General features: G+C 62.3%; 14 protein-coding genes across 15 annotated transcripts; 7 read left to right on the top strand and 7 right to left on the bottom strand.

The window, feature by feature from the left end:
• Positions 1-525: 525 nt before the first annotated feature.
• Positions 526-11,037, bottom strand: INSRR (insulin receptor related receptor; the record flags this gene model as incomplete). Its single annotated transcript, XM_082298767.1, has 22 exons — positions 526-790; positions 932-1,066; positions 1,135-1,264; positions 1,349-1,508; positions 1,608-1,718; positions 1,797-2,026; positions 2,571-2,641; positions 2,753-2,861; positions 4,111-4,276; positions 4,479-4,615; positions 4,752-5,017; positions 5,143-5,184; positions 5,308-5,497; positions 5,604-5,771; positions 5,849-6,087; positions 6,211-6,337; positions 6,404-6,618; positions 6,702-6,846; positions 7,105-7,247; positions 7,343-7,655; positions 8,716-9,267; positions 10,944-11,037. 22 exons carry the CDS (start codon positions 11,035-11,037, stop codon positions 526-528), a joined length of 4,008 nt encoding a protein of 1,335 aa, XP_082154893.1.
• A 1,039-nt stretch (positions 11,038-12,076) lies between these two features.
• LOC309583062 (death-associated protein kinase 2-like) lies at positions 12,077-18,684 on the bottom strand (the record flags this gene model as incomplete). Its single annotated transcript, XM_082298581.1, is given in 13 exon segments — positions 12,077-12,288; positions 12,291-12,378; positions 12,551-12,640; positions 12,727-12,772; positions 13,435-13,587; positions 13,708-13,734; positions 13,858-13,906; positions 14,095-14,224; positions 14,380-14,518; positions 14,858-15,079; positions 15,705-15,808; positions 16,345-16,415; positions 18,552-18,684. Coding segments are annotated over 12 exon segments (1,329 nt in total). The 5' UTR covers positions 16,414-16,415; positions 18,552-18,684.
• A 114-nt stretch (positions 18,685-18,798) lies between these two features.
• Positions 18,799-23,611, top strand: SH2D2A (SH2 domain containing 2A; the record flags this gene model as incomplete). The annotated part of the gene is made up of 10 exons (XM_082298580.1): positions 18,799-18,855; positions 19,674-19,800; positions 20,733-20,882; positions 21,008-21,159; positions 21,330-21,505; positions 21,622-21,711; positions 21,800-21,971; positions 22,209-22,352; positions 22,488-23,003; positions 23,489-23,611. 10 exons carry the CDS (start codon positions 18,799-18,801, stop codon positions 23,609-23,611), a joined length of 1,707 nt encoding a protein of 568 aa, XP_082154706.1.
• A 1,985-nt stretch (positions 23,612-25,596) lies between these two features.
• On the bottom strand, positions 25,597-32,733 carry PRCC (proline rich mitotic checkpoint control factor). The gene is made up of 7 exons (XM_082298793.1): positions 32,047-32,733; positions 29,902-29,949; positions 28,899-29,477; positions 28,118-28,213; positions 26,932-27,075; positions 26,542-26,607; positions 25,597-26,052 (listed from the first exon to the last, which is right to left on the bottom strand). The coding sequence occupies exons 1-7, from the start codon at positions 32,494-32,496 to the stop codon at positions 25,966-25,968; spliced, it is 1,470 nt and encodes a 489-aa protein (XP_082154919.1). The 5' UTR covers positions 32,497-32,733; the 3' UTR covers positions 25,597-25,965.
• Positions 32,734-35,854: 3,121 nt separating this feature from the next.
• Positions 35,855-42,695, top strand: HDGF (heparin binding growth factor). The gene is made up of 6 exons (XM_082298798.1): positions 35,855-36,283; positions 41,440-41,516; positions 41,616-41,754; positions 41,849-42,025; positions 42,098-42,288; positions 42,396-42,695. Exons 1-6 carry the CDS (start codon positions 36,197-36,199, stop codon positions 42,400-42,402), a joined length of 678 nt encoding a protein of 225 aa, XP_082154924.1. The 5' UTR covers positions 35,855-36,196; the 3' UTR covers positions 42,403-42,695.
• Positions 42,696-43,756: 1,061 nt separating this feature from the next.
• On the top strand, positions 43,757-45,706 carry MRPL24 (mitochondrial ribosomal protein L24). 2 transcript variants are annotated; one of them, XM_082298802.1, is made up of 6 exons: positions 43,757-43,804; positions 44,660-44,850; positions 44,931-45,026; positions 45,113-45,216; positions 45,301-45,431; positions 45,511-45,706. In XM_082298802.1, exons 2-6 carry the CDS (start codon positions 44,671-44,673, stop codon positions 45,645-45,647), a joined length of 648 nt encoding a protein of 215 aa, XP_082154928.1. In that variant the 5' UTR covers positions 43,757-43,804; positions 44,660-44,670; the 3' UTR covers positions 45,648-45,706. The 2 variants fall into 2 exon arrangements, with proteins under 2 accessions (XP_082154928.1, XP_082154927.1); XM_082298801.1 differs by having other exon boundaries at positions 43,762-43,804; positions 44,667-44,850.
• Positions 45,707-45,763: 57 nt separating this feature from the next.
• On the bottom strand, positions 45,764-48,530 carry METTL25B (methyltransferase like 25B; the record flags this gene model as incomplete). The annotated part of the gene is made up of 7 exons (XM_082298579.1): positions 48,386-48,530; positions 48,000-48,127; positions 47,624-47,911; positions 47,487-47,549; positions 46,686-47,407; positions 46,062-46,249; positions 45,764-45,975 (listed from the first exon to the last, which is right to left on the bottom strand). Exons 1-7 carry the CDS (start codon positions 48,429-48,431, stop codon positions 45,764-45,766), a joined length of 1,647 nt encoding a protein of 548 aa, XP_082154705.1. The 5' UTR covers positions 48,432-48,530.
• Positions 48,531-48,648: 118 nt separating this feature from the next.
• On the top strand, positions 48,649-51,722 carry ISG20L2 (interferon stimulated exonuclease gene 20 like 2). The gene is made up of 3 exons (XM_082298796.1): positions 48,649-49,448; positions 49,976-50,176; positions 50,909-51,722. The coding sequence occupies exons 1-3, from the start codon at positions 48,768-48,770 to the stop codon at positions 51,020-51,022; spliced, it is 996 nt and encodes a 331-aa protein (XP_082154922.1). The 5' UTR covers positions 48,649-48,767; the 3' UTR covers positions 51,023-51,722.
• Positions 51,723-55,284: 3,562 nt separating this feature from the next.
• CRABP2 (cellular retinoic acid binding protein 2) lies at positions 55,285-58,615 on the top strand (the record flags this gene model as incomplete). The annotated part of the gene is made up of 4 exons (XM_082298806.1): positions 55,285-55,354; positions 57,237-57,415; positions 58,334-58,450; positions 58,565-58,615. 4 exons carry the CDS (start codon positions 55,285-55,287, stop codon positions 58,613-58,615), a joined length of 417 nt encoding a protein of 138 aa, XP_082154932.1.
• A 4,173-nt stretch (positions 58,616-62,788) lies between these two features.
• Positions 62,789-67,297, bottom strand: LOC309583220 (dnaJ homolog subfamily A member 1-like). Its single transcript, XM_082298794.1, has 8 exons — positions 67,243-67,297; positions 65,958-66,107; positions 65,691-65,889; positions 64,618-64,722; positions 64,308-64,535; positions 63,999-64,229; positions 63,808-63,908; positions 62,789-63,717 (listed from the first exon to the last, which is right to left on the bottom strand). The coding sequence occupies exons 2-8, from the start codon at positions 66,087-66,089 to the stop codon at positions 63,490-63,492; spliced, it is 1,224 nt and encodes a 407-aa protein (XP_082154920.1). The 5' UTR covers positions 66,090-66,107; positions 67,243-67,297; the 3' UTR covers positions 62,789-63,489.
• Positions 67,298-74,035: 6,738 nt separating this feature from the next.
• On the bottom strand, positions 74,036-82,146 carry NES (nestin). The gene is made up of 4 exons (XM_082298756.1): positions 80,735-82,146; positions 79,722-79,846; positions 79,104-79,177; positions 74,036-78,515 (listed from the first exon to the last, which is right to left on the bottom strand). The coding sequence occupies exons 1-4, from the start codon at positions 81,692-81,694 to the stop codon at positions 74,521-74,523; spliced, it is 5,154 nt and encodes a 1,717-aa protein (XP_082154882.1). The 5' UTR covers positions 81,695-82,146; the 3' UTR covers positions 74,036-74,520.
• An 8,796-nt stretch (positions 82,147-90,942) lies between these two features.
• BCAN (brevican) lies at positions 90,943-101,488 on the top strand (the record flags this gene model as incomplete). The annotated part of the gene is made up of 13 exons (XM_082298578.1): positions 90,943-91,030; positions 91,150-91,542; positions 91,685-91,859; positions 91,954-92,081; positions 93,114-93,407; positions 94,596-94,859; positions 95,577-96,308; positions 98,367-98,474; positions 98,659-98,817; positions 100,441-100,523; positions 100,870-101,014; positions 101,197-101,379; positions 101,463-101,488. The coding sequence occupies 13 exons, from the start codon at positions 90,943-90,945 to the stop codon at positions 101,486-101,488; spliced, it is 2,778 nt and encodes a 925-aa protein (XP_082154704.1).
• A 1,477-nt stretch (positions 101,489-102,965) lies between these two features.
• Positions 102,966-104,920, bottom strand: HAPLN2 (hyaluronan and proteoglycan link protein 2; the record flags this gene model as incomplete). The annotated part of the gene is made up of 6 exons (XM_082298759.1): positions 102,966-103,249; positions 103,375-103,560; positions 103,661-103,777; positions 103,982-104,332; positions 104,581-104,694; positions 104,866-104,920. 6 exons carry the CDS (start codon positions 104,918-104,920, stop codon positions 102,966-102,968), a joined length of 1,107 nt encoding a protein of 368 aa, XP_082154885.1.
• A 2,363-nt stretch (positions 104,921-107,283) lies between these two features.
• On the top strand, positions 107,284-112,368 carry RHBG (Rh family B glycoprotein; the record flags this gene model as incomplete). The annotated part of the gene is made up of 10 exons (XM_082298577.1): positions 107,284-107,464; positions 108,767-108,953; positions 109,357-109,507; positions 109,642-109,795; positions 110,111-110,277; positions 110,488-110,625; positions 110,801-110,934; positions 111,117-111,238; positions 111,764-111,837; positions 112,303-112,368. The coding sequence occupies 10 exons, from the start codon at positions 107,284-107,286 to the stop codon at positions 112,366-112,368; spliced, it is 1,374 nt and encodes a 457-aa protein (XP_082154703.1).
• Between the last annotated feature and the right edge of the window lie 20,112 nt (positions 112,369-132,480).

Below are 132,480 nucleotides of genomic sequence, written 5' to 3'. Positions count from 1 at the left end.
CCAGCACGGCCTTGGCACTGGTCCCAGTGCAGGGCACTGGGGAGAGACATCAGGGCAACCCCAGGCTTGTCCCGCTGCAGGGCTGCCCCGCGACTCAGTTTCCCCATCTGTAGAAGGTGTGGGGGTCACAGGGGTTGCTGGTCTGTTTGCCAGGCGGCTGGGGAGCGATGACAGAGGCAGGTTGGTGTGGGACCCCGAATGCAAACCCTGCTACCCATTCCCACACCCACATTATCCCTCCCCCCCAAAAAAAAAGTAAGGAAAGCCTGGGGTGTTCTCCTCCCAGCCAGCAGCCCCCCACTCCCTCCCCCTGACTTGGAGCACCCCCAATTTATTTTCAGGGAAAATGCACCCCATGGAACATCCTTGCCTTGTGCTGCCACCCTCTTCCTAAGGCACCCACTCCTCGGCTGGGCCCTTGGAAGCAATAAATAATGCGGGGGGGTCCCAGCAGTGGGGGGATGGCCGGAGAAGGGCGTGGGGTGCAGAGTCCAGCGGGGGTCCGAGGACACCCCGGGCTCAGAGTCAGGCTGTCCCGTTGGGGAGCTGGCCTGGGCTGCGGTCCTTGCGTGTGGGCAGGGGGGATGCGGAGGGCTCATCCTCCTCAGGGGGTGGGTCCATCTCAGTGTCAGAGGGTTCTGCTGAGCCGTGATGGCCATTTTCGGGGCTGTAGAAGAAGGAGAGGGTGCGGAAAGCAGGCGCCATGTGGTCCTTGATGCGCTCCAGGAGCTGGATGAAGGAGGGGCGCTGGCGTGGGTTCTGCTGCCAGCACAGGCACATCAGCTCGTGGCTGCGGACAGAGGGCACAGAGAGAGGGTTTGGGGGACTCCAGCCCCCCACGGCCCTCCCAGCACTGCAGAGACCAGCATTTCCCCTGCCAGCCTTTCCCACAGGAGGCTGGGGCTGTGAGGGGGTGTCCCCCTGCACTCACAGCTTGTCGGGGCAGTTCTCGGGCCGCTCCAGGGTGCCGTTGTCCATGACAAAGCGCAGGACCTGCTCGTTGGACATGCCCTGGTAGGGCTGCTCGGCCAGCGTGGCGATCTCCCACAGCACCACCCCAAAGGACCTGCCGGAGCACCACTGCTCAGCTGGGGATCCCCAAATCCCCCTGGCTCTGCCCACCTCAGCACCCACCAGACGTCAGACTGCGTGTTGAAGATGCCATCCTTGAGCGCCTCGGGTGACATCCAGCGCACGGGGAGCAGCCCCTTGCCCCCTTTCCGGTAATAATCCGTCTCATAGATATCCCGGGTCATGCCAAAATCTGGCGGAGGAGGAAGAGGAGGAGGAAGGTGTGGGCAGCAGGAGACACAGGGCTGGCACAGCCTGCCCGCCACTGCCCACCCACCTCCGATCTTGACGGTGAAATCCTCGGACACCATGCAGTTGCGGGCAGCCAGGTCCCGGTGCACGAACTTGTTGGCGTTGAGGTAGGCCATGCCATCGGCGATCTCCCCCGCCATCTGGATCATGTCCTTGAGCGATGGTGGTGGCAGCCCGGGGTTGTTCTGCACCGTGCACAGAGTCAGGGCTGGGGCAGGGGCACACCAGCACCCTCCTGGAACAGGGTGGGTGTCCCTTTTCCTGGCACGTGCCCAGCCCCTCACCTCGGCCTCAGGCCTGAGTGACCGCAGGTAGCTCTTCAGGTCCCCACGTGTCATCAGCTCCATGATGACCAAAGCTGGCTGGCCCTGGGATACAACGCCGAGCAGACGGACCTGCAGGGACAAAGAGGGCTGGCATGTGAGTGGCCAGACCCCCCACGTCCCCTCCCTCCCCCTCAGCTGCCCACCTACCACGTGGTGGCACTTGAAGGCTTTCATGACAGAGGCCTCGTTGAGGAACTCGATGCGCTCCCGCATGGTGGCCAATTCGTTGACTGTCTTCAGGGCCACCTTGGTCTCCTCTCCCTCCGCGACCAGCCCCAGCGCCACCCCCTCATACACCATCCCAAAGGAGCCCTGTCCCAGCTCCCGGATCACTGTGATCTTCTCCCGGGACACCTCCCACTCGTCAGGCATGTACACTGTGGGGTGAGCGGGGATCACCCCATCCCCATCACTGTAACTAACCCCATCTGCATCCCCATCCTCATCTTCATCCCATCCCCATCCCCATCTCCATCCCATTCCCATCCTCATCACCACCCCTTTCTCATTCCCTTCTCCAGTTCATCACCATCCTCCTCCATATCCCCATCCCTCTGCCATTCCCATTCCCATTCCCTGTCCCATTCCCATCTCCATCCCATCATCATTCTCATCCTCATCTCCATTTCACCACCATCCTCCTCCCTGTCCCCATCCCCATCTCCATCCCCATCTTCATCTCCATCCCGTTCTCATTCCTGTCTTCATCCCATGACCATCCTCCTCCCTGTCCCCATCCCCATCCCCATCCCATTCCCATTCCCACCTCCATCTCCATCCCCACCCCCATATTCATCTCCATCCCATTCCCATCCCATTCTCACCCCATCCCGTCCCCGTCCCCTCCAGTGTAATCCCAGCAAAGAAAAGGCTCAGTGGCCCCTTGGGGTGGCCCCTGCCTGTCCCCATGTCCCCACGTACTGTCCGAAGCACTGAAGTACTCAGGGTTGACGGAGGCGTAGAGAGTCCCGCTGGGGTACCCGTCGTTGTTCCTGCCAGGGGTGGGCAGCGCTCAGAGCTGCTGCCTCCCCCCAGCTCTTCCCAGCCCCGGTTCGGCCGGACCCTGCCCCAGCCCAGCCGTAGGGGTGCAGGGGGGTCGTTACCTCTTCTTGTTGTAGAAGAAGACGAAGATGGCCAGGCAGGAGATGAGCACCATGAGCACCACAGGTGTGACGGTGAGCAGGACGTAGAAGCTGCTGGACTCTTCCTCGGCTGCCAGGAGCAGGCGGCCGTGGATCAGGGTCCGGACACTCATCCCACCTCACATGGGACACCTGTCCCACCACCACCACTGGGCCGGAGAGGGGGAGCCCCCAGCTCCTCCAGACCTGTGTGTCCCTGTCCCAGAGCATCCCCCAATCCTCCAGATCCCCCAATCCATCAGCAGACCCTGTTGTCCCCGTGTCCAACTCCAGCAGCATCCCCCAATCCCCCAGCTCCTCAATCCGGCAGCATCCTTGGATGAAGGATGGGAAGAAGACCAGCTGGTTGAGCAGAACTCTTTGGCTGGAACTCAGGGAAAAAGGAGAGGTTCTGACCTTTGGAAGAGGGGGTGGGAAGTTCAGGAGGATCTGAGGGAGCTCAGGACAAGAATGAAAATTAGAAGTGCCAAAGCCCAGCTGGAACTGAATCTGCCATAAGAGACAGTAAAAAGTGTTTCTATAAATCCATCAGCGCCCAAGGGAGAGCTGAGAAGGAAGTGGGTGCTGGGCACTGCTGAGGGACCTCAAATCCTGGGGTCAGTTTTGGACCCCTCATGACAAGAGAGACCTGGAGGGGGTGGAATGTGACCAGAGAAGGGAACAGAGCTGGGGATGGGTTTGGAGCAGCAGGAGCAGCCGAGGGAGCTGGGGGGGGCTCAGACTGGAGAAAAGGAGGCTCAGGGGGGACCTTCTCACTCTCCACAATTCTCTGACAGGAGGGTGCAGTCAGATGGGGGTCAGGCTCTGCTCCCAGGGAACAAGGGACAGGACAAGAGGAAATGGCCTCAGGTTGTGCCAGGGGAGGTTTAGATTGGATATTTGGGAAAAATGGAAAGCATTGGAGCAGGCTGCCCAGGGCACTGGTGAAGTCCCCGTCCCTGGGGGGATTTAACAGACATGTGGATGTGGCACCTGGGGACAGGGGTTAGTGGTGGCCTTGGCAGTGCTGAAGGAACAATTGGACTTGCTGGTCTCGGAGGCCTTTTCCAACCCAAATGATTCTGTGATTCGTTGATGCTCCGGTGTCTCAGGCCAGGATCATCCCTAGATCCCTCAGCTCCCCAGTCCACCAACAACTCCCATCTTCAGCAGCCCAGCCCAGCAGCATCCCCTGACCCTGCATGTCCCATCCCAGCAGCACAACCCAAATCCCCAGTGTCCTGATCCAGCCCTCTGAGCCCCAGCTCCCCAGCCCCAGAGCCGCCCCCCTCCCTGTCCACTGGGGTCCCTGTTGATGTCCCCCTGTTCCCTGCAGGTACCTGGACCCAGGATGTAAAACTTGACGAGCCCCGTCCATGAGCCATTGCCAGCCAGCGAGGTGGCCCGGACCTTGGCCGAGTAGTTCCCTGGCTGGAGCAGAGCCAGGTGGACGCCCCCATACTTGGAGTATCGGTGGCGTGAAACGCAGACAACAGTGGTGACCTCCTGGAGGGGACAATGTGGGGGTGGCAAAGGGGCTTCATCCCCCCCAGCCATGTGTAAGCCTTGGGAGAGAGATGGATGGGATGGGATGGGATGGGATGGGATGGGATGGGATGGGATGGGATGGGATGGGATGGGATGGGTGCTGTGCCCCTGTAACCAGACCTGGTGGGGCCAGGCAGGGGATGCCACAGGGGGTCCTCACCTCACTCTCCCGGCTGTACTTAATCTCATACTTGAGGATGAGCCCGTTGGGATTCCTGGGCTCTTCCCAGCGCAGCAGGACGCTGTTCTTGCCAGCCGGCTCCCACGTGACGTTGCCAGGAATGTTGTCAGCTTGCACTGGAGAGGGGCACAGAGGGGGTCAGCTCCTGGGGGGCATCACCTGGCCCCCAACCCTCTGCCAATCCCCCATCTCAACAACATCCCAGCACATCCCAAACCATGGGGTTTGGAAGGGAGGAGGCTGGGGACGCACACTCGGGCATGGTCCTGGCGAAGACGAAGGTGGCGGCGCTGCAGCCCACGGTGTGCGCGGCGTGGTTGCAGGCGTGGATGTCGATGCGGTACTCGGTGAAGTGGCGCAGCCGCGACAGCACCGCCCGGTCACGCACCACCTTGTCCTCGAAGATCTGGAAGTCAGGTTTGGGCTCGCTTCCAGGGCGGCTCAGGGCCAGCGGCTCCGCTGAGGAGGCGTTGGCTGGGGATGTGACGGCCACCACGTCCCTGCGCTGCTTTGGGGTCCTGCAGGACATGGGGAGAGGAGGTGGTGGGGAGTCGAGGTGGTGGGGAGTCAAGGTGCTGGGATTTTTCCCCACAATCAGTCAGGGGAGGGGAGATCCCCCCTGGCTGGTGTGGTCCCAGCTCACCTCTGTGGATTCTTATTAATGGACGTCACCTTCCAGGGTGGCCTGAGACAGCGGGAAATCAGTTAAAGGGTCTGCCAGGAGCAGCCACTGGATCCCCCACCCAGGCAGACCCAAGCACCCAGCTTGGGGGAGCCCCCCAAAGCAGGGACCCCCCCCAGATGGCACCTGGGGATGGTGATGGAATTGTGGAGGAAGTTCTCAAACTTCTTCTGGAAGGACTCGGCTTCGCCCTCCATGCGGAGCTGCCCGTCAGTGGGGCGGCAGGGGCAGCACCGCTCCTCCGCATCCTGCTCCCCCTCGGGACCATCCCCAAACCCAAAGCGCGTGTCTGCGCTGCTGGTGGGCAGCTTCAGGCCTGTGGGCAGCAACGGGCAGGGCTGGCAGGGCCTGGCTCAATGGGAAAATCCCTGTTCCACTGGCGTCCTTGGCTGCTGCGCTGGTCCTGCCCTGCCAGGGCTCACCTTTGTGGCAGTAGTCATTGATGTAGAGCTCCATGTCCTCGGCCAGCTGCTGCCACAGCACCAGGTAGTAGGTGATGTTGCCGTTGCGTTGCGTGGGCGGCTTCCAACGCACCACGATGTGGGAGGAAGAGTTGGACATGGAGATGACGTCCCGGGGCACCGTTGGGGCTGGGATGACACAGGGGCGGTCAGTCTTTCCTGGGGGGTCCACCATGGGCATCCCCAGCGCTCTGCCAGCCCCTTACCCGCTGGCATGGTGCGGATGTAAACCACCTCGCTCTGTGCCCCATAGTTGCGTCCTTCCTCAGCCGTGGTGAGGGTGATGGCGCGCACGAAGATGGCGTATTGGGTCCAGGGACGGAGGTTGAGCAGCGTCACCCCTGGCTCCTGCTCGCTGCTCAGTGGCAGATCCACGTCCAGCACGTTCCAGCTCTGGGCCCCACAGGCATCCTGCCCCACATACTCTGACACATTCTGGAAGGGTCTGTCCCACAGCAGGCATCAGGGAGGGTCCCGGGACCCCTGGGTGTCCAGCAGGAACGAAGGACACCATGGGCTGTCCCAAGCCCTCCACAATGGGGACAAGAGGGCAGCAGGGAGCACTTACGACTCCTTGTAGTAGACAATGAAGCTGAGGAGGTCCCGGTACTCAGGCGGCCGGTACCGCTCCCACTTGAGGAAAATGCGGTCGGACTCGGTGACGTTGGAGATGAAGCGCAGGGTCTGGGTCTTACCTGTGGGGGCAGGCGGGGCTCAGGCAGGGTCACGGCACTGCCGGTTGTCCCCATCCCCGTACTCACAGGATGCCCGGTCCCCATTGGTGCGAGGGTTGATCTCCGCCTTGTTCTGCCGCCCCTTGGTGCCCGTCACCTCCTCCATGCGATAGATCTCAGCCAGGCACAGCTTGGGATTGAATGCGAAGTACATCTTGCCCACGGGGATGGAGAGGATGTGGTGGCTCCAGTCCCAGAGCTGCTGCAGGTTCTGGTTGTCTAGGACGTACAGGGTGTAATTCCTGGGGGAGGAGATGTGGATGGAGGCGGTGGCCAAGGGCACCTTCAGAGCCACATGTCCCCCCCAAACCCACACCGTCCTCACCCGTCCACCATGGAGTCACCACGGATCAGCTTGAGGTTCTTGAAGAAGGACAAGGAGACAAGGGCGAAGGAGTGTTTGATCTTCAGGAAGCCCGTGATGGTCTCGATGAGCCCCAGGCTGCTCTGCAGCTCCGAGGCCAGGTTATCTGGGAATGACACACTGCATGAGCTCAGGGAGGGGGGCACCTCCCCATTAATTCACTCTGCAAGGGAAAAGATCCCCTTCGTCCACCCCCTGCCCTCTGCAGCAGGTCTCCCACCCAGGGTGGGAGAGGCAGGGCCAGGTCTGGCACAATGTCTTGGCGTGCCTTTATGATGTGTATCCCCTATCGCTAACCTAACCCTATCGCTGCTTTATGCCCAGGAAATTAATTTTGCGCCTTTCTGTGCCTTTAAACACTCACAGCCCCGGCGGATGTTGAGGATGAGGTTCCCCTCGATGAGGGTGCAGCCCCCCAGCTCCTGTGCTGCCCGCGTCGAATCGATGGTCTTGGTGCCCACCTTGCACTCCTTGGGACACAGCCCCTCGCACTTGTGGCAGAACATGCTGTGGGCAGGGTGACAGGGACGGGATGTGAGCCGGCCGACGTGCCACCACCATGCCTATGCTGGGGACACTGGGGGCACTGGGGACCCCCCCACCTGCTCTCATTCCTGGTGTATCCTGAGGGACACTCGGACAGGCACTGTCGCTGGTGGATGACGAACTTGGAGGCATCGCGGGGGTTGTCGGAGACCTTGCGTAGGCTGGCGCAGTACTCGGCGGTGACGCAGCGCCAGCCCTCGTACTCGTAGGTGCGGGGCGGGCACGAGGGCAGGCAGTGCCCGTTGAAGTGGAAGTGGCGGCAGGCGACGCAGGCCCGGCTGTCGCGGGGGCGGCCGCAGCCCCCCAGGCACTCGGCGTGGCAGCACTCGCCCGCTGCCGTGCACGCCGAGCCCGCACCGCATGGGCACACTGAGAGGGGAGACACGGCACATGGGCACGAGGGACCAACGGGCACAGAGCCCAGCCTGGGGCAGCACAGCTGGGAGTGGAGTTGGGTGTAGATGGGGGAGAGGAGAGAGGTGGGAAGGGCTGGGGGGGCTGCTGGCATCCTCCAGGGCTGGGGGGAAACAGGAGTGAGGGTGGGATGGAGAGATAGATGGAGGGATGCAGGGATGGAGGGTGGGATGGATGGCAGGATGAAGGGAGGAGCGTGATGCAGGGATGGAGGGAGGGATGTGATGCAGGGATGGAGGGATGCAGGAATGGAGGGAGGGATGTGATGCAGGGATGGAGGGATGCAGGAATGGAGGGAGGGATGTGATGCAGGGACAGGAGGGATGCAGGGACAGGAGGGATACTGGGATGTGGGCATGCAACAATAGAGGGAGGAAGGGAAGGATACGGGTATGCAGGGAGGGATACAGGGAGGTAGGGATGGATTGAGGGAGGCATGGCAGCACTGATGGAGGGATGCACAAAGGGATGGAGGAACGGATGGATGGCCAGGTGATGAGGGGCTGGCCGGGCAGGTGGGCTGATGGGTGGCTGAGTGAGCAGCTGGATGGGTGGACGAGGGGCTGCATGGAGGGACAGCAGGACAGAGAGATGGATGAGGTGGGGCTCGGCCATGATGAACCCCATCTGCCCAGTGCAGCCGGGCCGGGGCCACAGCCGAGGTTGCAGCCCCGATAAGGATCTGTGTTTATAGTACATATTCCATTACCAGGTCTCCTGTTTACAGCAAACGAGCTCAGGAGGGGCCTGTATTTACCTCGCCGCTGGGAAAACACAGCAGCCGGGAGCTGGCCTCTCCTCGGAGGATGATACAGCGTGGATCTGGTTACCCCACCATGCTGCCGGCATGGCATGTCCCCAGCAGCAGGGGAGTGACAGCTGCATGCTGGGCCTGCCATTCCCTGCTGGCTCCACTAGCCTCCTCCAGTGCCCTCCCAGTTTGCCCCACAGTGCAAACCAGCACCGTCCCAGAAAAGCAGCCAGCACAACTGGGCCCCGCGCCACCAGCACCCACCTTTCTGGCAGTAGCTGGATGTCCAGCAGCGATAATCCAGCTGTCCATTGACACTGGTCTGCACACATGGCTTCTCCACATCCAGAATGCCCGGGCACACGTCGGCACACTCTTCAGCCAACTTATTGCCCACAATGTAGGTGCTGTCCCCGGTGTCGGGCAGCAGCAGCCCCCAGTCGATGGTGGAGAGGTGGCAGAGCTCCTGGTTGCGCTCAATGCGGACTGACCCGCGGAGGATGTGGCCCAGGCTGTGCAGCCCCACGTCCCGCAGGTGTGGCATCTCGAAGATGACCAAGGCGTAGCTGAAGAAGAGGTTGGTGCCGCGGATGACGGAGAGGTTGGGGAAGAGATCCCGCAGGCTCTCCAGCCCGTAGACACGGAAAAGGAGCAGGTACTCCGTGATCATGAGCAGGCGAGGGAAGCTGAGCCCCCGAAAGTCCTCGGCACCCGTGGTGAACATCAGCAGGATCTGCAGGTTGCCTTCGATGATGGAGCAGTTCTCCAGCTTCCGGAGCTGGGAGACGTCATTGCGGATGTCCATGCTGCCGCAGACTGGGGTGGCGAGAGGGGGACCCCATGGGCAGCAGGGACGGGGCAGCTGCCCCCCACACCCACCCAGGGATCCCCCAGGTGATGCTCGCGGGGGTTTAATATCCCGGCGCTGCCTGTCAAGCACGGCTGGAATTGGTTTGGGCAGCCGGGGAGATGCGAGCAGCTCTGACAGCAGCCGGCGCGCTGTGGCTCTCCGGGGCACGGCGCGTCCATCAGCAGTGATGCTAACGAGGCCTGGCAGGCTGGGCGCCTGCCTTGCCCCGTGTCAGCCCCAGGACCACGTCCCAGCCCTGCTGCCCACCCTGGGGGAACCTGGCTGGGGGTGTGGATGGCTTTTCCCCTTCCCCGAGTTGTGAGGCAGCTGTGGGGGCTCGCGGATGTCTCCACTCATGGACACGCGGTTACCCAGAGAGTGGCAGCTCCAGCGAGGTCGTCCTCGTTAACTGCCCCTCGTGCCCAGACAGGTAATGGGACATGCAAGGCTACCACAGGTGTCCGTGTGGTGCTGCCCCGGCCACACGTTGGCTGTCCTGGGGCTTTTCCACCCAGAAACGGGCAGCATGAGCCCCAGCACCTCCTGCCTCCTGAATCCGGCAGGGATGCAAGAGCCAGGATGAGCAAAGAGCTTCCCACTGACGGCATCCCCAGCCAGAAACCAGGTGCTGGTCCTGGAGGGGATCAGGTGCATGGTTCACCCCTCCTCTGCCTGCTGCCAGCCTGGGCCAGCGGCTCATGGCCGTGTTCTTGTGGCCTCATGCCCGGCGGCATTTTTCCCCTCTTGGTGTCACCCGTGACCCGTGGGCACTGCAGCCCCACTGGCACTGTGGCTCTGGCAGCTGCCCGTAGCCCCTCACCCCAGCACAGCAGCAGCTTCAGCCCCTCACTGGGAGCCCTGTCCCCTCCCTGTGAGGACAGGAGGGTCCCTCCACCCTCCTGTGGGACCAGCCGTGAGTGCAGCACCAACCCCGAGGATTACAGCCCCCACTGCCACCGTCACCTCCCTGACCTTGCAAAGTCACCCTGTAAGGGGAGAGGGGCCCCCGCGCCCCTGGGAGGACAGGCAGAGGGGTCCCAGGTGGGAGCAGGCACAGTGAGGTGTGTCCCTTGGGCAGCTCTCGGGTGCTTCATTCCTCCATTGCTCCCATCCCCCAGCACAGCCCCTCGGTGATGGGGAAACTGAGGCATGGGTGGCAGGGAGAGGGGAAGGCAGGACAAACGACAAACCCTCCTGGTACCCTCAGCTGTCCCCTGTTGTGGCCATGAAACCCAGGACCCACAGCTGCCCCCTCCCCACCACGGCACCCCCTCCCCATCCTTTCCCACCCCAGAAGCCGCGCAGGGAGCAGCGCTCCCGACTCCTGTGACAACTTTCCACCATCCCGGTGGGGCTGAGGCACCGATGCCCCCATCTCCGGCCAAGCCCCCCACTACGCTCCCTTCATCCCACCCCCGCAATGGGGAGGGTCCCACGCTCTGCCCCTCCTGCCCAAAACGGGGGATCTGCAGCACTGGGGGTACTGCCAGGGTGGCAAACCCCGACAGGGAACAAAGAGCTTTTTTCGTCTTCTACAAACCCCCGAGCCCACGCACCACCAGGCAGCCCCCCGCCCCAGAACTGACCCCCCCAAGCAAGCGCCCCCCACCCCGCTCCCGGCCACCCCCTCGCAAGCACTTACTTTCGGAGGGAGCCCGCACGGGGGGCAGCGGGAGGTGGCCAAGGACCAGCAACATCACCCCCAGCCGCGGGGCACCCAGAGCCCTCGGCCCCATCCCCGAGCGGGACCCCCAGGGCCCCGTCCCCGTCCCACCTCGGGCGCTGCTGCCCCGTGTCGGGTCCCGCTCGCCGTGTCCGGCCGGTAGCCGGGGAACGCCGGGATAGGGGGGCCCCCCACGGACCCTGCCCGGACCCTGCGGCCCCTTCACTTTTGTTTTCGGCTGCCGCACACAAAATATTTAGCCTGACAACTGTCAGGGCCAGGGCCAGGGCATGTTTGGGAAATAGAGAGTGGGAAAACAGGGCGGCCCCCCCCGCGCCGGAGCGGGTGGGAAGGAAGAGCTGCCTCCTGCCTCAGTTTCCCCAGCCAGAGCAGAAGGATCCAAGCTGCTCTGGCAGGGGGACGCCAGGAAAGCAGCCAGCAGCCCATGGAGACCCACCGGAGCAGCACTGAAGGGACGGCTTCAGGGTCACTCTGCCTCACGGGGTGAATCTGGGGTGCCAGGACCCCGCGGCTTCGGGGTCCCCACAGAGCAGCAGCCCTGCAGTGAGGGAGGAAGCTGCGGGCACTCAGCACCTGCCTGGCTGTGACGAGCCGCCCTTAAGGGGAAGGAGAAGCAGCAGAAGCAGGAGAAGAGGATAGAGGAAGAAGTGACATTTATTTTTCTCATTAGGACAAAGCAGGGAGGAGCGTCCCAGCCCCGGGGCAGCGCGAGCTCCCCTGCAGCAAAGCCTGGGGGCAGGAGCGGGGTCCTGATGCCCCAGTGACCCTCCAACACCATGGAACTGGGAGCACTGGGGCTGGACAGTGCTCCCGCCCCCTCGGATGCGGCGATGAGGGGACCCCCAAGGCTCCTCTCGAGGGGCTCCTGTGTTTTTTTGGAGGAGCTCAGGAGCAGCTGCTTCTCCGCCGACGCAGCAGCGCAGTGTGGGGGCTCCTCTCCTCCTCTTGGTCGCTCTCACAGCAGCGCTGGGGGCACAGGGGGGCTGCAGGGCAGGCACAGCACTTCCCCCGGAGAGAGAGTCCCCCCCAGAGGAGAGGGCACCCCAGGTGGCGACAACCCTCATCGCACAGCCACTGCACAGCACCCCACCCTATCCGATGCCCCCATCTCTGGCCAAGCCCCCCACCACACTTCCCTCATCCCATCCCAGCAACAGGGGGGTCCCACTCTCTGCCCCTCCTGCCCAAAACAGGGGGCCTGCAGCATAGAGGGTGCTGCCATAGCGGGAAACTGAGACAGACTCCGCAAATCCTTCTCCCCCTTCCCCAGCCCGTGCTGGGCGGGGTCTGGGAGCTGCTGGGGGCTCACCAGTTCCTCGTCCTCCTTCCCGAGGTCGCAGAGCAGCCGCGTGCGGCACAGCCGGTTGCAGGCGGACACTGTGTTGTAGGAGAGCTGGGGGACAGGAGGGGAGGGGGTCCGAGGTGGGGGTCCCTCCCCAGCTCTACCCCCCCCACCACAGCACTACAACCATCCCTGAGATGGAGCCAGCCTTGGGATGGAGCCCAGCCTGAGCTCCCCAGGGCACTCAGGGGTGAGGGGACCCCACAACCGGGCACCCGTTCACCTTCCACTTCCTCCGAGCGTTGAACTTGCGGAAGTTTCTCATGTTGATGGAGGAACGGCTCCGGTTCAGCGCCTGCTTCCTGCTCAGGGGCTGCGGGGGCAAGGACACGGCACTGGCACCGTGTCCCCACCCCGCTGCCAGGGGTCCGGCACCCATCCCCTGCCTGTGCCTCTCACCTTGATCCAGGGGTGGACCAGGCACTCGGCTGCTGTCATGCGCTGCCTGCGGCACAAAGGAGGAGGTGGGGTAGGGGGGTCCCTGCCCCACACATCCACCATGGGGATGGGGAGATGGGGATGATGCTGGTGGGGACAGAGAAGGGAACCAGATGGACGTGGAGATGATGGGGATGGAGATGTGGAAGAGATAAAGATGGAAATAGAGATGGGATGGAGATAAGGATGGGATGGAGATGGAGATGGAGGTGGAGATTGAGGTGGAGGTGGAGATGGGGTGGGGTGGGGTGGGATGGGATGGGGGTGAAAACAGAGATGAGATGGAGATGGAGATGATGGAGATGGAGACGAGGATGAGATGGAGATGAGGATGGGGATGGGGATGGGGATGGGGATGGGGATGGGGATGGGGATGGGGTGGGGATGGGATTGGGGATGGGATGGGGATGGGGATGGGGATGGGGTGGGGATGGGATTGGGGATGGGATTGGGGATGGGATTGGGATGGGGATGGGGATAGGGATGGAAAGAGAGATGGGGATAATGGAGGTGGGGGTGGGGATGAAGATAAGGTTGGGGACAGGATAGGACAGAGATGGGGATGGGGGTGATGAAGATGGGGATGGGGATGTTGAAGGTGGAGATAACAGAGGTGGAGATGGGGGCAGAGACGGGAGGGAGATGGAAGGGACAGGGATGGGGCCTCACTCTGGCTCCTTCACCAGCAGCTGGCGGATGAAGTCTTTGGCCATCTCAGAGGTCTGGCTGAAGCAGCGCTCCTCAAACTCGTAGGCGCCAGCCACAACGTTGGAGAGGGTCTCAGCATCCGTCTCACCCTGGAAGGGGGACAGGCCACTGAGCCTGTGGGGACACAACAGAGCCACTGAGTGCCAGCACAGCACCAGCTCGGCCACCCCAGCACCCATAGTGTCCCTGTGCCTCAGTTTCCCCCAGCCACAGGGAGCACTGCCCAAAACTCACAGAATGTACGTGATGACTCCGACGCTCCTGAAAGTCAGAGGTGGGGTTCAGGCGCTTCCCTCCCTGGGCCCCCCCCGTGCCTTGTGGCACCCGGGGGGCCCCTCCCCACCCACCAGCTCAGCCTGTTGCCCCCAGGTCCCGACTCCTCACCACATGTCAGTCGCGAGGCTCAGCGGCTCATAATTAATCACTTCGGGAGCTGGGGGCAAACACAGAGCCAGGGTGGCACATCAGAGGGACAGCGCCATCCTGCCACCTCCCTCCCTGCATGCCTGGGGGTCCCACCACCACCCCAGGAGTCCCCTTGCTGTGGCCCCCCAGGGCAGCCCAGCTGCACCCCCAGAGCAGAGCTGTGCAGGGACCCCCCGGGATGTGCCAGCCCTGTACCGATGTACTGGGGGGTTCCACAGAGGCTCCTGAAGGTGATGCCATCCTCCAGCTGCTGCGCCAGCCCGAAGTCGATGATCTTGATCCAGGGCTTGGGGACGTCCTTCTCCTGCAGCATGATGTTCTCGGGCTGTGGGAACAGGGCCGGGCACAGCGGGGTGATGGAGGGGTGGCGAGGGGTGCAGCAGCACCCTGGGAAGCTGGCAAGGATAGGAGCAGGGCTCTGGAGATGCCTGGCAGCCCCTGGATCCTCAGGGAGCGAGGATGGGGGGTCCCCGTGGGCACCTTGAGGTCGAAGTGGGCGATGAGGCGAGCATGCAGGTATTCCACCCCACACAGGATCTGCCCCAGGAACTCGATGGCCTCCTCCTCTGACAGCATCTCCTTCTCCGCAATGAAGTCAAAGAGTTCCCCACCGCTGATCCTGCGCAGGGTGGGGACAGGGGAGCTCGGCCACCTCCAGCACGTGGCGTGAAAAGGGGGTCCCCCTCGCCGCAGCCAGGAAAAAGGGGGAAAAGGGGGGAAAAAGGGGGAGAAAGGGGGGGAAATGGGGGGAAAAGGGGGGAAAAAAGGGGTAAAAGGGAGGAAAGGGGGGGAAAAGGAAGAAAAATGGGGCGGAAGGGGGAAAAGGAGGGGGGAAAAGGGGTGAAATGGGGAATAAGGGAGGAATAAAGGGGGGGAAAGGGGAGGGAAAGAGGGGAAAAAGGAGAAAAAAGAGGGGGGAAGGGGGAAAAAGGGGAATAAAGAGGGAAATAAAACTCACAGCTCCAGGATGAGCACCACCTCAGCTCTGCTGGCGAAGAGGTCGTGAAGCCGCATGATGTTGGGATGGTTGAGCTGGCGGAGGATGGTGACCTCCCGCTCCACCTGTGCCCGCTCCAGCCCCAGGCGGCTGCCCCAGCACCGTCGCGTCTTCACAAACTTGGCGGCGTAGAAGGTGCCGGTGCTGCGCTCGCGGCAGAGCCTCACCACGCCGAAGTGACCGCTGCAGCGAGAGCTGGGCTGGGCCATTGCTGGCCTGACCCCAGGCCAGGGGAAGAACCCAGAAATCCGGGCACCTCTGGGGCTCCGGTGGAGCTGGGATCCCTGCCTGCACCCCGCTTACCCTGCCTGGAGCCCTGCCCTGCCTGCACTGTGTTCACCTGCCTGCAGCCTGCTCATCCGTGGTGGATCCCACCCACCTGCCCAGATCCCACTCACCTGCCCAGATCCCTGCTCACCTGCCCAGATCCCACTCACCTGCCCAGATCCCACTCACCTGCTTGGATCCCACTCACCTGCCCAGATTCCTGCTCACCTGCCCAGATCCCTGCTCACCTGCCCAGATCCCACTCACCTGCCCAGATCCCTGCTTACCTGCCCAGATCCCACCCACCTGCCCAGATCCCTGCTTACCTGCCCAGATTCCACTCACCTGCTCGGATCCCACTCACCTGCCCAGATTCCTGCTTACCTTCCCAGATCCCTGCCCACCTGCCCGGATCCCGCTCACCTGCCCAGATCCCACTCACCTGCCTGGATCCCACTCACCTGCCCGGATCCCTGCTCACCTGCCCGGATTCCTGCTCACCTGCCCAGATCCCTGCTCACCTGCCCGGATTCCTGCTCACCTGCCCAGCTTCTCCAGCAGCTCATACATGTCCTCCACGTTGCCTGGGCTTGGGCTGGCTGCCAGGCCCTCACTCACCGCATCCTCCCTGGGCTCAGCCACATCCTGTGGGGCAGCACCAGGACCTGGCTCAGCCCCCTGCCAGGGCACGGTGACGTGCCAGACCTGGGGGTGCAGGGACCGCCATCCCCTGCAGAACCAGAAGCCCCCAGCACGCCTGGGGGTGCAGGGACCCCCACCCCAGGGAGCACCACGACCCCCCAGCACACTCGAAGGGCAACTCCCCGGTGCCTGGTACTGCAACCGAGCTCAGGCCCTGCCCAGTTCTTCCAGTTCACACTGAATTCCTTCAGCACGTGGAAGCTTGGAGACTTTCACCCCTTGACCAGGACCTGCAGGAGCTGCTCAGGGGGCTTGGAAATGGGGCAGGGGCAGGAAGAGAGGGGGTGACAGCAGCCTCCCTGTCCCTCACTGTGCTAGGGGTGCAAAATGCAGAGAAAACACAACATTTGGGGTTTCTTTTAAAGAAGTGAATTAAGAGCAGATGAAAGCACCACGGTGAGCTCAGCCATGAGAGCCCTGCCCAGTCACTCCCAGCCCCCTGGCAGTGCCCCCCACACACACCCACGGCCGTGGCTCACCTGGGTGCCGTCAGGGGCACCCCTCGGCCCCTCCCCAGCCGGGACCCCCACCTGGCCGCCCTCGGCCATCCCTGCAAAGACAAGAAGGCCCAGGGTGAGGGGGTGCAGTGGGTCCTGGCAGCGGGGGGGCAACGGGGGTGGCTTCCACGAGATGCTGCCAGAAGCCTCCCCCATGTCCAAGAGAGCCAATGCCACCGGCTCTGGGGTGGACCTGCCGCTGGCCAAGGCCGAGCCCAGCGGTGACGGCAGCAGCGCCTTGGGAGAAGAGAGTTAAGAAGGGAAAAAAGCGATTGCGCAGAATTAGCTGCGGGCAGAGAAGAGAAGAGAAATGTGTGAGAGCAACAGCTCTGCAGAGACCAAGGTCAGGGAGAAAGGAGGGGCATGAGAGGCTCCGGAGACTCCCCCACAGCCCGTGGGGGTCCCTGGGGAGCAGAGACCCCCCTGTAGCCCTGCAGGAGCCCCCAGCCCAGCAGGGGATGCCCAAATGGGGCTGTGACCACCGGGAAGCCCCCACTGGAGCAGTTCCCGAGGCACTGAGCCTGGAGAGGCCCCAGCCTGGAGCAGCTGGGGCAGAGCTGCAGCCCGTGGGAAGGACTCCCGTGGGAGAAGTCCCTGGAGAAGTGTCTCCCGTGGAAGGCAGGGGCCCCAGGGCAGAGCAGGGCAAGGACTCCAACTGCTCTCACTGAGCAGCAACAGAAGCAACCTGTGCTGAGCTGCCTGGGACCCCCATTTCCATCTCCCTGCGCCGCTGGAGGGAGGAGGGAGAGCCCGGGAAGGAGGGAGGGCTGGTGGGGAAGATGTTTCTAAGGTTTGTTTTACTTTTCATTATTCTGCTCTGATTTGATTGGTAATAAACGCAATTAATTTCCTCGAGCTGAGTCTGTTCTGCCCGTGAGGTCAATGGGTGAGTGACCCCTCCCTGCCCTCATCCCCACCCAGGAGCCTTTTGTTCTATTCCCCGTGCCCCGTCCAGGGGAGGAGGGCAGTGACAGAGTGGCATCCAGCCCCCCGCCGTGGCGAGAGGGGCTCTGGAGGGGACAGGCGCCTGCCTGCACCCGGCAGAGTCCCCCGCTCGCTGCGCTGAGGTGGGGACGTGTCTCACAGCCGGCAGCTCCAAACCACAAACCCGCCTTTCTCGGCTCACTCAGAGCAGCCCAACGCCGGCACCCAGCCACGGCCGTGCCTCAGTTTCCCCAGCTGTACAATGGGGTGACGCTCCAGAACAGGAGCAGAGAACGGGGGATACTGCTCTGAGCCCCGGGTTTGGGGCCACCTCCGTGACCCCGGTTGTGTGTCCCCAGGTTTCCTAGGCTGCGGGTCCGAGGCCAGCAGGAGAGAGATGCGGGTGGCAAAATTGGGCCCTTCCCCAGGAAAACCCAGGGGCATTCTGGAGGGATCTGACAGCCCCTGAGGATGAAGGCACATCACAGGACGCAGCCTGGCAGTGAGTTCCCGGCCCCACCGGGCTGTGCTGCACCGCTGCCTGCCCCAAACAGGGGTTGGGACCCTTTCCATCCCCCCACCGGGGCCCTAAAGGACACTCAGTGGTCCCCAAGCCCAGTTCCCCCTCAGTCTCTCCCACTCCCAGCCCAGCTGTGGCCCCTTACCCTCCCCGAGCCTTCCTCCACATCCAGCAGCGCTTCTTCCTCGCTCCCCAGCCAGCCAGCACAGGGGACAGTCACTGCCCACTCTGGCTGTCCTCTGGGCCCCCGGCTTGGTGGGGGCACCCGGCCAGGCACCGCTGGCCCCTGGCACGGCGCGGCGCGGCGCTGGCCGGTCCCCGGGCGGGGACGTGCACGGGGGCGGCTGCAGCTGGAGCCGGGCCAGCATCCCCGGGCATGTGACGCGTCCGTGGGGGGACAGTGCGTCTGTTTGTCCCCTGGGCATGGACACAAGCAGCTGACTCCCCACGCCTTGCCAGACACCCCCTCGCACTGTGCTGCTTTTGCAGGGAGGGAAACTGAGGCACGGGTGGCCCCCGGTGGCAACCGCTGAGCTCCTGGGCAGGGCTGGACCCGTGGGGGCTGCGGGGGGCAGAGTTTCCTGTCCCACCATGTCCTGCAGTCACTCATCGGGAAAACCAAGGCTGCCAGAAAATGAGCTGCCAGGTCGGCATCCAACTTCCAAAAAGCCCCGTTGGACCCCAAAACCCCCCAACCAAGAGAGCCCCCGAGCCCGGCATGTCCTGGGGACCTGGGACCCCTCACCTCCAGCTCCAGCCTTCCTCCAGCACCCCGGCAGTGCCAGGCTGTGCCTCACAGTGGCGGCATCCCCGGGGAGCTGGGGCAGGGTTTGGCCACAGCGGCTCAGGACAAGAAAAGCTCTTTGCGTTCCTCCTGCCGTGGGCTCTTGATAACACCCCCAGCTGTGAAGAGGAGCCAAAAAAGGCCTTTTAGGAACAGTTCCTGCTGGTTCCAGCCTCAGTTCCTTGAGGAGTGGCCGGGGCACTCCGGGATGAGCCGCTGGCAGACGATGTCCCTCTCACCGGCGTTCCCCCCTTGCGATGTGCCGGTGAGGGCTGCAAACAGGAAACCTGGCTGACACCGCGAGGGGAAACGTGTGAGGCTATGAAGGTTTTGGGGAGGGACGGGTTTCTTAAGGTGGAGAGAGCCGGGGCAGGCGCCGCTCCGCGTGCCGGGGGCTGCTGGGGGGCACCGGGCGCCGTCCCCGCCCCGGGGTTTGCGGAGCCGCTGCACGGCGCATCCATCCCCGTCCCGGAGCGATGGATGAGCCGGACCCAGCCCGAAATCCTTGCGCTAATCCCCAGTCCCTGCAAGCTCTGGGGCGCAGCCGGGCTGGCACCGCTCTGGCCGTGGGTCCAGCCGGAGCCTGGCACCACCCGGGCGGGAGCGGCAGCGGGCACACGGCAGAGCCGCAGCCTTGGCAGCTCGGCTGCTGCTCCCCGCAGCGGCGTCCGAAGCGCTGATGCCCCAGGACAGCCCAGAAGTGTGCCTGGCTCTGGCACCCAGAGTCGGAGGAAGGGGAATGGTGCTGGATTCCACCATGCCAGGACTGAATCCTGGCTCACGATGTGACCCTGGCACCACCAAGCCCGCTGTCCCCACCGAGCTCTGCTGTCCCCACCAAGCTCTGCTGTCCCCGTGCCCAGCGGTGCCAGGTCCCGGCATGAGGACAGGAGGGACAAAGACACCTTTGCAGGCTCGAATGTGCCAGTGGGCAGGTGGTCAGAGTCCCCTCCTCACCACAGCCCACCCAGCTGCCGGTGGCACCTGGATGTCACCCCAGGGCCACCATGCCACCTTCCTGTGACGTCTCCTCATCACATGAAGGTTCTTGCAGCTTCGGTTGCTGCTTCCTGCCTGTCGCAGGCAGCAGAGGCAGGAGCACAGGCAGGGCAGCGGTGCTGCCCCACCCTGCCTGCCCCCCTGCCCGTCCCCCTGCCCACTGCATCGCCTCCGGCCACCGGCAGCCAGGGCCCCACGTGGCCGAGCAGAGGTAGGAGCGTGGGCTGCGGGTTTGGGCTGTGGTTGGATTTGCAGCAAGGCCCAGGAGTGATCCCTGAGCAGGGGCTGCAGGACGGGGCAGCACCAGGTGGTGCAGGGATGTTCCCCCTGCCCAAAGGCAGGACAAAGGGCACGGTGATGGGGTGAAGAGAGAGAGAGTGCGGTCCCCTACCCACACCAACCCTTCCAGCCAGATCTTACCCCCTTTCCAAAGGGGGAAGTCCAGCCCGGAAATGTCTTGCAGAGCAAAGCTTTCAGCCCATTTCAAGTCTGCTCTGACTCGTTCCCGCCTCAGGAGTGCAGGGTTTCAGAGGCACACCCTGCCCCAGGGAGCAAATCCCCCCCGAGCTGCCCCTCCGAGGCCGAGGTGCTGGGATGGGGGAGTAGGGATGAGCCCACCACCCCTGCCCAGGACCCCCACCCAGCTGGGGGATGCACAGCAAGCTGGGGACAGTGGCATTGTCCCCAGCTGCCTGGCCATGCCTGGGCAGGACCTGACGCAAATTCTCCTCCCCAGCACTCCCCGAGTTGGGTTACTGCAGTTTGGAATGTTTTGTTTCTCTTCCTCACCTTCCCCTGCCTGCCAGGGCGCAGGGCCAGGCTGGGCACTGCCGTGGGTTAAAGGTGGAGTTGGGGTGCCTTTCCTGGTGGCTCCCCTTGCTCTCAGACAAGCCTCGACCCACTCCTCTGACTCAGCTTTGCCTCCCAGATCCAACCAGCCCCAGCATCTTCCACCCCCTCAAGCATCTGCTGGGGATTAGCATTGTTTTGCTGGGTGTTGGCAGCTTGGGGTCGAGCTCAAGGTCCCAAGGTCCCTTGGGAGCTGCTCAGCCTCTCCCTCCCCTTCCCAGGGCTGACCTGAAGGGGACTTCAGAGGGGCTGGAGGATTCCCATGCTTTCCCCTCAGCTCCTCCCCACCCACAGCACTGTCCCCAGAGCTTTTCTCCTCTGGGGTCCCAAGGTCACTGTCCCTTTCCATCATGCAGGCCCAGGGTGGTCTCCCTGGGGAGGATCAGGGTGATGAGCCTGAGCTTGGGGAGCACAAGGGGAAGGTGATGCTCACCCAGGTTGTTGGTGAGAGCAGGGCCTGGGGGGGGTGTCTTGGAGTCCCCAGACTCCCCAGTGCCCTACAGGCAGTGAGGGGCCCCAAAGGAGGCCTCCCTGCCCCTGAGCCTTTTTCTCCCCATTTCCTGGGACAGGGGACCCCATGGATGATGACCGTCCCCTCTTCACCACCTTCAAGCCCTTCGGTGAGGACAACACAGCCAGAGCCAAGCCAGCACCCAACACAACCCCCATCCAGCCCCCGGGGGCAGAGCAGTCCCCAGGACACCACAACAGACGTGGCAGGGTAGGACATGGGGACATGAGGGCGGACATGAGCCCAGCTCACCATCCCAGTGCCCCCACGCTCTCAGGGGCCGTGTCCTCACAGGCTGCACGGGGAGCCCCGTGCAGGGAGCAGAACATCCCTGGGGCACGTCCTCACCTTAGCCCCCAGTGCTGTCCCCTTCCCTCCAGGTCCCTCCAGGCTCCTGGTCACCTCCGCCAGCCCAGTCCCTGCCCGAGGGGGGCCCGCGGCCAGAGCAGGTGGCCCTGCGTGCCCGGACGAGGCTGTGGTTTGAGCAGACACAAGCCCAGAGGCTGGGGCCCAAGGGGGAGCTCCCAACGTGGTTCCACGGCTTCATCAGCCGGAGGTGAGCGATGGGGAGGCCAAGGCGGGGAACAGGGTCAGTGTCCCCACCCCTTGGAGCTGGATCCCCGGATCACACGAAGAGGATGAGGTCGAATGGCTCAGTGTCCCTTCCCACAGGGAGGCAGAGGAGCTGCTGCAGGATCAGCCCCTGGGCTGCTTCCTGGTCCGCTTCAGCGAGAGCACCGTCGGCTTCGTCCTCTCCTACAGGTGAGGCACTCAGCCCTGCCCGAGGGAGGGGCCGACGAGCTCGGTCCCCTCCCGCCCGCGGTGCCCATGCCATCCCCTCTCCCGCCAGGGGCAGGGATCGCTGCCGGCATTTTGTCCTGGACCAGCTGCCGGACGGGCGATACGTGGTCCTGGGGGAGCGCAGCGCCCACGCCGAGCTGGCCGAGCTGTTGCAGCACTACGCCACGGCCCCCGTCACGCCGTACCACGAGTTCCTCACCGTGCCCCTGCCGAGTGGATGGGTGAGGTCCCGGCCCCCGAGAGCCCCTGCAGCCCTGGAGTCATTCCGGCTGCACGGACAGGGTGATTTTCCCAAGCTGGGGAATAAAGCCAAGGGAAGTCCAAGCATCACGAAAGCCGGGGTTGGAACCGCAGCCACGCTGGGGCTACCAGGAGCCAGGAGCCAGCCCGCGGCCAACGCCCGGCTGGGTCTGCCCTGACCACGCACCCATCCTGACACCTCTCTGCTCTCCCTGCAGAAAGACGAGCCCCGAGGACGGGCGCAGCCCCCAGCTGGCAGCGATGCTGCACATTCCTCACTGAGCGAAGCACCAGCAAAGCTCCCGGACTACAACCCAGCGTCCCTGGAGCTCCCCAGAGCCGAGGGCGGCTCCGGCAGAGAGGTAATGGGGGAGAGGGAATGGAGGCACCTTCCCAAGGACGGGAGCCACAGGTGGCACGGGGCGCGGGGACGCAGTCACAACCACCACGGACCCGCTTCCAGACCTCACCTCCAGCCTGTCCCACCTCTCCCCCAGGCTCCCGGTGCTCCGCCGTCGCTCCCTGCTAAGACCAGCGCCCGGGGCGCGGCTCAGGGGCCGCACAGCCCCTCCGGCAGCGCGGCAGCGCCCGAGGTTCCCTATGCCCAGGTGCACAGAGAAGCCGCCCGCCCCGAGCCCCCCGAGACCAAGTACCAGCAGCTCTTGTGTTTCCACGTCTACGCCGAGCCCCGCGAGGACATCGCCCCCAGCCCCCCCGAGCCCGAGGAGCCCGGCCCCGAGGAACCCATCCCCTTCTATGCCATGACCCGGGGCTGGAGCCGCCGCGCCGGCTCCGAGGAGAACATCTACTCCGAGGTGGCACTGGCCCGGCAGGATCCGCCCGCTCGGCTCCCCACGGCACCCCAAAACGCCTTCTCCACGCTGCCCCTCAAACCCCGGCCCCACCGCCGGCTCTTCCGCAGCGTTTCCAGCCAGGACTGCAAGAGGAGGCAGCTGTCGGCGGCGCCCAGCACGGACAGGGAGGACCGAGGAGCTTCCAGCACAGCCACAGAGGTGGGTCCCCAAGGCAGGTCATCGCCCTAGAGCTCAGCCCCAACACGAGTGAGGCCTCCCGGAGCCTGGGGGATCAGGGTTTGCTCCACACCAGGAGCACAGGGAGAAGCATGAAAACCTGGAATGGTTCAGGTTGGAAAGAAGCCCATCCCATCCCACCCCCTGCCATGGGCAGGAACACCTTCCACTAGCCCAGGGTGCTCCAAGCCCTGTCCAGCCTTACCTCGGGCATTTCCAGGGATCCAGGGGCAGCCACAGCTGCTCTGGGCACCCTGTGCCAGGGCCTCCTCACCCTCCCAGGGAAGAATTCCCTCCCAGTATCCCACCCGACCCTGCCCTCTGGCAGTGGGAAGCCATTCCCCCTCATCTGTCCTTGCAAAAACTGGGGCCCCGGCCCGAGCCAAGCCGAGGGCTGGGAGAGTGAAAGAACAACTTTGTGCTATTTCCTGGCTCTCAAATCCACCTTCTCCCTGAAAATTCCCCAGGTCATTCTGAACCCTGCCCTGGAGCTGGATGACCCCGTGTACAGCTGGAGCACACACAGGGAGCAGCAAACCACAGCCATGGCTGAGAACGTGTACGAGCAGCTGCCTGGGGACTGTCCCTAAGCACCCGCACAGGTGGGCCCAGGACAAGACCTGGCTCCCAGGCAGGAGGAACCTCAGCCTCCCTCTCACTGAAGGAAGCCCTCAGCCCTGCAAGGAGAGGTCCAAGGCTGCTGTTGGCCCCAGCCAGCGATGCCAATCTGCTCCGTGGGGAGCCCCTGCTCTTCCGGCTTCCCAGCCCTGCTGGAGCAGGGGGGAGCAAGGTTACCTTACCCATGAACACATTCCAGGAGAGTTCTGTTAATAAAATGAGGGCAAAAAAGGCTGTTACAGGAAAAACAGGGATGAGTTTGGCACAGCTGGTGCATGCAGTTGTTGGATATTAAATTGGCCACAAACTGGAGTGATGCTGCAGGCAGGGCTATGCTGAACCTCCCCATCCTGCAGCCAACACTCCAAGCCCTGCCTGCTTCCTCAGCCACAGAACTTGGGATGACACCAGTGTCCCAGGGCTGCCCCGTGGAGCACAAACCCCGGCTGGAACAACCCCAAGCCACGGTGGTGCCGGGCAGTGTCGGTGGTGCTGCCACCTCTACAGGAGCAGGGAGCCAGGATGGCCAAAGCCCGGGCTCGGAGGGAAAAGAGAGGGCTGGGGCATTGTAGCTGTTTTGTCTCCAGTAAAAATCACTTCTGACTTTTCACAAACCTGAATTTTGTTATTCTTAGAAGGCTGAAAGCAGAGCACGAGCCCTTGGAACCCCCCCTTGGTGCTAAACCTGAGCCATCAGCCCAACGGGAAGTGGGAAAGGGAACCTGGGAGCTCCAGCCCCCACACAGGCTGTGCTCCACACCACAAACTCCCCGGGTCAAGAGGGTACCTGGATGAGGATCTGAGCCCCTTGTGATGGAAACGGGGCTGGGTGGGTTCATTAAAACATATATCCCTTTACCAAATCTTTTCTGGGAGGATTTCACTGTACATACAAGATATGAATAAATTACTCAACAGTAACTTTATTCTGATCATTCAAATACTCAAAACGGGCTCTGCAAAGTACTAAACATCCAGGGAACTAAACTAAAAATGAGATTAGTTTAAAATGTTCTAAGAAAAGACTTCAGTCATGGGGGTTTGCTTGTTTTTAAGAGGTAATATGGGAGAAAAAACACCTCTTGGGAGTTTTTCTTACCAGAAAAAGAAATATTGGTCATTTGAGCTGTGGTTACAACAAATAAAACCTGGAGTGGTGGGAATATAAGCTAAATAACCAGGCCAGCTCTCTGCTCATTTCAGCATCACTCGCTTTGGTGAACAACTAAGTGATGCCACAGAGATTTGGATCCATGGATTGAGCCAGCAGAGCTGCACAGGATTTGCAGTCACATCACCTTGAAGGAATCCTTAAATAAAAAAAAAGGTTTAATTTGAAGAAGTTAGGGCTGGGCAGTCTCCTCCTCCCAGCCAGGAGAGTAAAGTCAACACTTAATTGAAACAGAACTGATACAAACAAGCTGGAAAATAAAAAGTACAGTTGGCAGCTCTCCTCTGCGTCTGCCCAGAGGAAACTGCCGCGCTCACTCCCAGCCAGCCGCACGTGGGACACTGGGACACTCAGTTTGATGAGTCTGGGAACAGCCTGGGGCAGGACAGTAGGCCTTGGGTCGGGGGAGGAGGAAAGAGGGGGAAAAAGGAAGGACAATATACATGCACACACGGCTCAGGGTATCCCAAAGCCCTGAGTGTGCCGGGCAGGAGAACCTCCCCTCCACGTGCAGCGCTTCCCCTGGCACAGGCTCTGACCTGCACAGGGGTGTCCCCTCAGCTCGGCTCAGGCTGTGGAGCCCAGAGCAAAAACACCAACTTAAAAACCAGGATATCAAAACCATCGGCATGAGAGGAGTGCTGGAGCGGCCCGGACACGAGGAAGCAGCTGTGAGGACATCTTAAAGGGAAGGACAAAATAAAAATTCCAAAGCCAGGCTTGATCTTGGAACTCACCGTGTTCTAGAAAGGAAAATGACACTCTCAATTCACAGCAAGTCCAAGAGAGGAGCAAAGTGGGAATTGGGAGTTTATTGAGCCTCTGCTGAAGGGTCTGGCATCAGGAGGAACAGCCTGTTCCCTCAGGACAGGAGCTGGAGCCTCACACCCAGCACGTTCCCTGCGGTGCCTTGGGACCGTCCTTGGCTGATTGGAACCTTCCACGTTACCGTTTACAAGGAGGGAGGGGAGGGATTACAGGTGGAGTTTCAGGACCAGCTTGCAATGACCCTTCTTCCTGCCAGGCCAGGGAGCGCAGTGTCCTCCCTCCAGCCGAGCAGCCCCGTCCTGGGGGCCTGGCTGACCTCCCGGAGGCCAGGAGACACCGGACACAGCAGGTCACCCGGGACGCCAGCCAAAAAGCAGGACAGATGTGTCAGAATCCGTATTTGGCTTGAGTCTGCCGTCTGCTGAGCTTGTTTTCAGACCATGTGTTTTTCAGTTCCAGTTCCCTCTCCTTGGCCTGCAGAGATGGAGAGGATGCTGTTACCCTCCGTGTTTCAGTGACTCAGCAGCATTCCGGCCTCCTCCGGCCCCGCTCATGTGGATTACGGAGCCCTTCAACCAGAAACCTCGTTACAGGAGTTAGCATAATCATCCTGACAGAGGCCTGGATTAATTGGGATGCACAGGCATTTCATTCATGCTGAAAAGCAGCTTCTCGTGGGGATGGGCTCGCCAACCCCGGGGCAGAATCCAGCACAGGATCCCAGAGCCTCGGAACATGCAGGAAGGGCAAAGCAAAGCCAAAAGCTCAGGACTGGGATCCCCTCAGGGCCAGGATTCACCTCTGGCCCCACTGGGTCTCACTGGGACTCGGGGGGTTCTCGGGGACAGTTCCTGGTCCCCAGCTGCTGGAGGAGCAGCTCCACCAGCCCAGTCTCGTGTTGCCAAGCATCAAACCCTGCAGTTCTGCCTGGGTCAGCTCCTACACCACAGGGAGGCCACTCACCTGATGGATCAGGTACGTGATCTGGTGTTTTCTCCTTTGCTGTCCTGTGGGCTGATCTCCTTTTTTCTAGAAAGCAGAAAGAGGTGAAGTGTTCAGCCTGGAAAGATGCTTCCCTGGACAGCAAACCAAGACAAGGGCCTGCATGCAGCCATCCCAAGCAGCATTTGTTCCCTATTAAACTGCAAATTCCTTTGGCTGAAGCACTTCCTGGCTGGCCCTCCCCACCCACATGTCGTGTTCTGGGGAACTCTGCTGGTCTCCCACAGGTCATTATTTACCAGGCCCCTGTTCCCCTCCCTAGTGACTGCCCAGCACCCACCACAGCTCCAGATGAGGCTGATGTGGGCACTGAGCAGAGGCTCCAACCCCAGCCCTCACCCTCCACCCCACCTTGCTGAATGACTTCATGGTCTTCTCCTCCGTCAAGGATTTGGTCAGCCACTGCTGGGCCCCGCTCAGCTGGTCGTCACCTTTGATGTCCACAAAGTTGATCTCTTCCCTCCCACGATTCCGCTTGCCTTGCAGACGCTTGAACTGAAGGAAGAACAGAACAGCTGGAACTACACCAAACACTGACCTGACTCAAGGCACAGCAACAGTTTTCCAGCCAGGGTTTTGATCTTTCAGAGAATTTTGTTTCGCTGTACATCAGAGTATCTAAAACTACTTAGCATGAAGGTTATAATCTCATTTTCCTACAGCATTTACTCCTGCTTCCAGACTTGCTCAGGAGACCTTTGGAGTCCCGAGTCTCACACTTTAAGAGCCACAGAAGAACCTCAAGTTTTGCTGCCAACACATTCACCTGGTCTGTACCAGCCACCGTGTGGCCACAGGACCAGGGCAGTGCCCTTCCCCTGTGCTGGCACTGCTGAGGCACCTCCAGTCCTAGGGTCAGTTTGGGGCCCCTCATGACGAGAAAGAGATTGAGGAGCTGGAGTGTGCCCAGAGAAGCAACAGAGCTGGGGAAGGAGCTGGAGCACGAGGGGAGGCTCAGGGGGGCCCTTCTGGCTCTCCACAACTCCCTGACAGGAGGGTGCAGCCAGTGAGGGGTCAGGCTCTGCTCCCAGGGAACAAGGGACAGGAGAAGAGAAAATGGCCTCAAGCGGTGCCAGGGGAGGATTAGGCTGGATAGAGGGAAAGTTCCTACACCCAGAGGGTTGTCCAGTCCTGGCACAGGCTGCCCAGGGCAGTGGTGAAGTCCCTATCCCCAGAGGGATTTAAAAGCTGTGTGGATGTGGCACTTGGAGACATGGTTTAGTGGTGGCCTTGGCAGTGCTGGGGAATGATTGCACTTGATGGTCTTGGAGGCCTTTTCCAACCTCAACAACTGATTCTGTTCTATCCTATCCTTATCAGGCCTGCAGACCCAGCTGGAGCAGGAGCCCAGCAGACTGTGGGAAGGACTCCACACGTCCACAACACAGGACGAGACCCCCCCAGAAAAACCATCCAGCCCACGCCACCGGAAACACAGGACGTGCTGGGGGGCAGGGCTGTGGCTGCCAAGTGACTCCTGTGTTCTGGCAGAGCTCAGAGCCAAATTCCACAGGGGGACAGACAATGAAGTGCCAACCGCTTCGTCGTCGATGAAGGAGGAGTCGGTGCTCATCTCCTGTGGCGGGGCCTGCGCTGGTTCCACCTCTGGGTAGTACCCGCTGCTGTAGTAATCCTGGCAGGGAAAGGGAAACCAGCTAGTCACGAGAGCAATCCTGGAGCATCACTGAGCCATGGACCTGCCCCGTGGGCCGATTCCATCAGAGGGACAAACCAACAAATGCTTTGAGGGACTTTTCACAAGGCTCTGGAGTGACAGGACAGGGGGAATGGCTTCCCACTGCCAGAGGGCAGGATTAGATGGGATATTGGGAAGGAATTCCTCCCTGTGAGGGTGGGGAGGCCCTGGCACAGGTTGCCCAGAGAAGCTGTGGCTGCCCCTGGATCCCTGGAAGTGTTCCAGGCCAGGTTGGACGGGGCTTGGAGCAGCCTGGGATAGTGAAGGGGCTGGAACTGGATGGGCTTTAAGGTCCCTTCCAACCCAAACCAGTCTGTGATTCTATGAATTATTAGAAACAACCTGGGCTCAGACACGAGCTCCAGTGAGCCCTGACTCTGCACCCTCACATCCAGGGCATTTTCACAGGAGCGCACCTGTCAAACATCTGTCCAGCAAAGAACATCTGGAGCTCTCACACCATAAGAATATCCACTCGTGCCCAGTGCTGTGGCTCCCTGTCCCGGGTATCTTGGGCTGGATTCCCTGCCCCATGTCCCAAGTAGCTCCAAAGGGCTGGATTCCCAGGAGCACCCAGTAACTCACTTGAGCCCCTCACTCCACCTCCGGCCAGTGAACCCACCTGGTAGTAGCTCCCGGGCTCGCCGTAGGCTGGGGGGAACTGGCCATAGGGATGGCTGCCGTAGTCCTCACCGGGTTTGGGTGCCCAGCTGTGCTGAACTCCGCTGGAGCCCGCGCCCGTCTTGAACTCCAGAGGGGCGTTAGCGGCCGCGTCCTGGAACTGGGGCTCCGGCTCTGTCCCGGGCGGAGGGTCCTCCGACCCCCCCGTGCCGGGGTACAGGTAGGGCTCGGCGCCCGCGGCACTGGGCTCGCTCCTGTCGGACAAGGAGAAGTAGTTCTCTGGCTGCACCTCCTCGTCGCTGTCCTCCTCCTCCTGGGTGATCTGTTTGGTTACCTGCAGCGCCGCGCTCTTGGCTGCGGCTTTGATGGCCGACGGGGACGGAGTTGTGGGCACGGCCGGCTTGGGCACGGGTTTGGCTTTGGAGGACGAGCTTGGGGCCTTGGCAGGCTTGGAGTCGGAAGCGTTTTCTCCTGCTTTCCTCGAGAAGGCGTAGGGCAGGAGTAACCGATTGGTCTCTTTCACTGTCATGTTTTTGGGCTGAGGAAGCAAAGCGGACAAGCCGGAGCCCTCGCTGCGTCCCTGGTGAGACCCACGCAGGACAAACGCACCACAGAAAGAAAAGAGTGAGATTATTCACTTTTCCTGGCTTCCTGACAATCATCCCCCCAGTTCTAACACCACCTGTGGGTTTCCCACTGCTTGGCCACTCTGAACACACGGCACAAAAGGCCAAGGGGATTTTGAAGGGAAATGAGGTACCTTCAAATATCTGCCCAATTCCCAAATTAATGCCTCTTTTGCCAAGATTTAAATTGGTGAAATTGCCCAAAAAAAAAGGACTTGAAAACCCACAGGATTTCAGGAATATCCCTATAGGGGATCAGAGTGGATGGACCTATAGGCGATCAGAGTGGATGATTTACGCAAGTGGAAGCCCAAGACTGGTCGCAGTCCAACACTTTTTCCCATGACAATTGTTTAACTGAGTGCCCTTGTTACCTACCTGAAGAGTATTCTTCTTCTTTGCTGGTTCATCTTCCTCTGAATCTGACTGAGAGAGAAAACCAGAGCTCAGCACAACCTGAGATGGTAAACTAAAGAAGTTGTGTTAATAAATCCCAGGAAAATAAACCCAAAGAGATGGAAGACCTCCAGGTGCACAGCAGCAGGTCAGGGCTCTCCTTCAGAGGGACAGACAACAACAGAGTTACTGGAGGGGAAGCGCAAACCACACAAAGGGTGTAAACTTCCCTGCAGGGATATAGAGAATTGTTCCCAATAATGCTGGAATTGCCAAATATCCAGTTAAAATTCGAGTGGGAAGCCTGGTTGACATCTGCAAAGGCCCTAAGTATCCTTATATTTTCATGGCTCCTCAGAGAACTTGGAAGAGGCAACAAGGACTGAGGGCTTGTGCCAGTTTACCTCCAACCCATAAACCAGGGAAAGACAAGGAATGTGTGTAAACAAAGAGAGCTGGGAGTGACTGTAAACCCACGTGCTGGTTTGGGAGAGAGGACACACTGCAGCTGCCCTGGGGAGGGGCATCCCCTGGTTCATCTCCAGGGGATGAACTACAGCGATGGGAGGGATTTTAAGGAGAACGAGGGAACAACTGAGGACACCAGTCACAGGTCAGGGGACCTCCAGGAATCCCAAGTGGGAACTGCTCAGAGCAGCTCCAGTTTAAGGTACTTTCTGTCCCTTCAACATTCACTTGCTCAACACTGACAACATGCAGGATGTGTGGTCAGAGCCCACCAGGCAGAGCACGGAGAGGGGTAAAGCAGGAACAAATCCCTGTTTGTTCCAGCTGCCTGGAATCACACCACACTGCTGCAAGGAGGTAGGTGAAAAGTGGCTGTGACGGGCTGGGATATCCTTCACCCCTCTGTCCCAAAGGCTGAACCTCCAGAGCTCCGGGTCTGGAATCTGCCAGACTGGGATGGTCATCGGGAGCAGGGTGGCTCAGGAAGGGATGGGGAACCTGTGTCCTCTCCCCCTCTTCCCCTGACTCCCCCAGACTCTTCCAGCAAAGCAACAGCACTGACTTCCTCTGGGCTCCCCCAAAGTGCTGCCAGGCCACTATTAATGGACACTGTTTATAAATCTTTCCTCGAGCCACCCGTCCCCATGGAAATGACCCCAAGCTTCCAGTTCAGCTCTTCCTACAGCCCCAGGCACTCCTGTCACACCAAAACCAGCGACATGATCGTCACCTCCACATGACAACAGGCCAGGCTGGGGTGACCTGGTCTCATGGAAGGTGTCCCTGCCTGTGGGCAGTGTGGAACAGGATGAGTTTTAAGGGTCTCTTCCAACCCAAACCACTCCAGGATTCCAAGTGCTGGTTTAGATGAGATATTGGGAAGAAATTCTGTGAGGATGCTGAAGCCTAGCACAGGGCGCCCAGAGCAGCTGTGGCTGCCCCATCCCTGGAAGTGTCCCAGCCCAGGCTGGACAGGGCTTGGAGCAAGCTGGGACAGTGAAAGGTGTCCCTGCCCATGGCAGGGGAGTGGAACAAGATGAGTTCTAAGGTCCCTGCCAACCCACATAGAATCCACGATTCTATGACAGTGCTGTCCCAGAGGAAATGAGCAGTGGGGAGAGGATGAAACCTGATCAGTGGGGATCCCGAGTTAAAAACCAGGGGGACAGGGACCTGCCTTTCCCTGCTCTCACTGTCTGGGTTCACAAGCCCTGCAAGGCACAGTAAACACACACACACACAAAAAAAACCCCAACACAAAATGAGAGGGAAATGGTCACCTATAAGTTTGGATGATGCCTGAAGCCTTTAGATAAACAAGCAATAAATTGCTCAAAAAATCTATCATCTGCACAGCAAACAAAAGACTTTTTTGGGCTACAACGCCCTGCAGCTCCACATCATCAACTCGTTAACTCCACGAATAAAGAAGGGTGCAGATAATCTGGGTTTGGCTGCATTATGATTATAAATAAGGTTTCTATATCAGTTTAATTCTGCAAAGCGCTTTAGGATTAGGGCAGGCAGCCAGGACAAATCTCCCCGTGGATGACACAACAATAGATCCCGGTACCTCGGTGTGAGGGAGAGAGGGAAGGGACCCGCGGGGGGAGGTTTCACCCCCGAAGGGCTCGAGCAGGGGGTTTGTTCCATACTCACATCCCCCTTGTGCAGCTCGGGCGCCGCGATCCGCACCGGCTCCGTCCTCTTCTTTGGCTTGGGGAGGCCCAAACCCGCCCCGGGGGAGGCAGCGGGGGGCGGGCTGAGGGGGGAGGCGGCGGTGGCCGCATTCCTGGGGGGCGGCAGAAGGAGCCCCCTCGGCCGGGGGGGCTCCGCGGCCCCGTCCCCGCTGGCGGCCTGCTCCGGGGGACTCTCGGCTCCGGCCTGCCCCGGCGGGGCGCTGCCGAAGCCGCTCACGGCGGGCGGGGGGCCCATGAGGAACGCCGGGGGCACGGCGGGGGCTCTGGGCGGGGGCAGCGCGGCGAAAAGCCCCCGGGACGAGGGCTGCTCGGCTGCGGCCGGGGGAGAATCGGCGGCTTCCTCCTCCTCGCCCGCAGGCTCCTCCGCATCGCTGTCCTCCTCGCTGCTAGCGTAGGCCACGAGGGACATGGCCCCAGGGAGGGCGGCCCTTCGCGGGCAGCAGCCGCTACGCGAGGCCGGGGATCCACCCTCCGCGCTAGGCCGCACCGCCGCCGCGCCTTCAGCGCCCGCAGCGGGGAGGAAGGGGCGGGCGGGGGCGAGGCTACGTCGCCATGGCGGCCCCTCCCCGTGCGGCGGCGGGGCCGCGGAGCGAGGCGAGGCGACGGCGGCGGCTCCGCGCTCCCGGTAATGGCTGCCGGCAGCGCCCCGCTGCCCGCGCTGCGGCGACGCCGGACTACAACTCCCGGCGTGCCGCGCGAGCAGCGACGCGCCCGCCTCCCGATGTGCCCCGCCGCGAGGCGCCACGGGAAATGTAGTCTGTGGTGCCACGCGGGGGGACCCCCGGGCGGGACCGGGACAAGGCCCGGGCACAGGGGGGATGCGGGAAGGGCCCGGGGGACGGGACGGAACGGGGACGGGTATGGGGATAAGGATGAGGAAGAAGACGAGGATGAGGAGGCGGGAGAGCCCAACCCACCCGCGCCAGGCCACTCGATTCATTGCCAAACCGAGCCCTGAGCTGGGACTGAGGCTCCCGGTGTGTCCCCGGCGCCCGGTGCCGCGTCACTGTGGGATACAGACCGGGGGTCTGCGGGGGCACTCCCTGCCTTCCATCCTTTCATCCTGGGGTAGTTTGGGGTAGGATCAGTGCTGTGAGCCCCAGCGGAAGCTGCTGGACTGGGATGCAGGAGGCCTGGCCAGGACCTGGTTTATCCCTCCGGCGCTTTGCTGATTTTCGGTTTGACGCCTTTGACCTCCTTCTGGGTCGTTCTGGCCTTAATAAGCAGTGAGCTGGGCTCGAATTTGGGTCCCCAACACCCAGGGAAGCGATTTGCAGAGCTGCTGTGAAGTACCGGCACAAGTAATTAAAGCAAAATGGAGATAAATGAGGAGCGTATCCCGAACCCTCTATCGTTTGGAACGGTGTGAAATCCAGCCAACGTGCCCCGTCCCACCCCTCCTGGCCTGTTCTGGAGGGCTGAGGAGTGTTAAAAATACAGTATTAAAAATAGGCATTGAGGCCTTAGGGAGCAGGAGGGACAGGCACGGGAGGATTCCAGGAGCTGGGACACACGAGTTAGGTTTTCCCCCACTCCTTACACGGCTGCGACCTGGGAGGGCAAAGCCAAGCGATCCCAGCACAAGGACAGTGAGGAGGAGGACAAGGAGAAGGAAGGTGTCCCTGTGGCCACGGAACTGGTCTGGCTCGCAGAAAGTCCCGCCTGTGTCAGCCTCTCTTCAGCAACCCCTTTCCCTGAGAATGTGGGTTCCATATCCACCAGAAACAGCAAGACTTTGTCTTTGCTGTGACACACACGAGTGCGGCCACTTGAAGAGCGAACCCCCATCACAGGGGCTGAACCCCAGAGCATGTCAAAGCCCTCTCACAGCTCCACCAAACCGCTCTACAAATCCAAAGGAAACCAGAATGGAGATGGGGATTTTTGTGGATCAGGCCCACTGTTGCTGTCACTTCCCCAGCAAAACAGAGTCATAGTTTGAGCTGGAAGTGACCATAAAGATCATCCTGGGGATTGGCTGGGATCTTCCTGGCAGATTTTTTTCACTGCTTCCTAAGTGTCTGGGTTTGTAAATTTTTAGGATTTAGGAAAGGGAAAGGGGTGATGCCCTGAGAAGCACAGAGTGGTTCAGCCACCCCAAGCTCTAATACAAGGCAGCCCTCATCCTTTGCCAAGGAAAATCAACAAGGACTCTGGCAGGGAGAGGAGGGACCCAGTTTAAACAAGGTCTGGCTCCTGCTGTGCAGAAGGAGGGAGGAATCCTTGTTTCCCTCGGCCTTTGTCCATTTTTCCATTGCAGGTGGAGATTCCTTGAGACTGGTCTCACCCCGAGGCAGCAGGATCCTGCTGTCAGCTGTGACCCTGAGGATTATTTATTTGTGTTACTTTGCAGCTTGCTAGCAGAAATTAAGCCAAGGAAAGCACATGGGGATGGAAAGAAAAGAGCCCAGCCCAGGAGCCCCGACTGCCAGGTCAGGGTGGAGGTTCTGGTCTTGCAAACGACTTAATATGTGTTTAATTTAATCCCAGGTATTTGCTTGGGCCCAGCTTGCAGCCCCTCACCCCAACAGGGACAGCAGCACCCAGGTTTGGTCTGAAGCTGGGACCAAGGTGATGATTTATTTACTCCCCTGGTGACTTTGTCACCCTGTAACCCCACGCCGAGGCTGGCTAGGGCCCAAACTTCCTACCCAGGCATCCAGAGATTTCCCCTGCACCCTGAGCAATCCTGGGAGCTCCAGCCCAGGCTCTGCAGGACAGGGGGCTTCTAAGGAAAAATTCTTTGTTCTGCTGGGGGTGAACGGGGCAGCTCGGCCGAGGGGACCCTGGGTGGGCACCAAACGCTCTCAAGCCTTGATTTTCTCTCTTTTCAAAGGCTGACCTCCCTCTCCCATCACGTATTCAGCTGCAGCCAGGATGTGGGTTTTAGGGATGCTGCTACACCCGGGTTTACATCGTCTTACACTGGGTTTACACTGGTTTTGCACTGGTTTACACCAGTTTTGCCCTGTTATGCATGGGTTTAGACTGGCTTTGCACTGGTTTGCACCAGTTTTGCACAGTTACACATGGTTTTACAACATTTTCGCACTAGTTTGCACGTTTCGAACTGTTGTACATGGTTTCTCCACGTGTGTTGTTTGACAGCAATTGTGCACCCTTTTTACATAGGCTTACACTGCTTTTGTACTGTCTCACGCAGCCTTTACCCTGTTTTGCATTGGTTTAACATCAGTTTTGCACAGTTTTACGCGATTTTATGCCGTTTTTGCGCTGTTTTACAGCGTTTTACACCATTTTGGTGCTGTTTTACACTGCTTTTGCACTGTTTTACACGTGTTCTTCACGGTTTCACATTATAGTTATACACCGTTTTACATGTTTTTACACCATTTCGGTGCTGGTTTACACTGCTTTCGCACTGCCTTACACCGGGTTCACGCCCGTTTTCCTTTGGTTCACATCGATTTCGCACGCCGTAACACCAAATTCGCCCCGGTTCCACGCCGAACCCACAGCCGGGCGTCCCTCTGGTGTCACCCCGGGCGCGTCCCCGCTCCCTCGTGACACATCGCGGCTGGAAGCATCCACACCCCCTCCGGGGCCACCTGCAGCCGGGCACATTTCGGGCGCCGCTCGCGTTTTTGGGGGCTGGCTCCGCGCACGGCGCACGCGGCCCCGTGGGCGGGCGGTGGGTGTGCGCGCCCAGGCAGCGCTGCCGAGCCGGCGAGCTCCGAGCGCATCCACCGGGAGGAGGAGGAGGAGGAGGAGGAGGAGAGGAGGAGAGGAGGAGGAAGGGGAAGGGTGGGGGGGGGGGTGGCGGAGGGAGGGAGCAATTGAATTTCAAACACAAACAACCGCATGGGGCTCGGGCCCTCCGCCGCTGCGCCGCGCCGCCGCTGACCCCGGCGCCGCCGCCGCCCCCCGCCCGGGCTCCGCGCCGGGGGGCAGAGCAGCCGCTGCCTCCGCGCCTCCCCCCTCGGATTAGGGAGGTGGTTTTTTTTTGTTTTGTTTTGTTGGGTTTTTTTTTTTTTTTTTGGCTAATCCCTGCCTCGCCGGGTTTTGCCTCCCAAACTTCATCCCTACCCCCCTCCTCCCCCCCCACCCCCCGCCCGCTCCCCCGGTCCCGGGAGGAGCCGCCAGCCAAGATGTCCCGGTCCAACCGGCAGAAGGAATACAAATGCGGGGACCTGGTCTTCGCCAAGATGAAGGGTTACCCGCACTGGCCTGCCCGGGTAAGGAGCTGGGGAAGGGGTGGGGGGGCGATGGGACCCACCGGTGCCCCCCCGGTGCTCTCTCCGGTGCTCCCCGTTGCATAACGCGGGCGGCCGAGGTGCTCCGGGGGATGGGGGGAGGGGGCGCACCGGGGTCAGGCTCCCCCCGTGTAACGGCGGGGGGGTGTGTCCACATTGGGGTCAGGCTTCAATCCCCCCCCCCTTCCCCTTCCACCGGGGCCGGGGTCCAACTTTACCGGCACCTTATGTAAGGCCGGGCCCGGCGGACTTGGGGGTTACTCGGTACCGAGGCTTGGGGAGGCGCTTTCGGGACATTTCGTTGGGCTTGGGGGGATTTCACGTGTTGGAAACAACGTCCCGGGCTCCCCCGGGCCCCTTTTGTGCTGTTTATTCATTTCTCTCCCGGGGGGGGTCACGGGTGGGGACCGCGTGGCTTTTGCCACCGCGTGGGAGTGGGAACCCCCCTTGGGCTGGCCGGTGACCGGGGCCGCATCCAGCACCGGAGCACGAGGCTGGGCCAGCCCGGGCTGAGCCCCTCCCCGGGGTGACCCCCCCGCTACCGGGGGTCCCTTCTCCACGTGGGGCCGCACCACGACCCCCTTCCCGCTCCGCTGCGAGACCCGGGGGAGGGGCCAGGTCGCTCCCCCTCCGCTTCACTGATGATCTGGGGGAGACCGGGGGGGGGGGTTCAGCCAAACCCCCCCGCCCTCACCTCGCCGGCAGGTCCCCCGAGCGTGTCCCCCGAGCGTGTCCCCCGGCTCTTCGTGGCCTTACCTCTTGCCACGGGTGCCAGAGAGGTGCCAGCGCTCGCCGGGAGTTTGGCTTTAGAAAATCGATAGAATTACTGAGGACTTAGGACGGGGAGAAGGGGGGCCGTGCATACGGGGAGGGTGGGGGTGAGGGGGGGGTCGATGCCCCACCATGTGCCGGCCCCGGCACTGCCCCCGGCTCACTCCCACCGGAGAGGGTCCCGGGCGTCCCTGAGCGTGCCGGGGGGGTCCGTGCCGTGAGCCCGGGACCCCTGGGATGAAGCCCAGAGCCATGAGGGCCGGATCCCCGGCCGGGGGCCGTGGGCAGCTCTGGCTATACAACACGGCGCTGGTTATTTTTAAGCGGTTGATGATGCAGTTTAAAATTTCCTTGGAGTGTTCCCCCCCCCCCCCCCCCCCACTCTTCTCCCGGCCTTGCTGCAAAGGGCACTGGGGCTGCCTGGAAACCCCAAATTGAGCGGAAAAGGGGAGGAATGGCGCGGTGGGCTTTAAAGGCCGAGGATCCCCCCCATCCCCTCCTCCTTCCCCTCCCGGATTTGAATAACTTTTGTTTGGTTTGTCGGGTTCTGGCGGGGAGGCCGGGAGGGGGTTGGGAGCCGTTCGGATTTGGCACTGGCCTCCCAACGCGCATTTGAAAGCGGCTTTGCGAGGAGGAGCCAGAGGGATCCCTGGGAGCCCGGCGCCTGCTTCCACCGCCGCCTGCTTCTCCACCGCAGCTTCTCTCCGGGGGAAAGCGATGCTCCCCTGGCCCCCAGACCGGGCCCGCTGCCTCGCCCTCCTCCACCCATCTCATCGCAGCGGGGCTCGGCCCCGCTTCCCGAAAAGCCCCTGGGCCGGGTGCCCCCGCCGGGGGTGACGCCGGGTCGGGGCTCGCAAAGCCTCGTGCCGGGCTCAGCTCCCGGGGACCGAATTAGCGCCTGAGTGCGCCCAGGCCCGCTCGGGTTTCACGCCCCACTCGTCTCCCGGCGCCTGCTTTCGCCACCACCATCATGGCAGGAGCGTTTCGGGGCTGCTGGGGCAGGCAGGGAACAGGTTTTCCCCCTCTGGAAGCAGCAGGAGGTTGGGCTGCCCAAGCCCAGGGGTGCTGGCAGATCGGGGGAAGGGGGGGTTTGGAGTGCAGCCCTCCCCACCGTGACTAATCGGTCAGGGCGAAGCAGGCAGGGCTTGCCCGTGACTAATCAGGTGCTGTGATGAAACGTTACCCGGCCACGCGTGGCGTTTGCTGGGATATTTGTTTCCAGCCAGGTGTGGCTGGAGCAGAGAGATACGGGAAGAAATGGAGGGGGGAGCTGGCAGCGCTGCGGGGGGGGGGGGGGGGTTATTCCTCTGACCTATTCCCTGGGGATGGCACCTGGCACCGTCCCCCACCATCAGCAGCTCAGCCCCCGCCTCCAGTGGAAACTTCTCCCTGAGAAGGGTGGCATTAAACAGAGGGGAAACTGAGGCACGAGAGTGGGGAGATGAGTAGCTGACACGTGCAGGATGATGCTTGCCTCCCTCTTCCCCTCGCCCCTTCTCTGCAGGGTCCCTGATGCCGGACCCTCGTTATCACCTCCTCGTTGGTGCTTCCCTGCTGCTGTGGGCAGATCCGCAGCCCCTCTTCCATTACAGAGCTCTGGGACAGCACGGGAGCGCGGCAGGGATGAAGCACCAGCACCACGCTGGGGATCCTGGCACCACCGACATCCCCCTTCCCGAGCATCTCCTGTTCCCATGGCCAGGTGTGCGCTGGGGTCAGGATCCTGCTGGCCGTACCCTCTGGAGCAGCCTCCGGGTAATTTGCTGCTCATTGCTGGCCTGGTGCTGGGATGGGGCCCAGCAATGGCCCCAGGGCTGAGGAGAGCCCTGGGAAGTGTGTGGGTGCAGCCGTGGCACTTGGGGATGCCACAGGCCCCCCACCCAGTGCATGTTCCCCCCCACCACGTGCTTCATCAATGGTGTGTGACCCACATGAATTAATTCCATTAATTCTCCTTCCTGCCAGCCTTGTCCTGCAGTGGGGAAACTGAGGCAGGGAGGGGGCTGCTCCCAGCCCCCGTGGCCAGTGCAGGGCAGGCTGCATCCAGCCGTGCTCCATGGGCCAGTTGCAAAGGTGAAGAGCAGAGGTTGGGGGCAGAGTCCAGAGCGGGGTATGTGTCTGTCCCTCCCCTGCCACGCTCCAGAGCTTCCCCTCCCGGGGGACCTGTCCCAGCCCATTTTCAGACCACCCCCAGCCCCCGGGTGCAGGTCCCCAGGCAAGGCCAGGCTGTGACACCAGTGCCATTCGCAGGAGCTGGCAGGGGGACAGAAATGGGCACCATGGACTTTACCCTGGCACTGTAGCCCTGTTTCCCCCCACTGCCACCGTCCAGCGAGTGACAGGGAGGGACAAACAGACATGGGCCGTGACGGTGCCACGAGCCCCGGGCCCCCATCATGGGGCAGTCTGGGCAGCCCAGGGTTTTTGGGTGGGTTTGCACCCGCCCGCACTATCGGTGTCCCCAACGGGGTGTCACCCGCCTGCCCCATGTCCCCGCACCCCGGTCCCCGCCTGCCCACGCAGATAGAGCCAGCACATCCCCTTGGGGCGCAGGAGGGGCCGATAAAGGGCTGGTGCTGGCGGGAATGGGCTGTGCAGGGAATCCCACTGTCGGGGGGAATCCCAGCTTTCCCCTGTCCCATGCCCTCGGTCCACGGGCTGGGGACAGGCAGCAGTGGGCTGGGGACACAGTGCCACAGGGCAGCCATCCCCGTAGCTGCTGCCCTTGCCTCTGCAATTGCTGCCTTTCCTTGGGGAAGGAGCTTTGGAAGCTTGCTGGGGGATCTCCATCAGGGTCCTGGCACTGCAGGGGGCTGTGGGGTCCCTGTCCAAGCCTGAGGGGGGTCTGGGTTCCTAGAGCCTGGGGGCCTCTAGGGCTGATGGAGCCTTTGCCACATTGTCCCAGAAGTGACCTGCAGGAACGAGGCCTGCGGGAAGCAGCAGCCCAGGCAGGGCTGGGCTGGGCCGGGCTGGTGGCCACCCCTCTGAGTCACATCGTCCCCTCCTGTCCCCTCCTCCGCCGTCGGTGCCACGCGGGGATGGAGCTGCTGCTCCCAGCTGCCGCCATGGGCCAGGGTCCTGCTGGGGACGGGTGCAAGGGCCTGACTGACCTTTGCTCTGCTGGGGACCATCCCTGCTCCTGGAATGTCCCTGTGCCTGTGAGGAATGGGGGCATTGGGGCATGGCAGTGCCAGTAGCCCCAGGGCGCTGGGTGGGAGCACGTCACCAATCCTGAAACACCCCTGGGTCCTGCTGCAGGATGGCCTGGATGCCCCAAACCACATTTGGCAGTGGGGATGGCACAAAGGCGCATCCCAGCCAGGAGTGGGACATCACACCGATCATCCACCACGTTCTGGTGCCTGTGCAGAGCCCCTCCCCATGTCCCATCCCCTCCATCTGCCCCTCAGCACAGGGCAGCTCCATTCCCAGCTCTGGGAAGGGAATTGGGAGAAACCCTTGGCCAGGTCCACCCTCAAGCACTGCATTTGGGATGGATCGTGATGTGCTGGGAAGAAGAGGGGTAAAATGCAGGTGGCAGGAGCCCTGTCATGACACCCCAGCCCTGCTGGCTGGGGAAACTGAGGCTCAGCAAGCTGTGGGGATCATGGTGACTTAGGAAAGGTTGTGCCATGAGTCAGCAGAGCGCTGGGAACGGGACCCAGCACCTCGACCGTCTGTGCTGGGACCTTCCAGCCCGGTGACGTGCTGGCGCCTGCCCTGAGACCCCCACCCGCATCCTCGTTCAGCTCCTTCCACCTCCCTTTGAGGTTTTCTCAGGGAATTTATGGCTGCTGGCTGCAGGGGGGGATATTTTTAGATGCTATAAAAAGCAGCCGGAGTTGCTTTCGCTCCGTTCCCGCTTGGCGCCTCGGGATTATTCACGCTCGGTGGAGCAGCACCTGCCTGTGGGCTTGGCACCGGCTGCTGCCTGACCCCACAGCCCTCGCCAGGCCGTCCCCTTGTCTGGTGACCCCATTTCAGCCGGGGTGTCCCAGCAGCTGGACAGTGTCCCCCCAGGCACCCCAATCGCCATCGCTGGCCCAGGCTGGAGGCGGCGCCTGTGGCTCCGCTGGCATCGCTGGCAGCACCTGAATTTGCTGAGTGTGTCTGAGCTGGTCTAGACAAGAGCTTATGGGGAGAGGGGGTGGGAAAAGAGGAACCCCTCTGGCCCCCACACCAGTGGGCACAAGCACTTGTTCTGTTGACCGCTTCTTGCCAGCGCTGTCTCTGGCCAGTGGGTGAATTCCCAAGGAATCACATTTTCCTTTCCTGAGCTGTGCCCATCGATAGGACACTGGAGGGAGGTGGAGCCCCAGGGGTCTGTCTCTGCCCTCTCTTCTCACCCTGTCCTTTGTGTCACACAGATTGATGAGATGCCAGAAGCTGCAGTCAAATCCTCCTCCAATAAGTACCAAGTCTTCTTCTTCGGGACCCACGAAACGTGAGTGGGAGCTGGGGCTTACAGGGTGGGTGGTGCCAGTGGATTTGGGAAAGGTGAGATCCCCCTGCTCGCACCCCTCACTGTTTTCTCCTGGCACAGGGCATTCCTGGGGCCCAAAGACCTCTTCCCCTATGAGGAGTGCAAGGAGAAGTTTGGAAAACCCAACAAGCGGAAAGGGTTCAGCGAAGGTTTGTGGGAGATCGAGAACAACCCCACAGTCAAAGCCTCCGGTTACCAGGTGGGTCAGGAGCTGGGGGGCCTCCATCCCACCTCCCCCCCCAGCCCATTCCTCCTTCCTGGGTGCCCTCTGTGAACCCCCCACGTCCCCACAGCCCACCCAGAAGAAGAACTGCCCCGAGGCGGCTGAGCGGGAGCCGGAGGGAGATGGGGAGAAGAAGGGCAACGCGGAGGGCAGCAGCGACGAGGAGGGGAAGCTGGTGATTGACGAGCAGTCCAAGGAGAAGAACGAGAAAGCCGGGATCAAGAGGAAAGCGGAAGATGCTTTGGAGGTACGGGGTGGGCCGCTGGGGATGGGGATGTGGGCGACCGGAGCTGGGCTGAGCCGAGCTCCCCCCGCCCAGGACTCCCCCAAACGCCCCAAGGATGCGGAGGGGCAGGAAGGGGACAAGAAGGTGGACAACGAAGAGGCCCCCAAGGAGGAGCCCAAAGGCAACCCGGGCGAAGGGGAGAAGAACAGTGACACCGCCAACGCGCCAGACACCAACGAGGCCAAGCAGGAGGGCAAGGAGGAGGTCAGAGACCACAAGGAGAGGTGAGGGTGGTGCGGTGACCCCTGTCCCCACAGCTCCCAGGCCTTGGGGGCATCCCTGGCACCACAGGGTCTGACCAAGGACCTGGATCTCTTCTTGGCCCCCGCAGCCTGTAGTGGCTTCCCCGGCAAGCTGATCCTTCCCTGCCGGGTCCTGGGTGCCGCCCCGTGTCGCCCACGCCGGCTCGTCGCGTCCGGAGCTCTGGACAAGAGAAACCACCCCAAAATGAAAATTCAAAAGGAAAAAGAAAGTAAAAAAAAAAAACCTACAAAAAAAGAGGAATGCAGAGCAGCCCGGTACTGACCCCGAGTGCTCCGTGCCTGCCCTGCCGTGGGCGCACGCTTTGTATTAGTGATTCCTCGGGGCTGAGCAGTTGATTTGAAATAAAAGCGAATCTTGCCTTTTTAAACGCTTGCAGGCCCTGAGTTAGCCCCTGGACCCCCCTGCATGGGTAGTTTTGGGACCCTTTGGGCTGCCCAGATAGGTGGGGCTGCTAGAGCCCCTCTGGCAGCTCTGGGGTGTGGGGAGAGAACGCATGGACCAGGGGGAGAGATGGGGCTGGGGCAGGGAAAGGGCCAGGGAAAAGTTTTGGAGGGGAGCTAAACTAGGGACTACAGAATCATAGAATGCTCTGAGCTGGAAGGGACACAGAAGGATCGAGTCTTAGTCCTGGCCCTGCACAGGACACCTCAAAATCCCAGTGTCCAAGAACATCGTCTAAACACTCCTTGACCTTTAGAATCATGAAATCATGGAATATGCTGAGTTGGAAGGGACCCACAGGGATCATCGAGCCCTGGCCTTGCACAGGACACCCTGAAATGCCCCCAGTCCCAAGGTCCTAGAGCGGTGTCCAAGCACTCAGCTTCTGTCCCGCAATAGTGGAATATCCTGAGCAGGAAGGGGCCCGTCAGGATCATCGAGTCCAGCTCCGGGCCCTGCACAGGACACCCCAAAACCGCATCCTGTGCCCCAGGGTTTGTCCTTGAGTTCCTTGAGCTGTGGCCGGGTGGGGGCTGGGACCATTCTCTGGGCACCCTGTTCCACAAAAGCCCAGCGAGGAGAGGCCAAACCGGGGGCATTTGGCCGTGCCCGGCTCCCTACGGAGGGGACAGCAGAGACCCTCCCCTGCCTTGGGACCAGCCCGGGGGACGGGGAGGGCAGCAGCAGAAAATGGAGCCGTGGCCGGGCGGGACTACAGCTCCCGGCAGCCGCTGCACCGCGGGCCGGGGGACACGGCGGGGCGGCGGCGGGACTACAGCTCCCGGCGTGCCCTGCGCGGCGGGACTACAGCTCCCGGCATGCGCCGCTGCAGGACTACGGCTCCCGGCGTGCCCTGCACCGGGCGGGACACCCCCGCGGGCTCCGCAGCGCCCCCAGGCGGGGCCGCGCGTCACGGCAGCGCCAGTCCGCGCCTGCGCTGGGCCGGGCCACGCCCACCCCCGCGCTTGGCCACGCCCCGGACACGCCCCCTCGTGGCCACGCCCCCCCCGCGCGGGAGCGGCGCGGGCCCCGCAGGTGAGCGGGGTTGGGGTCCGGGATTTGTGTGGGGGCCCGGGGGCTCTGCGGCGCTCTTTTTGGGGTATTGGAGGGGCTTTTCCGCGGCTTGGGGCCCTTTGGGGGTGGCGGGGGCTCTGCCGGACGGCTGGGAGTCATTTCCGGCGGGGGGGGGGGGGGGGTGTGTGCTCTGCGGGACCACTGGGTTCCCTTTGGGTGGTGGAGGGGCTCTACGGGTTCTCTTTGGGAGTGAGGGGGGACTTTGCGATATCCATGGGGCCCTTTGGGGGTGGAGGAGGCTTTGCCGGTGTCCCCTTTGGGGGAATGGGGTCTGTGGGACCCCTGGATCCCCTTTGGTGGGGTGCTGTCCCCGGCTGTGGGGCGCCTGTCTTCCCCTTTGGGGAAAGAGAGGTGTCTGTGTGACTCCTTGGTTCTCTTTGGGGAGTGGGAGGCTCTACGGATCTCCTTTGGGAGTAGAGGGTGCTTTGCAGGACACCTGGGTCCTCTTTGGGTGGGGAAGTGCCCTTTGGGGTCCCTGGGTCCCTTCGTGGGTGAGGGATGGCTCCGCCAGTACCTGGCTCCCCTTTGGGGCTGTGGGGCTCTTTTGGGGACCGGGTTCCCTTTGGGGGTGTGGGGGTGAGAGTCCGTGGGATCCCCGAGTCCCTTTTGTGGGGGGCTGCTCTGCCAGATGCTTCGATCCCCTTCAGGGGGGCTCTTCCAGGGTCTGGGTGGGTGGGGTGCGTTGGGGCCTGATCCCCCTTTGGTGGTGGGTGGGCTCTGCCGGAGCCCTGCATCTCCCCGACCCCCCGACACACACGACCTTGGGGAGCAGGAGGGGTGTACCCAGGGGGCTCAGTGGCCCCCCTGACCTCCCAGTCGCCAGCACCATGCGGCTCTCGGCACTGCTGAGTGCAGCACGGCCACGGCTGCCCCCGGGGTACCGGCACGGGATGTGGCCCCCCGACTCCATGGCCGCCCGGCTCCGCAACCCCCCGGGGCAGCGCCGCCGCAAGGTCTTCGTGGAACCCATCGCCAAGGACGACTGGAAGGTGTTTAAGGGTGACACGGTGAGGCTCCCCCTCCCCAGGCTCCCCCCTGGCTGGCAGCTGGGCTGGGGATGCCATCTCTACCCCCCTCTCCGCCGCAGGTCCAGGTGCTGGCCGGGAAGGACGCGGGCAAGCAGGGCACGGTCACCCAGGTGGTGCAAGCCCGCAACTGGGTGGTGGTGGAAGGACTGAACACGGTGAGGCTGGAGCAGGGAGGGCTGGAGGAGGCTGTGGGGAAGCTGGGGTGGGTCCCGGGCTGTCCGTGACCCGCTGGCCCTCGCAGCACTATCGCTACGTCAATCGCACGGCCAAGTACTCCGGGACCTACATCGCCAGTGAGGCACCGCTGCTGCTCAGCCAGATCTGCCTGGTGGACCCCGAGGACCGGTAACAGCCTGGGGGGGTGCTGAGGGGACCCCACTGCTGCCCCCCGCCTCGGTCCTGCCGCCCGCCAACGCCGTGTGCCCGCAGGAAGCCGACAGAGGTGGAGTGGCGGTACACGGAGGAGGGCGAGCGCGTCCGTGTGTCGCTGCGCAGCGGCCGCATCCTGCCCGTGCCCCCGCAGCCACGCCAGGATGGTGTTGTCCCCGAGCAGTGGATTGGTGAGTGGGACGGCAGCGGAGGCTGAGGGGGGGACGTGGCAGGGGATGCGGGGTCAGCGCTGTCCTCTCGCCCGCACAGATGGCCCCAAGGACACGTCGAAGGAGGATGCGCTGGCCAAGACGTACCGGCCGTCCCTGAAGACGTTTGAGGAGGAGGTCATGGATGCCATGGGGATCGTGGAGACGCGCCGGGCCAAGAAATCTTACTGGTATTAACTGGGGGAGCTGGAAGCCCCCTGAGCTGGGCTCTGCAATAAACACCCCCCTCGATTTTCCGTGTTTGTGGTGTGCGGCAGTGACTCGCTCCCACCCGGACCATACAAATCCTGGCTTTATTGTAGTCTGTGCCCAGGGCTGTGGGGGCTCTGCCCCTCCCTGGGGGACTCTGCTTCCCGCAGATCCTCGTCCTCGCTGCTGTCCCCGTCCTCGCTGTCCTTGTCCAGCCTGGCCACCACCGCGGCCAGCGGGGTCCGTGCGGCCACCAGCACCAGGTTCCGCGGGGAGAACCGGGGGTTGAACAGGGGCACAAGGGCACAGTGGAAACCTGGGAAAAAGGCAAGGGAGAGTCGGGAGAGTGGAGAGAGGAAACAGGAGAGGGAGGATCGCCCTGGCAGCCCTGCCCATGCCCACCTTGCTCCCGCAGGTAGAGCAGGCGGTCGAGCAGGATGAGGGTCTCCACGGCGGGTGCCAGAAGCTGTCCCAGGGTGCAGAATGCCACCACCTTGTGCTGCTGCTCCAGCATGGCCCCCACAGCCCCCGAGTCCAGTGGGACCCCCGCCGGGTCCAGTCCTGCAAGGGGCAGCCCGAGGTGGGCGTATCTAGGGGGCACAGTCATGAGAGGGGGCAGGGGAGGCCCAGGCAGGACTCTCCCATCCCCAAACACAAAAAGAGGGTCCCAGCAGGAAGCCCCCCACTCCCCAGTCTCACTGGGTGCCAGGAGGGGACACAGGAGGTTGACCCCACTCCCCACACTTATTAAGAGGGTCCCAAGAAGGGGTCCCACCCTCCCCAGTCTCACTGGGTGCCAGGAGGGGACACAGAAAGGTGTCCCCACTCCCCAAACTCACAAGGAGAGTTCCAGAAAAGCCTCCTCCCTCCCCAAACTCATGGGGAGCTGGAAGACATCCCAGAAACGGATCCTCCATCCCCAAACTCAGGGAGGGCCAGGAGATGTCCCAGAAGGGGTCCCACCTCCCCAGACTCACTGGGGACCACGAGGGGATGAAGAAAGGAGTGCCCCCCGCCCAAACTCACTGGGGGAAGCCAAGGGCGTGCGCTTTCCTGCCCGGCTGCAGGCCCAGGTGCCTCTTGCCGGGGTCAGCGGTGCGGATGAGGCTCTCGAGCACGGCGCGGTAGCAGTGGGCGTGCAGGTGGGCGCTGCCCCCGCGCAGCCGCCCCTCGTACTCCTCCAGCGCGTGGCACGCGGCCTCCCGTGCCCGGTAGGACAGCTGGTGGCCGGGCAACGCGGCCACCGAGGCGCTCAGGGGGTAGCCCAGGGGGCAGCCGGGGGGCTGCGGGGCGGTTGACAGCTTCATGTAGCAGCAGCCCGCCAAGGCCACGGCAGCCACGGCGGGGCTGCGAGCAAAGTGGCACAGCAGGGCGGGGCCGAGGTCCCCGCAGGCGTGGAGCCCCGTCAGCAGCACCCGCCCCCCGTCCTCAGAGCCTCCCGGGCCTCCCAGCGGGTTCCGGGCGGCGGAGCCGGGTCCTGGGGGGTCGGGGGGCAGCAGGAACTCCCGCCAGGGAGCTGCAGGGTCCAGGCGCCCGGCCACGTGCCGTGGGGCCCGGGGGGTGAGGGGGTGCGCGGGGGGGTTTCGGCAGCGCCGGGGGGGCCTCTGGTGTCCCAGCCCCCTCATTTTCCCCAGCTCCCGCAGCAGCTCCTGGTCAAAGCGCTCGGCCAGGCCGGCCAGGCGGCCGTCACTCTCCACTGCAGTGACCGACAGGCCCAGGCCAAAGGCCAGGAACCGGGAAAGGTGGCCCTGGGGGGGCGGGGGGGGACACAAGCTCAGCTGGGGTGGGGGGATCCCCTGGGACCCCTCCGTGTCTCCCCGCTCTTACCTGCCCTGCTCCGATATCCACCACGCGCTCGCAGCTGGTGGCCTGGCTCAGCCGCTGCAGCAGCTGTGGGGAACGGGGGGGATGTCAGCGGGCTGGGGGGGAGTTGGGAGGTCACAGGGGGCTGGGGGGGCACCCACCTTGCCCAGGCGCTGGATCTCGTGCTGCTTTTTGGGCTTGACGTGGCGGCGGAGCAGCGGGTGCAGGTGGGAGCTCTGGCACGGGGGGCGCGGGGACCCTCCCGGGCACCCCCGAGGGAAGGCAAGGGCCCGGGCAGCGGCGGCAAAGGCCAGGAGGGACAGGGGCCAGGCAGCCCCTGGTCCCCCGTGGCCCCCCAGGAGCCCGGCCAGCTGCGCAGGGCTAGCACTGGCCAGGGCGGGCTGCCAGGCTGGGGGCAGCTGTGCCCACAGATCCTCGGTGAAGAAATCCTGCAGGGAGCGGGGTCAGTGTGGGGAACACAGCCCGGGGGGGCGCAGCCCGGGGGGCACAGCCCGGGGACAGCTTTGGGACACTCACGATGACGAAGGCGTCGAGCAGGGGCCGGTAGAGCGTCAGGAGGCGGATGATGTCAGCAGCTCGACGCTGCTCCGGGTGCTGCTGCTGCGGGTGGGAGGCGGGACGGGGGGCGGCTGCCATGGCAGCCCCTGGGGGTGCAGGGGGGGATCGGCCCCGGGGCGCTGGAGTCACCCCGGTGCTCCGGCACTCTGACATCACCCCGGGCCTCACCGCCCTGCCCGGCTCTGCCCATCCCATTCAGCACTCACGTGACGTCATCACACAGTGACGTCACGCGAGGATGCGCTAACCCCTCCCGCCATTACGTCACGCCTGTGACACACACACGCTCCCCCACCGAGACCCTCCCCCCCGGAGCCATGACATCACCCAGCGGCATCGCTCACCCTCGAGCACCCGTGACGTCACCGGGCCTGCCGGGACACCGGGCATGTCGCCGGTGCGCCGTGACGTCCCTCTGACGTCACCGGTTACGTCACGCAGCCGCCGCGGCCCCCGGGCGCACCCCTCAGCCCCCGGCGCCGCCGAGTTCCCGCCGCGGCGCGCGTGGATGACGTCACTGCCGGTACCGGTGCGGCCGCGTGTCTCCCGGTAACTTCCGGTTCCGGGGCGCGGAGGCGGAGGGGGGGTGGGACCGGGGGTCACCGGTGCCGGTGTTGGGGCGCTCCGAGGGCCGCGAGTCCCGCTGTGTCAGGGGTTCCCCGGTGCCGAGCGGCCCCGCCGCTGAGCCGCCTCTCCGCCCTGCAGCAGCCCCGGCCCTGTCCCGCCATGGAGGATTTGATCCTCAACGTGGACTTCGCCGCCCCCGAGGGCCGCCCGAAGAAGGAGCCGGGCAACCGAAAGCACCAGAGCTTCGTGCGGCGGCGGCGGGAGCTGGAGCGCCGGGGAGTCCTGCGGCAGAAGCAGCTCCCGGCGGCACCGGGCGGACCCCGGCGGGCCCCAGCACGGGGGAAGCCGCGCTCGGGCCGGCGCAGGTCGTGCCCCAAAGAGAACGGCCCCGCCGCCGCCGCCGCCCCCCAGTGCCCTCCGGACCCCCAGAACGGCCCCACCGGGGGCGATGCTCCCGCTAAGACCAAGGGGAAGGGTCGGGGGGCGGCTCGGGGCTCCGCCAACGCTGCTGGAGCCCCCCCGGCGTCCCAGAACGACTCCGCTGGGAGCGGCGCAACCGCTAAGAGCAAGGGGAAGGGGCGGGGGGCGGCTCGGGGCAGCGCCAGGGCCGGCGGGCCGCCCCCCAAGTTCGTGGCCGTGGACTGTGAGATGGTGGGCACGGGGCCCGGCGGGCGCACGAGCGCCCTGGCCCGCTGCAGCATCGTGTCCTACGAGGGCGACGTCGTGTACGATCGGTACGTGCGGCCCGAGGCGCCCATCGTGGACTACCGGACCCGCTGGAGCGGCATCCGCCGGCACCACATGGACAAAGCCGTGCCCTTCCACCAGGCGCGGCAGCAGGTGCGGGCACGGGCTCCGGGGCCGGGGGATGTGGGACGGGGCCGGGGGATGTGAGGCCGAGCTCTGCGGCTCAGGGCCTGGGGGAGGGAGTGGGTGGCTGCAGGGTGAGGGGCTGGGGTGAGGGTGAGGAAAGAGGTGGGGGGCTGCAGGGCTTGAATATGGGGCTCAGGGCTAGGTTTATGGGCTGGGGATGAGGCGCTGCAAGGCCTGGCTCTGCGTCTTGTGGGTTGGGTGGGGGTCGTGGGGCTGGGGGTGCAGGGCTGGGCTTGTGGTCTGGAGCAGGGAGTGGGGAGTTCAGGGCCATGGGTGGGGGGCACCGGGTCGAGCTCTGCAGCTCAGGGGCTGCGTGGGGGTCCGGGGCACAGGGATTGTCCCCATGCTGCAATGCTCCTGCCCAGCCCCACAGCTCTGCCCCGCCCCACAGCTCTGCCCCATGGGGCTGCACCCTGATCCTGGGGGAGTAGAAACTTCCCATGGAGCACGGAAGGCGCTGCTGAGGGTCTCAACCCCGTCCTCCTCCTCCGCAGGTGCTGCGGATCCTCGCTGGGAAGGTCGTGGTCGGCCATGCCATCCACAATGACTTCAAGGCACTCCGGTACTCGCACCCCAAAGCTCTGACCCGGGACACATCCCAGATCCCGCTGCTGAACCGCCGCGGCGGCTTCCCGGAGAATGTGTCCATCTCCCTGAAGCGCCTCACCAAAGCACTGCTGGACCAGGACATCCAGGTACCGTGGCTGGAGCCCCTCAGGAGCTGGGGATCCCCTGTACCATGCCAGGGTAACAGTGGGGACACTGGGGGGGGGGGTTCATGTACCATCCAAGGCACCCCGAGTTCAGCCGCTGCTGCCAGTCCTGCAGCAAGGCAGCCCTGTGCCTCAGTTTCCCCTTCCCTGGAAATCACCCTGGTGGGGGGGGGGAACCGTCAGCTCAAACCCTGCAGCCTCAGGGGGGCTTTTTCCTGCTCTTTTCTCCTTAATATCCATGCACCCGCCCTCAGCGCTGCCTGCACCTCCCTGATTTTCTCTGTATCCCTAAATCTTCCTGTACTCCCTTAAGCTCCCCACATCCCCCCAGAGCTTCCCATACCCCCAGATCTGCCTGCACCCCCTTACTTTCATGCATCCCCCCCATTCTGCCTGTACCCTCCTAAATCTGCCTGCATCCCCCATTCTGCCTGCACCCCAGCCACAGTTACTTGCAGCCCCTGATGTGCCTGCAGCCCCCTGGAGCTGCCCATATCCCCTGATCTTCACACGTTCCCCCAGCTGATCCACCTGCACCCCCCCAAATCTTCCTGCACACCCTGATCTCCATGCATCCCCCCACCTGTGCTGCATGCATTGCCCCACAGCTACCTGCACTCACAGTGCTGCCTGCACCCTCTAAGCTCTATAAATCCCCCCCGCCCCATTCTGGCTGCCCCCCCAAAATGTGGCAAATTGTGTCTGTCCCCACAGGTAGGGAAAAGTGGTCACTCCTCGGTGGAGGACGCCCGAGCCACCATGGAGCTGTACAAGGTGGTGGAGGAGGAGTGGGAGCAGCACCTGCGGCAGAACCTGGAGCAGGAGTGACACCCCGGGGGGCTCGGAGTGACACCCCCAGCCCGGTTCTGCCTCCGGGGGGGCCCACAGTGATGGCCTCAGCCTGGTCCTGCCTCTTGGGGGGCCCACAGTGATACCCCCAGGCCTGGTCCTGGCCGTCAAGGGCCCCTCGAGTGCTGAGGAGCTGCCTCATCCCGTCCGTGGATGATGAGGAGCCAGGTGTGACGTCCCTGAGCCCGACGTGCCTTGTTGTGCCGCTGCTGTTCCTCCCCTGTTCTCCTCAGGATGTGGGGAGGGCCTGGGACGGTGCCTTCCCCAAGAGGGGTCTCTGGGATCCTGCGCCCTCCTGAAAACTTTGGGGCTACTGCTGGTCCTGATCTGGGAGTGGCGTTGGGGCAAACTGAGCACAGCCCCCATCTCTGGGGCTTTGGGAATGGAGCGGGCTCCTTCCTCTTCCCAAAACTACCTCTGTCAGCGCCGGGAGCTGCCGATGCGCCCCGGGACGCAGTGTAGGAGCGGGTGGGACTCAGATCCCTCTGGAAAGTCCCCGCTGTGCTGTGGGAGCTGCTTTCGTCGGCGGTGAAGTTCCACCTTCCTCGTTGTGCAAGGGGTGGAACAAACCCGGGCATGGGGAGCAGCGTCGCCCCATCCGTCTGCCCGAGCCCCCCGTGCTGCCCCGGGGACGACCCCAACACCCGCGGGCGAGTCCCCCCCCCGCGCTGGCCTGGGGACACCCCCGGCACCGGCGGGCGGCCGTACCCTGAAGGCGCCTGAGTCCGACGGGAACTGCTTTGAACTGAAAGGTTTATGTGCAAAATCCTAATTAAAAAGAAATGATTAACGAGCTCTTCCTTTCGGTGGGGGTGGGGAGGAGCCCCCGGCCCCGGTGGGCGACGGTGGGGGTCCCTTACCGGGCCGAGGGCTCCGGGCGGGCCCCCGGGGCGCTGCCGTCACCCGGCACCCGCCGACATCTGCATCCCGCGGGCTCTTCCTCCGCCTCCTCTTCACGCCAGGGACGAGCTGGCCCCTTCCCCGGCTCTGGGCACCCCCTCTCACCCCCTTTTCTGCTTGGACCAGCCGCGGGTCCCTGGTGTTGCTGTAACCGCGGGGCCGCGGCAGCTCCGGGAGCGGTGCCGGTGCTGAGCCCGCAGCTGCCTTGGGGGATCCCCCCGCCCGCGCCGGGTTGGACGCGGCCCCGAGCCCCCGACGTGCGTCACTTTTTCCAGCGTTTCCTCATGTTTACGTGGCTGCGCTTGGCTCGGGGCGGTAGAGCCCGAGGGAGGGTTTTGGGGTGTACAACCCCACAGTGGGAGGGGCCCTTCCCCCTTTATTTGGGGTTAAACACGCAGATCTGGGTCCCCCCACAGTGCTGGGGAACGGACGCTCGAGCATCCCGCGGGCCGGCAGCTTGCGGAGTTTTGGGGGGGGGGGGGTGCATCCCTCCCGCTCCTGCCTTGCACGCCCGTCCCTACGGCCCGGGTGGGGGTGGGAGAGCTGTCAGAGCCCCAAAATCCAAAGGAAGGTGGGAGGGCGGAGGAGCAGGCGGGAGCCTTTGTGTCTGGGCTGGGTTGGGCGGTGATTAGGGCTTTACAGCGGTTATAAATGGCCGGTCGTTAAAGGGGTTTATGGCCCTGGAAATGAGAAGCAGCCGGCCGGGCCCCAGCCCTCGGCGGGTGCGGGATGCGGGTCAGGGTCCCGGGGGCTTCGCTTCAATCTCACCCCGGGGTCCCTCCGGGTGGGGCTGGGGACCGGGCCGGGGCTGGAACAGGGGGAGGCTCCCGAGGCTGAGGAAGGGTCCCGGGGCTGGGGCAAAATCCTGGCGGTGGGGCAGAGTCCCGGGACTGAGGAACGGTCCCAGGGCCAGGGCAGGGTTGGGCTGGATCAGGGTCCGGAGCCAGGGCAGGGTCCTGGAGCTGAGGAAAGGCTCTGGGCAGGGGCTGTGGCTGGACCGGAGTCCTGGCCCAGGGCAGGGTCCCGCTGTGGCGGCACAGCAGAGGTCTTGGGGCACGTGGGCTCCGTCCCGCCCCGCAGCCGGGGGTCCCATCGGCCACGGGGCCGGGGCCGGACTCGGTCGCGCCGTCCAGCTGTGTTTCATTTCCGCAGCGGCCGTGGCCGTGGCCAGAGGCGGGGGGTGGGGGCTACGTCCCGCCAGCTGGGAAGGATTTGTGGGCACATGGGGCGGAGGCGACGGGTGACCTGCCCTTGCTCAGGCTTCACCCCCCTAGCCCCCCACACTGGAGCCCCCCATCCTCTCTCCCAACGCTGGGGAAACTGGGATGACCCCCAACAGCTCTGGCTTCTGTATGGGGTGAGGGCACCCCACCCCGCCTCCCGGGCTGGATCCCGGGCACCGGGGAGGGGGGGAACATCCCCAAGCAGCCACATCCTCCCAGGAGGGGCTCTGGGGCACCGACAGCATCTTGGGGGGAAGCCCACGGGGGTACTGGGGCAGCGATGGACCCCTGCCTGGGATGGGGGAGCCCCCCCCCCCCCGGGTTTGCACTCAGGATTTCTGCGGTTTGAGAGGATTTTTGCCGGGAAGGGGGGTGCGGGCGGTGGATGGTGCCGGATATTTCCAGAGGCTGAGCCAGCTGCTGCTGCCCTGGCGCTGGGACACGGCTCCCCACCCGCCTCCCAGAGAATCTGTGCCCTTCCCAGGGGTGACCGGCGCTCCGGGGGGGGTTATTTGGGGCCAGTGGTTTGCCTGCCCACCCCAGAGCTTCACCGGGATGGGAGGGAGAGGAGGGTGGGGTGCGAAGGCTTTATCCGCCCTTCCCGGCAGAATCCCTTCCAGATGTGGGGCTGCCGGTGCTGGCGTTCATAACCCCACTGGGTCATGGTACCCAGCACGGGACCAGGGGGATGGGGGTGCCCCGAGGGCTTTGCAGGCAGATCCCACCCCAGCCCCTCCACCCACTTACCCTGAAACGGAGATGCTTTTTTTTCCCCCCATTTTCCCCAGATTTGGAGCAAACCCACAGCCCCGCCCCTCCTGTGACTCCAGGATGGGGGGGACACGGTCCCTGCATCCCTGGGGTGGTTGGGGCGACGCTTCACCAGCACCCCCTCCCCAAGCCCCTGCAGCTCTGCCTGTCCCTGTCCCCTCTGGCACGGCCTCGGCGCTGCTGTAGGTGAGGTTATGTCAGTACTTGGTGAGAAATCCTGTTCTTCGGGGGATTAGGGATGCGGCAAGCCGGGACACGGCTCACCGGCCCGAGCCGGAGGTTCTGGGGGCACAGGGAGGATGTGACCAGGAGGAGGGAGGCAGCGGGGGCTCTGCTGTGGCCTTTTCACCCCGAATCGAAGCAGAAACCTCTCTCCTTCCATTCCAGAGCTGCTGCTAAACCAGAAACGCCATTTCTTGCTTTTCTTGCCCAGAACCGGCCCCGCGGCACAACCTGCCCTTCCCGCGGCGGTTCCCAGGGCTGAGAAACCTCGGGAAATCCCTCGGCGCTCGTTACCTGGCTGGGACCAGCGTTTCACCTGCCCCTGGCAGCTCACCCCGAGCTCGGCCGCAGCCCCCCTGCCCTGCACGCACACGAGTGTGCACAGACACGCATGTGAGTTTGTGTGTGAGTTTGTGTGTGATCGTGTGGCTGGGAAAGCCGCTGGCGTTGCACGTACTCGTGCCCACACACATGTACAAGTGAGCACGGGCACCTGCACACACTCCCATGCCAACGTCACACCTGTGCAAACACGCGTGTCCCCTGCACACGCACCGGCCGTGCCACCCGGGGGGGCGGGTGGGTTTGGGGGTACACGCAGCTGTGGGGGGACGCGTGGAGATCAGGGGGTGCAGGCGGCTTGCAGGGGTACAGGCAGATTTGGGGGGTGCAGCAGCTCCTGGGGGTGCAGCACATGTGGGGTACAGGCAGTTTCGGGGGGGATGCTGGAGTTTAGGGGGATACAGGCAGCTCAGGGAGCTGCAGCCAGCCTGGGGGGGGCAGGGAGATTAGGAGGGTACAGATCTCGAGGGGGATGGGAGGAGTTTGGGGGGGACAGGCAGACCAGGTGGTGCCTCCAGCCTGCACCCCCCTCGGCAAATCGGGGCGGGGGGCTCCCTCTGGGCTCTCCCTCCGCAGGTGAGCGCCGAGCCCCCGGGCCGGGGCCGGGGCCGGGGGGTGGGACCAGCCCGACGATAAAACGGCGGCGCGGGCGGGACGGGACGGACGGACGGACGGAGGGAGCCAGCGGCGGGGCCGGTGCCGGTGCGGAGGGAGCGGTGGATCCCTCGAGCCGCTGATTCCCCCCTCGGTCCCCTCCCTGCGCCCCCCACGCCGGCAGCCGCGATGCCCAACTTCTCCGGGAACTGGAAGATGAAGAGCTCGGAAAACTTCGAGGAGCTGCTGAAGGCGCTGGGTGAGCGGAGCCCCACTCCCCCTCCGGGTCCCTCCGGGACTCCCTCGGGCTGGGGGGGGAGGGGGGGGCGCAGGGGAGGTGGCCGGGAGGGCTTCCCCCCATCTCCCCTCCAAATCCTCTTCCAGCCCGGGAGTCGCGGTGCCCGGAGCCGCCGTGTGCCGGGGGGACCCCTCTGCTCCCCCTTTTAACAAAGCCCTCGCGGTTGGTGCCCCGCTGAGGAAACAGAGGCACGAGGGGGCTGGGCAGCGTGTCCCGCTCCCGAGGGGTCCTGCACGGCCCCTGCGCGTCCCCCTCCTTCCTGCCTCAGTTTCCCCACCCTGCCGGTCCCCCAAGCATGGGCACCCCCAAGCACCGACTCTGCCACCACCCCGGTCCCCTTCAGTCCCTGTGCCCCCCACCCGCAAGGCACCGCGGGCTCACCTGCCCCGCGGATCCTGGGTACAGCCGCTGTGCCCAAAAGCAGCCCAGGCAGAACCCTGCTGTGTCCTCACAGGCCTCGTCTCGGGCCCCTTTGCCCCCCACCGCGGGGCTGTGTCCCCGGTGAGCGGGGGTGGGGAGGGCCAGGACCCATCGCGGGGGCTGGAACTGGGGGGGCACAGGCTGGGGAGTCCCCGGGGCTTTGGGCAGGATCAAATCCGGCTTCCCACTGCTCCCCTCCGCCTGACCCGCTCCTCGCCAGCCGGGGAGCTGCCGGAGCAGAATATTTTCCAGGTTAGGGGATACGTAACGAATATTTCAGGATAATTATCACTTTCTTGGGTTTCACTCCCGATCCCCCGTCGCCCCTTCTCCCCGCCCTGGCCCCGCTGCTGGAACCGGCTCGGGGAAAACCTCAGCAGGAAAATAAATCTGCCAGCCCCCCCCGGAGCCCTCTTCCTTTCCCACGGCGCAAGTGGGGGCTCCTGCCGGCTGGTGCCCCCGGCCCTCCCGGAGGGGCTGGGGGGTTTATCAGTGCCCCGGACTGACTGACCATGCCGCCCTACCCCGGTTTTTGCTCCCTTTGGGGGCTGTTTCTTCTCCCCGTCGCCCCCGCCAGCATCGCGTGGGGGGCTGTGTCTCCCTGCTCGAGGTTTCGGGCATCCCCCCGGTGTGAATCAGGCCTCGGGGGGAGGGAAGGGACCTGGGGATGTTTGTGAGGACTTGGCATGGCCGTCGAGGGGACCCCTCGAGGACCTGTCCCTTCCCACTGCAGGAGAGTTTGGCTCCTGGAGCCCCCCGAGCACCCGCAGCCCCGTCCCTGTGCCGGGGGCACCTCCTTTGTGCAGGGACCCTCTCGGGAGCGGTGGGCAGTACCCACCCGGAGGGTGACATGGGAACAATGTCCCCAAAGAGCAGCTCCCCCTGTGACAGCCGGGGCTCCAGGACATGATGGATGAGCCGCCTCTGGAGCGGGGACAAAGCCCCAGCTGCCCCGCGGTTGGCGAGGGGGCTGCGGGGGGAGACGTGGGACCCCTCGGGGGGGTCACGCAGGTCACCAAACACAGAGCTTGGACTGGGGCCCTTGTCCCCGCTGTCACCCCGCTCTGGTTGAGCCCTTGCCCCCGTCACCCCCGTCCCTTCCCCCGGGCGCATCCGGCGCCAAGCCCGGCACCCCCCTCCCGCCCCCTCCACCAGGTAACGAGAGCCAGATGTGGCCCAGATGTGGCCGGGGGGGCTCGTCCGTCCCCCCATGGGTTGCCTCGAGCCACTTGCAGCGCTCGGTGTACCCTGGGACGTGTCACTGCCAAGTGTGGGGGCTGCGGCCGCGGCCCCCCCGTGCTCCCCCAGGCTCGGGGCGGGGCAGCGGGGTCCGCATCGCCCCGAGGGTACTGAACCAGCCCGGTTCACCGGGGGACGCTGCGGCTGCGGAGGGGGAGCTCGGTGCCACCGTCCCCTTCTCCAGGTGTGAACATGATGCTGCGGAAGATCGCGGTGGCGGCGGCGGCAAAGCCGGCGGTGGAGATCCGGCAGGACGGCGAGAGTTTCTACATCCGCACCTCGACCCCCGTGCGCACCACCGAGATCCGCTTCAGGGTGGGCGAGGAGTTCGAGGAGCAGACGGTGGACGGGAGGCCCTGCAAGGTGCGCACACGGGCACGCACGGGCACCTGCACACGTGTGTGTGTCTGTGTGAGTGTGTGTGACTGTGTGTGTGTGTGTTGTGTGTAATGTGTGTGTGACTGTGTGTGTGTGTGCTGTGTGTAACTCTGTGTGTGTGACTGTGATTCCGTGTGTGTGAGTGTGTACTGTGTGTGTGACTGTGACTCTCTGTGTGTGTGTGCTCTGTGTGTGTAACTGTGTGTGTGTGACTGTGACTGCGTGAGTGTGTGCACACTTTGCACCAGGGCAGGAGCTCTGCACACTCACGCCCGCACACACATTACACGGAGCGGCAGCACCCTTGTGCACACACAGACGTGTGTGCGTGTGTACGTGTGCCTGTGCACACGCGTGTGTTTGCACAAACGTGTTTGGCACGAGGGCAGGAGTTCTCAGTGGTGTGTGTGCGCCGCCCCATTGTCCCCGCGGTGTGTGGCTGCTGCCCCTCTGCCTGCACCCCAACCTCTCCTTGTGCCCCCCAAGCCTTTCCTGAGCTCCCCATCCCCTCTCTGCATCCCCCATCCCTCCCTGGGCCCCCCAACCCTTCCCCGTGCCCCTCATCCCTTCCTTGCACCCCCTTACCTTTCCTGTGCACCACAAAACTTCAACCCCTCCCTGTGTCCCCAACCTCTCCTGGTGCCCTCAATCCCTTCTGGTACCCCCAGCTCCTTGTTGTGCCACTCAACCCCTCCCTGTGCCCCCAACTTCTCAACCCCTTGTTGTGCCCCTCATCCCCTCCCTGCACCCCCCAGGTGCCAGATGAGCCTGGCCACCTGTCTGGCACAGGGACAAACGGCCCCGTTCCGCTCTCAGGCGTGGTGACAGATGCTCTGGTGTGGCGGGAAGTGTCCCCAGGGGGTTCCACACCCGCACCCAGCGCTGCCCTCTGTGCCCTCGCAGAGCTTGGCCAGGTGGGAGAGCGAGAACAAGATGGTGTGTGAGCAGCGGCTGCTCAAGGGCGACGGGCCCAAGACGGGCTGGTCCCGGGAGATGACCAACGACGGGGAGCTCATCCTGGTGAGTGGGAATTTGGGGCACTGGGGGCAGCGCTGCCCACAGTGTGTCCCCTCATGGAGAGGAGGGGGAGGGGAGGGGGCACGGCCGTGCCTGTGACCCTGCTTCTCCGTGCAGACCATGACGGCCGACGACGTTGTGTGCACCAGGGTCTACATCCGGGAGTGACCCCCCCCCGCTCAGCTGACACCCCCATATTCCCCCCTCCCCCACCCTGGCTCCCCTCAGTCCCCTCCACTCGTCCCCCGGCCATGGGGAGGGTGTTGCATCTCCCCACGGGGGTACATCAGCGAACCCCCTTTTTTTGGGGGGACACACACACACACACACACACACGGCTCTCCCCCTCTCTCTGCAGGGCGGGGTCTCTCCAGGGGCAGGAGAATCTCCTGTTCTGGCCCCGCTCAGCTGCGGACGAAGCGCTCGGGGCCTGGCGAGGTGCCGGGGTGCTGCGGGGGGTAACGCGGCCCCTCCCTGGCCTTGGGGCTGGTTTGAGCTGGTTTGGGTTCGGGTTGCTGTTGGTTCCCACAGCCCCCAGCCCTGCCCCGTGCCCCCTCCCCAGTATTTATTTGTGAATATTGTACCAGAAGGGAGCACCAAACCCCCCCCGCCTGGGGCAGTGCCAGGTCTGAGCCCCCCCAGGGTCCAACTTCCCTCTGCCACCTCCCCCCTTTTTCAATAAACGTCTTATGACTCCCCTGTGGTGTCCCTGTCTCTCCTTGTGGTCCCACTGGCACACAGATCCCACACTCTGGGTCTCATAATCTGGATCCCACGTCCCAGATGCTGCACCCCGGATCCCACACCCTGCATCCTGCACCCCAGATCCCACAGTCTGAATCCCACACCCCGGATCCTGCACCCCACATCCCACACTCCACATCCCACACCCTGGATTCCACACCCCGGATCCTTCAGCCTGGATCCTGCACCCCACATCCGCTCCCCGGCTGTTGCGCAAGGGGCCGGGGGCGAAGGCGGCAGCTGGGTTGGCACATCCCGGCGTGGGAAGCGGGTGGTGGCTCTGAGGTGACCGCGGGGTGACTGTGGAGCAGGGAGGGCGGCGTGGGGGCTGCCTCAGCTCTAGCACGGCAGGGAGAGACCCCATCCCAGCTGGGGCGGGGGAGCCAGGGGCACTTGCGGGTGCTGCCGGCTGGGACGCGGCTCCGGGGGTTTCCCAGGGATGCTTTTTGGGGGCTGCCTGATAATTGCCCTGCATGGGATGGCATTAATTACCCCCGGATGGGGGGCTCAACCCGTGTCCCCCCCCCGGGGCTAAGCTGGGGAGGTGCAGGAAGGGTCGGGTGCAGGGAGGCTCGGGGTGCAGGACTGCCCTGCCTCGAGGTTTGGGGTGCTGCTGCCCCCCGTGCCCTGCCCAGCTCGGCTCTCCCGGAATGGGCCGGGGCCCCTCGGCCAGGGCAGCCCTCGAGCCGCTGCCCTGTGGGGCAGGAGGGGGGCACTGCCCCACCGAGCTGAGCCGTGCGGTGATGGGGGGGCCCTGAGCAGGGGCACAGAGAAGGGAGCCAGGGCTCAGGATTGGCTTCTCTCCCACGCCCGGGGTGTGATCCTGTACCCCCGGGAGCGCGTCCAGGAGCGGGAAGGGTGGAATTACACCTTCCCTGGGGAGGAGGAGGAGAAGGAGAAGGGGGAGGAAGGCTCGGGTATCTCCAGGTGGACACTTGGCAGGCGCCCATCACCCCGTCGCCGTTCCCAAAGAGCTGCCAGGGCCGTGGCCTGGCTCTCCCGACGTCCCCGAGGGTGGGCGCAGGACCCAGCCCCCTCCCCACTCCACCCAACCGGCCGCTGCTGCCCCCGGAGACCCCGGGAGAGCCACGGCCGGGCGGGAGCAGCCGGTAATGGAATCCAGCCGTCCCCCCCGGCTCCGACGGCTTCCCCTCGTTGGAGGAATATCCACTTTCCCCCCGCAAGCCCTGGGGACGGCTCCGGTTTGCCTCCGTTTGGGGGGAGCGTGGGGGGGCTCTGGGACCCCGAGAGCTGGGGCGGCACATCTGGATGGGGAGTGGTCTGTGGCTGTCTGCGCTCCCCCCTCAACGGCCCGGGGGTCCCGTTCTGCTGCTCTGGGGTGCTGGGGGGCTCCAGGAGAGGCAGCGGCGGGAGGTGCCCCCTCCCCGGAGCGCGGCCGCGGCTCGGGGCGTTGGATGGCGGCTGCTCTCGAAACAAAAGAAAATTCCTCTGTGCGGAGCTGGGTAGGGGGGCTGGGATGGAGGGGCCGTGAGTAACCCCAAAACTGCTCTGGAGGCTGTGCCCCCCTTCCCATGGCTCCGCCTGGGTGGTGTCGAGGTGCCCGGCGCCTCTAATCCGGCACTAATCCTCCCCGGTGACCCCGGTGGCCCCCGGGCGGCCCCGCTGCCCCCCCGGGCTGGGGAGGGGGCCGGGCTGGCCCCTCGCCTTTCATCTCCGGAGACAAAGCGGGGCCCGGCCCCCTCCCCGTTCTGTGAGCGGGGAATGAATGCCCGACCCCGGGGGGCCCTGGCCCCTCACCCCGGAATTTTTCCATGCATTTTCTGGAAGCAGAGGCTGGGCTGGCTGTGGGGGAGCTGCGGGGGGACGTGGCTGCATCTCATCCCCCCCGCCCCGTGCCGGAGCCATCGGGAGGGAGCGGGGGGCTTCGGTCTGCCTGAATTGAGGGGGACGCGCTCGCTCCTGCCCTGCCGAGGGTGCCCCTGCGTGGGCAGGGGGCCAGGACTCGCCGGGCAGGCTTGGGGGGGACACCACTCTGTGCCGGCTTCAATGCTGGGGATGGGGGATAGAGGAGGGAGGCTGAGCTGGAGGAACAACCCCCCCCACGCACATCCCCAGCCCCACGGCACCCATGGGACCCAGCACAACCCCAGCCCAACTGCTGACCCCCCAAGGGCTGGTGTCACCCCCCAGTCACCCCCACATCCTCCAGGCCGGCCGCTGCACAGGTTGGAGCCCACCCTGGATGGTCTGGGGGGTCCAGGCTGGCTGCTAGACATCCTCCCCCCCGCCACCACATACTGGGGACAGGGAGGTGCCAGGCTCGGGGGGAGCTCGGCCCCTCAGCTCCCCTGCTCCCCAGAGGGGGGTCTCTGGATGGGTGACAAGCTTGGTGGCCATGAGGCCTCGGCTCAGGGGGTTGGGTGGGCCCAGTGCCTGGCGGGGCTGGGGCATCGTGCAGCCACAGGGCCACGTGTCCAGGTGGGCTCTGGCACATGGCACAGGGGTCCCTGCCCCTGAGGGGGGGCAGCTCCTTGCACCCAGCATGGCGGGAGGGGACCCTGGTCTCGGGGGTGCCCCCATCTGACTGGGGTGACACGCATGTCCCCGTGGGTGTCCCCACGGCTCAGGGCAGCCAGGGACGCTGATGCCGAAGGTGGCTCAGCAAGGCGTCCTCAGCCCCGGGGGAGGGTGACTGTCACCTCCTGCACGGGTTCGCCCCCTCCCTGTGCCCGGCGGGCTGGGGGCTGCGCAAGAGCCCCCCTTCCCCCCCACTCCTCTCGGCTGGCGGCCGGCCAGCATTGTTCTAGCCTCCTCCTCCTTCTCCTCCTCCTCCTCCTCCTCTCCCCTCCAGCTGCATCTGGCGCCGGAGCTTTCCTGGGCTCCAGTGGAGGGGGAGCCTCCAACTCCAGCCCCACAGAATCCCCCAGCCTGGGCTCCCCTGGGCAGGGGGCTGGGGGGCTTCACCCCCATTCCACTGTGGAGGAGGGGGAGCCTCATCCAGCAGCTGCACGTGGAGCAGGCATGGGGGGGGGGGGTTATGGGATGCAGCTTGGCCCCCAGAAGGGTATTTTTTTGGGGGGTCCCCTTTAACTGCTGAGCAGCCAGCTCGTGGCTGCAACCTCCCATGGGGTGAGCGCAAGGCTGAAAAAGGGGAGGCCTGAGGCTATTTGGGGGGGGTCTGCCTCCATGGTGGGGTTTCCAGGGACACTGAGATGATACAGAGGGTCTGGGAGGGTACCCGGGGGGTGGGCTCTGGAAGGTGGAGAGGGGGCTCGAGGGGTGACAAGGACAGGGTGAGGGACTGGGGGTATGCGAAGGGTCAGGGCTGTTTCGACAGGGGATAGGGGCAGAGGGACAAGGGGGGGTTGCAGGGCTGGCAAACGGGGGAAAGGAAGGGGACAGACCCCTACCTAGGCTTAGGGTCTGTGTCCTCCCCTGCCGGAGCAGGAGGAGCCGGGAGCAGCCGCGGGCAGGGGGAGGCAGGATCAGGCACCTCCCGGTTGTGTAAGGATGGGGAAACTGAGGCACGCCCGAGATCAAAGCGGGGCAGAGTCACCGCCCCGGGCTCTCACTGCCCCATGCTCAACCCCACACCCTGCCCCACACACCGTCCCACGCTCAGCCCCACACACCAAGTTGGGATTCGCGTTTAATGCCAAGTACAAAGTCACCACCCTCCCGCCCCAAACAAACAAACAAAAAAAAAAAAAAAGAAAAACTTCTAAAATTCTTCCAAAAATAAATTAAAGGGAAGGGACGGGTCCCCCCCAACCCCTCCTGTCCTGTGCAAAGAGAAAAGAGCCACCCCCTCTGCATCCCAGGCCTGAGCCAGGCTCCAGTAAGGAAAGAAACGGGCAAAGCAAGGGGCGGGAGCAGTGTGGGGCCGGGAGTGGGGCATCCCCGAAGGGGGTGGGCAGTTCCCCTCTCCTCACACTGGTTCCAGCACAAGCTTGGCCCCATCAGAGCAGATGGGGAAACTGAGGCAGGGGCACAGGGCACCCTCTCCTCCTCTCCAGCCAGGGCTGAGCTTTCCCAGTGTGGGATGTGCCCACTGGCAGCTAGACCTGGCCCCACACCCCCCAAGCACCCCGGCTATGGCAGCAGTGGCTCCACTGCCCCGGGGCTGGAGGGAGGGCAGGGCAGGGCAGGGTAGGGCAGGGGGGCCTCACCCGGCAGGGCTGGGGGGCTCTGCCGGCTCCCGGGGGGGCGAGGGAGGTGAAGTGCTGTCGGAAAGGCGACCTATGTACATCCCTGAAGGTGGCGGCTCCGCGAGCCCCTTCCCCGCCGCGCGGCCCCGGCCCTGCCCCGCCTGCCCCCGGGGGGCTCCGGCCCCCCCGCTATGAGGTCTGGCACTGGACGTGCTGGCGCATCCCGTCCTCGAAGTCGTCCTCGTGATAGGCTTCTCCAGCGTAGGGCCGCCGGCCGGGCCCGCCGTGCGCCGTGTAATCGCTGAGCTCCACCTCCTCCGTGTCCTCCGTGGCCATCACCTCCTCCTGCGGCGGGAAGAAGGCCTGGAGCTGGCGCAGGCGGTCAGCGGGGAGCCAGCCCGGCTCGGGGAACTTCACCTGTGACCAGAGAGTGGATGTGAACCGCGGGGTGGCAACTTGGCAAGCCCAGAGGTGCAAGATGGCAACTCCCACCCCGCTCCAGCTCACCTCGAACTGCAGGATGAGCTTTCCTTTCTGGAAGGGGCTCCTGTAGACAGGCATCCCCTCGTTGGGAATACACTTCAGGTCCCCAGGCCGGATCACATCACCTGAGAGACAGACGAGGGTCACTCTGCTGCACTGGCAGCTCCCGGGCCCCCTGGCTCTCTCACAGGTGCATCCCCGAGTCCCCCCCTCACCTGGTGGGGAGGACACGAGCAGGGTGCGGTTGTCCAGGGTGCGGATCACCTGCCGGCACCCGCACAGGGCGTCTGCCAGGCTGATCTCCCTCCTGACAATGAGGTCGTCACCGCTGCGCCGGAACACAGGATGTTCCTTCTGGTCCAGGACAATGATGATATCCCCGGGCTCCAGGCCAGGCACCTGGTCCCCCTCCTCGTGGAAGGTGATTTTCTGCCCATCCTTCATGCCTGCGAGGAGTGCGGGGAAAGCTCAGGGCGCGTGGGCCACTTTGGGGTGACCCCACTCCGCGCTCGGCCCTGTCTCACCTTTATCCAGGTGCACGCTGAGGATCTTCTTCTCCCGCACAACCTTGCGGCCGTTGCAGGTGAGGCAGCAGTCCCGGGGCCGGATCCACTCGCCCTGGCCCTGGCACTGGGAACACACCGTCTGGATCTGCTGGATCATGCTGGGCCCCAGCTGGTGGATGCGAACTTCCATGCCCGAGCCGTGGCACTTGGGGCACCTCCTCTGGGCACCCTCCCGCACCCCGCAGCCTGTGCCGAGGGGAACAGGGGGTCAGGCAGCGGGGCAGGGGGTGCTAGGGTGGCCCCCCGGCCCCTGCAGCCCCTCACTCACCTCCACACTTGCGGCAGATGATGTTCTTCTGCAGGGACAGCTTCCGCGTGGAGCCGTTGTACAGGTCCTCCAGCGACACCGAGAGCTGGTGCACCACTGTCTTCCCTGGGCACGGGGGAGAGCTCGGCTCAGTGCCTAGCTCAGCACCAGCCACGTGCCACCCCCCATGCCACAGCTGGACAGGTGCTGGACACCACTCAGGGTCACCAGCTCCCCCGAGAGCCAGTCCTGCTCCTTCCTCAAGGAAGGCAGCAGGGACACGGACAGCGACAGTTTCACTCCAGGCTGGGCATCTCCAAGCCTGGATCCTGCCGGCTGCCCTGGGGCAGTGCTGGGTCCCCAGTGTGGGCAGGGCACAGCTCCCACCCCAGGGCTCTTAGCCACCCTCCAGCTGTTCCAGCTGGAGTCGCTGGGACGCTTCCCTGAGCCTCCTAATTGCCCTGCTATTAACTCATGCCATCTCAGCAAGAAGCGCCTGGCGAGTCACCCGTCCCGAGTCACCCATCCCTGTGACCCAGGCCGAAGGCATCCAACAGCACCGGGCCGGCCCCACACGCCCCGCGTCGTCCTGCTGCCACCCCCGGGGCCGCACCGGTGACTCAGCTCCAGCCCCGGGGTCGGCGGGGGAAAGCCGGGACAGGGACAGGGAAGGGCCCTTTGAAGAGCGGCAGGTGGAGAAAGTAATGAGGGTGATGAGGAGCTGCACCGGGCTGTGCCGTGGGGGCAGAGACAGTCTGGGGATCCCACCGTCCCCAGAGCCAGTGCCATACTGGGCACCAGCCTGCTCTCACCCCAAGGTCCCAGCAGGTCTGTCATCCCCTGAGACAGAGCTGTGCTCACTCACTCACAGGGGTCCCAGCAGGTCCGTGACCCCCTGAGCCATTGTCACACAGCACTGGGCACCAGCCCTCTCCCACATCAGTGGTCCTGTGTCCCCCAGGCCAGTGCTCTGCTGGGCACCAGCCCCCTCCCAGCCAGAGGTCCCAGCACATCTGTCACCTCCTGAGCCAGCACCATGCTGGGCACCAGCCCTCTCCCACCCCGGGCTCCTGGTGGGTCCCTTATCCCCGTACCTCTCCTGTCTGCCCGGCCACGCATCCGCACTCCCCCTCCAAAGAAGAGATCGAAGATGTCCATGGGGGAGCCGAAGCCGCCGCCTCCCCCGCGGCCGCCCAGGCCACCTTCCTTCATGGCCCGCTCGCCACCACGGTCGTACAGCGCCCGTTTGTGGGCATCCGACAGCACCTCGTAAGCCTGCGAGATCTGCTTGAACTGGGGAGGGGGAGAGGCGGGTGAGGTGGGAGAGAGCCAGCCGGGGGGGGCCGGGGGGCTGCACGTACCCGCTCGCCCTCGCTGGGGTTCTTGTCGGGGTGGTAACGCAGCGCCAGGCGCCGGTACGCCCGCTTGATCTCGTCCAGGCTGGCGCCCGGCCGCACGCCCAGCAGGTCGTAGTAGCCCGTCTCCTTCACCATCTTCCTCGCTGTGACGTGCTGGGACAGGACAGAGCTGTGAGCCTGGCACCCCTACCCAGCCTGGGACCTCTGCCTGGCCCGTCACCCCCTGACCTGGCCCAGGACAGCCCCCCCGAAATCCCTGTTGATCCCGGTTCTCTCCCTGCACGACCCTACCTCAGTTTCCTCCTCAGCAGCATCCGTGGGGGACAGGGGGTGTTGGTCGGGAGGTGACATCAATGTGACAAACAGACCCCACACAGGGGTCCTGCAAGTGTGTGTGTGTGGGGGGGGGGGAGTGGAACCCAAGGCCGGTCCCCACGGTGGGGGCTGGGTAATGCCCCAAAGCCCCGTCCCACCGCGGGACCCCCCAAAAGGCTTTGATCCCTGTTCTCCTTCATGCACAGCCCTGCCCCAAGTGTCCCCCCCCGCGGCAGCATCCCGCGGGTCGCGGGGTGTTAGGGGATGTCTGAACGGGGTGGCATCCCACTCCCCGGGTGCGGGGACAGCCAGGCACCGCACGGGGGTCCAGGAAGAAGGGGCGGTGTCGGGGGGCTCGGCGATCCCCCCCGGGGCCATACACCGCAGCCGATAAGCCCCGACATGTTTATCTTGAAACACGGGGGACGCGGGGAAGCGCCCGTGACCCACGCACGAGTAAATAACCGGTTCCGACACCAGACCGGCCTCCCCGGGGCTGGAGCTGGGTCCGTTCCCCGGGACCCTCAGGGCCGACGCCGGGCCCGGGACCCTCGGGGCTGGCGCTGTCCCTCTAGACCGGGGCTAGGTCCTTCCCGCCCGGTCCAACCCAGGACCCCCGGGGGTGGCGGCTCCGCCCGCCGAGGGTCGCGGGGCGGGGGTGTCGGAGGGTGCTGGGGAGGAGATGACACGGTGACATCCCGTTTCACAGCCGCGGAGGAAGCCAGACCCCACACCGGGTGTGGAGGAGCGGAGCCCGAGCCCGGCGGGGGGGTCGCCCCAGAGAGCCCCGGAGCCCTCCAGGCCCGCCGGTCATCCAGCCGAGCCACCTCAGGGCTGCTCGGGCCGGGACCGCCGCTGACACCGCCGGGGCGGGGCGGGCCGACTCCTTCCGGGGGTCCCGGGGAGGTTTGGGGGGTCCCGAGGGGGGTCTGGGGCTCGCAGCGGGGTCCCGGGGACCGCCCCCCCCACTCACCGCCGCCGCCGCTCCGCCGCCGTCTCCGAACTCTCTGGAAGCCGCGGGCACGCCCCCCGCGCTGGCCCCGCCCCCTCCACGCCGCACGCCGCGCCCATTGGTAGAAACGCCCTCCTCCGCCCGCCCATCACCCCGCGGCCCCGGCGCTGATTGGTTGCCGTGGTGTTCCTTGCCGGCTAGAGAGGCGGGTCCGCCGTGTCGCCTTGCGATTGGCTGAGATGGCGGCCGGGCCCGCCCCCAGGGCCTACTCCTTGTCGCTCATTGGCTGGGAGCGGGTGGCCAATCAGAGGGAAGAGTGGGAAACGTGAATGCCGGGGGCGTCCGGCAGGGGGCGCGCGGGGCGCGCGGGGCGGGGCCATTGCCGTGGGCGGGGCCGTGGGCGGGGCCATTGTCGTGAACGGGGCCGTGTGGGCGGGGCCATTGCCGCGAGCCTGGCAGTGTGGGCGTGGCCGTGGGGCGGTGGGCGGGGCCGTGGGGGGGCACGGGGCAGGGGCGGGGTCGTGGGGCGGGGTCGTGGGGCGGGCCCGGGGCGGGGGTCACGGGGGCAGTCGGTGTGGGGGGCGGGGGACGTGGTCGGGAGCGTCCCTGGGAGACTCCGGGGGTCCTGGGGCAGGGGCAGAGGGGGTTTTTGGGTGGCTCCGAGGGGTCGCAGGGGATGCTCGAGGTGGTCTGCGGGGTTTCAGGGAGCCCTGCGGGAGTGACGGGGGGTATTCCGGGGGGGTCCTGGGTGGGCTCGGGGAGTCCCGGGGAGGGGGCGGGTATCCAAGGGGGCCACAGGGGGTTCTCGCGGTGGTCAGAGAGGGGTCCTGAGGAGGACTCGGGGGTTCCGGTGAGGGGACCGGTACCCAGAGGAGTCCCAGGGACTCCTGGTGGGGTCACAGAGGGGTCCTGGGGGAGTCACAGGTTCGTTCTGGGTGAAACCCGTGGGGTGAGTGGGTAAGGGGGGGGTCACAGGATGGTCCCTGGAGGTCTGGGGGATCCTGGGAAGGGTGATAGGGAGGCCTGGGGAACTCACAGGGAGGGCGAGGGGCCCTGGGGGGTCTCTGCCCTCCCCTGTGCACTGGGGGTGCCCACAGAGAGCCCAGCAGAGCCTTCCTGGGGTGCCTGGCTGCATTCCCCCTCCCCAAACAGGCTTTCCTTGCAGGAGGGATGCCAAGAACAGGAAGGGGGGCTGAAGTGGGGGGTCTGAACTTGGGAGCCAGTGCCTGTCTTGAGGGCCGTGGGCCTGAACTGGGGGTCTGGTCCTGGGGTCAGGGATCTGTCCAGGGGTCAGAACTGGGGGTCTGGGGTCTGCACCAGGGGCTGGGATGCTCCAGTTCCCTTTGTCCTCCCTCAGGGCACTGTGGGGGGGGTCAGGACCTCTCCTCCTGGGCCCCATCCAGGGCTGCTCAGGCATTTCTGTGGCCCCCCCAGACTCTGGTGTCCCCCTGTGCCCCCTGAAATGGCCTCAGGTCAGTCCTGCCCAGGGTCTGCCCAGGGGTCACTGGGGTGGCTGTGGCCAATGAACCCCTAGGGGAGGAGGAGGAGGAGGAGGAAAGGGAGGGGGAGGAGGAATGGGAGGGGGAGGTGGGTGCCGGAGGTAGTGGTGGGGTTTGGGGGGTGCAGGCACCCCCGTCATGACCTCCCCTCCCCGTGCACAGGCCCAGCCTTGCTGTCCCCCTTGGCCATGTTTGGCCAGGCCGGGCTCCTGTGCAGCTCCTGGGGGGCTGCAGGGCAGGGCTGGGGGATCCTGCAGGCCTGGAGGTGATAAATCCCCCCCACCCGAAACCCAACCCCGGCTGGCAGCTGCTGCCCCCCCAGGGCCAGAGACCCCTGGCCCACCTGCCCCGGGAATCTGGGCAGAATTCCAGCCAGAAGCTGCTGCCGGTGGGTGACCGATGGCAACGGGCTGGGAGCAGGGTCTGACACAGGGTCCCCAAACTGGGAATGGGGTTTCTAAACTGGGAATGGGGTTTCTAAAGCGGGCACGTGGTTCCCAAACTGAGAATGGGGTCTCTAAACTGGGAATGGAGTCTCTAAACTGGGCACATAGTTCCTAAACTGGGAATAGGGTTCCTAAACTGGGAATAGGGTTTCTAAACTGGGCACGTGATTCACAGACTGGGAGCAGAGTGTCCACACGGGGAAAGGAATCCCATATGGTTCCCAAACTTGGGATGGGGTCCCGAATTGGACACACGATCCCCAAAGTGTGAAACTGGGAAAAGGGTACCCAAAGTGGGAATGGGGCCTCCAAACTGGGCACATGGGTCCCAAACTGGGAAAGAGATTCCCAAACTGGGAAAAGGGTACTGAAACTGGGAATGGAGTCCACAGCCCACTGTGGAAGTTGTTTGGGACAGGGAGTGCTGGAGCCAAGGGCCCTTCCTGTCCCTTCCCAGGCTGGATCCGGTGGCTGGCGGTGACTCAGGACTGGCTGCGGTCACATCCTGTCCCCGCCGCGTGCCCCTGGCCTGGCACTGCGCCCCAAACCTCCCATGGGCACTGGGACCGGATCCTGGGGGCTTGGCCCCATGGCAGGTTTGGCCACAGGGGTCGGGCCTGGCCCCGGGGCGGGGGACACAGCCCGATTGTCCCAGTGCCACCTGCGCCGGGGTCCAGCTGCGTTCCCATGGCTGAGTCACCTCCGGCACCCTCTGTGCCCATCCCCGATGCCCCACAGCGTGGCGGGGGTGCAGATGGGTGTCCCAAAATCAGGAGATGCTCTGCGGGGGCTTCTCCTCTCCGCATCATTGATTCATCCCCTTCCTGCCTGTGGCCGGCCCTTGGCAGGCTGGATGAGAAGGGAAACTGAGGCACGGTGCTGGCACATGTGTGTGGGAGCTGGCCGGGGTTTTTTCCCAGCCCGTTCCCAGCTGCTCCCACCCCACAGCCCGTGTCCATGTGCCACATCCCGGGCTGGCATGGCCGGGGCTCTCAGGGTGCCAGGGGGGTCTGGGGGGAAGAAGTGTTCCCTGTCCTCCCCCAACTCTTTGGGGCAGGTAATGGTGCAGGGATAGGGGTCAGGGAGTCAGCTCGAGGGTGGGCTGGGACACTGGGACCAGCAGGACATCGCTCCAGGGGTGAGGGGGGATCACCCAAGAATAGGGAAGCATCACCCCAGGGATCGGGGATCATTGTTCCAGGGGGAATCATCAGTCCAGGGATGGGGGAACATTGCCCCAGAGGAACAGGGAAGCATCACCCCGGGAAGATGAATCACCCTAGGAACAGGAAGGCATCACCCCAGGAATTGGGGTGCATCGCTCTGGGGGGCTGCATCACCCCAGGGATGGGGGCAGCATCATCCCAGGGGGATTCATCACCCCAGGACCCCACCGCCCTCCCTGCCGCTGACGGACGGCCCCAGGCGCACATTCCCGGCGGGATTGCCCCCGGGCTCGGCCTCAGGCATCCGCACCGCCCCGGGCTGGCAGCAGCTGTCGCCGAGCCGGGGCACGGGCGCTGCTGGCGGGTCACGACCCGGCAGCTGGGCGAGCCCCCCAAGCCGGGGCAGAGCTGATTTTAGCCGGCGGGAGCTATTCCCGGGGGTCTGACCCGGGTGAAGGGCGGGCGAGAGGGTGACCGAGCCACCCCCCGCTCCCGGCGTGTCCCTGGAGGTGCCACGGGCAGGGACGGTGCTCGCGGGGGTGGCGATGCCTCCCTGGGGGGACACCCACAGCCCCACTCTGCTCTCCCGTGGGAGACCAGCCCGCCTCTCCCGTGGGGATTTTGGGGTCCCTGTGGATTGCCCCCACCGCGCATCCCCCTTGGGAACAGTCCCGGCGCTCTGGTGGCCCCAGCGTGGCTCTTGCTCGCCTGCAAGCAGCATCCCCAAGGGCTCATTTTGAGGAGGGGAGCGGGGTCTGCCCGCGCCCCTCCCGCTGTATTTTTAGTCCTTTCCTTATAAGGTTCCCATGAATTTTGGGAGCTGAGAGCGGAATGAAGTCATCGCTGAGGTCATCCCGCCTCATCCCCCCTCCCCGTCCCGGCGCGGGCTCACCCCACAGGGAGTTTTTGTGAGGGCTCCATTGAAACTCCCCTCGCCCAGCCTGGGAGGAAACAAAACCCTTCCCTGACTGGCAGGGGGCCAGGCTGCGGGGGGTGCCGGGGCTGTGGGGGACTCTGGGGGGCTGCGGGGGGCTCCAGGGGCTCTAAAAGCTCCAGCCCAGGCAACAATTGGCAGCTCCTGCAGAGCTGCAGCCCCCCAGCACCCCCTGCCCCCTGCACACTCCTGTGCCCCCCGGTGCTCCCGCCCGGCTGTGGGCAGGGTTGGAGTGTAGGGCACTTCCATTTCCCTTTCCAGCCCCCCAAAGCAGCATGGTCCCCAAAATCAGCCTGTGTGCACTCGGCTGGGGGTGGGACAGTGGGTGCTGCCTGTCCAACTCTGGTTGGGTCTGATGGAATGTGGCGTCAGGGGAGATGTGCCCAGTGGGTGTCCGAGCTGCAGCCCAGCCGGGGTGGTCGTAAAGTAACCCAGGTGCCCTTTTTCCCCCTGCCGGGTCATGTTTGGTCCTGTTGTAGTCACACTCAGCACGGAAGGTCAGTCCAGGTCCCACGGGGGACACTCTTGATCCCACTGAGTACATCCTTGATCTCACTGGGAACATGACTGGTCCCATCACGGACACATTCAGTCCCACTGGGGACACACTGGATCCAATTGGTGACACACTTGATCCTGTTGGGACACACTCAGTCCCCTCGGGGACACACTCGGTCCTGTTGGGGACACACTTGGTGCTGGGTGATGGGAACACTCTTGTCCCATCACTGCCCAGTCCTTCGGGCACTCGCCAGCCCCAGACGAGCCTCACCAGGGTTTGCTCTCCTGGCTGCAGCCCCGGTGGATTCCAAAGGCCCCGGCAATCTCCCCCATCCCCCCAGCTGACTCCCAGACTTTGGCACTTCATCCCACCCTCCTCCTCCTCCTCCTCGCGGGGAGGAAGGGGCTCCCCCTCCCCCCGCCATCTGTCCCCCCTCATCACTCTGTCAGCACCGGCTGGAATGTGGATTAATTTCGGGAGGAATGTCACCCCCCGCATGGCGAAGCCTCGCCCAAGCCATCTCCGTCTCCTCCTCGACATCCTCCACCGCTCTCCTGGCCCGGGCACCCCCAGCTTTGGGGACCCCTCGGGGGACACTGGGGGCTCGGGGGGTGCTGCTGGAGCCGCTGCCAGGCTGATGCTGCCCAGGCAGCCCGAGGTGTGTTGGGCCAGGGGCTGATTGAACACAGACTCGGCGCCTGATTAAACTCATCAGAGGGGGATTTTTTATTACGGTGTTTGGATCCGTTGGAGTTTCACCTTAAAAGGAAACTGTCGCCTCCAGGCAGGGGAGGGGGCCGGGGGCTTCGCAGGGAGGAAGGCAGCTAAATGTTGGGTTCTTATCGGTCCCTGGCTCCGAGCATCCCTGGGCGCTGGCACGGGAATGACCGAGCTAAATCCGGCGCGTGGACAAGCGCCGGGGCCAGCCAGGAGGGCAGCCGGGGCACTCGAGCAGCGATGCTGAGCACACCCGTGGGCGCAAGGCTGGCGAGCCCCAGGGATGCCATGGCCACCCGAGTCACCGCGTCCCTTCGCCCGGGGTGACTCAGCCCTTTGCCCGGCATAAAGGAGCCCATTCTTCAGCGGGAGGCTGATTTATGCGGCTCTGCCCGCGCCGTCCCCACGCCCGGCTGCACAACGGGGCGACTGAACCCCGCCGGCTCCTCGCAGCCCCCCTGAAGCCCATCACCCTTTGGGTGAGAGGGTCCCCACCGCGGTGCCGGGGTTCCCGCAGCTCCCGGGGCCGGGATCCGCGGGTTGTTCCGTGGGCATCCTGCCCAGATCGGGCAGGAACAGCGGCTGGTGCTGCTGGCTCCTGGCTCCGGGCGCTGGCACGGGCACTGGGTGGGCTGGGCTGGCATCCCACCCCGCTCCTGCCGGCAGCCCAGGCGGAAGCTGGGAAGTTCCTGGCCAGCAGCGAGCCCGGAGTGGCATCTGCGGGGCCCCAGGGATGGGGGAGCATCACCTCGGGGCACGGCATCGGTCTGGGTCGGGGGAGTATTGCAGCAGGGATGGGGGTCCATAACCCCAGGGGGCTGCATCACCCTGGGAATGGGGGAGTGTCCTCCTGGGGGTGATGCCTTGGGTTTTAACTTTCATATTTTTCAAATTCTGCACTGCCTGGTGTGTAACTCTGAAGTTTCTTGTAGCCTTTTCACTTCTCTCTCATGCTCTGTAGACATAACAAAGCCTCTCTGGGCCTGCTCTCCAAGGACACCCAGACCGTCCTAGGCCCAAAATGTGTAAACCAAAAGCCTCTAAAGGGGGGCAAGCTGAGGGAAATTACATCATTAACTGAAGCTTTAATTAGAGAATTAACCCTGATATGCAAATGAACCCAACCTATAAAAGTGTGAAGAACTCGTGACCTGGGGTCCACCTTGGGGTCCATCTCGGCAGTAGCCTCTGGCCCCCAAGGGTACCTTTGAAGGCCTTTCAGATAAATACCTCCCTTTATTCCCTCATTCCTGTCTAGTCTCTGTTTTTAGGTGGCCTCTCAAGGCATCAGGGGCATCGCCCCAGGGGGCTGCATCGCCCCAGGGATTGGGGCCACGCTGCTCCAGGGATATGCATGGTCTTAGAGATGGGGGAGCATCACTGCACGGATGCTGTCCCCAGCCCGTGCTAAGCAATGGCCCCAAGTGCACCTTCCCAGCCAAAAGCAGCCTGGAAGTGCAACCCCCCCAAACAGTGCCCTCCCCTGCCCCCCAGCCCTGCCCCGGGGCTGCTGCCCCTGCCCCCCCAGTGAGGAGAGCCGGGGCTCTGAGTGGGAGGATGAGGCTTTATTAAATTAATGTCGAGGCAGTGGGTACATCCAGCGTGGCTCAGCCCCCAGTGTCAGCGGGTTGGGGACCCTGGGGTGACGGAGCCCCAAGGCTCTGAGTCCCGGGGTGCAGTTTGGGGGGGTCCCTAGCCTCCAGCTGGGCTTCCTGGGGAAAATACTGGGGGAGTTGAGGGGAGAAGATTGCAGGGAAGGGGGAAACACAGAGTTTAAATTAAATACAGCCACGGCAACCCACCCAGAGGAGACTCAAAATGAAGCAGGGGTCCCAGAGCAAGCATGCGAGTTTGGGTGGGCTGAGGGTGGAACAGAACTTGGTGGTTCTTCACTCTGAAAAGGGGTGCAAAAAATCCACACAAACATGTTAAAAACCACAAGGAGACAGGGAAGCGTTAGGAGGGCGGGTGGGACACGTGGGGGTTCTGGGTTTTGGCAGGAAGGGGGCTACCAGAGGGCTCCCCCCGACTGCTGTCACTCGTCCCCTGAGGACCAGGGCTCCTGCTCGGCTCTGAGCCGGCACGCTGGTGGCTGGTCGGGCACGAGGCACAGGACGTCCTCCCCCAGAGCGGGGGGCACGGGGCTGGGGTCGGCTCCACCAAGCTTTCCCCTCAGGGTGGCATCCCCCAGCTTGGTGGCAGTGCCATCTCCAGGGCTGGGGGGCTGCGGTGGCACCACCGCTGAGGGGTCTGCGGTCTCTGTGGGGAGCTCCTGTGCTGGTGCTGTGCTGGCGATGCCGTTCAGCACCTCCTCGGTGAATTCAGCCAGGTCTTCCAGACTGGCCTCCCGGTGCAGCCCGTTCTGGGCCTGGGCCAGGCCCTCCATCTCTGGGACCACATCTGCTGGTGCCTCCTGCACCGTCGGCTCTTCCTCGCTGGATGAGGCGGGAGAGGAGTCTTCCCCTGCATCCTGGGGGAGCTCGGTCCTTCCAGGATCCTGCTGCCCACCCTCTGCCACCCTCACCCCCATCAGCTCCTGGTTGAATTCCAGGGCCTGCTCAACTATTTCCAAAATATCCGAGTCTTTCATGATATCCACCGGCACCTCTGCAGAGAGAACAGCTGTGTCAGGGATATCGGGAATCACCTCTGGAAAACCCCCCTGCTCCAGCGCAGAGCCCAGTGGAGGTGGGCTGGCCTCGGGGTGCTGCTCGTTCTTGGGTGAAGGAGGGCTGTCACTGTCGAGTGCTTCCTCCTCCGCGGATGGCTGCTCTTCCAACAGCTGCTCTGCTTCATCGGGCACCGCCTGGGCCTGGAACCCTGCTGGAGGGGCGGCCTTGGCCGTGTCATGGAGAGCCGTGCTGGGCTCATCCTCATCTGCCCCCTCCTCCTCCTGCCCTGCCAACCCCAGGCTGCAGCCTGGGAGGGTTGTTGCTCCACTGGCATCCCTCTCCAGCTCAGCTTTGTCATGGAGCTCCTCATCCGATTCAGCGGCCAAACCTTCCGAATGCTCCGGTCCCTCCCATGCTCCGGTGCCTGTGGCACCCTGGGCTGGCTCGTCAGTATTTCCTGCTGATGATCCCACGGCCCTGAGACAGCTGGAATCTGCTTCAGGCTCAGCTGGGCTTTCCTCCAGCTCAGCAGTGTTGTCCTCGTCCTTTGGCATCTCGGCTTCTTCAGTGGGCATCTCTGTATCGTCATCTGCTTCCCCAACAAGCGCCTCGAGGTGCTCTTTGCCCTCTGGCACTGGAGATGCTTCTCCAGGAGTCCCCAGATCATCTTGGCTGCCTTCAGTTGCTTCAACTTTAATTTCTTCAAAGTCCTCGGATATCTCGGCTTCCTCTGAGCTGGACGCCTCTTGGTTGGGAGCAGAGACCATGAAATAACCTTCCTCCTCCTCAGCACCCTCTGCCACAGCAGCCACCTCTGTCCCTGCCTCCTCTTCAGGGCTCTCTGGCATGGTGGGAGTTGGTGGCTTGTCCCTCCCTTCCAGCCACCCTTCACCCTCGTGAGCTGGGTCAGATGCAGGCGCTGTCTCCGTGGTCTCCTCAGTCTCCGGCAGGTTTGGGCTGGGTGCACCCACCGCCAGCATCTCCCCTTCGTAGAGGTGCAAGGGTGTGCTGTCCGGCAGCGTGTCCTCCAGCTCCACCCTCCTGCCGGTGCCCAGTGTGGGCTCTGGGTCTCCGGGGGCCTCCTCCAGTGCCCACTCGCCACTCTCCACGCTGTCACCTGGCACCTGCTCCAGTGCCACGAGCTCTGAGCTTGCCGGCTTCCCCAGCTCTGAGCCGAGCTCAGCATCAGCATCCTCATCCTGCACCTCCCATGGCTCCTCTGGAGCCTCGGCCAGCTCCTGGCTGTGCCCTTGCTCAGGGGCACCTGGAGGGGCTGGGTCAGGCTCTGCCACGGTGCCCTCCTGCTCCTGCCTCGCCAGCTCTGGTGCCAGCTCAGCCTCTGGCAGTGGCTGCTGCTGGCTCATCTCCTGGCTCTTGGCATCTTCTTCATCATCTTCCTGGGCTTCCTCCAGCTCTGCTGGCGATGTGCCATCTCTCTCCTCACTTTTCAGCCTTCCTGCACTGCTCGGGGTGTCATCTGTCCAGGCTGGCTCTTCTGTCCCCAAAACTCCCTCTGTGTCCTCTGCTGTCACCTCCCAGTCCTCTGGACAGGGCTCTTGGCCACTGCCATCATCCCCCCCAGCCCAGGGCTCCTCTCCTGGCTTCAGCTCCTCCTGTTCCCCCCCTGCTTCCACAGAGCCACTTTCCTGCAGGTCCTCAGGCTCCTCTGGGGCTCTGCTCTCCCACTCCGGGGTGTCACCTGCCACAGCCTCTCCTGCCCCGGGATCCTCTCCTGCCTCGGGATCCTCTCCTGCCCCAGGATCCTCTCCTGCCTCTGAGCCCTCTCCTGCCTCAGAGCCTTCTCCTGCCCCAGGATCCTCTCCTGTCCTGGAGTCCTCTCCTGCCCCGGGATCCTCTCCTGCCCTGGTGTCCTCTCCTGCCTCAGAGCCTTCTCCTGCCCCATGGTCTTCTGGCTCAGAGTCCTCTCCTGCCCTGGGGTCCTGTCCTACCCCATGGTCCTCTCGTCCCAGCATCTCCCTGCTGGCCTCTCCCTTTTCTCCCTCGCCATCTTTCACTCTGCCTGTGTCCTCCCCTCCCACAGAATCTTCTTCAGCTCCTAAGGAAGCCTCCTCTGCTGGGATGGCCTCATGGACACTCGAGGGCTCCTGCTCTGGGCACAGCTCCTGTCCCCTTTCCTCCTCTGCAGCCAGATCCATCTCACACACGGGCATTTTCTGCTGCTCAGACCTTTCCTGCTCTGCATCAACAAAGTCCTCTTCCAGGTGACCTTTTGTGGGCAAAGCCAGGTGGCTTTCTGCAAGGACAGCATGAGCAGATTCTCTGTGCAGACACTCCTCTTCTTGCACATCTTTTCCTTCTTCCTGGAAATCTCCATTCTCCTCGCAGGGGCTGTGGAGTCCCCTCTCCTCCTCCTCCTCCTCTTCTGAGGGGTGTGATGGCTCTGTGCTTGGGGTCTCTGTCCTGTCCTCCTCTTGCTCTGGCTTTTCCCAGCTGGTCACTGTCTGTCCAGGGAGACCCCTGTCCCCTTCCTGGGCCTCCACTTCTGAATCCCTTGGGCTCAGCACAGCAGGTACTTCCTCCTCCTCCTCTTCCACCCACGCTCCCACATCTTCCCGGCTCCCTGAGGCACTCAAGGAAGTGGCCATGCCCTGTGGGGACACGGCTCTGTCCTGCAGGATGCTGCTCTCCACACCCAGCCCCTGGAGCACGACTTCCCCAACCCTCTCCTCTGCTTCAGGGCTGTCCCCATCCTCAGATCCCTCAGAGGGGTCTTGCTCTTCCCCAGGCCCCTCTGACACAGCCCCTCCACAAGCCTCTGTGGAGAAAACGGGGCTGGGGACACGGGCATCCCGGGGGGCCCCCACGGTGCTGAGCGTGGGCTCTTCTTTGGGCTGAGCATCATCTTCCATTGCCTTGAGCGCATCCTCCAGCGCCTCGCTGACCAGCTGGGCTGGGTACTGCAGTCTGCGGGCGGGCGCCGCTCCCAGGGGCTGCTCACTGGCATCGGGAGTGTCCCCCATAGCTCTGGACAGAGGACACTCCGCCCCTTGGCTCATCACTGCCCCGTCTCCCCCCGGCCAGGCGGGACCCTCTCCCCCAGAGCTCCCCGGCTCCGGTGGCGAGGGACTGGGGGGCTCCGGGGAGAGAGGAGGAGCAGCTCTGCCTGCCTGCGAGGGGCTGGGTGTGGGGTGGACAGGGGCTCCCGGCCCCCCAGCCCTGCCGGCAGCCGGCAGTGCCGTGGCATGGAGGACCGAGCTGAATTTCTGGAGCTCCCTGGCACGGGGGCTCTGGCTTTTGGGTGTCAGGGTGTCGCTTTGGGGCTTTGCTAGCTGCCCCCTGCCCTCTGCCCTGGGGAAGATGGAGGGGCTGGCGCAGTGGTCTCGGGGCAGCAGCCGCCTGGTCTCAGGGCTCGCTGGTACCAGTTTGCTGCTGCTGCTGCTCACCTCCAGTTTGAGATCTGCAAAGAGTGAGGTGGAGCCGTGAGCGGGCAAGAAGCCGCTCCAGGGCTCTCCCAGCCCTCCCCTGCTGCCTGGCTGCCTCTCGCTGCCCCCTGTCCTATTTTTAAACGGCTCCTTCTTGGAAAGTGGGAAATTCCTCCCTCTTGAGTGCAGCGGATGCTGGCAGTCCCAGGGGATTCAGCATCAGGCCGGGACAATGCTCTGGCCAGCTGCAGCCACAGTCAGGTCCTGCTGCTGGGGAAAGTGTGCAGGTGACAAGCTTTCCTTGTTTTTTTGGGTTTTTTTGTTTTGAGGAAAAAGGAAATGCTCAGCCTGTTACCACAGCCCGCCGTCCTGCTGGGCAGATCCGTTCCTGCCCTCCCCGTGCATGGCAGGGAATTAAAAAAAGAGGCGAAGGAGCAGATAAGCCTTATCTGGGCTGTGAGCCCCGTGCCAAGAGCCCTCGGGCGCTGTTCGCACCTTCCTATCGCGGCCGGGCAACCGCCGCCAGGAAAATGCAGGAAAATGTGTCTAAATCCAGCCTCACTCCCCGAGCCCTCCCGAGGTGACGCGGTGGCGATGCCGGGCTGGCGCCGGGGGTCCCTTACCTCGCACACCATTGGCCAACCTGAATTCCCCGGCTGGCATCTGCAGGCGGGTGCTCTCCGCTTCCAGCAGCGTCCTGGAGGAGGAGAGGAGCACGGTGGGTGCCGCAGGGTGGGTGCTGCGGGGAGCTGGGCGCTCCCTGTGCGCCCCAGCTCGCCCCGCTGGGCTGCGGCAGCGTCAGGACAGGTAAACCGAGGCACGGAGTGGCTACGGATGGTCGTGCTGCTCTGTCACGGAACGGGGGGACCGAAGAAGCCCCCCTTGCTCCTGTCTCCCCTCCCATCCCCCCGTGCCCGGGATTAGTGTCCGTGCAGGGTGACATCATGCTCTGCCGGGGAGGCCCCTCGCCTGGGCTGGGACAGCCCCTATTCTCATGCTAATTGTCCCCCCAGTCCCTGGCAGGCGGCCTTTGTGTGGGGCCATCTGGAAGGGCTGCGGAAGGGCCACAGGGCTACCCCTACCGAGACCTCCCGTGTGCCCGAGACCCCCTTGTGCCCGAGACCCCTCTCGTGCCAAGACCCTCCTGTGCCTGCCGCGGTGCCAAGCTCGGCCCCAGCTCCCTGCCCACCGCATGCCGGGGAAGCGGCCACTCCCAGTCCCGTTCCCATCGGGAACCTCACCTGTAGGTCGCCACTTCCAGGCTGAGGGACATCTTGAGGTGCATGAGCTGCTGCCTGTCCTCCAGCACCCGGGCGATCTGCGCCCGCAGGCTCTGCTGCTCCTGCTCCAGGGCCTCCATCGCCAGCTGCGGGTAGCACAGGGGGGTCAGGGGCACCCCAGCCCCGCCTGAGCCCTGCCGGTCCCTGCGGACCTGGACAGGTGGCTCGGCTCATCCCCTCAGGACGCCGCAGGGACAGGAGTCCTGGACGCTCGATTTTAGCACGGGGGGCTGAGGGTGGGGCAAGGAGACGAGCAGGGCTGAAAGGCGATGGGGAAACGGCTGCTGGAGGAGGGAGGAAAGGCTGGGGTGATTCAGGGCTGCGGGACGCCGGCGTGGGAAAGAAACAACTTTCAGGCGAGCAGTCGAGGCCGCGGCACCCTCTGCCCCAGGACACCCATGGCTGGTCCCAGGACCTGGAACAAAGAGGGACCCTTCCCCGGGAGCGTTCGCGCCGTTCCCGGTATTTCCAGCCCACCCCGCCTCCACCTCCCTCTGCTGAATCACTTTTGCAGCTGTTGAATCGCAGCTGCAGCGAAGTCAGCCGGAGTTTATCCTGCCCGCACCCCGCCGCTGCCTGCACCCCGCACCGGGAGCAGCGGCTGTCGTTATCCCGGGATCCTGACTCTGGAGCCCAGCAGGACATGGAGCAACCGGGCAGGGTGCTGGGGGAGGACCCGGTGTCTGGGTGCTGCTCCCCTGCAGTGGGGTGGCCCCGGGTCTCTGTTGTACGGGGGACAGGGATGTCCCCAAGCCGCTTCACTCTTCCTCCCGCCCTCCTCAGCTTCATCCGCAGCTCATCCAGAGCCGCCGTCCCTCCCTTCCCTGGGGTTTGTTCCCTCTGTCTTCCTTCCTCCCATCCATCTCTCTCATCCCTTTGCTCAGGGATGTGCCCTGAGTGCCCACCCGGGCACCCGCAGCCCCCTGCTCTCCCCCTCCCCAGGGACCCAGCACCTTCCAGCTGCCTTCACTCGCCTGGAACTTTTCTGCCTCCCCGCGCTGCTCCTGCCACTGCTGGGCCAGGCTCTCCTCCAGCATCTCCTTCCGTGCTTTGAGACCCGCCAGGTCCTTCTCCAGGTGCTGCAGCTGCAGCTGGCTCTGCTGGTTGTCCTCCACTGCCTTCCACAGGTTCTCCTTGGCCTGGCAGAGGGAACCCTCCAGCTGCGACACCTCTGTCTTGTAGGTCTCCACCGCCCCTTTCCAGATCTCCGAGAGCCTCTTGGAGTAGTCCTCGACCTCCACTGGCTGGAAAGCCACCGGTGCACAGCGGAAGCTCTCCAGGCTGTGGGAGAAACTCGCAATCTCCTGGTCCAGCCCCGCTTTCTCCTCCTCGTGCACCTCCAGCAAGGCTTCCACCTCCTTCTCCAGCTGCACGGCTCTCTCCTTCAGCCAGATCTGTGCTCTCCTCTCCTCCTCCAGCTCCTTCCTGCTCAAGGACAGCTGCTTCTTAGCTTCTTCTCGGGCTGCCTGCTCCTTCTGGCACCTGCTTTTCACCTGCTGGACCTCCTCGTAGAGATTGTCCCTGGCCAGCTCGGCCGTGCACTTCTCCCTGAAGGCGTGATCCAATGCATCCCGCAGGGCTCGCAGCTCCTCCTCGTACTTCACACGCCACGAGTCCCCGGCCGGGCTGCTCTTGGTGCTCTGGATTTCAGCTCGCAGCACCTCGTTCTCCTCCTCCAGGAACTTCACGCGGGCCAGGTACGCCTCCAGCCGCTTGTTGAGGTCCCACATCTGCAGAGACTCCTCTCCCAGGGCTCTCGCCCCTGCGAAACTTTCCGTGCTCAGCATCGGCGCTGCCGGAGGATGCCGGGGCTCTGGAGCCGGCACTGCCAGACGAAGACGCCGGGGGAGGATGCCGGGGAGAACGCCGAGGCAGAGTGGGAAGGCAGGGAGGGAAGCGAGTGGCTGCGAGCAGAGGGGAGCGCAGCTATTCATACTCTGCGGTGGCGAGTGGGAGGCCCCCGAGACCCGGACGAACAGCCGGCTTTAACCCTTGCACAGCCGGGCCGACTCCAGCCCACGTGGGCTCGACGCTGAGCTCTGATTTCCCAGCCCTGGGGAAGAGCAAGGTGCTCCTTCCCACTTTGGAAGGGCGGCTTGAGGGCTTGGATCCTCTCCCGGTGTGGCTTGGCTGGGAATGCCCTCCCTAAAGCCTGAGGGCCACGCCAGGGAGCTGGAGGGCTCCCGTGGGGCTCGGCGTGGATCTTGGGAGATGTCCAAGGGCAGTTGGCAGATGCCCATCCTGAGGGCTTGGCTGCAGCATTCCTCCGAGGTGGCCTGTCAGCCCCGTGCTGCTCCAAAACCTCGGGGCAAGGGAGCCCCAAAGGAGCCCACCGAGGGTCTCACAGTCCCGGGGAGGTGATGGCTGCACCGAGGACCTCGGTGCCTCTTGGTGCCCGGGACTGTCTGGGGCTCAGCACAAGGCACGGCAGGTCCGGTGCGCTGGATCCACCCACACGGAAATCCCTTTGCAGAGGGAGAGCTGCCTCGGGGAGCGCAGCGCGTCACCCCAGCCGATGCCTCCCTGGGGCGCTGCATCCAGCTGTGTCCAGCTGCATTCTTCCTTCTTTCCAGATGTCCTGAGCAGAGCCGGGAGCCCAACGGGAGCTGCTCCTCCGGCAGCCTCCGAAACTTGGCAAGCGTCGGCTCCGCGTTTGGTTTCCTGACTGCCGTCAGGCAGTCACGGTCGAGATAGGAATCGCTTCCCGGGGAGCATTTGGGGATTAGGATTTTTGATTTTCTCTTTTTATTTACCCCAGCTGACTTATTTTGGGGGAAGGGCAGTGCGCTGGCAAGGGGCGGAGATTCAAAAATTCAAACTCGGGAGGTTTCTGTGAACAAAAGGGGCAGGAAAATGTCACTCGGGGAGAGACTTGTTGCCAGCGCTTTCTCCCGGTCCTCCCCCTCCCAGCAGACGGTGCTTTTTCCCACGGGAGGGTCCCTGCTATGTCCTCACCAGGGCACGGAGGACAAGAATGTCTCCTCCTGAGCTGTCCCACGGGACCGGCTCTAGGCGAGTGCTTCTGGAAAGACAAGCAACAGTCCCCTCTGCTGGCAAAGGCCACCCAGAGCCGTCCCCGAGCTCCTTCCAGCCTCGCACCGTTCGGGAGCTGGGGGGGGGGTCTCACGCCCCCCACATGGGGGAGCAGCAACAGCGGGGGTCCCAGCACCCCCTCGGAGGGACGGGGTTTTCCCCTGGTGCCTGGATGGTGGGGTGGGCGAGGGGGATGACCCGGCTCGGGGGTCCCCAAAGGCATCATCTTTCCGGCTCATCTCCGGCCAGACATCCTGTCTGGCTCCTTGGCCCGGCTCTGGTTTGCCTCTCACAGCCAAGACTGAAATGCCATTAAGGAGCACAGGGAGCGCTGCGGTCGGATAATTGATCTGGGGTCCCCAGAGCTCCGGACAGGGGGATGATGAAGCCCTGCTGCATGTCTTTCTCCTCCTCCTCCTCATTTCCACAGCACATCAGCTCCAGAGCTGGCCTCCCCTGCTGCCTGGCTGCTCCCACTTTCCTCCTTTCCACCTCCTCTTGGGTGTCCCTGCGATGTTCAGGTGCCCCCAATACTGGTGTTGGCTGCAAGAAGACCCTCAGTGCTCACGGGTACACTGGGAGGTGCCCTGGGAATGAGCATTTCCTCCCTCCCTGGCCTTGTCCTCCTCTTCCTCCTCCTGCCCTTGTTTTGGGGCTCCCCACTGTGCTGGGTCCCCTCTCTCTCAGCCAACAGGAGGGCTCAGTGGGATGGTCCCAATCCTGCAGCCCAGGGAGGACTCAGGGTCCCCAGGGGTGTTGAGGGGTCCCAGTGCTTCCCTGTGTGGGGGAGCCAGGGGGCAGAGCTGGGGGCACCCTGGAGTGCAGATGGCTGTGTATCCCTTCCTCCCGCGGTGTGCTCGGGGTTGTGAGGGTCTTGGGATGGGGATGTCTGTGTTCCTGGGGGATGGCTGCAGTCAGGAGACTCTCAGAAGGGAGGTGTCCTTCTCCCTGAGGGATGTTCGTGGTCAGGAGTCTCTCAGGAGGTGCATGTCTGTGTCCCTGGGGAATGCTTGAGTTCAGGATGCCCTAGGATGGGGGTGTCTGTGTCACTGGGTGACGGTCAGGGTTAGAAGCTTCTCAGGAGGGAGATGTCCAGACCTCTGGGGAATGCTTGGGGTCAGGACCCCCTGGGAATGGGATATCTGTGCCCCTGAGAGGTACTTGGGGTCAGGACTCCGTGGGGTGGCACCTCTGAGGGGCTCTCAGGGTCAGGACCCCCTGGGAATGGGATGTCTGTGGCCACTCAGCAGTGGCAGAGGTTTGTGGGGGTGGCAGTTTGAGGGTGTCCCAGCCCTGCAGCCCCAGGGTGGGAGCTGGCATGTGCTTGGCACGGGGTGCATGGCAGATGCTGGTACGTGACTCTGAGCAGGGCTGGAGGAGGAGGAGGAAACACAGCTGGGCACTGGGGCCCTTCCAGCCGGAACTCAGCTGGGGCCGGGGAGTTGTGGTGGTTGAGGGTCCCTGTGGGGACCTTTCTGTGCCCTTGGCTGCTGGGGCTGAGCTAATGGTGAGGGCTGAGCCCCAGCATCTCTGGAACTGCAGGCAGGGATGGGGACTCTCTGGTGTCCAACAAGGGTTGTGCCCTGCTCCTGCCTCGCTTCTCTCCCTTCCCTCCTGCCCCTTCCAGGAGCTGGATGTCCCAAGGACTTTGCCCCACCAATGCCAACAGCCAGGAAGGACCAGGAGCTGCCTTGGGAAGGAGCTGGCAGAGCAGCAGCCCTGAAAAGTTCCCTCTGAGCCAGCAAGGAAACCCCAGGCTTGCCGGAACATTTGTTCCCAATTAGGATGGGGGACGCTCCTTGCTGAGCAGGCACTTTGCGGTTCCCCCAGCCGCGAGCCCTTTCCCACAGAGTGCATTTTTTTGCATGGATTTCCCATCCGGGTGCAGGATGTGACCTCATGGGTTGGGTTTAGGGGGGCAGAGGCTGGGCCAGCCCTGGGGTTTCTCTCCTGCGCGCCCCGGTGCCCGTCCCGGCGCCGTGCCCGGCGGGCAGAGCGCTGCGGTGCGAGTGTCCCCCCGGCCGAGCATCACCCGCTGGACACTCAGCCCCCCCCGAACCGCTCCGCTAACGAGACCGACTCTGCCGCCTGCAATTATTTCCCAGGGCGACAAATGATTAATTCTGCTCAGGAGCTGCGGCTTTCTGCAAACTCACCCGAGCAATTCCCTGGCAGGCTCTGCGCCGCCCCCCCGGGCAGGGAATGCTCCGTGCCAGGGAAAGTTTGAGCGAGATCTGGTTAAAAAAATCCCTGATGCCAGCTCTTGGGTGCTGCCCTTCTGCCAAGGGGCTTGAGTCTGCAAGTGAGGGGTCCCAGCTGCCCCCCAGACCTCACTGGGTGCCCAGGTCCCACACGTTCCTCCAGGAGCCATCATTCCAGCCTAAAGATGCATAAATTATCCTGGCCCTGACGCAGATGCAGGTGGGTAAACTGAGGCACGGCATCTCTCTGCCGGACCAAACTTGGCTGTGAATGTTGTGCTGGGAGCTCGGCTCTGGCTGCTCCCCCCACCCTCTCGGGGCCGGCAAAGCCCCTGGGTTCCTTCAGCCCTCGGACGGTGCCTCCACCCACCTCAGCCTCGCAGCAAAAGGGCTTTTGCATCACAAAGCCTCTGCTGGCTAGCGGGACCCCCGCCCGTGGCCCCCTCCCCGTCCAGCTGAAGCTGCCAAATACGAGGAATAACCATTCCAAGGGCATTCCCATGCCATGGCGGGGGCTGTGGTGGGGAGACCCCCCCATCCTCTGGCGGGGTCCGGGGCAGCCAGCGCCAGCTGCTCCCCCACTTCTGCTGCATTGGGTTAACACCGTGCCCGGGCTGAGCATCCTCCTCTCGTGCGGGGCTTGCCAGCTGCCAGGAGGGAGGGACGGGGAGGGACGAGGCGCCTGCCAACACGGTAATATCTCTTTTTTTTTTTTCCTTCTTAATTAGGGGAAGGAATAAATATAAAAGGAGGAGGGAAAAAGGGAAGGGAGAAAAAAAAAAAAAAGAAGAGTGGAGGACACGGACACACACACAGAAGCCTCTTTTCTCGGTGCCTGCACTTATGCCTGGTGCAGCTCCTTCCCAGCCGTCCTGCCAACCTGCTGCCGCCCGCTGCCCGCGCTGCCCCGGAGGAGCCGCAGCTCAGCCCCACGCCGGGACCCCGGGCCAGGGGACCCCCCGCCCGCGCTGCCGTTCCCCCCGCCGCACAGAGGGGCCCCCGCCGCGGGGCTGCCGCCACGCACGGAGCAAGGTGGGGTGCGGGGAACGCGTGGGGCCGGCGGCGCCCCGGGCGCTGCGGTGTCCCCGGGGCGCTGCCGTACTGCGCTTTTCATTCCAATATCGCGTTTCACCTCCGCACGGGCAGAAAGTGAGACGAGACCTGAGCCGGCGTGGGGATGCCGAGAGGTTTCCCGGTGCTTTTCCCCGCGGGATGCAGGCGCGGGGGGCACAGGGCGTCCTCCTGCCCTGCAGCGGGGGATGCTCGGGGCTGCGGGACCCCTCGGTGCCGCTTCGGGGAGGTTTGTCCTTGTCACCGACCCTCCCGAGCGCAGCATCGCGCTGCAAGTTTTTTTTCAAAGGGAGCAGCTTGTAGCGGCTCCGCAGCGCCGGAGGCAGAGCGGGGGCTGGGGGGGCTCTTGCGAAGTTGGAAGGAGAAAGGACTTCGGTGCTGCCCGGCTGCTGTAGCCTGGAGCCCAGCCCGTCCCGCAGCCCCTCCGGCAGCGCGGCTCGAAGCTGTTGGGCAGAAGGGGCACTTCCCGGGCTGCTCCAGCAGCTGCTCCCACAGGACCCTCGTTTTGGGACAGGGGTCAGGGATCCAGGATGGGTCTGGTGTGTTCCGTGAGTCCTCCCCGTGTGTCCTGCAGAGTCTCTGGCCGGGTCCTTGTCCCAAGGAGGCTGCAGTCACGGTAGCAATGGAAAGGGAAACTGAGGCACGGAGCCGGACAGGGATCCGGCTCGCCCCACTCCTGCCCGGCCGTGTCGCTGCTCCCCGTGGGGGTGGGCTGGATTCAGGGGCAAAGCTGCCGGGTCCCGGGGGGCTGGGGCCGAGCCCAAGGTTTAGGATGGCTGTAGCGCACCGCCGGGTCTCCCTGTCCTCCCTTGGCTCTCTCAGCTCTGTCCCCACCCTCTGCTGGTTTCCCAGTGGGGGCGGCAGGAGGGACCAGGGGGAAAATTTTCGGGACTTTCATGGCTTTTTCCAATCAAGCAGCCCCGGTGTGAACCCCAGATCCACCGTGGGGTGTCCCGGGGAGAGGGAATTTTACTGCAGTCCCGTTCCCCTCCCGCAGCCGGAGCATTTCGTCCCCAGGATGAAGGGGCTGCCCTTGAGCAGCTCTGCCAGGGACCGCTGCTCCTGTCACGCCGACTTCTCCTATCTCGGCCCAACCCAGAACCTGTTGCTCTTCCTTTTGGCCGCCCGGGGGGTGGGAGAAACCTCCCTCTGCCCCAGCCTGGAGCCTTTTCCAACTTCTGGGCTCAGGCATGGCAGGGAGAGGGTGAGCAGGATATTTTAGGACTGCTTTTCAGGGAGTGTTTTTAGACTGGGGAAACTGGGAGATGGGGAGGTTTTGTGCTGGGAGCGGAGAGATGCGGATTTGCTGGTGAGCGGCAGCGGGGCTGGGTCCCACCCCTGCCGGAATCTGGGACCCCCATGCTCCACCTCTCACTACCGTCCCACCTCGTGCCTCAGTTTCCCCACCTGAGCCCCAGAGCCGGGGGAGGCGGGGATGGGTGTGCAAACCTTCACGTGTGCGTGTGACACACTTACCCAGGGGTACACGTGCTCGTGTGTCCCTGGCGGCTCCTGCGGGGTCTGCTCCCACCCCCACCCCTCTGTGCGGGACTGAATCTCCCTCCTCTTCCTGTGCTCTCCCGGACCCCCGTGCAACAAGGAGCCCCTTTCTCCCTGTTGGGGGGGGGGGCGAGGGGTTCTGGCAGCTGGAGGGACCCGAGGGACCCCCCTTCTCCCCACCTGCTTCCGGCCTTTTAAGCTCTGCCAGCAGCCGCTGCCAAGAAGCTGCCGGGCGCTCCCCGCGCATCCCTGAGCTGGCGTGTCCCTGGCACGGCCCCACTCCGGGGACCCCTCCGATGGTCGCACCCCACCCGCCCGCGGGGGTGGGGACGGGTCCTGGACGCAGCGGCAGTTTGCAGCTCCGGGGGGGACGGGCACGGCTCAGCCACGTGCGAACGGTGGCCGCGGCCGGGGCTGCGGCTCCGTCGCCGTCCGGGGCGGCAGCGGCGTGTCCGGAGCCCTTTGCTGGTGGGGATGGGGCTGGAGCGGGGCCAGGCTGTGCCGGCGGCTGCTGACTCATTCTGCAGCTGAGCATCCCTGGAAAGCCACCGCTCTGCTCCCCCCTCCTCCAGCTCGCTGCGGGCTGCCAGGGCACCTTGGGAGCCGCGATGAGCAACCATCACGTGGAGGGGACAAGGGGCCGCGGAGAAGAAAACCCCTCTCCGGAGATGAAAAGGGACACCCCCCCCCCCCGGCCAGCCACTCGCAGCATCTCCTGCATCGAGCCCTGGACCAGGTGCTGCAGCCCCAGATCCTGCAGGTCCTGTGTTCAAGGAGCCAGATCTGAAAGCAGGGCCGAGCTCCGGGGAGAAAGAAAGATCATTCCTGTCCCAAAATAGACTTCAGCTCCATTTTCCACCTGGTTTCCCACAGAAATGGAGGTTAGCAGGCCCTGCCACGTGCGTGCGTGCCTGTGTGTCTGTCTGATCCTGGCAGCTCCTGAGCTCTGAGGTCTCTGGGACCATTGAGCCTCACAAGTTGCTGCCATTATACCCATTCAACATTTTTTGGCTGCCCTTCCCTAGTCCTGCTCCCAGCTTTTCCCTCATGACGTGTGGGTCAAAAGATTTTCCATTTGTGGAAAACAGGAAAAAAACCCAACGCAAAAATCCAACCCCAAACCCCAAACTTGACGTCTGAGCATCTATTGTCATCATGGGACTCCAGGACTTCGGGACATCCCCCATGGGCAGGGTAAAACTGGGTTTAACCCTTTCCACATCCCATTCCCAGTGCCAGCACACCAGTCCAGTCAGGGATGGGCACAGGAGGGAATGAGATACTCCAGCTTGCCCAATTCCTGTGGAGTTTTATCACTTGGATTTCCTCCCCAGGGCTTCAGGGCTGCTGTCCGCGCCACCATGGCGCCTTGGGGACGGGAAGAAAAGGTGCCTGTGACAAAAGCCTTCCTCGCTTGGCTGCCCGGGGGGTGGCACCAGCCCCCGTGCTGGAGCCTGGCCACGGCTGCCACGCAGGAGGGTTTTGTCCCTTGGTCCAGAACCATGGGGCTGCATTCAAAATATCCGTCCGGAGCACAGAAAGCCCCTGGCTTGGCCCTGGCACCACTGGCAAGGTCCTGGGCAATCAAGCTTTGGCTGCTCCTGCTGAGCTCCTGCTGGGAAGGGGACGTTTGTGGTCTGCACAGGATGGTCGATGCCCATGGCGTGTGATGCCAGGGGCTTCAAGTTCACAGAGTTTGGTGTTAGGAGCTGTGCACGGACAGTGCCCTGTGCTATGGGCTGTACACCCATGGCGCGTGGTGCCAGGGAATGCATCTGGTGTGTGCTGCCAGGGCTGTGTGTCCATGGTGCCAGGGGCTGTGCATCCGTGGTGTGTCATGCCAGAGGCTGTATGTTCATGGTGTGTGGTGCCAGGGTTTTTTGTCCGTGGCTCCAGGGGCTGCGTGTTCATGGTGTGGCGTGCCAGGGAATGTACATCACTGGCGTGTGGTGCCAGGGTTGTGTGTCCGTGGTTCCAGGGGCTGTGTGTCCATGGTAATTGGTGCTGGGGTGTGCATGCACAGTGTTTGGTGCCCAGGGCTGTATTCACACCCCCTCCCCAGAGCAGTGGTCTCCTGGGCACACTCTGGGAACACTGCTTGAGGAGGGATGCAGGTGACCAGGACAGCCTCCTGTCAGGCTGTTCCTGGTGGCCAGTGACTGGACATGGAGCTGCCTAAGCTGCTTCTGTGGCTGCTGGGATCAATACAGCGCAAAGAGCTCATAAATTACAAAGCTGCTGCGAGCCTCAGGGTGCGCTGTTCCCAGGGAATGGCACAATGCATCCCTGGCCCGGGAGGCTGAGGAGCCTCGAGCCCCACAAGGAGCCTCTGCAGAGGGGTGAGGGGGTATTGGAGCAGTGCATCCAGCAGGGACATCTCCCCACATTCCCAGCATCAGCGTCCTCTCTGGATGGCTGCAAGAGCAGCAAGGGCAGCCGGAGCCCCCCTGGGACATGCCCGTCACCCCCTGTGCTGCTTCCCGGAGAGGGCTGGTGATGGTGGTGCTGGCCACTGGGCTCTCCTTTCAGCGCTGGTCCCCAGCCCACCGGTGAGAGCCCTTTGTGCCAGGCAGCCTGAGAGAGGCCTGGGACATAATGGCTGCTTTGGTCAGCCTCGGTTTTCCCAGCCCGCGCGCGGGGAGCCTCCAGCGTGAGCTGAATGGCAAAGAAGCCGTCCTGCTCCTTCCCTCCCCCTCTGCCCCGTGCTTTGTGTGCTCTGGGCTGTCCCCCCGGCAGCCCGCTGACCTCAGCTCCCTCCGTGGCCGCCCCTGGCAGCGCACACGTGCACAAGCGCACGCACACGCGTGTGCACACCCGCGCCGAAACGTGCGTGCAGCAGAGCGAGCACCCGCGTGTGCCCTGCTGGCTCCCTCGCCTCCCTCACCACCTCTTTCCTGACCAAACAGCCACTGTTCAAACCCTTCCTGAGGTTTCTCACGGTGGCACCGTGCTGGCATCGCCTCCCTGCCCACTGCAGCCGGCGCTTGGGCTCAGGCCGTCTGTGCTGTCTGGGCCAGGCTGGACTCTGCTGTCCCCAGGGGACCCAGCTCCCAGGGGAGGTCAGAGGGGCTGGATGGCACCCAGTGGCTCCCAGCCAATGGTCCTGGTTGCTCATGTTGTCTTCTACCTCCTGTGAACCAGGGCACATTTTCTCCCCTCTCCTCTCCACTGTCCAAGGGTCCAGGTTACTCTGCGGCCGTGCCAGAGCTGACCTCTCCCTCTGTGCCCCAATGCTGCGTGCATCACCCCACCCCCACACACATGGGCTGAGGGATCTCCCCAGACACTCCCCCTGATGCAGGGATGGGGTATTTTTGATGCTTTTATGGATTCTAAGCACAGCTGGTGGTTTTTGCTCCCCCCTTGCAGGGCAGAGCATGGCCCCAGCCCTCCCGCTGCTGCTGCTGCTCTGGGTGTTTGTCCCCACAGTGGTCCCGGAGGTGTTTGGCCCCGGAGATGGCACAGGTAACTCGGCACCATCGCCCACATTTGTGTAACTCCCTGCCCCGTTGCTGCCCTGTCGTGAGGGTCTCGGGGGGGCCCCACACCAGTCCTGCTTATGGCTCCTCTCTTCTCCCACCCAGAGGACCTCAAGGCTCTGCAGGTCTCCATCCCACGCCACCCAGCCCTCGACGCTGTGCTGGCAGGCGACATCACCATCCCCTGCCTCATCACCTACCTTGGCCCCCAGCCCACTGCTGCCACGGGCGGCCGCCGGGCGGTCCTGGGAACCCCCCGGGTCAAGTGGACCTTCATCTCTGAGGGCAGGGAGGTGGAGATCTTGGTAGCTCGGGGCGACAGGGTGAAAGTGAGTGAGGACTATCGGCTGCGCGCCTCCCTGCCCATCTTTCACCAGCGCTACACCAACGCCTCCCTGCTGCTCACCGAGCTGCGCCCCAACGACTCGGGCATCTACCGCTGTGACGTGCAGCATGGCATCGAGGACGGCCACGACATCCTCCATGTCAAAGTCAAAGGTACTTCAAGGTGGGGAGTGGTGGGATTTGGGGGGGGTCGGGGCCCTCTCCTGACTCAGCAAATGCCCCCCTGGGTGCATCTGCACCCATGTGGGTGGGGGCTGCTGTGAAGCCCCTTGCCCATGCCCGTGTCTGCCCCCAGGGGTGGTGTTCCACTACCGGGAGGGCTCCATGCGCTACGCCTACACCTTTGCCGAGGCGCAGGAAGCTTGTGCCCGGATCGGCGCCAGCATCGCCACCCCTGAGCAGCTCTATGCTGCCTACCTGGGTGGCTACGAGCAGTGTGACGCCGGCTGGATCGCCGACCAGACCGTCAGGTGGGCACCACAGCTGCCCGGGCCTTGCACCCATGGCCTCACCCCATCATTCCCTCGCCAGTCACCAGCCCTTCCCTGTGCTTTCCTGCCCCAGGTACCCCATCCAGACACCCCGTGAGGCCTGTTATGGGGACATGAACGGCTTCCCCGGGGTGAGGAACTACGGAGTGGTGGACCCGGAGGACATGTACGATGTGTACTGCTATGCTGAAGACCTCCCAGGTGCCCGTGGTGCTGCCAGCCATCTTTTGCCCTCCTCTGCCTTTGCTCTCACACTAACTCGCCCCTGTAACCCGTTGTAAACCCAAGTGTAAAAGCTGCCCTGCACTGCAGGTGCTGTCTCTCGGGTGCGGGGACTTGCTGTGCTGCTTCCTAAAGCATTCCTGGTTCAGTCTGGTGGGGTGTGGTGCTCTCTCCCTTGCAGCAGGCAGTGCTCGGGCTGGAGTGTGCCCACAGCCATCTGCCCCAGAGCAGCAGCATGCTGTGTGTGATGGTTTGGGGTTTGTGGGGTTTGTGCTCGTGCCGTGCTTTGCATGTGATGCAGGGCTGCAGATCCTGCCTGGCTGCGTGTGCATGGGGGTGGTTGGACCCTCCTTTGGATCCTGATGGGGCTCCCCACCGGTGGTGGCAGCTGCTGTGGGGTTGGTTGGGTGGTGCCAGGCAGGTGGCAGGGATGAGGGACACGTCCCTTGTGTGCAGGGGACGACGCGCTGGGACAGGGAGAGCAGTGCAGTCGTGGGGGCTGACCCGTGCCGTGCCTTAGGGCAGCAGCCTCCAGCCCTCCTCAGCCCCACCACAGAGCTTGCAGTTCTCCTTAGAAAAGTCCCACACATGGATTGCACCGTGCAGGGCATGGACCTGCTCCTCTGCAGGCCCGTTCACGGGCGCTTCAAAGTCTCAGGTCCGTTTGCAAGGGCAGGAATCCCACGTGGCGTGAGGGCTCCAGCCGTGCCTGCGCTGTGGCTGTGCATGTGCAGGGAGGCAGGAAGGCAGGCAGGGATGCAGGCAGGGATGCAGGCAGGGATGCAGGCAGGGAAGCAGGGAAGCAGGCAGGAAGGAAAGCAGACAGGGAAGCAGGTAGGAAGGAGGGAGGAAGGCAGGCCTCCTCCAGCCCCTGGTGTGCCACCACACACCGGAGTCTCCCTCTCCACGCCAGCCCCTGGGGTCATGCAGAGAGTGGAGGAGGTGAGGGGGCTCCCGCAGCCCGTGCCGCACTCCCCAGCTCTGACGCCCGTCTCCTTCCTCTCTTCGCAGGGGAGATCTTTTTGGAGACGGCCCCAGACAGGTTCACGCTGGAGGAGGCGGCGCAGCGCTGCCGGGCGCTGGGCGCGGAGCTGGCGAGCCCGGGGCAGCTCTACGCAGCCTGGAACGCGGGGCTGGACGCCTGCAGCCCCGGCTGGCTGGCCGACGGCAGCGTCCGCTACCCCATCGTCACCCCCCGGGAGCGCTGCGGTGGGGCTCTGCCGGGCGTCAAAACCATCTTCCTCTTCCGCAACCAGACGGGATTCCCCGATGCCCAGAGCAGATACGATGCGTACTGCTTCCGAGGTAAAGAGGGGCACCGCTGGCCCGCAGATGCTCCCAGGCAGGGACCAGTGGGAGGCCTCGGGAAGCCTCCGGACAGGGGTGCGTGTGCCCGGCGGGTGCGCTGGGTGCAGCAGAGCCGGGGTGTCCTGCGGGGCCGGGGTTGTGGTGGGATCCCTGCGTGCTCTCTGTGCCGGGTGCCGCGCTGTCGGGGCAGAGCGGGGGTGGGTGTTTGGTTCCGTCTCAGCCTGCTGTGGTGGGATAGGGGTGCCTTGCATGCCAATACACCGTGCCAGGGGAGGGATAACCTGCATGGACCTGACACTGCATGCTGATACCTCTTGATAGAGGAGGGATGCTCTGCGTAGTCTCAACAGTGCATGCTGACACTTTGTGGCAGAGTAGGGACGCCCTGCATGTCCTCAGTGCTTCGTGCCACTTTATTGTGACAGAACAGGGATGTCCTGCATGGCACCGTCGGTCTGCATGAGCTCTGTGGGCACGGCTCCGAGAGGGTTCATCCCCCAGGGCTGCTGGCCTGGGAGGCACTCCTGGGTCCCTGGGGCTGTGGGATGCAGCCTGCCAGGCTGGTTTGGGGCGATATCTCCTGCGGTGGGCAGGAAGGAGACCTGTGGGCAGCGGCATGGCACTGCCTGCGAGCGATGAGGAAGGACAGAGGCTGGCAGGGATAACGGGCACAGAAGGCAGAAGAGCTGTCCCTCCACTCCTCCTGCCTGATCCCACATCTCTGTGTATCCGCTCAGGGCCATGGGGGCTCACGGTATGGGGATGCTGTGCATCTCTGTGCCTCAGTTTCGCCATCTCTCAGCAGGGAAAGACGTGGCTTAGGCAGGATGGACCCGTCCCATGATTCCACAACCCCTGTAACCCACTAACTCCCCGTGCACGTCTGCCCTCCCCCCCGGGAGTAGAGAAGGATCCCCACAGGGAGGGGAATGCAGGGTTTAGGGTCTGGCCCCACCTTGTGCTGCTGAGCCCCACAGCTCCTACTGGGGCTGTTGGCTTTGCCAGCACCTGGGAGGGCCTGATCCTCCCCTGTACTGACCCTGTCTAGAGGGGGAAGGGGAGACTGAGGAGAGCTGGGTCCCTACTGGGGTGCCAAGGCTCCAGACCTGCTCTGGGGTGAGGTCATCTCTGCTTGCCATGGAGCCAGGACAGGGCAGTAATATCCCACTTTCTTTCTGCCCACAGAAGGGACAAACTCTTTCCCTGAGGCTGCAGGAAAATACCAAGCCCAAGAGCCCGAGGAGAATCTCCTCCAGGAGATTGTCACAGTGGCAGAAAAGCTGGAGGAGCTGCAGCTGCCCAGAGCGCAAGTGGAGATTGAGTCGCGAGGGGCTATTTACGCCGTCCCTTTCTTTGAGGACGCTGAGCTGGAAAAGCCGAGCCAGTCCCCTGAAGACGCACTGGGGCCAGGGGCCCGGCACCCCCCACTAGCTACCTCCGTGTCCTCAGGTCACCCCACCTCTGCCTCCCTTTTCCCCACAGCCCTGGCTGTCCCTGAGGCAGGTGTCCCCCTAGGCTGCGGTGTGAAGCTGGGGAGCCCATCCCCTGCAGAGGAGAATGGGGGGACAGGGACAGTGGGGCAGGGACTGTCCCACACACGTGGCTCAAGCAGCTGCTGTGGTGCTGCCAGGGCTGGGACACAGAGAGCAGCCACAGGATGGAGGCACCAGGATTGCAAGGAGAGGTCAGAGGCACCTGAGGGTGCCCGGGTCACCCAGCTGTCCCCATCCTTCCCGTGGAGGCGGCACCCATGGCCGGGGCACCAGTGTAGGGCTGTGCAGTGGCACGGGGACATCCGCGTGTCCCTCGGCTGGAGTCCAGTGGACAGGGTCTGTGCTGGACCATGGTTTAGCAGCGCAAGGAACTGGAGAAGGGAGCTGGCAGCTGGAGGGACACGAGGCGAGGTGCAGCGGTGAGGGGCTGAGCATGGCCCCCACCACAGGAAAGCCGGGGCTGGGCTTGGCAGTGGCCGGGCCAGAGCTCAGTCAGCCGTGCCGGTTCAGAGGGGACAGTGTCACACAGGCTCGGGGCCACTTCCATCTCCCCGCGCACCTTTGTGCGAGCAAGACTGGCAGTGCTGGCAGGCGATGCCGGTGCCCGCAGCCCCGCGCTCCGGCTGCCTCCCGGCGCCGGCCTCTCACTGCCTTTCTGCCTTGCCCTTTGCAGAGGAAGAGCAGGGAGCAGCGCCGGGCGGGGGCCCTGGCAGCACATCGGCGGAGAGCCCGGGCGGAGGGCGAGACCCCAGCCAGCCCCTGGAGCCAGAGGGACCCACCGGTGCCCCAGCAGGTGACACGGAGCCTCCTGAGGGCTTTCCTCGGCCGCCCAGCCCCGTCGCCCCCACACAGCGCCCCGACCGCCCTCGGGACGCCTTGGGGCGGCCGGCCCACGCTGCCAGCCCTGGGGCACCTGGGCACCGTATGACATCGCCAACCAGTGCCGCTTCTGCCACCTCGACAGAGAGCCGAGAACCTGGCGGGACACCCCGCCGCGGTCACAAGTCCGGCGGGGCGAGCACCCCCGTTCCTGCCGCCGAAGACGCCGAGCTCTCCGGAGACGTGGTGGAAAGCCCCGCGGCGTCCCCGCTGCCTCCCGCGCCCTCGCAGACGCAGGAGGAGGGGGAGGAGCAGTCGGGAGCCGTGTGGCTCCCCTCGCCTGGGGTCCCGGGGGACGGCAGCACTGTCCCCGCGGTGACACCGTGGCACGCAGAGCTGCCTGGCAGCAGCAGCGCACCGGCCCCGGGAGGAGAGGAGGCTGCGCCGCCACCGCCGGGCGCTGACCGCGGGACGCCTGCTGCAGCTTCCGAGGAGGAGGAGGAGGAGGAGGAGGAGGAGGAAGAGCAACCTGCTCCCTCCATTGCAACCGTGGAGGGTTTCCTTGCAGCCGTTCCTGGAGAACCAGGTGGGACCCTCAGGGATGGCCTCACCTCTCCCCGTACTGACAGTTCTGGGGTGGTCCTGACGGGGACCCCATTGGGGGACCCAGCCCCCAGCACGGCTGTGCCCCTGCCCGCCCTGCCCACCGAGCGGGCCAGCGTCGGGGCGGGTGCCTGCTCGGCCCAGGGTCCCTGCCGTGCCACCCTTGCCCTCGGTGCAGCCCTCCTGGCTGCTCTCTGGCACTAGAGATAGCCAACACCTTTCCTTCACGCTGTGCTTCCCTCTGTCTGTCCGTCTGTCCATCTCTCCTCTTTCTCTCTCTCTCCTCCTCAGCTGGGTAAGGGAAGGTTACAGGTCTGGAGAAGCACATATTTGTCAAACAAATTGGTCTGATCTCTGCATGCACTTAAATCTTTTCTACTTCTGTGAAGTGTTTTAATGACTGTTTCCATGAAAAAGCCCAATAAGCAAAAGGTGGCCCCAGCCCCTGCTCTGACTAACCGTGGTACTAATAAAGGGAATTAAAAGCTTTGTAGAACAAGCATCTCGGCGAGCTCTTCCCTTCGTCCTTGCGCCTGCTGCCCATGCGCCTCTCCCACTGACGAACTAATCCCCCGATCCCGGCCCTGCGAGTCCCCAGGAATGAGGTGGATGGGACGGACCCCTGTGAGGTCTGGGAGGGGTATGGCTGCTTTGCACCCTCCATGTGGCCCCCCTGGGACTGACTGTTCCTGCACCGCCCCGGGAGGAGGGATGAGGGCTGGATGCTGCATGGCATGAGCAGGGAGAGAGACATGGGGGACACTGATGGGCCACGGGGTGCAGAACCCCACCAAGACCACCCTGCCTTGTGCAGCTCCCAGTGACCGAGCACCCTGAAATCGCTGCAGTCCCCTGTGGACCACGTCCCCCACCACCTGAGCCCCAGTCCCCCCACATGGGGGCTGAGATGGGTGAGCAGTGGGAACACGACCTGCTGTGGGTGGGTGTCACCCACCAGCCCCACCCTCTGGCCCCCCCACTGGGACGATCCCAGCTCTGATTCCTGTCCTGCAGCCAAGCCCCTGCCACCTCTGCCCCATCCCACTCCCTGCAAGGGCAGCTGCAGCAGAGGGGACCATGTGGGGCCCCCCTGGTCTAGCAGAGCCCTGCCCAGTCCCGTGGCACAGAGAAGGCTCTGCGGAAAGTGGCCAGAGCCCGCGGGGTGGCTGCCTTTGCCCTGGCAAGGACAGATGCTCAGGAAGAGCCAGCCATGTGACATTAGGGCCCTCCATCACTCATCCTGTTCCGTGCCTCAGTCTGCTGGGGATGAGCTGTACATCCCGAGTCAGCCACTGGCACCTCGCGGGGAGGTGACGCTCCCATGGGTGAGGGTGACACCGAGCCGAGGGCCATAAAATGGGGCATCATTAGGCTGGAGAGGGTCAAGGACTCTGAGTCTCCGCTCGGCTGGCGCTGGCAGCAGCCCTTCATCACGCTCTGGAGCTGGGCTGGGAGCACACGATGTGCTCTGGGTGCATCAATGACTGTGACGGGCTCGTGGGGCTGTGCGGGGCGGGGAAGGTGCCGGCTGAGTTATCAGCCCTGTCCAGGCTGGAGGTGACACCAGAGGGACGGGCGTGCAGTCACCTTGCTGCCAGGCCGAGAACATGTGGCTGGAAGTGCCAGGAGGTTTATCTTACCGTCTGCATGTTCCCCTCCCAAAACACAATGACTGCGTCACTCCAGGGCCCAGGGCAGAGGGAGCGGGCCAGGGGCTGGTGTGGCAATGGGCCCAGTGATAGGAGATGAGAGCATCCAGCTGTCATCTCTGTGCCCTAAGGGGAGGCCAAAGGCCTAGGTCTGGCCAGCTCTGGGCCGGGGTTGCTGAGCTGTTCACACGCAGTGGTGGAAGGGCAGTGTGGGATGGCTCTGGGCACATCACAGTGCGCCTGAGTCCTTCACTTGCCCCAGAGCTGGTGGCCTCAGGAGCCAGCTCAGAGACCTGGCTGCTGTGGGACACTGCAGGGATGAGGCTCTGGCACTGCTGGGCACTGAGGAGTCCCCGAGCTCTGCGGTGAGGACGGCTGCGTGTGCCTTGCAGGTGGCTGTGTCCCCAACCCCTGCCTGAACGGAGGGACCTGTGTGGAGGACGGCGCCCACCTCACCTGCTTGTGCCTGCCTGGCTACGGAGGCAGCAGCTGTGAAAGACGTGAGTCCCCTGGGTCCCACCGTGGCCACACTGGATCGTCCCTACGCAGCTCCTGCTGCTGTCTCGGCTGCCGAACCAGCGGCCCAGGAGACAGAAATGTGGGGAAATCAGGAGCTTGGGGTGAGTTGGGCTCCATCACCCTGACCCTCTCCTCTCTCCCTCCTTGCTCCCCGCCATGGCTCAGCACTGCGGAGGTGCAGCCCCGGCTGGGACAGCTTCCAGGGAGCCTGCTACAAGCACTTCCCCACTCGGAGGAGCTGGGAGGATGCGGAGACCCAGTGCAGGCACTACGGGGGGCACCTGGCCACCATCCTGACCCCCGAAGAGCAGGACTTCATCAATGGTATGTGACAATGACCCAGACCCTGCTGCATCCCTCCACCTCTGCCCAGGGACCCTCAGTGCTGGGCTGCAAATTTTAAACAAGTAGCAAAGAGCCAGGGTAGAGCCCAGGCCTGGTGCATGGGTGGGTGGACACATGGATAGAGAGGTGAGAATATGGAGAGGGACACGGAGAGGCATGGCAGCAGACAGGCTCAGTCCTGGGCTGCTCACAACAAGACAGACATTGAGGGGCTGGAATGTGACCGGAGAAGGGAACAGAGCTGGGGAAAGGGGCAGGAGCACCAGGAGAGGCTGAGAGAGCTGGGGGGGCTCAGCCTGGAGAAAAGGAGGCTCAGGGGGACCTTCTCCCTCTCTACAACTCCCTGACAGGAGGGTGGAGTCAGGTGGGGGCCAGGCTCTGCTCCCAGGGAACAAGGGACAGAACCAGAGGAAATGGCCTCAAGTTGCACCAGGGGAGGTTTAGGTTGGATATTGGGAAAATTCCTTCATGGAAATGGTGGCACAGGCTGCCCAGGGGAGTCCCCATTGCTGGAGGGATTTCAAAGACTTGTGGATGTGGCACCTGGGGACAGTGGTGCCCTTGGCTGTGGGGGAATGGTTGGACTTGACGACCTGGCAAGGCCTTTTCCAACAAAATTCCATGATCCAGTGATGGGCAGACAGACCAGCAGAGGGTTGGAAGTGTGCAAGTAAATTTGAAGGCAAAGCCATAACCTGCCTGAAATCAACCTTGGAGGGAGGGGGGGAAGGCAAGGGGAGGCAGAGCAGGGGACAAGTGCTGTGGGAATGGGACAGAGAGCGAAGAGGCCTGAAGGGACATGAGGGTGAAGGAGGAAGGGGCAGTGAGAGACCTCACAGGGAGCTGCAGAGACACGTAGGGACAGGCAGGGAACTACAGGGACTGGCTGGGCCAGAAAAGGGACTGGTAGAGCCAGGTGGGGACTGATGCAGACAGGTGGGGACTTGCAGGGACAGGCGGGGACTGGCAAGGCCCTACAGAAGCAGGTGGGGACCGGCAGAGCCAGGTGTGGACAGGCAGGGACTGGCGCAGACATGTGGGGACCTGCAGGGCCAGTTTGGGACCTGCAGGGACAGGTGGGAACCGGCGGACCCAGGTGCGGACCTGCAGGGACAGGTGGGGACATGCAGGGACCTGCAGGGACAGGGGGAGCCTACAGGGATCTGCAGGGACAGGCGAGAACCGGCAGGGCCAGGTGGGGGCCGGGGGAACAGGCGGGGACCTGCAGGGACAGCTCGGGACCTGCAGGGAGGGGAGGAGACCGGCAGAGCCAGGTGAGGACCTGCGGGGACAGGCGGGGACAGGCGGGGACAGGCGGGACAGGCGGGTCCCGGGGCTCTGCCGCCCTCTCCCGGCCAGCCCCGTCCCGCCTCCCCGGGGGTGAGGGGTAAAGGGGCCCCCCATGTCCCTTTCGGGGCTCCCCTTGTCCCCAAACCTCCCAGCACCTTCCCGCTGAAGGGCGAGAGACACCCCCACATCCCACTCACCCCCAGACCGCAAATCTCCCCGAATTCAGCCTCCAGCACCCTTTCAGACTCCCCCGACAGGTGGTGCTGGGGCACCTGGATGTGTCCCCGCCCCAACACACCCGCTGTCCCCCAGACCAGTACAGGGAGTACCAGTGGATCGGCCTGAACGACCGGACCATCGAGGGGGATTTCCAGTGGTCTGACGGGAGCCCCCTGGTAAGTGGGGCTGCCAACCCCTGTGTGCCCCCGCCGGGGGAACCACCCCGCCCGGCACCTCCTTATCCTCCTCCAGCCCCGGGGTCCAGCCCCGGGGCCGGGCTTTGATGCTCTCAAACCAGAGTCGCTTGCCTCACCTGGGCTGAGCATCCCCAGGGGAGCCAGACCTTGGGATTTGGGGTCCCGCGGCCATGCCAAGGGGCATGGAGGTGGGACCTCATTCCCGACGGGGATGTCACAGCCAGGAGGCTGCAGATGGGCGTGTGCTGGCGCAGCAACCCCCCCCCCACACACTGAAGGGGTGTGCTGGGATGCCCCGTGCATCCCGTCCCGCCTGTCCCCCCAGCTCTACGAGAACTGGCACCCCGGGCAGCCCGACAGCTACTTCCTCTCCGGGGAGAACTGCGTGGTCATCGTGTGGCACGATGGGGGCCAGTGGAGCGACGTGCCCTGCAACTACCACCTCTCCTACACCTGCAAAATGGGACTGGGTAAGCTGTGCCCAGGCTGGGGGGCTGGGGCTGCACCCCCCACCGCCCCAAAGAGGGGCTTCCCCACCACCTCCACAGCAGGGAGACGAGTCCTGTGCGTGGGACCCTCAGCCCGTTTAGGCATTTTCGGGGCTGGAGGGGCCCCCCGTGGCTGACCGCAATGAGCCGCCCCCCCCTTGCAGTGCAGTGCGGGCCCCCCCCCGCCCTCAGCAACGCCCGAGCCTTTGGCAAACCAAAGCAGCGCTACGAGATCGGCTCCACCGCGCGCTACCAGTGCCGGCTCGGCTTCGCCCCGCGCCGCTCGCCCGTCATCCGCTGCCGCGAGGACGGCACGTGGGAGCCACCCCAGCTGGCCTGTCGCCCTGGTGAGTGACGGGCTCCCCCCGACCCCCCCCAGCACCTGCGCACGGCGCTTTCCCTTCACCTGGGATTTCTTGTCTCCCCCCAGGCCTGGCTCAGCCCCCCAGCCACTGAGTGAGTCCCTGGGGCAGCAGCCAGCACCTCCGCAGGCCCTGGAGCTGGTGTGGATGGGGACGGCACTGGGACCCCGGCACGGACCCCGACGTGGCACGAAACCTCACTGTTGGGTGTCTGCCCCCTTGTTTGTTTTATATCTGTACAAAGAAATCCTAATAATTAAAGACCCCCTCAAAAGGAACCGACAGTGGCCCAAAATGCAGCACAACAGGAGTTCTGTTCCCAGAGTCACAACAGAGTTGAAATCAAGGGGGGCACCACGGGCAGGGGATGGCAGGGACGTGCCAGCATCACCTCCAGCCATCTTCTCCCACTTCTACCCCGAGGGTCCTCATCCTGTGACACCCTGGTGGGGGTCGACATGGGGACATCCAAGCTCTGCTGCAGCTCAGCACCCATCCTGAGATGTGGGGGGGCTTCTGCACTTCCCTGGAAAGGCAGAAGCTGCTGCCGCAGGCTTGGAGTGGGCGCGTGTTGCCCAAACCCCCTCTCTGTGCTTCTGTGGGTATTAAAACCAGTAAACAGGTGGCACAGAGTGGTGACTGGTTATTTGGGGGGACCTGGCACAGGGATGTGACTGGCAGGGCTGCACAGTTGGAGCGTGGCAGCACTGGAGAGCCTGGGCACACAGATGTCCCCAGGAGCCACAGAAGCAGGGAGACACAACCCAGAGTGCCCCCACATCCCAGCAGCACCGGGCACTGGCCAGGGCTTGGGTTGGGACACTGCTCCCAGCAAATACATGGGGCTGGGCCAGCACATCACCAGTGCCAGGGCACCTCCCCATGCTGTGATTCCCCCTGCACTGTGCCAGGTCCATGGCTTTTTATAGCTCTCCTGGGCTGTATTGAACAGCACCATCCGTAAAACTCCAAAGTGAAGTGGCCGGAACACAGATAACCCCCGGACAGGGCGCCGGGGATGGAAAGTCCCTGTCAAATTCCCCTCGTGGAGACGCCAGATGGTCCCAGGGGAAGGAGCCAGGCAAGTGCATGCCTTTGCCATAGAGTTTTGCTGTTGCTTTATTAATTGAGATGGCGCCACACCATTAGTCACACTCGTTAGTGCCCAGCCCGAGTCCTGTGCACTTGCACCAGCCAGAGCAACCAGCCAGAGTCCTCATGGCTGTGGGGAGCAAGGATGGGGCGAGGGATTCACCGGGGGTGGGGAATGGGCAGCCTGTGCTGTCTGCTGGGGGCTGGATCAGACCCCCCTTCCTGGTCCAGCAGTGGCTCCGGCTTCTCCAGTAAGTCCCAAACACCCCACGAGCCTCACAGCAGGTTTGGACACGGGCACCTGCTCCATCAGGGGATGCACCAAGCACCCAAATCCAGCTCTATCACTTTACCAGAGGGTGCCTGAACCACCCCAAATCGCTGGGAGACCCCCCCCTCCTACCCTGCCTCAAGCTCTCTGCCTGGGTGATGAGGACTGGTGTCCCACCGCTGACCGCGCACCTCTCCTCCCAGTGTTCTTACTTCCCCACGAAGCAGTAGGTGCCGTAGGTCCTCATCTCCTTGCTGGGGAAGCCGAAGCTGCGGACGCCGGGGTCGGGGAGGCCCCCGCAGCGCTCGCGGGGGGTGGTGATGGGGTACCGGACGCTGCCGTCCGCCAGCCACCCCCCGTCACAGCGATCCAGCTGTGAGAACTTCCAGGCGGAGTAGAGCTGTCCCACTTTGGCAATGGCAGCCCCGTGGTTGCGACACGCCTGCCCAGCCTCTTTGAAGTTCAGGTGGCCCCGGATGAAGTAGACCTGGCCTGGGGATGGGGGAGGACACCGAAGGTGAGCACCTCCCCTGCAAACAACCCCAGCCCTGTTGCAAATCTGGGTGGGCAGCAGGGCTTGGTGACGCTGTGACAAGGACAGGGGACCGCAGCACTACCTTGAAGAGCAGAGGTAAAGCAGAAAGCATCAAATCGGTCCTTCTGCTTGTCCCTGGCGCCATAGGTCCGGACACCGGGCAGGAGGAGGCGGCCACCACACGGCTCCCGCGAGTTGATGATGGGGTAGTGGACGGTCCCGTCAAGGATCCAGCCGGCGTTGCACCAGTCCAGACCCTCTGTCCAGGCTGAGGGGGGAGAGGCAGCTCAGCACCGGCACTTCCCTCCTCCCCATACCCAGACAGGTGTGGTTTTGGGCTGAAGAGGAAATTTTTTTGAATGCTTCACCTCTGTACAGCTGCTGGTAGGTGGCAAGGCGGGAGTCCTGCTGCTCGCAGGCTCGCTTGGCTTCGTGGTAGTTGAATTTGTAGCGTCCATTGCTGGGCTGGTAAGGGAAGACGACTCCTGGAGGGACAGGGACACGGTGAGGGCGATGCTCTCCCCGAGGAGGCTTTGACTTAAGATCCCTGGGGGTTCAGTGCTGAATTTAAGGCTGGGGAACAGGGCGGTGCAATGGGGGACACAGCTGGAGGCAGAGAGCCACGCACCTCCAGTGGGGCTGAGGCTCCCCCTCCTGCCGCCTCCCCCAGGGACGTAGCCCAACCTCACCCTCAAGGTGCAGCGTGAGTGAGACGCTCTCATCCTCCAGCCCGTTGACGAGCTGGCAGCGGTACCGCCCCTCGTCCTCCAGCGCCACATCGGTGATGGTGAGCGAGGCGTCGAAGCGGTGGCTGTGCCGCAGGCGCACCCGCGGGCTCAGCGGCCCGTAGTTCTTGTGGTACAGCCCGTTGGTGATGATGATGATGTTCTCCCGGTAGTTGGCCGGCTCCACCTTGCTCCACTTCACGCGGTAGTTGCGGGGCAGGGCGCGCAGGACGCAGGGCAGGGTGGCCGTGGCACCGCGCCGCGTGTGCACCGTAGGGTGGAGGGGCTCCAGCAGGTACTGCAGGCGCAGCGGGGCTGCAGCCCCCCGGGCAGCCTCAGCACCGATTGCCACCGTCCCCCCAACACCTCCCCGAGCATCCCTCAACCCTCACCAGCGTCTGATGGTTTCCATCACTCATCCTGGCTCCTCTTCGTCTCTCCTGCACCTTCAGGAGGCACAGCTCAGCCCCTGCCCTGGCTGGACCCGCCCAGCATCACCTCCCCCCTCCAGCACTGACCCCAAACAGCAGTGCCCCGTCCTCCCTGCAGGCCCTGCTCCCTACCTGGGGTCCCGGTTGGCCGCTGGAAGATGCTGGACGCTGGGGGTGCTGCCAGGAGCCAGAGGCAGCCGAACAGGAGCAGCCTGTGCATCCTTAGAGCCGGGGGCAGGACGGTGCCTGGGGGCAGTGCAGGGTTTGGGCACATGCAATGGGACACACCCCACCCTTGGTGGGGCCTGGAGGATGTGGCCCTGCTCCGTGGGGGCTCTCTGACATTTACTGTGCAGAGGGGACAGCCGCTTGCAGGACACCGACCCCACAGACTGTGCCAACCCTCCTTCCTGGCACACCCCCAGTCTCTTACCGTCCCCAGACACGTCCTTCGGGGAGCCGCTGTTCCCATCCAAAGCCCCCAGCCCACGTGCAGCCCCAGCTCCTGCTGCTTCCCGTCTCCGTCATCAACACCCCATGGTGGGGCCGAGGGCTCTGGGAAGGCCAGAGCTGCGCCACGAGGCTCCTGGGAAGAGGTGACACAGGGACACAGGGACACGGGAGGTGGCGAGCAGGTGGTCCCAGCCAGCCCCTTCCCTGTCACCGTCCTGGGGCGGGCGGTGTCCTGGCAGCCCCGTGGCCCCACGGGCCCTTGATGCCCGCTCCCATGGTGCCGGCCGTGCCCTCGCTCCCTGCCCTGTCACTGTCTCTTCCCGCTTTCTTCTCCTTTTTTTTTTTCCCTCCAACACCTCCCCGAGGAGCGCACAGGGAGGAGGAAGCACAATTTCCCATTGTGAGTGTCTTTCTCTTTATTGTTCTGCTCGGCAAAACACAGTGTGCCCGGCTAACAAACATCCCTTTATCTGCAGGCCGCGGCGTTGGGAATTCAGGGAAAACGACAGTTCTGCATCGGGCTCCAGCAGCCTCTTGGGCTGGCAAAGCCTCCCCTCGGCGTTGGCCCCCAGGGCTGGGACGCTGCTCTCTGATCCCACAGACATCAGCGCAAGGGTTAATTTTATTCTCCTCTCCCTGTCCGGGATGAAGTTCCCATCCCTCGAGGCTCTGGAGGGTTGTGCAAGGGGGGTGTCCCACCACTGGAGTCCCACTGGACTTACCCGGCCCTCTGAAAAGGCATCAGAGAGACTTCCCCATAATCACCTCGGGCCGGGACGCTGCCGGGAGCAAAACACAGGCACACAATGGGGCTGTGTTCTGGGCTCCCGCAACGTCTCCCTCCCCCAGGATCCATCTGGGAGGGCGGAGGAAGCTCTTCTCGAAGGAAGCACAAGACAAGCAGCGACTGTCCCCAGCACCATCCTGGCCCCACCATGGCACGCACAGCACAGCCAGCAGCCTCCCCCGGGGAGAGAGGCACCAGGGCGCACGTTCAGACCCCAGGCCCTCATCCCCCACCTGCTCCCCACTGCTCCCAGCCTCTTTTCAAGGAGGGGCATCAATTCTGATGCCAGCAGGCTGAACTGGAAGCCTTCTTCCAGCTCAGAATGCTCAGAGCTTTGGCTCATTTTAACGAGCAAGCGGTGCCCGTAGCTTTGCTCTCCCCGGGCAGCGGGAGGTTAAACCGCAGCAGCAGCGCTGCAAGCTCCTCCCTGGCAGCTCCCCGCCGTTATCTGCTGCGTCCATGGCTCTGCAGAGTGTCTGTCATCTCCCTCCCTCACACTTCCTGTGCCCACGGCTGCAGGAGCAGATCCTCTTCTCCCCCAGCAGCAGCTCCGGGCTGGAGGATGCTGATTGCCAGCTCTGCGGTACCACAAACGAGCTGAGTGTTTCTCACCTTTTTCCCAAGTGAAGGCAGCAGCTACAGTCCTCGGCCCTCACAAAACCACAGCCTGAAGCAGAACACTTGCAGGGGCTCCCATAAGTGACTCATCCCCCCTCTCCATCCCGATGGCATCGGGGCATGACCCCAGCCCACCACTGCTTATCTGAGTTCAGAATTTGGCCCAATGCTGTGGAAAGGAGTCACCCAAGTCACTTCCCAAACACACACTGTGTTACTGCTCCGCTCCTTGTCTCTTCTCCTCCCTTTTTGGGATCTGCACCCACTCTTGGTGCAATACAAACACCTCTGCAGAAGCAGAGGCAGCCAAAGAAAAGCGAAGGAACCCCTCGTGCTCAGCTCCCCCAGCTCCTGGCATGGGCTCTGTCAGGAGCCCGACTCTGCTCCTTGCTCTTGTTTTTCAAGGCTCAGATTCTCCTTCTCCTTTCACAGGCCCACAGGAAACCTCATCCCCAAAGCCCCCTGAACACTCATTTCTCCTTCTGACCAGGGAATTTGAGCCTACTTTTGTGGGACTTTGCTGAGCCAGCACCTGCACAGCGGGTCAGTCCCCCCCGCTTGTGCATCACCCTCCACCTCCTCTGCCTGACCCAGTCCCCAAAACCACAGTGTTTCTACAACACAGAGGCAGAAACCTTATGCATTCCACCCCCCCCAGCTCCTGCCACTCCCCAAATCCTCCCCCCGCCCCATTTGCACCCAGCGGAGAAGGACATTGACCCCACACAGCCCACACACTTCCCAGCACAATGGCCTGAGCCACCTGATGTGGCAATGCCAGGTGCGGAGGCGTGCCAGGGCATCCAGTCCCGAGTTTCCGTGTTGGCAGCGCTGTCCCGCTCCCGGCAGTCTCTTGGAGGTGTGGGAGACAGGGCAGGACCTGGCAGCCACCCTGGCAGGCGGAGTTTGCGCTCCCAGTGTGGTTCTCCTCATGCACCCCGTTTGCAGGGGTTCATCTGCCCTGGCTGCCCCCCAACATGCCTGAACACACAGCCACCTCGAGGCTCCGGCTCTCCGGGCTGTGCTTCCTCCTCCAAATCCTCAACATCCTCCTCTTCGCCGTGTTTGCCCGGTACAGCCCCGAGAGCAGCCCCAGCCACTGCCCCCCACAGCTGGACTGCAGCCAGAGAAACCAGGACTCGGGTTTCCAGCAGCCCCGTGAGTACCCCCACGCCCATGGGTGCAGAGCAGCTCTGCTGAGGGGGTGGCATGGGGTGCCACCGTGCTCAGTTCACGCTGCAGACCTATCACAGACCCCAGAGTTAGAGGGAACATCAAGCTGCAGGGTTGGGGTACTGGTGCATCCCAGAGGGGGTAAAGCAGACATGCTGCAAGGATTTCTGAAACGCTTGGACAGAGCCAGCCCCAAAAGAAGGATATTTGGGTTAGGACACGTGTTAGAGCAGCTGGAGCTCAGAGGGGATCACTGAGTGACAGGAAAAACTGGGGCTCATCCTCCCATGCCTGGTAGGGAGCACAGCAGCTGCTCCTGGCACTTTAGGGTCTGTAAAGCTTCACACTGACCCGCTGGGTTTGGCAGTGCTGGGGGATTTACACTGAGCCCCTTCCCCAGAGGATTTGGCTCCCTGGGTGCTACCGCAGGGTCCAACGAGGGGCTGGGGGGAGTCTGCCCTGCTGGGAGCATCCTACTGCATGCTGGGCATCCCTGCAGAACTCCCGCCGGGATAAGGGGCTGACCCTCGCTTTCTGCAGCAAAGACAAGGTGGTCAGTGGGAGAGGAGCCTCGGAGTGTCCTGGCTGAGGGAGGGGAGCGAGTGGAGCCGCTGGGCAGGGAGCTGGCAGCTGGCAGGTTCTCCTGGTTTCACCTGCCCGCGGAACCCCACCCAGGCAGTGACTCATGGAGAATGCCGGGCCACAGCTGTCGGCTCAAGGGGTGTAAATGGCATTTAGCCCAAGCAAGAATCAAGTACCCCACCCTCTGGTTTGCCATCAAATGGTACCAGACTAGTCCCAGTTCTCTGCTCATCCTTCCTCTCTCCTCATCCCATGAATTGGGATGTGATGTTTCTGGGGACAGCAGTGAGGTCCCAGGGGTGCTGGCATCTCAGACCCGTCTTCATGCTGGTCTAGTGGGTGCAGACAGCTCTTGGCCACCCCAGGAGGTTTCTGGGCTGTGGGGTGAACCGTGTGAGTGTCCTGAGATATCTGGACAGGGCACTTGCAGATGGGGTGACCGGGAGCCCTGCAAAGGGTGACTGGGCCACGTCAGGCAGGGATGGCTTTACCTGGGCCTGGCACTCCCCACTGCAGATCTCCAAGGAAGATCATCCACCATGGTTCCAGGCACACAGCAGTGGAGTGAGTCTTCAGCTCCCCAAAGCCTGTCAGAGCAGGGGGGGGTCTTAGCCCTGGCTCAGTCCCCTCAGGGACCAGCAGGCAGGAGGGCGGCTGCCTGCCCTCAACACCTCCAGACCCATCCTTCTGCCTCTCTTCTGCCAGGTTTCTGGGATGTCCACATCCAAGTGCTGCTCAGCTTCGGGCTCCTGGTGGCATTCCTCGGCCGCTATGGGCCAGGCAGTGCGGCCATCAGCATCCTCATCGTAGCCTTCGCCATCCAGTGGGCTGTTCTGCTCCAGGGTTTTTTTTACTTCTTCCTCAATGGCAAAATTTACGTGGGAGCTCAGAGGTAAGGCAGGAGGGAGCTGCTGCTGCCCAGACAGCTCATCCCAGCCCAGCCCTGGCACACTGGCTCCCTCCTCTGTAAAACTCACGGCTCTGCTTTGGAGGAGGATTTTGCAGACAAGTAGGACCAGGCCTGTGGGTTGTTCGAGTACCGCCCTAGTAAGGGCTGTGTGAGTACTGCCAAGGCTGCAGCCAGGCTGCACCCTGGCCCCCACCTGCCTCAAGCCCAGCCATCCCTTTGTCACCAGCATCACAAGGCTCTGGCTGCCTGTCCAGCTTGCAGGAGCAGTGGGATGCAGGGCCTGGGCTGTGGCCTCGGCTCCTGTCCCCCCTCAGCTCTCCCCCAGCTCCCGTGCTCATCCCTGGCAGTGCCAGCTCCAGTCCCACACCTTTCCTCTCCTTCCCAGTATGGTCAGTGCTGACTTCTGCACCGCAGCTGTTCTGATCTCCACCGGGGCTGTTCTAGGCAGGGTAAACCCTGTCCAGATGCTGCTGCTGGCCCTGCTGGAAGTCACCGTGTGCACTCTCAATGAATACATCCTGCTCAGTCTCATGGGGGTGAGTCACCGACTGGGGAGCCACCAGAAAGGGAGCAGCCGTGGGTTTAGGCTGCTCATGTCACGTTCTGCCTCATCTGGAGAGACAAATCCCTTATCCCCACTTCCTGCACGATGCTTGTCCGTACTCACCAGGTAAGAGACAGCGGACGCTCCTTGACCGTCCACACCTTTGGTGCTTATTTCGGCTTGATGGTTTCACGGGTCTTGTACCAGCCCCACAAGGACAAGAGGAAGAGGGAAGAGCAGCAGGACATGGGGCACCAGTCGGATGTCTTCGCTGTGGTTGGTACGGAGCTCGAATCCTACAACACCTGAGTCATAGAGCTGGTGAGGGAAGGGTTGTCACCAACACGAGGACAGTGAGGCTGTGGTCTTGGCCAGGAGATTCCTGCAAACCATCAAGGACAGATGTCCTCCACCTCCCCAGGAACCTGTCATGGGGCTGCACCACCCTCTCCTAGATAAAGCTTTTCCCTGTGTCCTACTGGTACCTCCCTTGCTGCAAGCTGTGGCCACTTGCATCTCTTAGCACTCACGAGAAGTTTCTGTCCCACAAGGGATCAACTCCAGCATCAAGACCTGCCTGTTCTACTCCTTGCAGGAACCATCTACCTGTGGATCTTCTGGCCCAGCTTCACCTCCGCCACCACAGTCCTCGACAATGCTGAGAACTGGGCAGCGCTCAACACCTACTTCTCCCTGGTGGCAAGTACCATTGCCACCTTCATCCTCTCTCCTGTCCTCTATGAGGAGAGCACCCCACGAATGGTAAGTCCTCTCCTGGGACAAACCCAAACCTCATGCCCTGCCCACATCCTGCCCTACAGGGATGGTGAGCCTGAACACACCCAGGGCACAAGGGGATGCTTGTTAGGCTTCCTTAGGCTCGTTAAGAACCAGTTTGATTCCTGAGGAAGACAACCCCTCCCAGTCCCTTGCTGGGGTCAGGGTTCCCCTGACCATGTCCTGCTCCATCAGGTTCAGATCCAGGATGCCACCCTGGCTGGCATGGCCATGATGGGTATGGCTGGGGAGATGCTGGTCACCCCCTTTGGGGCCCTCATCGCAGGGTTTTTGGCTGGCCTGATCTCCCCACTTGGCTTCAGATTCTTCACGGTGAGTCACCTTGGGACAGCCAAGGACACTGATCCCAGGTCAGGGAACCATCTGCCTTTGGCAGCAGCTGCACGGCCCACCTGCAGCTCCCAAACCTGCAAACACGGGGCTGCAGCACAGCCTCCCTGGGCAACCGACCCCCATCCCAATAGCAGCTCTTCCCTACCCTCCCCAGCCCGTGCTACGCTCCAGGCTGAAAATCCAGGACACGTGTGGGGTTCACAACATCCACGGGCTGCCGGGGATACTGGGGGCCTTGCTGGGGACGCTGCTGACGCTGCTGGCCACTGCAGACACTTACGGTGACAGGTGAGAGGAGCCAGAATCAGGGGTGCCAGTGACTTGATGCACCGAGCTGGGACCACCACGACCCCTGAGATCAGGGCTGCTCCACTCACCCTCTGTGACAGCACCCCTTCAGAAGACATCACCCAGAGCCACGAGCCTGTGAGAACACGCTCCCAAAAGCCTGTCCGCTCTCTGGCTTGCAGGCTGGAGCTTGTGTTCCCGCTGATGGCCCAGGGCAGCCGGACGATCACTGACCAAGCGTTGATCCAGCTCAGTGCCCTGCCCCTCACCCTGCTGCTTGCAGCGCTCGGGGGCTGCCTCACAGGTGAGTTTTGCCTCCAGTGCAACGGGATGGAGGGTGCGAGGGGCAGGGGGATTGACGGATTTTGGGGGGAAAGGGCAGGAGCAGCCCCAAAGCAAAGCATCCCCATCAGGCAGGCCGGGCAGAGCCCAGTGGTGCTCAGCGCTGGGCAAACCCAGTGGAGGTCGGGGCTACCCCCCGGGACCAGGGCTCCTCTTGGGGCCGGGTTTCCCCCAGGGGCCGGGGCTTCCCCTGGGTTCGGGGCTCCCCCTTGGGTCCTGCTCCCCTCGGGGCCGGAGCTGCCCCCGGGTCCGTGCTCCCCGCTGTGTCCGGAGCTTCTCTCTGGCCCGGGGCTCTCCTCGGGGTTGAGGCTCCCCCCGGAGTTGAGGCTCCCCCCGGGGTCCGTGCTCCCTCCGGGGTCAGGGCTCCCCCCGGGGCCTGGGCTCCCCCCGGTCCCGGCTCCCCGGCGCTGCCGCTAGATGTCAGGGGAAGCCCGGGCAGCGGCCGCCCCGCTCTCAGACGCCCTCGCCCGGCTTTCGGCGTCCGCAGGAGCCGTCCTGAAAACCAAGGTGCTGAGATCTCCCCCGGACGCGCAGTACCTGGAAAGCACCGTCCTCTGGGAGGTAAAGCTGGGGAATTGCTTGTAAAAGGGGGTTTATGGGGCTCAGGCAGCAGCAGGGGTTGGATGTTTCCCCCAGCCGCTGGTGCTCTCCCTCCTCTTGCAGCAGCATTTAGGGCAGGAGAGCTGCGGTAAATGCCCCTGGTCATGGAGTCAGAGAATCCCTGACTCATTTCAGGTTGGAAAAGCCCTCTAAAAGCACCAAGTCCAACCGTTCCACCACTGCCAAGGCCACCACTAAACCATGTCCCCAGGGGCCACATCCACAAGTCTGTTAAATCCCTCCAGGGATGGTGATTTTACTCCAGCCTGTGCCAGAGCTGGACAACACTTTCAATGCAAGAATTTCCCCCAATATTCCATCTAAACCTTCCTGGTGCAACTTGAGGCCATTTTCTCCTGCCTCCACCCAGCCCCGATCTGCCCTGAGTAGGGCCCATTTCTGCCCCTCTCCATGTCTCTGGTGCAGGTGGCCGAGGAAAGATGTGAGCCCAGGGCAGGCGGAAAGGAGCTGGGCATCAGCACCTTGGTGTAATGACCCCGAATCCCCGGTGAGGTCCTGCACCACCAATCGTCTGTCATTGCCAGTGCCCGCTGGCTTCTGGCAGCCTGAACTTCCCAGCAACCTGCTCTGGAGACAGCCACACTCCTTCCCATGCAGGAGCCAGCTCCTGGCCCCAAACGTTTTGGGAGCAGCTGGGGGTCCCCAGGCCTTTGCAGGATGAAGAGGTGCTGCAGTATCCTGGTGCTTGTTGTGGGAGCAACACGGCTCTTGCTCCCAGGGACACCTCAGGGTGTCCAGGCTTGGCTCAGCTCTTCCCCTCTCTGCTCCTTGCGTCAGTTTCCCCATCAACTGCTCTCTGAAGGAACACAGTGGGAGGAGGAGGGATGACTGCGTTGGGGAATGGGCACAGGAGGCTGAACAGAAAGCAGCAAAGACTTTGTACAGACACTTTTGCACACAACAATTAAAATATATGGATTTTTTGTAGCTTCAGGATTTGGCCCTGAATTCTCACAGCACCTGCCCAGCTCTGCTGGCTGTTTCCTTCAGGTGTCATTCCAGGGAGGAAAGCAAAGCCCCCCAGTTTTCCCTGCACCCTAAACACTGATGCCCATTTGCTGGGTTTCATGGGTTGTCCCATCTACCCGAGGATGGAGTGTGGGACAGCCCAAGCAGCCAGCACCCAGGGGCAGGAGCAGGGTGACACCGGGGTCCCCAGTGCAGGGGTGACCCCGGCCTTGCCCTAACCACTCATCACCCTGCACCAGGGGCTGGTGCCAAGGAAGAGCCATCCTCTCAACAAATAAATGCCCCCAGCACTCAGCCCCGTTGTGAGAGAGATGCTCCTCTGGCCACTGCAGCCCCGGGACCCCCAGAACCCCGGCCCCACATCCCCCTGCAAAGAGGCTGTCACCCCCCCTGCCTGTCCCAGGTGTGGTCAGCAGCCCCCAGACCTGCCTGGGAGCAGATTGGAACACCCTGGGAGTGTGGTAGCTCGAGAAAAGCCACAGAGGGTCCTGCAGCAACCAGAGCAGGGGCACAGCCCCAGAGGACTCCTAGACGGGCTATGGTGGATGTGCCGGGGGTCCCCGGTGGGGGCACACCTCGGGGTCCCACCTCCCACGAGCCTGGGGTGGCTGCCAGACACTTTCACACTTGCTGTGCCAGACTCCGGCACTCACCATGTGGGATTCCCGCAGGCACTGGTGTCCCCAGCTGCCAGCACCATCCCTGAGGAGGGGCCCACAGCCCCACCCCACGCAGAGGGGACAGGGGGTGCAGGGCCAGCACAGTGAAGTTTGGGGCAAGTGCTTTGCTACCCAACCAAAGTAGCCTCAGGTGGGACCATCCTGTTCTGATACCTGCTGCTGTTGAAGATTTCCTTCAACTGACTGAACAAAAAATGCAAAAAAGTCAATGAAAAGCATTTGTTTGCAGGTGATCATAAAACGTCACTTTAAAACACAGCAAAAAGTCAAAACTTCTTGGTTTGATATAAGTCGAACTATCACTTTAGCTTTTCCCACTTTCGTTGTCCGTTACAGAAAACTGGTGACATCAGCACATTAAATGCTTTGGTGTCACTGAAATTCCGTGACAAGACACAGGGAAGTGGGTCACCATCCCCGTTTCTGCTGCCACTTCAGGCGCTGGGGAAGGTTTCTGCAGGGACCACAGCCTCACTCGTCGCTCAGGCGGCAGGGGAGGACACGTCCCTGTACCCACGTCCCTGTGACACGCTGGAGGGAGAAGAGGGATGCAAGAGGGAGAAGGGGCACGAGGGCTGGTGGCCCAGCAAGGGGGTGCTGGGCTCCAGTCGTCGCCCCTAGCCTGAGGTGCAGGGCTCACCCCAGCCCCGCGCCATCCCCTCCCACCTCACCTCCTTCCTAGCCCTCTCCTCCCCTTTCCCAGGCAGCCCCCTTCTCCTTTTTGATCTCCTCGCAGCACATTTCAAAAGCAACCCACTGCGACTGGAAGAAAAGCCCCTCCAGTGAGATCATTGCGAGACCCCCAGACGTCGGGGTCGGGTGTGAAATGGACCTCCCTCCTCCTCCCTTCGCCCGGCCCCCGGCCCCTCTGAAAGGCTGTTATGTTTTGTAATCGGATTAGGGGAGCCCTGCGCCCTCCCCACGCCCGTTCCCCGGCGTGCCCGGCCCGCGGCCGCCGCTCTCCCCGGCGTTGTTGAAGCGCGGCGGCCGCGGGCGCGGAGCTCTCCGTGCGGCGGCGGCGGGAGCCGGGGACGGCGAGAGCCTGAAAGGTTTAGTCAGCGAACAAATTGCTTCTCTGTAGGGGCCGTTTTCTTCCCAAGTTGAACATAATGATGGCAGTTTGAGGAACAGATGGTGCAGCTAAGCAGATAATCCCGCCGGCCCCGGGCTCCGGGAGAGGCAGCGCCGGCTCTGCCCGCAGCGCCCGGGGCGTCCCGGGACGGGAGGGTCGCGGCGGTGTCGGGGTGACGATCGCACCCCGGCCGAGCACGAAGAGCTTGGGCGAGCACCCCACCTTCACACGTCTTCTGCCTCGGGGGTGGTTTGGGTGCCAGACGCCGCTCGTGCCTCAGTTTCCCCAGCCCTGCAGGGAGCCCTCTGCTCCGTCACTTTTCAAGGCAGGGCTCACCTCCAGATCGCAGCCTGACCTGGGGAGATGTAATGTGAGACAGAACAGCTTTCCCTGCACTGGAGCAAAGGACAGCTGAGAACAGCTCATTTTACTCTCATTTTCCTATTTTGCTCTCTCTCCAACAGTATTCAAGATGTGGAAAGAGCTGAAGGAATTCCACCATCTCGCAGGGATTGGGTGTGCAGTGTGCCCGTGTCAGGCTCAGGCATGCCGGGATCTGCCTGCTAAATGAATATTTAAAATACATCAGCGGGAAATGTCCAGGGCCCCACAGACACGATGTAGGCAGGGCAAGGCACGGACACATCTGCGCGGAGCAAGCCTTGCCCGCCTGCCCATGCCACGTTGGCACCAGGGACCCTTCTCCACGCCACGGGGCTCTCACAGCCTTCAGGACACACTCCAGGCACACTGCACCGCATGCCTGTGTCCGGCGGGTTCATTTAATTCATGTTCCAACCCCCTCCAGCCCTGTCCCCCGAGAGCCCCGGCTCTGACAGCTCCTCTGCCCTCTCCGTGGCAGCCCAGCTGCCAAGAGACCTGCCTAATTCACCTCTTGCTAATGCAGGAGCTCAATCAGCTGCTCGAAGGGTGTTTTACAAGTCAAAGCAATAACAACATCCCTCTGCTACAGCTGGGGAAACTAAGGCACACAAAGAGGTGCCCAAGAGTCCATTGGAATTAGAAGCAGGACAAAGCCCGGGCTCCCGGCGTACATGTCCTTACACATCCACAGCCCCCACCACCTCCCCCCCACCCGGAGCAGCTGATGCCGTGTGCTGTTTGATAGAAAGCCAGCTAATCATCTTTCCCACCTTCGTTAGAGTGTGAATCGTTATCCCAGCAACACCTGTAAAGCTCCTTGTCAGACAAGGCTGGTGCACACGTCTGATAATGGGCACCATATGGGAGAGGGAAGGCTCGGGAGAGGAGCAGGGGCCCGACCATCCCCACACTGAACAAAGAGCAGTCCCCGACGGCTTCCCAGTACAGGCCAGAATCACCAGCACTGGTTTGAAAGACCAGCAGCAAGGGGAGAGCCCAGGGAGAGCCGGCAGCGGAGGAAGAGCCACCACTCCTGGCACTGAACACCTCAATAACTCCCTGGCAAAAGTGACAAGTGAAGCTTAAAGGCAGGGGAGCCACCAAGCCCTGCTCTCCACAGCATGCCCGAAGCCTGGGACTGGGCACCCCAAATCCTCCAAAGCACATCCCACCATGCCTTGGAGCCTCTGCTCGCTGCCAGCCTTGCAGTGGCACCGCAGGTGTAGGAAAAGCCTCCCCCAGGTTAGAGGGTGACAGGGAGGCCACGGTGTGAATTAGAGACAGGTCCCTGTGCTTGGACGGATCCAGAGCCCCCCGGGCTTCCTCCCTGACCTGAAACTTTGGGGGCAGAGCTCAGCCCCTCTGCCAAGCCACCCCCCAGTGAAAGTCCCCACTGCCACTGCAATTACAGAACCACGTTTCCAGGCCCCCATTCATTGCCAGCGGCGTAATGAGCCCCCGGGCACCATCGGCGGGGGCAAAGCAATTAAAATCGCTGCTGTGGTAGCTGCGTGGGTGGCTCTGGCGTGGGCTGTTGCCAGTGCCCGTTTTGGGGCGAGTGGGCACCACCAGGCCGGACAGGGCCTCCGATTGCTGCATGTCCCTAGGGGTGAACAATCGACTCGTTCTTTCCCGGGTTCAAAGAATAATAAAATAAAATAAAGAGGGAATAAAGGCCCCAGTAAAGCTGGGAGTCAAGTTTATTTACAAACTGAGTATGAAGTGAAGGGCCTGGAACAAAGGTGTTATGTAAGGGACAGTCACTAAGGGGCTCTTTACCCACGCTAATTGCCACTTGCTCCACGATATCCATTTATCTCGCAGCTGAAATGGCCTCCTCAGGCTTGTGGGTTCAAGCACTGCTTGTTTGCAATGCTGCCCAGCGCAATTAGTGCACCAGCGCAGGGGCCGGTGCAGTCCCACCACCCAAACCCACCGGGAAGCCTCACACCTCTCTGAAAAGTGGGATCACGCCCACAGTGGGTGGATGTGCTGGTGGGCACGTGGCTTGGTAGGGAGAGGTGCTGCCTTGCGTGGGACCTCGGTGTCAGTTGTGTAACAGGGAGGGATAACGGGGCTCAGGTCTGCAGGAGGGACCTCGAGGTCATCCCAACCCAGCCTGGGTGGTGAGGGGCAGAAAACCATCATGGGATTCTTGTGGAGGCAGCTGCGAGAATGATGGCCCTGAAAGGAGAACGAGGTCTGGAGAGGATGGACAGAACCCACTGTTTGTGATGGCGTTTCCCAGGGGTCCAGCTGGAAACTGCCCTCAGGTACAAAAGCCCAAAAGGCAGAAACCAGTATAAAAACCACCATGGGGAGAAGAAGCTGCTGCGATTGCTGCAGGGCCTTCCTGCAGTATGTGGCCTTCCTGCTCCCATCCCTGCCCTCAGCCTTGGCATGTCCAGGGGCACAGGGACCACAGAGGGACCATTAGCTCTGCTCCAGCCAAACTGTCAGGAAAGGGAGGAAGATGAGGTGGCAGCACCCCCAGGAGCGGAGAGGTCAATTTTATTGACAAACTGCCTCTTGAATGGAGCACGGGGAACAATGCCGGCCTCAGCCCGGGTCAATCGGGACTCTGTAAAGCAAGGGGCCGGCTCCAGTGGCCCCAGGAAAGCCCTCCAGGCGAGTGGCCTTTACCAACGTGTTTGCATAACCTCTGACCCCTTCTTTTGGGGTTTAATTGAAATCCCAGCTTGGTGACAAATTGGCATGACCAGCAGGCCGGAGGCTGGGAGGGTGAGCGTGGAAGCGATGCCGGAAAGGCCCCTCCCTGCTCCGGCACTGACCGACCTGCTGCCCCTTCCTCTCCTGGCACCTGCGAAGCCCAAGTTGTGTTTCAGTCACACCCTGCTCCTTCCTCTGATCCCGTGCCACTGCCCAAAGGCCACCACAATGGGCTTGGGACAGGCAACTGGCCGAGTCCACCAGCAGCTCTGTCTCAATACAGGCAGGAGCAGGCAGGCACTGTCTGAGGTGTGTGAGCCTCCTTCAGGAACGCTTTGGACTGAAGTCTCCTCCGACTGGAATGCTCTCATGCTTTGTTAATCACAGAGCTCGTTAGGCTGAGGCATTTGCAGTTTGCACCCTGGCAAACCCCCACCACACAGAGCCCTCTCCCTCCCTGCCCAAAGGGAAAGGTCACAGCCCTTCTCCAGTCTTGTCTTGAAGTAAAAATGGCTTTTTGGAGCCAATAGTAGAAATGAGCTTCTGAAAAAACAAATGTAACTGAAGTCCCAAAGCAGTTCCCACTGACTGGGGATCAAAAACTGACACTGAGCCAAATGGAGCTGAAGTCGTCCTATTTCAGAAGTTCCTGGGAGAGAGATGACAAATGACAGAATTCCCTGTGATGGCAGAAATCTCATTTTCTGCAGAAACCAGACTAAAAACAAAGAGAAAAAGCCCCAAACCAGACTCCTCACAATCCCCATCCCTTTTACAGAGCATTTGCAGCATCCCAGCTGCTCCGTGCAGCACATCGGTGATGCAGAGCTGTGCTCCATGGAGGTACCAGTGCACCTGAGAGGGATGTCCAGGTGGGTATTCCTGCTGGCTAAAGGGACTCCACAGAGTTACAGCAGAGTCCTCCAAAGTGCAAATATTTTCCCTCCACTTTTCTTCCTGTCCCACAATACCAGATTCTGGGATTAGACTGCAGAATTTTCCTGCCCACAGGTAAAGATTTAATATTTCACATTCTGTAGATCATCCAATATGAATCCCAGCTGCCCTTTAACAGGGTTGGGATAATGTCTGGTACCATGTGCAACCACACCCCAGAAGTGCAAACGGCACAAGTGAGGCTGGAACTATTCCCACCTAAATCCATGCAATTTCCATGTGCAGGCTCCTGCCCGTAGTTCTGTTGGCCCTGCCCTGTAGGATTTCACTGGTCCTGGAGGAGCACCCCGCACTTTGGAGCAACAGTCACACATTTTGCACTACCAACACAAGACTTTCCCTCAGGAGCGTGTCTGTACATCCAACTCACACTGAAGCACCTTGAAAACAGAGCAGTCCCACATTGAGGCAAAACCCAAAAATATCTCCATTGCCGCCTGCTTTACTGTCTGCACCTCATTTGCAAATCATTTACAGGGATTTTTACATATCCTAAAATACTTCTAATTGCAGGTTTCGTGTCTGTCATCCGTCACTGATTAATACATTTCGTTGCTATTATTGTTATTATTACTATTAATCGTGCATCCATCCAATTCACAAATCAAAGTCTGTTGCCCAGGATGGAGCCAAAAGAACCAGGTTTGTTTCCAGGAGGTGCAGCCATCAGAGGTGATGAGACTCATAAGAGCAGCCCCTTGCCCTGGTAGATCTCAAACTGGTTTGCAAAGAGCAGCAGATCACCATTTGGCAGAAGAGGTACAAGGTGGAGGGCAAATCGGCCCCAATGGCTCCAACAAACTGGGGGTACTGGTGGTGAGTGGACAATTCGATCCCTTCACCCTCCTACCTCCCCATGCCACCTTGCAGTGTGCCACGTTTCAAGGAAAAGAATTTTCAGCGTGTCATTTTGTTTTGTTAACCTCCTTCTCTCCCAGCCCCACACACCACTGGGAATAAATCTGGGATGATTTTATCCCCCCACCGTTTCTGCCCCCACCTGCCAGGACAGCCGGGTCCTCACGCTCTGCTGGCTGTCACTTAGCCACCTTCCCGTGTGCCCCGTGGGTCACTATTCCCCCAAACAACCTTCGGTTTCCACCAGTTGAAGATCTTAGAGGCTTCTTGCACAAAACCCTTTGAGGTATTTCATGCAAGGCTTGAAAAGGCTCCTGCTTCCTCTGGGGGGCATTATCATGACAACCGGCTTTAATTCAGTGCAGATCCAGGCTCCCAGCTGGATCTGCAGCCACGCCAAGTCCCCCCGACACCCTTCAGCTGGCACAGAGAGGCCAAAGGAGCGCACGGGTCTCAGGATCACGGGGAACTGGCCCAGCCCCATTTCCCAGTCCCCATCCTCATATATATTCCCTTCCAGTCGCCCCGCACTGTTCTCTGCGCGTTCTTCTTTTGCGAGCGCTGCCCTCCTCTTCCCCACTCCCACCGGGCGCTTCCCCCCTCCCCGCGGTCCCTCCTCTGTCCCCAGCATCCCCCTTTCTCTCGGCTCTCTATAAACAAAGCGCCTCAGTGTCTGGGGGAAGAAAAGTTGCATTATGCAAATGGGAAAAAGCGAACAGGAGATTTCTCACTCCGAGAACCCCCATTCCGGGCCTGCACCTCGGTTTCCATGGCATGACCAAAGCCTGCTGGAAGCTGGTTTGCATACGGATGAGAGAGGAGATGAAATCAGCACGAAAGCCCATCGCTGACAGAACACCATTGTTTCGCCTGTCTGATTTGGAGGCTAATGAAACGCCATTAAAAAAAGAAAGAAAGAGGAAAAAAACCCCGCCGCTTTCATCCTGGCTTTGGTCAGGGATGGGGAGGGGGGTTAAATATGATGACGGAAGATCATCGGCACTATCGGACTTGGGGTGAAGGTATTCTGGCACCGGGGAAGGAAATTCCCAGGATGCACTGCCCCTGCAAGCCGGAGCGATGCCGACAGGAGATGGTGCTGTGGGCAGAGCACTGGGCTGGGAGAGGCTGCCAAGGCAAACCCAGCTCTGCTCCTCTCCAGGAGACACAGCAGCACCCGGGCATGAAAACAGCCCAACTGCAGCCACGAAGCTGCCCATCGCACGGCACGTCTCGGGGAGTGCATCCATCGCCTCATAAACACGCCATGTCCAGGAGAGGCACTGGAGCAGGCTCGTGGGCTGGGAGCAGGCTCTGCCGGGTCACAGGCTTTCAGGGTGGAATGAATTCAAAACTGTGAATAAACGGCTGGGCTGGGGGGAAGGTCAGGGAGCTGCTCGGTGCTTCCACGCTCCTTCACCACACAAACCCTGACTCTGCTGGTGGAGAGGGAAGAGACAACACAAACCAGAAACACACATGTGCCCCATCTGCCCCATCCCAACAGCCTCCTTGGGCTACTCCTGATGCTCCAGTGCATGCCAGCACCTTTCACAGGGCTCTGAAGAGTGGGATGGATGGAGCAGGAGCATGGCCACTGGCTCTTGGCCCTTGGTAGCTCTCCTGCCCTCGGCCTTGCCATGGCCACCCAGTCCCTTTCCCGCTGCCCCGCTGCCAAGGGCGCATTGTTTCCAGTGTGTTCCTTCGAGAACAGCATGATTGGCCTTGAAAGGGCTGATTTGCTTTCCCCGGTCCATTGAAACGCCGGAGACCAAAGCCTGTTCCCTCCAGGCGCTCGGGAACCTGGCACCCTTTCCACTTCGCTTCCCTGTGCCCCTCAGCCCAGGGGCTCCTGCTGAGATTTTGCTGTCAACAAAGTTTTGTTCCCTTTCTAGGGCGGCGCAGAAGGGACACAAGGACCTTGAAAATGGCAGCTTCTTTGACACGGCTATTCTCCTTCGACCCCCCTGGCTGAATAAACAACTCACAAAAATGGAGTTTACTGTATTTCCTCCTCAGGGGGAAAACACTGCATCTTGGTCCTAATTAATTTACCTAATTAACATTGGGTCTGTATGCAAAGACCTCTTTCTGTACTGGCCGGGACAGAGGAAATAACAGGAATAAAATAAATTCAGGCATCTCTCAGCCCTGACTGTAAAAGGGACATCGCAGGATGAACTGTGCTGCACTGATCATTTCAGCCTCAGAGACATCGTCTGCAGGAGAGTGGCCTCCGCCTCCACCTCCCCTCTGTTTGGGGCCAAACCACACCAGCGTCTTGACATTGGGCAGGAGGTGCAGCGCATGTCCCTGGGGAATTCACTGCTGGGACAGGCTCGGGGGGATGGAGCAGGAGGGATATCAAGGACAGATCCTGTGAAGGAGGGGAGCAAGGAGGATGCCCACGAGCAGAGCACAGCTCAGGCTGCTGGGCTGACCCCTGTGCTGCCTTTACCAGCAAGCTCTGTGCCCGTTTGTACCTGCCTGGGGCCAGCTCCATGTTTAGAGCCCGAATTTTCCCGGGGCTTGCCCAGCTCCCAGGCAGTCGCTGCCCGCCTTCCCCGCTCCTGCCTAGGAAAGCCCTGCTCTGCTATTTTGTTCTTTTCCCTGCCAGATGCCAGCTCTCTTCAGCCTCTTTCTTCTCCCCACGCTTTGCTTTGCCGCATAGTTCCGGAAATCAGAAACAAAAGAAGAGGAAAGAAAATAGGCTGGATCTGGGGGGGAGGAGGGGGAGTTTCCCTTCCGTTAAGCTTTTTCAGCTCTCGCTGCCTCCCAATATGAGACACGATATGGCACCTCACATGACGAGCGCTCGCCCCCACGTGCGCGTCCACGTGATGAGATGCCCAGCTATGCCAGGCTGCTGAATGGAGGCGAGAGGAGCAGGCTGGGTTTGAGCCCGACCTCTTTGGCAGGAGGAACAGCAGGATGTAGGAGAAGCTCCTCTCTGCTCTCGCTCTGCAGCCCAAAGCTGCACGGCCGAAAGGCACAGGCTGGAGGGAAAGCATTCCCAGGCCACACGCTTACAGGCTTTGGGGCTGAGCGTAAGCAGTAAGAGCTGTGCTCTCAGGGCAGGATGTGGGCTCAGTCCCACTGTGGTTATCGGGGCCCTGCAGATCGGATTCTGGCAGCCAGGACTCCCCGAGTACTCAGTCTCTCATCTGCCTCTGCATCTTCATGTAATCCCCCCTTGCAACAGGGCTGGCAGCATGGGTTTAGGTGTCCACATCATCTGAATAGTTTGATTTACAGACATTTTTGGTTTATAAAGGGAGATCCCCCATCCCAGGCTTCGTATTCATTCACTGAAATGGCCAGCAATCACCCTAGAATTTGCTTTCCACAACAAATAAAATCCCAGCTCAGTGTGTGTTTCCATTTGGAAGTGTCAGCTCCCACTCCAAGCACGCTGCCTTTCCCGACTCCCCTCATTGATGACAGCACTGAATTTCAACGCCACCATAAGCAGCTCCCACCCTCAGGAGCCCTGTCAGGATTCTCCAAAACAGAGGTGGAATGGGCAGGACCCTCTGATCAGGGTCCTCTGACAAGGAGGAGAGAGGGAAGGTGCCTGCAGCATCACCCTCTGCCTTGCTTTGCCGAGGGAGAGTTGGAGTCTCAGCACTGGGAATGGTGCCGGAGCTGCTTGGAGCCACTTGGGGCGGGGGCTGGCTGGCTCCAGCCACCAGTGAGAGCTGCAAAAAGAGATGAGAAAATGGGCCATGGAGGCACGCCAGGAAGGGACACGCTGAGGCCGACACAAGGGCCCCAGCACTGCCTTGGCACTGGGGCACCTCCCAGGCTGGGATCTCTCTCTGCCGGAGGGAGAGCAGGGCCAGCACCTCGTTGTCACCCAGCTCCTAAAGCAAAACCCAGCACGGCCTCAGTGGGGCACAGAGCTGGCGAAATCAGGGGAGAGCACCAGTCCTGCCAGAAGCAACCATTGCCACAGCCCAGCACGCCAGCTGTATCCTGTAGGAGAGACCTCAGACATCTTCACCTGCCACTGGAGCAGGAGCAGGGGATGCTCCCACCGCCAGAAACCTGCTATTAGTGGCAGGTGCTCTGTCCACCCCATTTCCAGCTGCCGCCAGACTTCCAGTAATTCTCAGTGACCTCATTTTCACTTCATTTTGTAAATCATTTTTGGGTTGTTGTTTTTCATTTTACTCAGTTTTTAATTTGTTGTTGTTTCCCTCTGAGCTGGAGTTTGTCATTTAATCAACTTAGACCCAGATATCCTGGAGGGTGTTTGGGGAAGGGGGGTGGGGGGGGGAAGAATGCAAACGCTAATGTCACATCACCTCCCTAAAATGAGTTTTAATTGTAATCCTTTAATCCCTCTCAGATGGCCCTCTCTTCACTGATGTTTTTCATAATTATTCCTTGCCATTTTCCCATCGGTCTAAGGAGTGTCTTCAAGAGGGAGGGGGTGGAGAAAAGGCCCTTTTATAAAATAATAATAATGGGCCAAATTAAGACACAAAGAGGGAAATAACAAGGGGGCAAGGGCTGCAGAGACAGAATGGGGATTATTAATGCCTCCCCCCTCAGAAATTTCAGTGATGGTGCTCTCAGCCACCCCAATCAGTGGGCAATTGAGGCTTGTTTGCTCGAGTGGCTGCACCCTCCTACAATGACCCACATTTAGCCAAGTGGCTGCATTGACAGAGTACCAGGTGCGCAGGATTGGGAAACCGCCTCGAGGCAGCGTCTCGCCAGCCCGCCCAGCACTGAGGGGTCTGCACAGGGCTGCCCACCTCTGGGACAGTGCCCACCTGCCCAAGGATATGGCCAGTGGGAACTTCCCCTCCAGAACTGATGAGCTCCCAGGGCCCTCTGCCACTCTGGAGGGCATTGAAGGGCACCGTTCCCACTGCTGCTGCCGGTGATCAGCCCCATTACCCTCTGAAACCAGTTGTAACTCGTCCCTCGGTCTCATCCAGATGGAGCCCGAAGGGTGCTGAAGAGGGAAGGCAGTGACTTCCCCAGCAGCAGCACAGAGGCTATGCCTGGGTGGGGAAGCAGGTCAGAAAGGGTTTTCAGAGTGTTCACAGTCCTGCCAAGGGGCCACTGAGCCCTCAGTGCCATCTCAGCCCTCCCTCGGTGCTCTTGCCTCCACCTGCCACCAGCCACTGCTGTCCCCCTGCAAAGCTGAGCCAGCAGGAGAACAAAGTGACCTGTGTCCCTGGCTGGTGGCTCTGAGCAGCACCCACTTCCACACAGGATTTCAGGGTCTCTGCTGCCCTGGAATGCCAGACCTGTCACAGTCATGTCCAGTGCAGCCTCTCTCTCCACAGTGCCAGTGCTGTACAGATGGGAACATCACCCAAAACCCCTTGAAGGGACCATAAGCCCAAGAGAAGTTTGCTGGTTGCTCCTGAGCACTTTGGGAAGCTCATGGGAACCAAGTATCCAGGTTAATCTGGCACTTGGGGGCTCAAGTCTCTAAGGACACCGGGATGTTGATTCAGGGCAGTTAAAGGATACGGGCCTCAAGAGCACAAGCAGGAATTGGGATGCCGTGGAAGCCGGGTCCCTAACACGAAATGCAGAGCTTTAACTCCAGAGCTGCTCTGGGGAAGCAGCCAGCGAAAGGAGAGCGTTTACAGCCCACTGAACTTGTGTTTAATCTGGGAAACCTCTTGTACAGGTCTGACAGGGGTTAATCCACCCCTAATGTCTCTTTCACCCTCTCTCCTCCTCCCCAGCCATAAAGCTCAGCAATCCTTGCTAATCATCCCATTACTTCAATGAGCTTGACCCAAAAGGCTCCACCAATGCCTCGGCTCCCTGTTCCAGCTTTCTCCCTGCAGCCACCTGCCCCATCCCACCCTGGCCACGGCGCAGGGATCAGACTGACAGTGCATGTCGGCGGGGTGACCCTTGGGGACAGCAGGTCTTGGCCGCAGTGACCTCGGAGGGCAAGTGATTCTTGCTGGAACAAAGAGTCCCTGTGTGCCAACAGGCCGGAGTTTGTGTGCAATTAACTCTGGACAAACCAAACAGAGCGAGTTCATGAGCGCGGAGGCTGGGAGCGGCTCAGGGTTTATGGACTGGCGGCTCCGAGGGAAGGGGGACCAGCAGCCCCTGAGCAGCGAGAGCTGCACAGCCAGAGATGGAGAGAGCCCTGGACACAAAGCAGGGCGGGGGGGGGGGGGGCAAAAATAGGATTACAGCAGGGGTATGGCTGACAAATTGTGTCAGGCACCAGGAGCACTGGGGGGAAGAGCTGCAAAGAAAAGGATCCCTTTAATTATCAACGGTTGAGCATCGGAGGAGGAAGCGCCTCGTGGCTGGAGGGGATGAGATGGTCAGTGGGAACTTCCCCTCCACTCTGGAGAACGCTGCAGGGGCACTGTGGGTCGGCTGGACACGGGTGTCTCACCTGCAGGTGACTCAGGGTCAGGAATGCGGAGGGTGGAAAAACCATGGCTCTGCCGCAATCTGGGGCAGGTCAGGGTCCTGAGCATGGCACAGAGGGGCTGTTTTACCTCTCACCCCACCCAACACTGAGGACTGAGGCACTCCCACACTGCCCGGAGGATGCAAATCCTGTCCATCCAGGAAAAAAAGAGGAGCTCAACATCACAAAAGGTTCCCCTCCACCCCAACACATCCCCCTCAAATGGCATCTTTTCCTCTTAACAAACAGGGAAGACAAAAAAAATTAAAATTGCCAAGTGGAATTTCTCAAGAGTTCCCATGGAGGAGCAACAAAGTGTTTGGGTTTGAATTGCACTGAAACATGACAATTAAGTGCAGAAATTTCAACCATTTGTGCAGTACAGTGTCACTGGAGATGCAACAGACAGCAGAAGTTTACTGAAATGAAACAACTAAGGTACTTTACAGTATGGTATGTTGCCAGTCCTCAATAAATACATTGAAATAACATATTAGTGGGGTTATTCTGCTGCTGACAGGGAAATACTGCCGTAAAATACATCAATTTCAACAAAAGTGTGTTTTCCTCTTGACGTATCTGAACACACCCTCTCCCGTCAGGCCTAAGCTGCACAAACGAGCCCCACTGGGCTACACTGAGAGGCCTCAGACTACAAAAATGACCACAAATTCACTTTTCCCCCTTCTCCCACATTAACTTCATGCTCCAGCAGCACCCTTGCTTCAGGTGATACTTTTGGACAAAGCCACATCACCAGTGATTCCAATCCCCAGCCTCAAATATCCTTGTTGAGCTGCCTTCCTCCAGGAGAAACACCTTTTTTGACTCATGAAAACAGGATAGATCCATGGAAAAAAAAAAAAGCAGAGGAAGAGGGAAGGCTGGAGAAAACAACGCCCAACCTTTGCTTCTTTTTGAAGTGATTTTTAGGGGTTTTTTTACACCTGTTCCCTGGCTATTTGGGAAATTTGGAACCTCGGGTTCAGCCGCAGCCACCTCCAAAGTGCTGCCACATCCCTGAGCACCTCTGCCCCCTTCCCAGCCTCTCTGCAGCCCCCCAAAGTCCTGACCCCCTTCTCCCAGCCCCGCTCATTGTCCTTGGCGTGGAGGTTGGCACCGAGGCGTGGGAAGCAAACCAGCAGCTGTGGGTGCTGGGGCGGGAGCGGCCGCCCTGCCAGGCCCCTGCACCCCGAACCCGGTGCCATCCCCTCCCCGTGGCGGGGGCAGCTGGGGATCCTCAGGGAAGAACTGGGGCGAGGGTGGATAAAAAGAGGAGCGGGGGAAGGAAAAGAAAGGGAAAACAGCCCCCTTTAAAATAAAGAGGAGGAGGAGAGAGCAAAGGGGGGGGGGGTGTAAAAATCGTTAGCACTAATTATCAGGCACAGGGACAAACGATTAATTTGCAAGTCAATTAGTCTCAGATAGGTTCACGTTTCCTGTTCTCAGCCACTGAGGGGGAAAGAAAGAGGGAGACACAACTGCGGCCTTAATCCTCCTCAGAGGCGGCCATGGCGGGGCCGCCTGCCTGTGCCAAGGCGGAGGGAGGGGGGCTACAGCTGGCACGGCCACGGCGAGGGGCGGCCGTGGCCAGGGCCGTTATGTGCCAGTCATTGTGCCCTCAGAGCGGCCCTGGCACCGCGCCGGCACCTTCCCCGCCAGCCCCGGCGCCGCCATTTGGGAGCCCCTGACGCCATTTTGTTGATGCCCAGGGACGGCAGCGCTGTGGTGGATTTTCCACACTTGGGGACCACAGATGGGGCTGCTCCTGCCTCTCTCCATCCCTCGTTGCCCCTGCCAGGCCCGTGCAGCTGCAGGTGCCGTCGAGGCCACAGTGGTTGAGGATATGGAGCGGCCTGGCCAGGCCTGCTCCGGCCTGGGGTTATGGCAGTGCTGTGGGGACAGGCAGAGGCCATCAGGGACAGATGGAAACCGGCCCCATTCCAGCAGTCGAGCTGCTGCCACCCCTCTGTGTGGGTCCCCAGCCCTGTGCTGTCAGCACCCAAAGTTTGGGGTTTAGCCCAAAGTTTCCCTCTGAGCTGCAGCAAGCACCCCCCAGGCTCGGGGCTCAGGCAGCCAAGGATGGACCAGAGCCCAGGAGTTGGGGGGAAGAGACACGGGTGGTCAGGGTGTCCCCCACCCCGAACCTGAGCTGTGGTTATGTGGCACCTGGCGTCACTCATAGCACCAGATCTCACAAAAACAGCACATAAAAGAGTAATAGACATTTTCCAGGAATGACTTGAGGACCCGATCAAACGTCACCCATGCCTGAGAAACATGGGTGTAAAACTTAAAAAAGCAGCTCAAAGGATGGACAAAAGCAACAGGGGAGGGAAACTCCCAGTGAGGGAGAGAAGTGCCAGCAGCCCCGAGCTCCATTCCGCAGGACAGACAGCGCCCAAAGACACATGGACATGCTGGGGAATGGGCACCTGCACCGGTCCCACTCCAGACACCCCGAACCTCGATTGCAGCCCCTCCGCGGGGGCAGCAGCTGTTTATGGTGTGAGTGCCCCCTGCGCGTGTGCCCGGGCACGGGAGGGTGCGGCTCATGATCTGAATGTGCGCCGCGTTCCCCACGCTCTGCGCGGGGATATTTGTGTGCGTGTGGACACAACATGTCTGGGACCTGACAAAAGGCATCTGATTGACACAGAAAAGGGGGCTGACAAAAGGCCGAGCGGGGCTGGAGAGCCCTGCACAATGCTGGGCGCCGGTACCACGCGCAAGGGTGGGGGATCCAGGCAGCCAGGGGGGAGCAGGGTGGCTTTTAAGGACACCTCCACCTTCCACATTAAAAAAATTGATAAATACATTAAGGATCTTTCAGCTCTGCTGATGTGCAGAGTGGGGATGCTTACACTTAGCCAGGGAGATTTGTAACATCATCCTCATCCTCAGTGGTGCCAGTGACAGAGGGAGCCCACTGTGCCAGGTGAAACACATACCCAGCGACAACTGGAGGGCACCATCCTGTGCCCAAAGCGTGCTGGAGCTTTTGTATCCTTTCGACAGGCTAAAATCCAACAAACTGTGAAGCATCAGGACAGTGGCCTGAAATGTGGTTAAAATGCCTCTGGATCCGAAGGCAGCCAAGCTCCTCTCCGGAGGGGGCTGCAGCCTCCAGCCCGCTGCCGTGCCCTGTGGTGGGCACCCGTCCCCTCCAAAGTCATCTGTCCCTTCCAAAGGCCTCCAGGGCACTGGGTGGGTGATAAAAAACATCGATTTTTCTTGTTCTGGGCAGCTTGCACCTGGAGCAAGGATCCAGCTGAATCCCTGGGAATACCTGCGTTTTTCTAAGAAAATTTCTCAAAACTTTTTAAAGTTTCTTTTTTTTCAATTTTTTCCTCCTTGTCTTAATGAGAGACAAAAGTATTTGAGGTTTACGACTCCACTGCTGGAGTGGCTTTGCTGCATGAGCTGCTGGATGCTGCTGAGCAGGGACAGTGAAAGACACTATTTATCTTTAAAAAGTAAAAACTCCCCACACTTTTTATTCTTTTGCTTTCATTATGGTGTGAAAATTTCAACCAGCTTCAGAACTGACTGATGTTTTGCAACAGAGAGTCTCAAGGATTGTTTTGCAATTAAAACTGGTTTTGAGCAGGACTGACACGCGTTTGAAAACTTTTGTTCACCCACACACCTGGGATCTCCTGGTTCTGTGTATGCATGGAATAAATTCCAAAACACAAACTCCTATTCTGATACTTTTTCATTTAGGGGGTCTTTTTTTTTTTTTTTTTACTTTTTTTTTTTTTTACTTTTTTTTTTTCCAAGAGAAAAAACAGGAGCACTCGGAAAATGTTTAGTTCACAATAAAGAATCAATCCAAATTCCTAAGAATAATAGGAAATACCCCGGGATGATGCTACACAAAGGAGCTAAATTGGTTCCCACCAGCTCAGGACCCTGTAAAAGCCTTGTTAGGAATTTTTTTTAATGTGGATATTTAAAATCGTAATTTCAAACATGGTATTTTATCAGAATAATTTCTAATTAAATGCGGAAATTTTAGTGCATTCAAACATTTCTCGAATATTGTTCATTCTAGAAATGAACAAACATTAGTGGCAGGAATAATAAAGTGGCTAAAATCCCTTTTTTTTTTTTTTTAACTCCTGGGACAAATGATCACTGCCATTTATGGCCCCACCGAAAATTTGGGGTTTTTTTCGTTTGCTAAATTAAGAGACAGAGTGGGAGAATTACATTTAGTAACTGGCTTAAAACGGGATCCTGCTTGACCCGACAAATCCCGGGTAACAAGACGGCTTTGTCTGAACGTGTGGCAGGAGAGATTTCACACTTCCACCGGCACAGAGCAGGGAGCAGACCCAGAAACACACGATATTTCCCCAAACTTCCCCTCTTGGGTTTTAGGGGAGACAATTCTATTTCAACGATTTTTAGAGGAAAAAGATTAAAATACGAGTTGGATCAATTCAAAGAGTGCTTTTGCCTGTTTGCCGGGATGGAAAATTGAGAGGAGAAAAGGCAGAAAACGAAGCTGAAGTTAGGCTGGGAAGGACTGGGGAGAATTGGGGGGTTTCGGGGACTTTCCCACGCCCCCACCCGCGAGCGGCAGCGCTCAGTCCTTCCCCGCGCCGGGGGGAGAGAATCCCACCCGGGACGGTGCGGGGAGGTTCCTCCGTGGGAAAGAAATATTAAAAAATTTTAAAAATGAAAGAGAGAGAGAGAAAGCGAGAGAGAGAAAAGAAATGCCAATGAATATTTTAAAAGGAGGGACTGCGGGTCGGGCCGGGGCGATCGGGCTCCGCGCTTTGAGCCCGAGGTCCAGCGTTGGCCCCCCTCAAATGCCCCTTTTCTGCAGATTTTGGGTTTAACCCGGGTTAAAACAACTCAGCTCTTGCGAGCTCAACGCGGATCTTTTCGCTGCCGGCAGAACCCTGTTTGCAAATGAATTATTTGCCCTGTTGCGAGCCGGCTGCACCCCCGCACCCCCATCCCCGGCTCATCCCCCCATCCCCGGCTCTGCTCCCCTTCGGGACCCCCCCAACAGCCCCGGAGGTTGCACCGAAAGAGGGGAGAGCAGACAACTTTTGTGTCCTCTGTAATTTCTATTTGTTGTGTTTGCGTCGCTCATAATCTGGGGTTACTCTGATCGACTGCGTATCAACTAATTTAATTTAAAAAAGCTTATTTTATAATCTGATTTGGGAGGGGGGAAGCTCCATTTATGATTTTTTTCCCCCTGCCTGCTGGACGCGATCATTATTCTTGCATTTTCTAATGAAATGCAAGATTACAAATTAATTGAATTGCTTCCCCCCCCTTCAGTCTGTCATCTCTGGTAAATTTGGGGCTAATCGTAAATAAATTGCAAATATCCACAGCGAGAATGGAGGGTGGTTTTTTGTTCGGTTTGGACTGAGCAAACCCGGGGACGGGGCTGGTTTGCAGCAACTCTTGGAGAAATCCCTGCACGGAGAGTCCCGTCGGGGCCCCTCATCCCACAGGTCCCCATCGCTTCTGGGGAGAGAAGCGCTGGGGGAACAGCGAGAAAAAACACCACGGAACAAAAAAGAGGTTTGAAGGGCTGGGAGATGGAAAACGGGTCTCCTTTTTTGTTGTAGTTGGCGGTTTTGGGGTTTTTTTGTTTGTTTGTTTGTTTGTTTTTTTATAAACCCCACAAACACGGGCATTTCAGCCGATTACCCCAAACAGACCAGAGCGGGGAGCACAGTGCGGGAGCAGCAGCGGCTTCAAAGGGTCCCAAAACCGGCAACCCCCGCGATGTGACTCCCCCGCCCCCGGAGCCGGAGCGGTGCCGGGGGTCCCGGCCGCTCCCTCCTGCCCCGGCTCCATTTATCGCACACGAGGCTGAGTCCGAACTGCAGCCCCCAAAAACTTGGAGTCTGAAAAATAAAAAAAGAAAAGAAAATGCATTCTTGTTGTGAATCATCAGTTTGTCAAGTTACAGCTGGAAATCCCGGGAAATAATAAATGATTTGTGGAGTTTAAGCTTTCCATTTGATCCTCTAATATGAATTTCATTGATTTTAATTTTGCACTTATTTTTTTAACAGAGGTCCTCTATTTATAATCATAGGGATTAAATCTGAGGTGTAGAATAATAACAATAATAATAATAATAATAGTTGTTATTATTATTATTATTACTTTACTTTTTTTTTTTTTTTTTTTTAACGGGACAGTTCTGTTAAAGAACACTGTACCTAGATTGTTTTTATTTTATTTTCACAAAAAACTCCAAATCTGTCCTTTTTGCCTGCTCGTATATTCAGTCACTATTTGATTAGACTTATTGTAAACATGGCATCAAGTAGGTCGTTCTATATCATATCAATAATTACTATATTTGATGAAAAGTTGTTGCTCCACGACATAACCCATCCCTGAAGCAAGTGTGAGGGCAGTGCCTCCTGGGCTGGACACCGGTGCTCCCTAAACTCATGGCAGAGGATTTCAGATTCATCCCTCACTTGTGCAATTCGCCTTGAGCGAACGATTTTTCACCTTTAACCAAAAACCAGCGTGTTCCAGGGTAGAAAATACCTTCATTAATACAGAAATTGCTGGGGCTTGCTGCTGCTGCT

The sequence above is a fragment of the Coloeus monedula genome, assembly GCF_965178545.1.
Source record: "Coloeus monedula genome assembly, chromosome: 29".
Lineage (NCBI taxonomy): Eukaryota > Metazoa > Chordata > Aves > Passeriformes > Corvidae > Coloeus > Coloeus monedula.
The sequence above is the reverse complement of the archived record's forward strand: the minus strand, read 5'-3'. Positions and strand labels throughout refer to the sequence as shown.

Bases quoted from the DNA above. Each gene is read 5' to 3' on its own strand.
- PRCC (XM_082298793.1), bottom strand. From the start codon at position 32,496: ATGTCCCTCGTGGCCTACGCTAGCAGCGAGGAGGACAGCGATGCGGAG. The intron at 29,478-29,901 runs GTAGGTAACAAG...GGGTCTCACCAG, and splicing joins AGAAGAAGAATACTCTTCAG to GGACGCAGCGAGGGCTCCGG. The intron at 27,076-28,117 runs GTTGGCACTTCA...TTCTTCCTTCAG, and splicing joins CCTTCATCGACGACGAAGCG to TTCAAGCGTCTGCAAGGCAA.
- HDGF (XM_082298798.1), top strand. From the start codon at position 36,197: ATGTCCCGGTCCAACCGGCAGAAGGAATACAAATGCGGGGACCTGGTC. The intron at 41,517-41,615 runs GTGAGTGGGAGC...CTCCTGGCACAG, and splicing joins TTCTTCGGGACCCACGAAAC to GGCATTCCTGGGGCCCAAAG. The intron at 41,755-41,848 runs GTGGGTCAGGAG...ACGTCCCCACAG, and splicing joins TCAAAGCCTCCGGTTACCAG to CCCACCCAGAAGAAGAACTG.
- MRPL24 (XM_082298802.1), top strand. From the start codon at position 44,671: ATGCGGCTCTCGGCACTGCTGAGTGCAGCACGGCCACGGCTGCCCCCG. The intron at 45,027-45,112 runs GTGAGGCTGGAG...TGGCCCTCGCAG, and splicing joins TGGTGGAAGGACTGAACACG to CACTATCGCTACGTCAATCG. The intron at 45,432-45,510 runs GTGAGTGGGACG...TCGCCCGCACAG, and splicing joins TGTCCCCGAGCAGTGGATTG to ATGGCCCCAAGGACACGTCG.
- ISG20L2 (XM_082298796.1), top strand. From the start codon at position 48,768: ATGGAGGATTTGATCCTCAACGTGGACTTCGCCGCCCCCGAGGGCCGC. The intron at 49,449-49,975 runs GTGCGGGCACGG...CCTCCTCCGCAG, and splicing joins TCCACCAGGCGCGGCAGCAG to GTGCTGCGGATCCTCGCTGG. The intron at 50,177-50,908 runs GTACCGTGGCTG...CTGTCCCCACAG, and splicing joins TGCTGGACCAGGACATCCAG to GTAGGGAAAAGTGGTCACTC.
- LOC309583220 (XM_082298794.1), bottom strand. From the start codon at position 66,089: ATGGTGAAGGAGACGGGCTACTACGACCTGCTGGGCGTGCGGCCGGGC. The intron at 65,890-65,957 runs GTACGTGCAGCC...CCCCCTCCCCAG, and splicing joins ACCCCAGCGAGGGCGAGCGG to TTCAAGCAGATCTCGCAGGC. The intron at 63,718-63,807 runs GTGAGCTGGAGC...CTCTGGTCACAG, and splicing joins AGCTCATCCTGCAGTTCGAG to GTGAAGTTCCCCGAGCCGGG.
- NES (XM_082298756.1), bottom strand. From the start codon at position 81,694: ATGAATAGCTGCGCTCCCCTCTGCTCGCAGCCACTCGCTTCCCTCCCT. The intron at 79,178-79,721 runs GTGAGGTTCCCG...CTCCTCCTCCAG, and splicing joins CTGGAAGTGGCGACCTACAG to GACGCTGCTGGAAGCGGAGA. The intron at 78,516-79,103 runs GTAAGGGACCCC...CACTCTTTGCAG, and splicing joins GTTGGCCAATGGTGTGCGAG to ATCTCAAACTGGAGGTGAGC.